Here is a 125,862-nt window from a genome sequence, read left to right on the forward strand (position 1 = left end):
TAGAAATAAAGTATGTGAATTCCCTTTTATGACTGAGTTCCCCTTAACTACCTCCTTAAACTCAAATAGTAGACTGTATCTACAGTTTGCATGATAATGTTATCTAGTCCCGGTGTTATATCTGTTATTTGTTTAACATTTAAGCAGTATAGCCGATTCTCCCATCCTCTCTTGTCATGCCCTGTCCCTACTTTGTATAGTGTTTGTTTTACTTAATTTTGCATATTGTACAGGTATATTGAGGACGTTATGATTAATTATCTGTCGCCTGAGTGAAAATAAAATGTACGGTGGTGTGCAAATAAAAACTCACGAGAAATAATTCTGTTAATTCTTTCCTCTCTAGCCCCTACAGACAGGTTTAGGCTTTATTCATTAAGGCATGCAGCGATATCAGGTCACTGTGTTGTAGATTTTCATTGTGAACTAAAGTATTTCCGAAAGATTAATTCACCAAGCATACAATCAGAAACCCTACACAATTGATGTAATAAAACCTTGTTGAACTTCCACTCTATTTATTTCAATTAGCTTTGTTTCGGTGTTCAGTGGTTAAGGTGGTAAATAGAATGAATAGGGTGATGGTTGGTGAAACCAGAATATTAAAACACGCACTCTGTGCTGTTGCTCCTATTATTCTAGTCAGTTCTCATTTCCTTAGGGGACCATTGTTCAAGGTTAGTATCAATGGCAGAATAAAGGTTACCATGTTTTTCTTCTCATTTTATGTTCACTTCCACGAAATTGAATTTTAACCACACTAAGCTCTTGACCAGGAAAGGTCATTTGTTTCCACTGCCTCAGAATAATGATAGTGGAAGAGCAAAGTTACTCTTACAGCGCAATGCCCTTTTCCCTCGTCCACGTTCTCTATTTTGTTCTCTGTTCCACTAACGTTGTTTCCAGTCTTATTTCTTTCTTACTGCAGTTCTGCATGCAACTGTCATCCCTGAAATCCAGCCTTTATGATAAATTAATATATCAAAACAATACGTCCAAACCAAATTATCATTTTGAAGCAATTTAGAAGTACTTTCATTTCACAGTAATACACTTGCGCGAGCAGAGCAATGAGAACAACCTTTCATCCAGCTGATCCAGGGAACTACACTCTGGGAATGCCTTTGAGAATTCCATAAATCTGCTTTTTTGTGTTTTAAAATTAGATTGTATGGCAATTAATATAAAACATATTAAATAAATACGTACTGTATGCCTTTAGAATAAAAACATAAATGATCATATTGCATCTTGCTGAGTTCATTTCTTTCTCGCCAGCCTGCAAGCTGAGGGTGATGAACTCACAGTTTTCACTTAGTAAACATTTGTTCACATCTCATCCAGGCTTAAACCATTGTCTTCCACGTTTTGTGGTTTTGCCCCAAAATGCAATCTTCCTGGCTCCAAAACATTTGACTGAGGTAACAGTTATGATCTGAGTGTGACTCTCTAACCAATCCGATAGCTTGTTATATTGACGGAGCTGTTTGGCACCTGTTTTTGTCCCTTTCAAACTCGCACTGAAGTGAATGATGAAAGTCTCTTTGTAGTGTCTCTTTTGCTGTATCTACAGGGCGACAGACTATACCTAACATCCTCGGATGTCTTGTCACCTTGATGTTTACTGACATCTTCCGAGGTTTACCATCTGGAAACATGAGCTACACTGAACTAAGTTCTTAACTAGCTCTGTACTTCTGTTACCCCTCCATCAATGATTCCAGCAGAACTGTGGATCTATAGTTGGCACCGATAAGCTACTTTTAGACACAGGACTACATTAGTGTAACTCAAATGCAGCAAGATCCATATCAGCTGCATACTTGACTGACAGATGATTAAAGATTGGGCCTTTTATTATTATTTTTCCTTGTATTCAAATATTTGTATTCATCATAAATCTGAAAATGCAAGAGATGTGTTTTTATTGGTTTGTCTTTTCTCCCTGCTCTTGCTCTCCCCAGACCCCTGATCCCTTTACTTGTCACTGGCGATGCTGATTTTAACCAAACCAAGCATGTCACAAAATCCCAGTGAAAAATGAACAAATTAAGCAGATGTTCAGAGTAATTAGAGTGAGTCAGCAGGATTCTTAACAATTCAGAGTGAATAGGGACATTTTCCAGGTCTCAACAGATCAGCTCAATGCCAAATGTTTACACAGCACAACAAAAACTGCCTTTTTTCCAAACCACTAATGAATGGTTTAGCGTGTGCATGCTACACTCATTTTAGAATCATATATCTTATGAAAGGTGTGAAATAACTAGGATCATCCTTCGCTTGAGCTGAAAATGATCCCTGAAGCGTCGGGCTGGATGTGTTTCTGTGCTGGAATGTGAAATCATGAACATTTGCCACCAAGTGGGGGGTTCTCTTATTAGTGTGCATGCAAGCACGTGAACTGCCAGGTCCCATCCACAGCTCCTTCATCCCTCAAAGGGGTGGAGGGAATAATTTCCACAGATGCCACTACCATCAAAAGCACTTACCAACAAAGCAAACATTAGTAAAGCATGAAGAATGGCTTACAGGCAAACGAGGGAAATAGAAATCCCTGGACAAGTGGACAAGCAGCTCAGTAGCAATTCAGATGCCCAAGGCCCTATGTGTCTCAAAGAGTGTCAGATGATTATCTGACGGACAGAGAAGCCAAATTCAAACACACATCTTGAGAACACTCCTGCCACCTCCAACAAGAGCACACAATTTTCCATCTGCTGCAGCTCTCAGCATTCACCACCACACCTTCCACTATAAACACTGCAACTGCCATACTATCCTCACTTATCCAAGTTCTCTGTACAGGGGAGATTAAGCAGTGTGAAAGCTCCCCTAAACAGCCAAAGTAATCAATGGGATCTTGTTTAATCAGAAGAAGGGTATGAGAGAAATAGAGGGATGAAAAGCAAAAAGCAGAAAAAATAGAGAGAATCTTTCACTGATAGACTTGTGTTGTGTGAATGACTAATTAAAACATGAACAGCTGTTCGTAAGCAAGACAGTTTTAATGAAAAGTCTTAGCACTGATCATGAAAACAGGAGGCATAAACACAGGGACCTATATTCAGCTGCGTGCATGTGTGCGTGTGCAGGTTTTTTTCTGATTTTACAGTGAGTGAGACTGAGTGAGTGGTGTAGCTGCATGACCCCATCACTCAATAGAAATGATTTTTTCCCCTCCATAAATCAGAAGAGGTACAGAGGAAGAGAGTGCAAGCGAAAGACAGAAACAGAGTGATTCAGCTGTGGGTTTACACTGGCTCAGACCTCAGCTCAAAAGAGGGGGAAACTAATCGTTTCCATTCACGTCAATGAGTCTGCCTGCTCACATCTGTGGTGCTGAATGCAAAGAAAATCCCTGTCTCCTCCCCACTTCCCTTATTTTCCCTTCACACTGTCTTTCCTTTCCTCCTTCTTTCTTTCTTTTTTTGCTAAATGGTCCGTACACCTTGTGCAGTATAGGGGCATCACCGACATGCTGTTTATTCAATCACCGAGAATGAGACAGGGCCGTATTTTATGGGCAATTAGGACACTTTTCACAAGTCTTACAAGCAGAGGCAGAGTATCTTTCCTGAGGTGTGAATGTGTCGGTGTCAATCAACACTTTTCCTAAGGAAGTAAATTGTATCTATTTTTCCACAATAGTTAGTCCAACTGGCTCTGTTTGATTTATGCTTTTGTATGTTTCACAATAATAGGAGCAACTGAACCTACAGCATCTCTGCTGCGCTTCAGTAATTCAGAACCAACTGGAGTGTTTTAACCCCCCAAAGCAACCAAAACAGACAAAATATTGCTTCTACCACAAAAGGCTAAAAAATACTTTACAATACATATGCCTTTGTAACGTTGATGCTGTTCATCTCCCTGCTGTGGCGCAGTGTACATGTCGTCATGTCATAATGTCCTCATTCAACATATTGTATATGTCCTTCATCACATCCATGTTTGATCTTTCTCTCCAAGATGATCAAAATGCTCAACAGAGTTTGTTTGGTGACAAACTCATGTACCACCATGCAACAGACTAGTTGAAAAACCCTCCTCCACTGCCTTCTGCGTCCCATTTGCTCGCAACTTCTCTACTATCACTCTTACTAGAGAATGGTTAGGGATAGGAGTAACATATATGAACTTGTGGTAAAGTTTAGATCAGTGTCTCCCAACCTGGGGTCCGGGCCCCCCCTGGGGGGGCGCCAGAGATCTCTGGGGGGACACAAAACTGCTTTGAGGATATGCAGTTGTAAAAATTATATTTGCACATGTTAAATAAATAAAAAATCTTAATAAAACACCTAATGGAATACAGTAATCAAAGTCTGTATAAACCCACTTAGAAATATTTTTTGATCATTTTAAAATACTAAGTTATTTATCAGGATAAAAACTTAAAAACGTATTATATAATTATTCAACATTTAATCATACTACTACTCCGACAGGTTGTTAAAGGAAAAATGTTAAAAAAATTTTGCTCTCATATTAAAAGAGAAATTTTTCAGAAATATTTTTATGTCCTTGCAATTATTTTTTGTGTGTATTTTATACATTAGTGACACAAAAGGAAGGTGAGAAAAACAAAGTACAGGGTAAACCAAAGGGAAATGTATCAAAAAAACATAATTAATGTTCATTTCTTTCAATTAAAGGTTTGTAACGAATAACTTTACTCTTTTGCTGCTATATGTGCGGGTCGGGCGGCCCGGCTGGTCTTAGACACAAGTAGGGGGGGCTCCAAGGAAAAAAGGTTGGGAACCACTGGTTTAGATGTTACAAAATTCTTGTTTAGATTTAAAAAATGTATATGGTTAGGGCTCAAACACTGGGCTTTATCTACTAGAAACACAAAACTGTACAAATCAACAGTCTTTGAATGGCCGAGGTCCATCCTAGTCGTTTCTAACCACGGATTATGACACTATTACATTTTAGATATGTCGGTACATGTACCTATTACACATTTTCTGCCAAGACTGGGCTGCAATATCAATGAGCTACTCGTTTGAAGTGTTTTTCTCTTTGCTCACACTATCACACTATGTATATCATCAGACATTGTGCAGCACCAAAGCCCCAATGACCTCTCTTGCTTGAGTTTTTTCAAGACTTCGGAATGAATGGTATTTTCACAGTTTGATTACATAAAAGTGCAATGATGGCTTTAACTTTGTACGGAGGGAATTTTTAAATGTAGAATTAACCAGATAATTAGAAATGATGTGCTAGTAATACATACACTATGCTGGCATGATGGGTGATCATTTTCTGTTGTAAAACATCCTAATCAAAAAAATGTCAGATAGTTGGCTGCTCTCTGCATATATTTTTTAAATTCAACCTCTGCAAAACAAATGCTTCTTCAATAATCAGATAATTAAGCAGACTTGTATAAAAGCAGAAAAAGCCAACCAATGCTAACAGAGCTACTGTAGTTAAGAAGAATCGTCATGTCCTTTTATTCATTTTCCTTGATTGTTTTATGAGGTAAAAAAAAAAAAAACGATGTCATGCAAGTAGTCGCGTTATAGAATGACTGTGGTTAGGACAGCGCCTGCATGTAAGGGCAGGTGTCTCTGCTGCTGCAGTGCTAATGAGAGGCTGGGGGTCTACAGGTGCTGCTGCTTTGAGAGGGGAGGTGAGTGACAGGGCTCATGAATAGTGATGGCCGACAGCTGCTCATTAACCGAGAGACTGTCTGTCAGCCAGCAGACTGGAACGCAAGCCCGTCCTCTATGTTTACACACAGCCATGAAAATACATACAAATATACACAAGCTCAAGCAGAATTGTACACTTACACACACAAACACACACAGACACGAGTAGAGCTCACGTACCCCTTCATCTGGATCCCTTGTGCCTGTTGACGACTGAAGACTGATCATACCTTTTCCCCTGACAACATGAGTGCAGTGTGCCTTTTACCTGCACTCATGCCAATCCCACAGGGGCCTAAGCCGCACTGAATACGGAAATACCTGCTCCATTTAAACTCTGAATGAGGCCCGGATTGGAAAAAGTCAAAAAGACGAGAGATTAATGCACTAGCTAAAGAAGTTGTAGTCACTTTTTTAAGTACTTTTAAACTTTGAACCTGGGGAAATGTCAATCTTGTTCAATAATTCCCTTTCTTTTAATTGACAGCCTTGAAATATCATGTCTTCTGATACTTCAGCGTTTGTGAACTCTAGAATTTTCTACAATCTTGCACAAAATAACATAATCAGATTTTTAAACATGCAAGGAGTAGGTAAGCATAAGATAATTATGCAAATTAGATTAAAAAAAACTAACTTACCAAGTATCTATGGAGAAAAATAACCTAAAATGTACCTCTTTTGCATGAACAGGTGATTTCAAAGTTAAATTAAAGTTGTTATTGACTCAGTGGGATGATGACCACATTTTGAATGTGAGCTCTGTTTATTTTCTCTTTTTTAAAAAGCTGACCAAACTTCGTTAGGTTTTAGTGATATATATGAGACAAGCTTTAGTCAAAATACCCCAGATTCCAAACAGCTCTCTTTTCGACCCTTCAAGGCTTCGGTCAAGACAGTCCGCCAATATCAGCCAATACCCCACGTCTGCCACGGAGTTTTCTCCATTAATGCAACCTAGACCTTAAAATTGTGATGCTAGTGTAGGAGGGAAGCACAGGTCTACGTCCTCTTATCCACTTTAATATAATGTACATTTTCCTTCCCTTTCATCTTAATCTTTTTCACATGCCAAATACATCAACCTTGCATGTTGTTTCCCCTGGTACTAACTGGTGTAAATGAAGATGCTGGATATAGGCCCCTTAAAAGAAGACATAAGCCATTCGTCCAGAAAACGAAAAAAATTGATTATGGAAATAAATTGGAACTGGTCCAGCGGACCAGTAAAAGAGATCCAAGATGACTTTTTACTAACTGAGGGTGTGTACTCCATTGACTAATGTTAACTGGTTACGATTAAAGGCAAGTCAGTTTTGCATTTGAATTGACCAAAATTATTATTTATATAATAAACTTAAAGATAACATATGACAATTTTTGGCAGCAATATTTGATATTTAATGCAATATGAACCATATAATCATTTGTAATTGGGATTATAAAGCCATGCATTTTATAGCTCCTTACTTTTTGTTTGGCAAAACAAATGCTTGGGATTTGGGTTCTTTTAAACACTGTGTCTCTTTGTTTAAGGAAGGTCCTGTTTAAAAGTTTAAAGAAGATTTTCTGACTAAACTGTTGATCTTTTTTATGAAAAATTTCAAGCAAAGAGAGCCAGTCTGCATAGAAATTTGCAAAGCAAAAATAAACAAAGGGATTTTGTGATGCAGTCAGATAAAACTGGCATGAATGATGTGGAGGAAAGTAAAGATGCCAATAAAATGAACAGAGAAAACTGGCCACTTACTGACCGCCAGTCAATTTATCTGTGCACGTCAAATCATTCCAACCACGCAAAAAGATTGTTCTCCAAGGCCAGTTTTAAAGTTTGAGAAAGATTTTTCTGGTGCTAATGTCATATTCTGACTTTTCAGGGCTAATTGAGAAATGTTAGGTTTGAGATGAAGAAAAAATATTACATTCAAGCACGCTATCAACTAATTATGTGGTTTGGGCCTATTATTGAAGGAACAATAGACCAAAAAGTGAATCACACAATATAATACTAGAATCTGTGGATATCTGATATCTTAAAGAAAATAGAGAATCAACAAGCCCTGGCCAAGTCCTTACCCAATCCTACAGAAATGCTGTGAGAAATGTTATGAATTTTTATGAGCATGCTTTGTAACTCACAGAATTACAGAGTTGAAGTGTAATTGTAAAGTCCTTCAAAACAAACCAGGGACTGATCAACATTTACTCTCAGAAACAGAAAGAGCAATATACACATAGTTTGGCCATCCATTGCAATACCGCATAATTTTGCCCCACACCTACTTAACAAAGCCTAAACTTCTGTTGTTTGTTTTTACTGAACTCAGCTCTCCTTACCTGCTTTAAACATTTACAGTGGGGCAAAAAAGTATGTAGTCAGTCACCAATTGTGCAAGTTCTCCCACTTAAAAAGATGAAAGAGGCCTGTTTCATCATAGGTAACTTCAACTATGAGAGACAGAATGGGGGGAAAGAATCCAGGAAATCACATTGTAGGATTTTTACTGAATTAATTGGTAAATTCCTGGGTAAAATAAGTATTTGGTCACCTACAAACAAGCAAGCAAGATTTCTGGCTTTCACAGACCTGTAACTTCTTCTTTAAGAGGCTCCTCTGTCCTCCACTCGTTACCTGTATTAATGGCACCTGTTTTAACTCGTTATCAGTATAAGAGACACCTGTCCACAACCTCAAACAGTCACACTCCAAACTCCACTACGGCCAAGACCAAAGAGCTGTCAAAGGATGTGAGAAACAAAATTGTAGACCTGCACCAGGCTGGGAAAACTGAATCTGCAATAGTTAAGCAGCTTGGTGTGAAGAAATCAACTGTTGCAGCAAATATTAGAAACTGGAAGACATACAAGACCACTGATAATCTCCCTCGATCTTGGGTTACATGCAAGATCTCACCCCGTGGGGTAAAAATGATCACAAGAACGGTGAGTAAAACTCCCAGAACCACACGGGGGACCTAGTGAATGACCTGCAGAGAGCTGGGACCAAAGTAACACACTATGCCGCCAGGGACTCAATACTGCAGTGCCAGACGTGTCCCCATGTTTAAGCCAGTTCATGTCCAGGCCCGTCTGAAGTTTGCTAGAGAGCATTTGGATGATGCAGAAGAGGATTGGGAGAAATGGTCAGATGAAACCAAAATAGAACTTTTTGGTAGAAACACAACTTGTCGTGTTTGGAGGAGAAAGAAAGCTGAGTTGCATCCAAAGAACACCAAACCTACTGTGAAGCATGGGGGTGGAAACATCATGATTTGGGGATGTTTTTCTGCAAAGGAACCAGGACGACTGATCCGTGTAAGGGAAAGAATGAATGGGGCCATGTATCGTGATATTTTGAGTGAAAACCTCCTGCCATCAGCAAGGGCATTGAAGATGAAACGTGGCTGGATCTTTCAGCATGACATGATCCCAAACACATCGCCCGAACGAAGGAGTGGGTTCATAAGACGCATATGAAGGTCCTGGAGTGGCCTAGCCAGTCTCCACATCTCAACCCCTTAGAAAATCTTTGGAGGGAGTTGAAAGTCTGTGTTGCCCAGCGACAGCCCCAAAACATCACTGCTCTAGAGGAGATCTGCATGGAGGAACGGGTCAAAATACCAGCAACAGTGTGTGAAAACCTTGTGAAGACTTACAGAAAACGTTTGACCTCTGTCATTGCCAACAAAGAGTATATAACAAAGTATTGATATGAACTTTTGTAATTGACCAAATAATTATTTTCCACTATAATTGCAAATAAATTCCTTAAAAATCACATAATGTGATTTTCTGGATTTTTTTTTTCATTTTGTCTCTCATAGTTAAGATATATCTGTGATGGAAATTACAGGTATATCTCATCTTTTTAAGTGGAATAACTTGCACAATTGGTGGCTGACTAAATACCTTTTTGCCCCACTGTATGTATATACTAATATTTGATTTATATCAATGCAGAAAGTAAAAAGAAAGGACTACACAGTTCACACACAGACTTCAGCATCACTGAACATGTTGTGCTTTCAAATAAATCTGTTGCTGAAAGGGTACAAGCCTGGGGTGTTGCACAGCGTTAAGAATATTTCACTGTGAAACTACTGTTCCTTGAAATCAGTGCAGAAACATGGCTGGACTGGCCAGAGCGTAGAGACGAACCCAGAGAGACATAGCGAGCGTGCTGTCACAAGTTGAATGGCAGCGGAAGCAGCTGAAGAAGCCTGGATTTGCTTGTTGAATTAAATTATATTTATTCTAGAAATACGTTAATAAATAAATTAAAAAGAAAACACATACACATTTTTGCATTTTTAGCATTACATGCCAGCATTATTGTTTCTACCAGATTCAAAGCATTTTGTTGGAGGGAAAATACGGGTGTAGGAGGGAATATTTGACCAGACCAGAATATGACCAGAATGAAAGGCATCACCACACAGAGCAAAACCTTTACTTGTGTTGCCATATGCCCTTCTGGCTTCTGGGGGTGTTCCCATGATGTGCTGAGTCTGCTCTCGTTATTTTTTTATCTATGTAAATGCCATTATTGTTGTCATTAACACTTTTTTCCTTTCCTTTTTTTTCATCATAGGAGATACCACAGGCCAATGTTTTTGTGCTTGTTGACATTTCGGTCTGCCCTCGGTCCAAAAACCATGTAAGTCAGGGTAATTAGTGATTCTAAATTTCTCATAGAAGCGTGTGTGGTTGTTTGTACAATTGAACTGTGACCTGTCCACGGTGTCCTTTCACCCGAAGAGAACTGGGATGGGCTCCAGTAGATCACCGTGACCCTGAATAGGAACAAAAAGGTATAAAAAATAGATGGATGGACTGTAATTAGACTTCAGCTTCAGCTCCCTTACCTTATAGGCTAATAGTGTTCCTCTATTATGTCCCCATGTTGTTCTCATTTTATATGTTGCCTTTGGGGTCTATATTTACAAAGCATAATACTGCTTTTCATTGTTTTGCTGATAATATCCAGGTTTATATGCCCATTAGATCAGATAACAATACATCACTATACAATACGTCCCTTTGTAAGACTGTCTCAAAGACCCAAAAGCATGGATGAAAGTTAACTTTCTGAACGCTAATGAAAAGAAGAAGGAGGTCACGATCTATATGTTGTTTTAGATCAATCATCTCTGCAACATCTGCAATTGGTTCCGCATGCAGCAGCTCGACTTTTAACTGGCACCAAGAAGTATGATCATATAACTCCAGTCTTGGCATCCCTCCAATGGCTTCCCATCCAGTTCTGGATTGAGTTGAAGATTTTATTGTTAACTTTTAAAGTTTTAAATGGAATGGCACCCTCTTATCTGTCATAACTCCAGCACATCGATAGACCAAGAGCACTGCTGTCAACCAACCAGGTGCTTCTAGACGTTCCACGATCACGATTGAAGGATAGAGGTTATCGAGCTTTTGCAGTGGCAGCCTTTGCTCAGACGTCAGCTATGTTCAAGTCAATGTTAAAAACATATTTCTTCTCTGTGGCTTTGAATTCTGAGTAGCGTATGACACACAGACAGATACACGACTGTACTGCTATTTTTGATTTTATTCTTTCTTAAAGCAGCACAATGTAACTTTCAGCTTTTGTTGAGTTTGGCGGCTCGTTTGGACAAAAGCGGTAGTGCTTTACCAGAAAGAACACTACGTTTCACATGAGCACCAGCGCGTACTGCCGGAAAACTCCTGTCCCGTCGCGTGCATTTGTTTTGATAGCGAATGAAGACAGGACGGACTTTCAAAACTACTTTTCTGTTTCACCAAGTGAACAGACGGAACACAAAAAAAAGATGTTTTTACCGGGATACCTTAAACAAGGGAGCCAGGGAGCGGTATATGGAGAAAATAATGATTATTAATGGTTTGGGTTCTTATGAAATCCCTATTAAAGAGTGGAGCTCCGATGAGGATTTACTGCCGCAGTTCTGCACAACCGACGTCTTAGGCTACCTTGTTTAGGAGTGTTTGGCAGCTGCTTTGGTAAATGTTTGACTCGCCATGTGTTTCAATAAATTAGTATAATAGTACAACATACCGTACATGTTTTGTATCACTCTTACTTCTCTCTTCTTTTTTTTTTTTTACTGCTATATTATGCTGAAGAGGCTCCGAGGCTTGAGCAATATTTTTGTTTTCCTCGTGAGATTATTTATTTCCTCTGCAGCTACAAATAGAGTTAATATCTTTTCCTCAACAAACTAGTTTTATCTGAAGATTGGGGTTAATGGCACCACAGAGAGCTGGCCAGCAACTGCGTTTAGCTGGAGAAGTGGGGAATAAAACCCGTGTTTTGATCCGACCCCAGTCGTTGTGTTTGTTTGTGGTTTAATAAACCCCGGTTTTGATCCGACCCCGGTCTGTGTGCGTGTTTGTTTGTGATACTGTGTGGAAGGTTATGTTTGGTCGTTACAGCCGCGATCCAACCGAGCCGACGACCCTTTTACTCTGTTATCTCAGATACTTGGTCTCCGTGGTTCTTCTTCCGAGCAGGAAAGCGGTGAAAAGTTAAACCATTAGCAATCTTTTCCCCACGTCTGTTACGTAAAGCTGCTGCAGCTAAAACACAGCAACGGGTTACCAGCTTCTCCTGAGCTCTGCGCTCCAAGCCCCGCCCATTTTCGTCTGGACTACGAATCGGGAAGGAGGGGGAAGTGACGTATGCCGTAAAGCAGTCAAAGCTGTAAAACTTTGTAGTTTTTTAGTGTGGCAGGGTTCCTACCATGCTCCTCAACGTTACATAGTGCCAGTGAAGGCGATACAGACCCCCTCAGACCATGACAGAGGTGTCATTAAACCTGTTGTAAGTTGATGTACCATCACAATGACTCTGGAAATATGATATTAAGGTGGAAAAGTTACATAGTGCTGCTTTAAATGTGTTTTATTATATTCTCCTGCTTTTGAATTATGATTTCTGTGTAAAGCACTCTGTTAAACCTTCTGGTTTTTAGATGTGGCATATAAATATATTTGACATTGACCTGACCTTAACCTCAACATAACAACCAATGCAGAAGGTGACACTCAAAAGCCTCTGCCCCCCAAAAACACAGCTCACTCATCAGTAATAATAAAGAAACCATAATGAGTTGATAAAGCCTGAGCTCACCGAGACTTGCCCCCAGCAACACCGTCTGGGGTGTCTCACCACCTATATTGATCCCCATTCAACTCTCAACTCATCCCTTCTCTCAAGCTACTTTCATTCTTCATGTTCCTGGCAATACTTCAGCCATTCCATCTTCATTTGCGTTTATATAATCATTTATTCTTTCATAAATAATGACATTTTAGATTAGGATCTTCTGTCACGTACTGTAGCTCTGCTCGGTCTACAGCAGACGTGATAGAGTAACTGGTTTTGCAGAAGCTGAAACATAACTGAGCTGATGCTTGATGTCGACAAAATAAATATGGCGGGAAATGTATCATCTTCAGGTCACTACTTATGGCTGTGATCATGTTTTATCGCTATTGTAAGTCAAGACAGGTATAAATCCATAAGACACAATGAGCCTGTCTCAGTAGCAAGGTGAAGAGGTGGCAATTTATCCTTTATTGCAAACATGCAATGCACACAGAGGCCTAGAGTACTCAAATGTATTACCAAATCAGAGTCACAGCTGCCATATATCAAAGGAAGACTGTTAAGCCTTCTTTGAGCAAGTTTTTTATTTGTTTTATTTTGAATTGAATTCAAAGTGTGAAAAAGTGAAAGGAATGTCGGACAAAAGATTCAGGACACTAACACCTATGACGAATCCTCTTTCCTTTTTATAAGTGTTTTTGGTAAAATCAAATGTATTAGCACATGTGATGCAGAACAAAGCTGAATGTATACAGAGATGGATGTAGGCTGATGTCAAACACCAAAGTACTCACATATAAAGACATTGGATATCAACATCATGACCTGTCAAGAAGTAAGCGTTGTCTATGCAGGGTTATCAGTGCAAAAATGTGACTTTTATTGGACAAATTTTGAGCCTTTACTCTAAAATGTCCCTGTTTTGCACTACGAAGCAGAACTGCTATTACATTTGATCATGAAATCGGTTGGACGGGCTCTTTAGCTCTGCATGCAGAGCCATGTAGCTTTCCGGGTGGAATGCTCTTTTTGTTTCTAATCAGCTGAAAAGGGAAGTCATTCACTGTGTAATTGCAGCATTAGCTGGTCCCAAATTAGCCATGCCTAAGAGAAGGCAGGACAGGGAAAAGTTAAACCACCTTCAGTTCACCAAAAACACACTGCAACACACATTCTTCCTTAGCGTTGTTCCTGCGTCCAGGAGCACACAAACAATCCTTTTAAATGATTTCACTCTCTTGCTGCTGGTCTCCCCTTTTTTCTCCAGTCTTGTTCTATGTCTTGTCTTCAAGACACGGCCACACAGGATATGAATGCAGACACACATTCACTCTTCCTGTCTATCTTGGAATGAGTCTGGGATTGATTCTAGTCACACTGGAGTGGGGCGAAATGAGCAGTCACTCTGAATAGGCAGAGGCGTCAAATAATACAGATATGAACGATGGAGAAATAATTGAAGAAAGTGTTTTATATGTAAAAGACAGAGGAGGATGGAGTGGAATTGAATGTCAGAGAAAATGAGGAGCAGTCTGGGTGCCAGGGGACTGACTTACAATAACTCCTACAATTTCTGAGGAAAATAGATGATAATTGGAGTGGTCACTGGGTTCCACAGGGCCCAATACTGTTCAGCCTTTTCTTCTGTCTGTTCCAGATCCCCTCCTTCTCTAATTTTGTTCCCCTCCTTCTTAGTATCTCCCAGTCTTATGTCAGTCTGTAACAAAGCCTTTTTTTTATTTTTGTCTCTTGGTTTTTGTTCTCTCTTTCATCCAATCAACTGTTTTCTTATGTGCGCTCACAGTTCTCTCTCACTCCCTCTTCCAGCCGTCCTCCACCCCTCCCACAGCCAGCAGGCATGAAGCTACATCAGTGGAATTGATCAGATATTCCAAGCACATATGGACAATGCCGACTGGCATAAATCAGGAGTATTTTGAAGTGCCCATGCGGGGTTTCTCAGACTTCTTGTAAGGAGCAGCAAAAGCTTAGTGGAGCAGCTGCATGCAATCCTTTTCTTCTGGCTCCAGCTTCATGCCAAATCTCTTTCTCTTTACAAAGTATGTAACTTCTTCCTCAGCAATACAGTCACTATTCTCTCTTTCTGTGCCTTTCATCCTGAGCCAACACAGTATGTGATAATTGTAACGTAACCTCAAAAACTCCATGTCCCAGCACCGTGCTCCCTGTGCCACCTTGTCTCTCCGCAGTGAAGTTGCGGCATGTCTGTATTCTGATCCCCTGAACCTTATCCTTTGTTTTTTCATATGACATACTGGATAGCTTGTTGGCATGACAACAGCATCTCTCTATGGCAACTGACTAACCAGGATGTTTGGACATGTGTTTCTCAAAGCTTTTCCCTGCTTACAAGGTGGCAGGACCGTCGATGAAAATCTGTGTTTCTTAGAAAGGTTCAAATCTGCCCTTTCCCCTCTGACCAAAAAAGTCTTTACAGCAGCTATTTGCAGGCATTTTAGAGGCCCCATGTTCCCTCCTATACAACAAAATTATGTTTGTGTTAGCTTGGGCTGCTATAGGGTGGGATGCAGTGGGGGCCACTGACACTTCATCCCTCCTCCATCATCACCCCAACTCCAATATGCCAACCTTAGCTGCCCTCATATGTCACTGTCTGCTTAGTAGATCATGCTGTCCAGATCAGTCAGGTGCACAAACCAAAAAGTGAAAAAAGAAACTAAAGAAAGCAAAAGTGAAAGTGAAAACATACACAGAGAACACAGTAAGTATGACATGTGGAAGACTGAGCTGTGAGCTGTTGGGAGCCTGTACAGTCCTCCACACAGAAATGGTCCCCTGTACATTTTGTGTATATAATTTCTTTTAATACAACATGTTAGCTCAATATTGACAAGAAAAGACATAATTGCATATCTATGCTTGCAAAAAGAAAAAAATAAAGGCATGTTTATGGTGCTCTGTCTGGATTAGTGGTGTTGTGCAAATGTGCAGATGCACAGCTTGGGTCTCACTGGTTCCTGGTGTGTTGTTTGCTCGGAGGTAGCAGTGGGCTCGATAGCTTAGTTAGAAAGATATGGATGGGCCAGCAAAACCTGTCTTTGTTTTGCTTTTGCTCATTGGTTTTGCTTCTTGACTCCTTTTAAATGTTTCTATTAATGATGTTGTATATGGAAAGACCAGAATGTGTTTTCATTCATTTCTATACCAATGTTCTTGCCTTTTCCCTTGTCTTATCTTTACATCATTTTTGACCACTAATCAGTTGTGTAACTGATTGGAAATGGAGAAATCGATCAATATGATCTATAATTACACCAAGAAGGAGGTTTCTGAAGCCTCCGGTGAGCATTTGTCTCTCTGTGAGTGGCCAAGAATCAGCAGACTGCACAAATAAATATCCACGCTCTGCTCTGTCCTTGTGCTTCCTGTCCTTCTGTCTCACTCCAGATGATGTACTCTGTCTCTCTCTCTTTCTCTCTCTCTCTCTCTCCCAGTCAGGGTCCCTGATTATTGATTGGGAGACTACTGGAGGCTGCAGGGATAAGATAAATATGGAGTCAGTGGCCATGAACATCTCTCTCCCTCAGCATTACATGAAGAGAGGGATAATCAGCTGCCAATCCTGAGAGAGTGGAAAATTTCTGGCTACTTTTATACAAATTCCCTCACTTTCTTTGCAAGAAAGACTCCACTCTTACGGTGTTATGAAACCTAGATTCAGTGAAAATGTTACGGATATATCACATTTGTTCATTTTGTTTTTGTTTTGTTTTTTACTTGCAGTGGACTTGTCATTCTGGACGTAAATCATTTACAGAGCTCAGGTCTAAAATTAAGTCATGGCTGAACTACGAGGGGCACCTTCGACAGTGGAGAACAAAACAGTATAATTGTAAAAGTTTGAATTCATTGAAGATTATCTATCCAGAGTACATGCATTTCTTTCACACAGATCACAACACACCACATAATACTATCAGTCAATCTATATTTCACCGAAGTTCAAAAAGCTATGCAATTGTCTGTCACACATGACTATGTATAGCAAAACACTGCTGTTTGCTCTGAAATACACCGTACACTGGCCTGCATAAAGCCATCTGATAGTAAACACCAGTACACACACTGGAGGTAAATAACTGTCGATATCTCTTGCCGCATCCAGAGCAGTAGCGCGCGGCTTCCCCTCAGATTTTGAAAGCTCTATCTGTATCAGAAAAAGCAAACTCAAAAAAAGAGCAAAAAAAAAAAAAAGCAATTTGCTTTGTCACACAGAGACATGCTTGACTACGCTGAATAATTGTGCTGCAGCGCTGAAAAGAGCTGTTTTCCTTTTATCTAATGAAGGTCTGTAGAGGAAGAAGCTTGGCTCTTTGTGTCTCATCTGTACGTGTGTATGTGTGTTTGTGTGTTTGTGTGCATATAAGTGTAATATGTAATATACAGCATGTTTCCCTGTATGTAACAGCACATCCGAGAGGTAAGAAACAGAGACATGAAGATAATAGTCTCTGGTCCATTTCTATCTGATCAAATCCAGCTAGTGTCTCTTCACTCCACTGCAATATATTGATTCATTAAATCTGCATGTTGCCTCTCGGCTGTGTCTAGTCCCAGGCTAAGGGCAGTCCCACGATTCAATAATGCAAAAGCAGACTAGAGAATAAAAAAAAAAAATACAAAAAATACAAAAACACTCTCCCTGGCTTCTGACTAGCCCCTCAGAAATGCTGAGTCCACAGACGACTGCATGCTGGCCTTCCTCTGTGGAGCTGGTGGATGCCAGGGGGACAAATTTAGCCTCTAGCAACGGCACAGCCCGGAGTTCAGAGGCCTCCAAGAGACCCCTGTGAGGATTTGAAAAGGGACGCCAAGCAGTTTAATGGAAATAAGTGACTGTTTCTCTCGCTTTTTTTATATTGGTCCCATTAGTGTCATAGCCAAGTGCTAAAGTGGTATTTGGTACAGAAAACACAGTGGCGGACAGTAACGGAGTAAATTTACTTGAGTACTGTACTTAAGTACATATCCAGAGGATTTGTACTTTACTTGAGTATTAGATTTCTTTGGTACTTATTACTCTTACTTGAATACATTTCCAAGACAAATATTTTTACTTTTACTCGAGTAAATTTCTAGGAAGGCTGAAAAGTACTCGTTACTTTCAGGTCTGCTCTTTTTTCTTTTTCCCTAAAATCCTATTGGACACAAACTGTTTTTGTCAAAGGAGGAAACTTATGACAGTGCACGCTCTCCACTGGGATGTACGTAAAGCGGAAATACGTCAAGCCTCCTTAAAACGATACCGCCAAAGTAGCCTGCAACAATTAATTTAGAAAAAATATAGTAATTTACTGATGTGGAAAATAAGAAATTTACTCTTACTCTTACTCTTACTTTTACTTAAAGTAAATTTAAAAGCATTTACTTTTGGATACTTAAGTACCTTTAAAAGCAAGTACTTTTCTACTCTTACTCGAGTAATATTTTGACTGAGCTACTTTTACTTGTGACGGAGTAAATTTTGATCAGTAGTATTTGTACTCTTACTCAAGTACTGGGGTCGAGTACTCTGTCCACCTCTGAGAAAACATAAAGTTAATAAAAGTGAAAGAAAAGAATCATAAAAACAAACTTTAGGGAGGAAAGAAATCACTACCTCTGATTAGCGTGTTCAGGAAAAGGTTGGTGAATTGCTGTAACGGCTGTACGGTTGTTCTGCCGTGGAACTATAATTAAGTCATCATCGACAGTTTGGAGTCTTTGCCTCCATAATGAGGCTGAATGTACGCGGTTTGTGCCCTATGAATAAGCCGCTGTAATCACTTCTATCTGCTTAATTATGTAAAATCATTCTTTTATCCCACAAGTGTCTAGCACTTTATCTCGCCCTCATTCCCTTTTGGTCTCTGTCATGCTCTCTCATTTTGAGTGAAAATGATACTATACATGAGAACACGGCAGAAATGAACCGAAGAGCTAGAAGATATCAATCTGACGCATGTAGTATGTGCTGGCAACTGCCAGTCCAAATGGCTGGTGGAAGATAAAGTACAACTGAGAGTTGACAAAGGACACTATCAATGAAAAGGTGTGAGAGATGCAGCTCCTTTAAGAATATGCACAAAGCCTTCATCACTGAAGGGTGCTTTTTATTACATCTCTCTATGCCCTACATTGGTATTGGGAGTGTAGCTTGGAGATAATGAATTAGGCATTCTCTTTTTTCTTCCTTTAAAGTTCACTTTGGATTTCAGGATCACATCTTTGCTGGCTCATAATTTTTGAATTACAACAGGAAATCTGCTTCCCTGTGATGGAAGAAAAGAAGAAGATGGAAGGAAAGCCGCGTTCTGGGTGCTGCAGGTTATTTGCAATGGAAGTAAACATCTTTTTTAATGTCTCTAATGGAGCCAGCCTGACTCGGCTGTCTTTAGATAGGCCTACATCAAAGTCTTACTTCTACAGTACTTCAGAAATGGCTGCACCACTGTACACATGTACCCACTCGCTCGTGTTGGCTCTCACCCTCGAGAGTGTGGCAGTGGAGAGGGAAATTCTGTGATGCAAGGGAACTTTATAGTACAGACAGACTTCATTGGGAAAAATAGAATGCATGAAAAAACACAACAAAACAAAACAAATGAAAAAAAACAGAAACTGCCACATTTTCAATGGAGCAGAAAAAACAGCAGAGAAAAATGTCAACAATAAATAGCTTCTGGTTTCTCTTGCTGCGGGCGACATGGACTTCGGTTCCCTTGTGTTTCTTTCCTCTCGCATTATGCATCATCTTTTCATCCAATTAAGCACTAACACGAGCTATGGAGTACAACTCAGGGAGCAACTTAGCATTGCTTGTTCTGGGAGAAATAAAAAGAGGGGGAAAAACAGAGGGAGACATACGAGTGGAAGAAAACCGGGGGGGAAGAGGATGAGGCAGATGTAATTGTGTGTGTGTGTTTGAGAGAGAGAGAGAGAGAGCTACAGCATGTGATTTCACTTAAAAGATGGACCTCTTGGCAGAGCATCCTTGTAAATCTGCCAGTCTTTGTCCCCCCCACTCATGTTTATGTTACTGTGAGTGTGTGGTGGGCAGAGACTTTGTGTTTGTATCCAACAACATGAGGAGGCTGCCATGTACTTCCTCTGGATGATGATTGATCAATTATAGCAAAGTACAGATGTGGAGCACGGCAGCGCACCTTTTCAGAGACGTCAGAGTTGTCCTTAACCAGAATGTCTTATTCTTAGATTCTTAGGAGGGAGTAAAGTGTCGCAGCTCGCATTAGGTGTGAAAAGCCATGTTTAGTTGCATCTTCAGGGCAGGCAATAAAGGTTTCACGCCTTTCCCTCTGGGCGATCCACTAAGTATTTTCTATGGCCACAGAGAACTCTTAACCCTCTGACCTGATGGGTGGCTTTGCTTCAGCAGCACTAAAACGGTTTCACATGTTCTGCATTGTAGATATCCAATTTAAAAAATATTGTGGGATTATCCCTCATTTGTGTGGAAAAAGTTGACTTTTTTTTACCTAGAGTTTTGGAAATCTGTTTTTAAAAATGATTATTGAAGTACTTACACTTTTACCACGTGGTAATTACCTTGGCTCCATACATTTTCTGTTTTTAAATATAACATCCAGTTGATTAAGAGGGAAAAAATCCAGTAAATTGGTGGTTGGGAGCTCTTGTAGACTATTTGTCTTTGAAAAGACAGTGTACAATTGGGAGAGCTGAGTAAGGTGTTTCTTGGTACTTATGCTGGTGCAAGTTGATTAGACATTCATTAAGGGTGCTTGAGTGTGAGATGAATGCTGCTGTAAACGTTCTACAAAAAGCTTTTTTCTTTTCTTTGTTTTGGATTACACAGTTGTCTAATATTTGCAGTAGTGCCAGGATTCACAGTTCCTGATTTGTGTTTGCACTTACATGTTTTAGTGTAGTGTGCTGGTGTGCAAAGTGTTGCCCGTGATTATTGAATTCTAGTATTGAACCCAAAGACTGAGTTCTTAATAAGCTTTATACATACCCCTCGGACAAACTAATATAGACTCAGCATTCTGGATAGTTTTAGGAAGCATATGGTCTTTTCCTTCTATTGCATAATAACTCAGCAGAACCAGCAACAACTTTATGAAGATCAATAACAGGCACTAACTCTATAATGTTTGCTCAACGGATGGAGAAGCTCATGTGATCTAACGTCACAAAGTGCCAGGCTAATTAGGCTGACTGAGTATAATGCTACGTTGATCTGCGGGCTGTCAGTCGGTCAATGTACCTGTCTGGGGTTCACCGTTACCATGACGAAAACTACAAAGAGAAACATCCTTTTCTCCAGGACTCCTCAAACACCTATCATTCCCTGGAGAGAGTCAAGTCTTGGAAATTGAAAATCTATGTAATAGTAGGCTTAGTCATGGTGGCTCAATACGAAATAGCCACATCTGAACAGCTGTGTTTTAATACTTAAACAAGCAAGGTTTTTCAAGGAAGAACGGGAACAATGAAATCCTGCATGAAAAGCTCAAAGCATGAAATGGTAAAACAACAACCTTACTTGTGTTGAAAAATACAGATTCAGTTCTGGACTTAAACCAATACATAAAAATGAAATCAAGATGTTTAGATTGAGATCTGCTTGACATATAGTGCCATCACCTGTGAGATAACAGAAACTGAGGAAAAAAAAGGATGATGTTTGCCTGAGCGTAGATTTTAGCCCTGAATGTCTATTTTCTCCTCTTTCTTGCCTTCTTGGCAAAATTGGGAATGGTAAGAGATAATTGCTCCCTCTTTGACAGAAGGTTCAAGATATGTTTACGTTAGCCTCAGTAACATTTCCCCAGATACCTCTCGGAATGCCCTGTGTTTTTAAAAAGGTGACAGGTGATGAAAATGAAGAGGTGAGGGAGGAGCAGTGCAGGACAACAGGGGAAAATTAGTAGCCTTGTAGTGTAGTGTGATTTCCCTGGCGTGATTATTAAACATAGTGGTACTCTAGCCTCATGCAATGACTCAACATCACATTTACTCATCTTGGCAGCTATGGGCTTCTCTATTTGCCTCATGCTTTACTGTATGTTGGAGCAAAGACAACATTCAGTAGGCTAAAACACCATTAAAAAAATGTCAGAAATAAACAAGTTACCGTTCAAATCTTTTTTTATTAAATTCTATCTTTCTTGCACATCACAACTGCCTTGCTCGCTTTCAGATCCTCATTTCACCTCCTCTTGGGTTTTCCTTCTGGGAAAATAGAGGGGTGTTCACCATGCTGCTGAGAAGAGCAGCAGGGGTGGAGAGAGTCAACCCTCTCTTGAACAAAACAGGAGTGAGGAGGATGGAGGATTAAAGGCATTACTCTGTTTGGGCCAATATCCTTTCTGAATGCCTCATGAGCTAATCCCACTGTCACAGGCGCTAAAAGCCATGACACCCTTAAACCACTGGGTCAAGTGTGACATGGATGGTCAGATTCACATTTTGTCAGTAACTACTATTGTAACAAGATGATAGATAAATAAAATTAGATTGGAATGAAAGAATAACTGTATGATATTAAGTATTTTGCCCAGCAAGCTCAAACAATTGCCGAGCAACCTTAGGCAATTCAGAGCATGTTAAACTATGTATGATATACCTTGTGTAGTAATAAGGACTCTCCAGCTTTGTGTGGCACAGAGCATGTAGTTTCACAAACCTGTTCTGTTTTCTTTTAAAATATTAGTAGTAGTTTCACTATATTAATATAGCAGTTATTATAGCATATATTATTTACTGTGCAAATTACCATAATCCAAAAGTAATTTTATAGTGCGCCTAAAAATGAGTGGATATACTATAACTGATTATATTCATCTGAGCATTAAACATATACAGTACACCCCAATCCCTAAAAAGTTGGGACACTGGGTAAAAAGCAAGATTAAAACAAATTGCAATGATTTGCAAATATCTTAAACCCATAATTTACTCACAATCCAAAATAGGCAACATATCAAATATTCCGTCAGCTAAACATTGCGTGGAAAACAGTATTTCATTTTGAGTTTGATGGCAACAACAGAACTCAAAAAGCTGGGGCATGAGCATGAGTAAGCGGTACCAGAAAGAAACACCTGGAGGAATATCTTGCAACTAAATAAATTAGCAGGTCAGTGACATGATTGGTTATGAAAAGAGCATCTAGAGGTAGAGTCTCAGAAGTAAAGATGGGCAGAAGTTATAAATCTGCAAAAGCGGGGGGGCGCAGCTGGTAGTGCAGCTGTCTCACAGCTAGAAGGTCCTGGGTTCAATTCTTGCCGGGGAGGCTGTGGGTGCTGAGGGCGTGTTTACTTCCCCATGACTTCAGAACCCACAAACGAAAATGAACCAGGTGGGGTTGGGGAAAGGGCCTTTCTGTGTGGAGTTTTCATGTTCTCCCCGTGTTCCCTTGGGTAGCTAATGTGAGCTATACCCTCACAAAAACATACAGCAGTCCGGGGTGGGGAGGATCTGGCTGGAATAACTCCAAGCGCTGCATCCGGCCAGCTTCTTTCCACCCTGTTGGGTGAAAAGAAGTGTCCTGCTCACTCCTCAAGTTAAGAAGGATCAGTGCTGGGCCCTCCAGGGGTCGGCAGAGGGAGAACAATTCCCAAAACTGTCACTAGAAAATGGGAAAAATCGTGGATAAAAATATTTAAAAAAAAAACCATTTATTTAACATTTTCATTTATTGATTCATTCCAGATATGTCAAAACCATTGTATGACAAATTCTCAAGCAATGTCAGAATAGTGTTCCTCTGTGTAAAACCGCGTGTGAATACTTTGAACAGCTCATCCTATACATACATAATCTGGAGACATTTTTGTGTGCTGGGGGATAATGCCAAAAAACAATATTGGATGTCTGTGATCTCCTGGCCCTGAGGCAGTACTACAAACAACCATTCATTTCTATTTCTAATAGAAATTATTTCAAGGGCTCAGGGAACACTTCTGGAAATCACTGTCTAATAACACAGTTTACCTAACAGGTTACTCACGATGCAAAGATAAAGTCATACTTGAATATATACTAGAAATGCTGTGATCCTCACTGGGACAAAACGTATTTAAAATGGACTGAGGTAAAGTGCAAAACTGTCCTTTGGTCAGATAAGTATACGTTTTGCTTAAACTAACTAAGCAAAACATTGCTAAATTGCTAAACATTGCTAAACTAAACTATGGATGCTCCATTTACTAAATAAGGGAGGTACCATTCAGATTATTATCAGTGCTCAGCTCAAAAGTCTACATTACTGATATGAGCATACACACATTAGTGCTCATGGAGTGGGCATCTTGCACATCTGGAAAGGAAAAAACTGAGTACTATGGAGGTTTTAGCGCAACAGATGCTACCATGCACCCAATCACTTTTTCAGGGAAGGATTTGAAGCTTTCTGCAAGAGAGGAAAATGACAGTATGACTGAGCATCTAGAAGAATGAACAAGAATGGTGCAACATACTTTTCTGAGCACCTTTCCCATGGTTCCAAAAGTATATGAACTGTTTTCAAAAAATATAGTGGTAAAGGTCCGACCGTCCATACTTTTTCTGAGCCAAACTCATAATTACTTTTTTTTTTAAAGAGTACTTCACCTTTGTTTCCTGTTATGAATAAAAAATGTATTCTGCTCTGTTTATATTTTTCACTGTCACAACTTAATTGCAATTCTGGTCAATATAAAAGGTTATCTGGACATAACACATATTTGGTGCATGTCATGTATTAAAGCCAAGCCATTATCACTCACATGGGCAGACTGCAGAGTGTGCTGCTTATCAGAATTCCACCCCATTATCCAATTAACTCAGTTATCCTGTGACATTCATTATCTTCATTGTAATCGAGGCAAGGATAATCTTTGTCATTTCCCTGAACCCCAGAGAATGTCTCTCTTTTGGCATATTCTAATTGAATATGTCAGCTCTGAATAGATTGCAATGTAAATATGCTGATACTCTCCTGATCGATCTATCTATCTATCTATCTATCTATCTATCTATCTATCTATCTATCTATCTATCTATCTATCTATCTATCTATCTATCTATGTAAATATTTTTGGTGTGATCTTTCTCTCTCTCTCTCTCTCTCTCTCTCTCTCTCTCTCTCTCTCTCTCTCTCTCTCTCTCTCTCTCTCTCTCTCTCTCTCTCTCTCTCTCTCTCTCTCCCTCACACACGCGTGCACGCATGAGCAGACCCGTGTGCGCGCTCACACACACCCTGCAGCTCCGGCTGCATCAGCCCCAGCGCTTCTCTCCTCTGCCTGGACTCCTGCACACAGACGTGCTGCTCCTAGCGTCCGCACCCTGCAAGCACAGCAGTCACCTTCCAACCTTTGCCTCTCTCGTCCGGTCGCACTTATTTTTTCCCGGACGGAGAAGACCGTTTGTTCGTACGCCGATTTCCAGCATCTGATGAGTTTTTCACCTTTCCAAACCCGAGATTTTGCTGTCGCCACCAGCATAAGAATCTATGGTCCAGCAGAGACACGCAGCTGGCCGCTCCACCGAGCCACAGAGGGCTGCCTTGCGTCTCGGTGATGAGGCTGGTGGCGCACAGCCGTCACAGCATTAAAGGAACCCCTCTTTATCTGAAGAAACCGCCCAATTAAGGTGCAAGACCGAGGGGGAGAGCTGCGGGAGCCGGTGCCGGTCGGGACGCTATCATTTCGCCAAGAATGCATCTCTTCAGTGCTATGTTCCTTCTTGTGATGTTAGCTGGCATGCCCAGTGAGGTAAGGTCGTTTGCATGAAACGAAAAAAAGCTGAAAAGTTCACATTTCTGGGTTAAAAAAAACGCCTTTGTACGAATTTTCCAAAGCGGACATTTTAAATGGCAACCAAAGCTTTGATAAGAATTGTGTAACTGTTGAAAAGAAAGAACAATCATCACTAAATGTTAAATGTGTTGCTGGATTAAATATGCACATTGCTTCTGTTTTGAACGTGTCCATTCAGTATATAACCATGTGGAGATTAATACTAAGTAGGAAGTTCCATATGACAAAAAACAGAACCAAGGAACTGATAATAAATCCGTTTGAACTCAGCTCACTAGAACTCTCACACATCTTAAGACAGACATAAATCTTGATTTAAATTATACAGTTAAAGTGCCGGCATTGTCCTATAAGGGATAAAGTATTGCTTAATTGTCTTGATGACCTGGAGGTTGTTGATGAAATGGGCGATCCAGGGGAACTGAATTCACTTATTAAACTGAATGAACCCAGAAATAATTCTTGATTCATAGCTGTGAATCGATATGAGCAATAAGCTTACAGTAAAGCAGAGAGGGTTGTGGGTTTTGACTGTGTGTGATGTGTGTGATGTGTGTCTCCATGTGTGGCGTGCTCCCGTGCATGACACTTCGGAAAAGTCGTGCCCGTTTGGTAAAAATGACAAGCCATGATGTGACAGTCGTAAATTGAGGCGAAGGACGGTAAATTATTTGACCCAGAAAAGCTTTCAGCCAAGACAGGAACATTTGAACTCGCAGGGGGTTCGGCTGGTCAGCGTGTCTCTATTTTTGACCACAAACTGTGGGCAGATCAGAAAGCGAGTGTTTCGTAGTTCTACTACAATTTGCTTATTAGTTGGGTTTGCAGGAAATAGCCGTTTTCCACCTTTAGTTAAACGTATCAGTGTGGAGGAGCGCGGACCGTGTCTCTGGTTGGAACAGCTGTGTGTGGATTCAGCACCGCGGACAGCGCCTCCTCGCACGGTGGCGGGATCACTTTTCGCGAAGCCTCGCACAAAACAACAGCAGCCAAATCTTTAAGGCTGCAAAACTAATGCAATGGCAGTGTACTTTTGCTATTAAAGCCTATGTTACAGTGAAGTTAGACATGAAAAGCAAGAGTAAGAGGGGATACAAAATGGCCCCTTATGAGTAACACAATGACATTAAGGTTATTGTAACAATTATTCTTTTGGGATTTTGCCTCAAATCACGTAATTTGGGCAAGCTAATCGACCAGTGGATTTTACACATAAATCACTGCCTGGTGAATGCATATAAATGTCCGTTATTGCATGACTTCCTCTATCTTTAGTTACCTTTTAAAATGTAATTATTTGTTGCAAATATTTTAAGCAATAACGATTAAGAAACAGAAAACCATATGTTACTGTATAAATCACTGTTTCACATGTAATGTCTAAGTTAAGCAAACATATATGACCTTTAAATGTTACAGAAGAACTAGGGGTTTACTTGAGTTTATTGTATACGCTCTGTGTAGCTCAGACAACTATTTAATGTTGTGAATTGTGTGAATGGTGTGAAACAAGGTGCAAGAGATTTAAGGCTCTTATTTACCAATACCATTAAACATATCCTCTTATTTTTCTGTTTAATTAGTCAAGCTCCATAATGCCCAATAATGGATTTGACCACAACTGGAAGATATCTCATATTTTATAATATAATATTTACATACAATATAGATCAGGAGTCAGCATGCATCACACAACTTGCCTCTCCAGCAAACATGTAGCATAATGGATGTGCTGCGGTAATTAAACATAAATAAAGGTCGATGTTAAACACATGTGAACTTGCCACTAAAACTGCAGCAGATGATACACTGGCATATCTTTACCCTCGCTTCAGTGAATTTATATAGTAATTGGCCTTGGGGGACAATTTGTTGTAAGCGTTTACATTAAATATTGAATGGTCGGGGAAAAAAATTATGACACCACCCATCTCTCTAAGCCTGTGCACAAACATAAAGAATTGATGAATTCTTGCAAATCTAAAGCAATGATGATAACACTCCCTGTGATCAACTTGAAATATCATATTTTAGGTCACAGTTTTAGCACAGGGCCCTATTAAAAATTCAGAGCTTTAATGAGACGGATATACACTTTTTCTTTCACTGCATGTGTTTGTTAAGTAACCATAAACCCCTGGAGGCCTTGGTGCTACTGACACCGATGGACACCTGTTTGACCTTGGCACAGATGTCTTGCTATGGTATATCAAATCATGCTTAATAAGATACTGTGTGTGTGTGTGTGTGTGTGTGTGTGTGTGTGTGTGTGTGTGTGTGTGTGTGTGTGTGTGTGTGTGTGTGTGTGTGTGTGTGTGTGTGTGTGTGTGTTTGCATGTATGTGCATACATTCATTTACAATGTTCAGACTGGAGAAATAAGAGATGTATTGCCATTTTTATGAAAAAGAAAAAAGACTTAAGACACCATAGTCACATTACTGTGAAGAAATGCTTCTGCAGTACAGATATTAAGCTGTTTGTCATGGGGCTCTGTACAGCCACCCGGATGCAGAGAGACTACAGACTCAGCATCCCGGTTGTTTTCTCCTGTGTGTCTCTTGCATGCCTGTGTGATTTAAAAAAAAAATTAAAAATGAAAAAATACTAAATAATAAATAAATGATGGAGATTCATATGGCTTAAAGAAAGGTAATGAGCAATTTCATGCTGCATATTTATGTTTATACTATTTACTAACTTTTTTATAGACAAGGGTTTAAATTCAATGAGTTCAAACTTGGAACTATGAAGATATCTGATATTCATATATATACGGTTAAATATGGTTCATGAATTTGGTCATGGACATTTGCTCCAAAGACCCAAGTAATTTCTTTTGTTAAAAGCAATAAAGAAGAGAATATTTCCGTCACATGCTTAAATATTTGAAAGATTTTTTTAAAGATTCATGTTCTGGTTTGGAGGCAGAAAGGTGTTGTTGCGCTCCAGTGGAGCTAGAGAGTGCTGGAAAATGCTCTTAGTGGACTGAGAGGTCTGACCTCAAAGACTACCAACATTAGTATAGTTGAGAATGATGGAAGTGAACACTTGCTTTGGTGTTTTTCTGCTCAAAAACCAAGTGAGAGAAAAACTAATTGCCTGTCATTCAAGGAGGGAGCAGCATTAGCAATTGGCTGAATTCTTCTCATAATTTACTTGATCCCTTTTCTCACCAGGGATCATGATAAACAATCAGGGAGAAAATACTACCATTAGGGTCTTGTTAAGTAGTGTTTCCTCATTCTGGATCTGTGTGATGATTGCAGCAGAAACACAGCCAACCAGGGTAGATTTATAGCTGATTGGCAAGTACAGTACTAAAAAAAGGAACTAGTACTTATAAATCATGCTGATCTTTAAATCATTGTCTGGCACATTTGATTACATGAATGTGTTATATTTCCTTTGACAAAATTATAGAGTAGATTAGTGTTTTTATGTAAAAGTTCCTAAATTGTCACAAATTGGAAGCTACTGTATGATCAGTGCTTTAAATAAACTGGGGGATACATTTTTACTAACCCCATTCACGAAAAACTACATTGATGTAAAGAATTAGAACAGAATTCGGTCCATTTAGAGTCAAGCAGGATAAACAGTTGGCTTGGCTAAAGTCCATCTGAGAAAGCTTTAAACGGTCCATCGCCCTAGCTGTGACTCTTTGGCTGAAAATCTTTTCTCTTGGCGCCAGCTCAGTGAGAGTAGCAAGCAGCGTGATCAACATAAAAGCCCATCCCCTAACATGACCGGGAAAGAAAGACTTGTGGCGAATTTCTGTCCCTGTCTCAATGCCAAGAGCCCATTACACAGCAATCTGACCAAACACTGCAAAAACAACCTTGTTGGAAAAAAGAAAAGGAACATGAAAGAAAAAGGATGTGGCCCTACTGGCATCATTGTTAATGAGTTTGTCTGTTAGATTGTAAATTAATGTATAATTTATTATATATATATATATATATATATATATATATATATATATATATATATATATATATATATATATATATATATAGTAAGGTTTTCCAGCTTGACAATGTCGGCTTATCTTTCCCAAGAGGAACGACAGCAGGTAGCAGGTTGAACAGTCTGCTCTGCCAAGCAGCAGCCTAACCTCTACTCAGAGAATTAGACAAATGAAAAGCTGCTGAAATATGACTATAAATCTGCCAATGAGAGCCAAAGACACACAGCTGTTAAATTCACCCTGCCGTGCCGGACAACTCCAGCATTTGTGGGAATTATCAATGTTGCATGACCACAAATGCCCATGTATGCAGATGGTCAAGTTGCAGCCGAGGCACAATTTTAGAAACATCACAGCAGAATCTTATACGTCTAAAATAAGATCATTATATATTCTGTGTGAAGTACACACAGGATTAATCTTCCCCTTGATTAAAGTGATTTTCTTTTACATTCGCTTGAAATACAACATGTGCAACATTTACCAAGTACATGGTAATGATAAGTTATCTTAGTCTAAATTATATATGTCTCTCTGCCCTAAATACAATACAGCATGCTAATTCACTCTTACTCATTTCTGCAACATCTCAATCAGAATAGTTTTTCTAATACTATAGTATGTGGGTGAAGAAGTGAGCAGGGACTGTTATATTAGGCACAATGACTGCATCCACCTTCACGCGCTCCCTATGAATATACAAAGGTGCAGCTTCACAATCAGCCACAGATAATGAGGTTGCATTATGTGTGATTCACTGCTACTTGGAGAGCTTGAATTGTATGTGCTTGTGTCATAACTGATTAGAGTGGCGCTTGTAAAAGTGCACAATAATGATATCGCATTGTGTGAGCCAGCCACTGTTGTGAGATTTGTTTTATAAAAGAGATACTCCTTGAGAAAAGGGGCTGGAGCACAGAGAGCTATCGAGCCTTTGTGCTGACCTGCTCTTCACTCGCTCATCGTTAATGTTTGATGTGCTTTCTTGTAGCCCGCTGCTTCATCATCAGACGCTTTTGGATATTAATGTGTGTTTGCAAGGACAAATAATGTGCACAGACACTGAGACATGGATGTATCTCTGATCTGAGAGATAAGAGCTTCATTTTAGGTGTAAGATTTGATTACACCACTAAGGTTGATACATTTAAAAGTATCTGAAAGATTATTTGTAACAGTATTTGTTCACATTTTGGTTTTGTCTATGCAGCTAACTTCTTTTATTGAAAATTCTAGGATTTTTCAACCTCTCTTATGTTTAAGTGTAAAATATTGCAAAAAGCCTTTGCAGATGAAGTACTATTAAGCGAGAACGGTCAGTTACTGCTTAACAGCTGCAATGCAATATGGTAGGGCAGTCTTCAAAAAGTTAGAGTGCTTTATTTGCAAACGTGAAGGTCAGATTGTTTTTTTGTAAGCTTTCGACAACAATGAGGAAAGAATTATTGACTGGAGTCTTGTGAAAGGAAAAGCTTTGTACTGAAATCATGTTGGAGGTGATTTAATGCAGGAAGACAACAGTTCACACATGAGTGACAGCAGAGGTAGCTGCCTGGCCAGACTGGATATTGCAGAGTTGGAATAAAAATGTAAATATGTATCGTAAATTAGCAACATTCCACAAAGCATTCACCTTTGAGTAACTGGGTCATACAGAAATTGTGGCTGCTTGTGCTACGAATGGATGTGAAGACAGGTGAAAACTTGGATTTTTCACATTCGCACAGAAGCGTTGGTATTTAGTTTGTGTTTTTAAAAGGCCACTTACTCATTCTGAGCAGCACATTGACCACTTTTCAGCTCCAGGCTTGTGCAGCTCTAAATGACCTCTGTTGCTGTTTTCTGTCTTGTTGAAAAGCCAGTGGCCGGATGTCCTAAAATGACCATTAGGATTTCCTTTCACTAAGCTGTCTGGCTCTAGGGCAGCTGGAAATCGCCATTGGAAAGGTCTTTGAGGTCTTTTGGGACTGAATAATGAATGCAGTTGTTAAAGCTTTCTCATTTGTACAGACATGGTTAACATGGCAGCTTACCAGCAGCCAGCTGTCCACTCGGGCACTGATTACGCTTTTCACACATGCAGAAGGAAATGACAGTGGATTTACATGAGCATTATGCATCCTTTTGACCCCCTTTTTCTGTCTTCTAAACAATTTTGCAATGGCTGACTAACACATGAATAATTTATCCAAATATTTTTGCTTAAATATAATGCACAGGACATTATTTGTATGCTTGCTGTCAAAAGTCTACAGAAGAATCAGCTTGACTGGTGGGATGAATATCATCCCTATATCGCATTCTCTTCCCTACTTTCTCACTCTCCCTCTGTGTGCGTGTGCTGGAGGGTGCAGGAGTCCCAGAGGTTCATGTCTGTGACTCTAAGCAAGAGTGACATTTCTCTGACAACACCCAGGACAGGCACATATATGCATGTCCACACACTTTCTCTCCATCTCTTTCTCTCTCACACACACACACACATACACATATAAATACACATATTGTCTTTTTTTCCTTCGTTTTCTCCCCTTTGCTATGTAGTTCACAAAAATGTCAGTGAGGGAATCTGCAGCAGAAAAAAAAAAAAAAAACAATGCATGCAAACCATCTAATAAGCGTGGTTGAGGCTATTAAGGCTGCTAGATTGTATGGTGGGAGTGACGGATGCCAATTAGAGCACAGACATGCACAATCATCTGGTCAGTGCTGAACAAACTGTGGTCAGTAATATGGAAACAACATTCGTTAGCCTAATGGCTGCAACAATGGGAGTCACGCTGTGTATTTCTCTGTGTGTGTGTTCCCATCTGCTCTCTTTTGCAATGCAAAAGGTACCTCCTGACCAGTTTTCTGTACGACCTTCCTTTCCCCCGCTTGATGAATCTTTTATGAGCCTGGCAATGTGGGTTTCTGTGTAGAAGATTGGAATATAAATATGGCTGTTGCACCTAAAGCTCTTGATCCGACTCTGACACAAAAGCTTTCGTAAGACTGAGGAGATGGGCAGGCTGCTGCTTGAACGCTGCCCCGTATATCTCTTCACCTTCATCACAAAAAAGACATCAAAGAGTGTCATATGTGTAGTCTTCACCTTCTCAACAACATACCGCACTGAGAAGAAATTCTGCTCTTTTTAAAAGTAGTTGCTTCACTCATTTATTGCTCATATTTACGTATTGAATTTCAGGGTGGGAGCAGCAAAGGGAGCAGAATGAGATAAAATAAACAAGAGTCAGAGTTAATCCAGGGTGAACTCCTCAGTCTGCATCTTTCTCTCTAGACATTTTAGATCTTTCTTTCCTTGTGTCTTTTCTGTATTATTATTATCCTTTTTTTCAACATTATTGTTTCCTGGACATTATGCGTGAGTGACGCAGCACCACCTGCAATGTTGAAGCCAAACTCAATTGCCTGGCTTTCATTTGGGGAAATGTAGGAAAGAGCTTAGCAGCACAGTAAAAGGGCAGGAGGCAAGCGGAACGATTTACCCAATGCATTTTCCATGTAGCATTGCCAGGGTCACCGTCACTCAGTAGGGCCATTGATGAGGGTGGCTCCCTCTGACTGCGCCACAGTCAGAGAGGGGGGGCCAGCCCCCAGACGCCACTGCATATCAAGCAGGCTGACAGAGCTGCTCTCTGCAGCCTCTCTGTGAGCAAGGTAGAGAGATGCTTTGATAGAGACATTACATGTAGGACAAGGGAGATGACAAGATGCTCCACTGGATGGAATCCCATCTTTTGGTATACAGTAATTCTTCCTGACTGTAAACCCACTGGGATTTCTCCAAAACACACTGACTAGTATGTAATGCTGGTTATGAACATTTTAAAGCCACAAGTTTCAAATTATTAAAGAAACTCATAAATCATATGAAAGAAGTAGGCAAAATCAAATATGATGACATTTCCTGAAAGAAAATGAATCCAGCTTTGATGGATCACACAAATTTGGAGAAAAACCCTGCTACACACACACTTGGATGTTTAATTGATTTGTGTGTTCTGAATTAGAAAAAGGGTGCTAGTGGAAATCAATTGCTCTTAAAGTAGGTCCCACATTCAGCTTTTTAATGAAACCACAGTAACTTATAGCATATTGATTGGGTTAACTCAGTGTACAGTACAAATACAAGTGATTTTTTGCTGTCTTTTTCAAAAATACGCAGTCTCAAAACTACAAAAACACAAAGGACCAAAATGGGTTTCATCTTCTATAAAGAAAGCAGTCCCCCTCCAGCGCTCACTAATCATCTTGACAACAGACATCCACATTTCATCTCAATAATGTTAATGCAACTGTGTTTGAAGGAACAAGAACAGCTTTGATCATGCTTTTAATTTATTGGACAGGGGCTTGGATGCATTACAAACAACTAAGAGAATATACACAGTATAACATTGATGCAACCACATACCACAAAACTCACATAGAGTAACTCTCACGCAGTAGCTAGACATGTAAACTGAAGATGCTGTGGTGATCTGAGTTGTGAGCAGACTCAGTACAAAGTGAGAGGATGTGAACTGGGTTTGAATGAGTGACTGATGGAGTAGCTGAGCAGGACAACATTGGCTGGGGGTGTGCTGGGGAGAGACAGCAGAGAAATCTGGATTACATGCAGGGATAGAGAAGAAATAGTCAGGGAGATCCTCCCGTCTGTGCCTGTGGGGTGATTATCTTACCCATCTGAACCAAAGGAAGAATAATAATTAGAGGCCTATTGCTCCGTCGCTGTGATTTTCTTCCACTTGCTGGCAATGACACTCCTTGCAGATTGACTTTAATTAGCTTTACATCACCTAATCAATATAGCCATGACCATGAAAAAAAAAACAATGGCGTATGCATCCTGTTGCTGAGGTGACAGAAACACAGGGCACAGCAGGAAGAAAGGATGAGTGCTGAAAGACCAGATGTGAGATGAAAATGATCTGGAGTGGCATCTTTATGGAAAAAATGTTGCACTCTGATATACATATAGTACATACTGTAGATAATGTATATGACGAGGTGAGAGAAACAAGTAGGTTGAAGCTGTCTTTTTATAGTTTGATGATGTCAGAATCTCTTCCAGCATCTGACAAAGCCATACCTCTTATATTTTCTGAGCAGCAGAGCCGAGTGCTTTAGCCACTCTAATGGTAATATGATGAATAGGTATTCAGGTGAGGTCTTCCTCTTTACGCTTCATTGCTTCAGGCTACCGGGCCTCTTCGGTCCAGCTCTCAATTCTTACTCCTCTGAGTGAGAGTAACAGCTTGCAATGAGCTGGTGCAGGGATCTTCAGAGAAGAGCACTTCGTACTTGTCAAGCACATTTTTCTTCTCGGTGTGCTCTGGATCGATATCTGTCGCCGCCGTGCCTAAATCTGTGTTGATCTTATCCAAACAGCAGTGACCGGGACCATTAAGTGTGAACTGCAGTCTTCATTTCAAAATTAAAATAAATGATTTGTGTCTGTGCATAATATTACATTTTCAAGGTTTATGTGGAAAATCTTTTTAATGTCAGATCCTAAACAGGGAATATCAACATGAACATATAGCAATAACGCTCCAGTGCACTGCAAGACACAAGCGTCCTTGCAAGATTTCTTTGTCAAACCAACAAATATGGTTGTTGTGCATAGTTTTGTCCTTGTGTGTGTGTAATTAAGAGTTAATGAAAGATGTAATCTGTAGGTGGCAGTCATTTCCCTAATCCTCATTACCCATTCATGCTCATTATAGAGGGCATTTCTGTCATTATTGTTGTCACTGTTTCAGTATTGGATCTGTTTTTCCATACTTTCTTGTCCATTTTACTTGTTGCAGTCAGGCAACAACAAATGAATTCCCCAGGAAGAATATGCACCAGATTCAGACAGATATGTTATTAAGAAAAGCATATAAAATATACATACATAATATACAACATCAAACCCTTCTCTTGCTGCAGGAAATAATAGTCAAAATAGGGCTTGTCTTTCTGATATTATGTTTGCCCTCAGAGTCATGCACTCCCAAATACTCTTACCAAGCGCCCTACATTGCCTGATCCAGAACTGTATTATGTAGAAATCCAGGAAGCTGTTGTTACATCGGCCCCCAAGAGATTCATTCACTTGATGTAACACAACCCCTACAGTGTGGCAGACAAAAGCTTTTCTTTACATCTCTTCCTCCCTGCCCTCATCACCTTTCCACCTTATCACTCAAAACACTACTCTTCTCACATTCTACTCCCTACTCCACATTACATTATTCATATAAACCCCTTATTTCCTCTCTCCGAGCTCATTTTCTCCAGTTTGTTGATGTTTTGCTGTCTGTTTGTTTGTGTAATCACTGAATGGATCACTGGCTCTTCGTTCAGACACGCCAGCAGAGACTTTACAGATTATGGCTGGAATCAGCAGGGTGGTGGGTAAAACTGTTTATTTACACTAATAATTCTTGTTGTAGGAACGTGGCAAAACTCGATGTGAACAGAAAAGTGACAGTTTGCTTATCTAAAAGTTTGTGTACACAATTTTGCCTATAACTCAATTTGGCTGAAAATGTGATATTCTGTTAGGGGTTGTTAATGGGATTTCCCTCCGCTGCACAATGTGCCTGTGTGATGGTAATAACATCTCCCTAATTAAATGTTACAGCTTCTGTGAGCATTAATGACCTGAAGATAGATGATACAAATGGACTCATCAGTGTGGGCTTTGACAAACAGGATGGACTCTGCAGGCTTCTGTCCCATCATTACTTATGTACAGTACATGGCTCATGGCTTCTGCTCGTTGTTTTCCCTTGACCGTTTCCACACAGAGCATTACGATTGCGATGAAGCAAAAACCCTGAGTGAATCCCTGAGACTGTAAATGGCAGGATCTCACCACTCCTCTCTGCTCCTGTTAGTTTTGTTTTTTGCAGACGTGGCAGAAAACAGACAAAATGTAGATTCACCACCGTGGGGAGTTTCAAATAAACCAGCCACCTTTTTCTTCTTTCTTTTCTTTTTGTGATTCTCTTGCTGTTTATTTCTCTGCCTCTCTTAAACACCACAGTCTCAAGTCAGAACATGATTTCCCATCTTTTTTTGCCTTTTACCTCCTCTTGTGTGACCAACCATAATGATCAACCAATCACAGGGATACCTAGCCCCTGTGACTGTTAGGGGACCTATTATGAAAAACACGTTTTTTCTTGCTTTAACATATATAAAGTGGTCTCCCCTCAGCCTGCCAACTCAGAGAAGGAGGAAAGCCACTAAATTCTGCAGTGTCTGTACAGCCGCCCGGATGATCCATCCAGTGTGATGTGGATCTACGAGCCGTTCAGATTCTGCTCCCTTTCGTTACGTAACCAAAATGCGATTTACATTGGTTGGCCTCCGATGCGTGAAACCACACCCACAACTAACTCCGCCGGCCGGAGCTTCAGCCATTTTTTCGTAGCGGTGTATCGCGTCATTCAGGCAGCCAATCAGCACAGAGCCTCATTATCATAGCCCCGCCCACTCAGAATCCTGCATAGATAATGAGGTTAGAGAATGGGAAGATAAAGACGTGGCTCAAAGGCTGAAGTTCTAATTTATTTAGCAAAAACAATCAAAAGCTTGTTTTTAAGACATTCAAGGCCTATTTAAAATAGGTATTAGAAGCCATAATAGGTCCCCTTTAACAATGACTCAGACACCAAAGAGAAGATGCTGACACTTTGTCCATTGGCTCTCTCCTAATCGAGCGAGGCACAAGGTGCACGGCATCTAAGAACAGCACTCACTTCATCTACAAATATAGAGGAATGAATCATTGATGAAACAAAGCACTTTGAAAGTATCATAACAACAATAAAGTGACACTAGGAGTACAGAGGTAAATATGAAAATACTCCCAGTCTATTTCAATTTTCCAATCTGTATCTTATAAATGGAATGTGTTTTTTCTTTGTTCTGCCCAAGACTGCTCCACTGTTTTAGAAGGGGAGAAACATAATTATTCTAGATGATAATGACAGGGCTGCTTCCCCAAGATCGGACAAGGGCATTTGGAAGAGGGAAGTATAGCCATGGGGGGGCAGTCTCAAATAGAAGGCTCTCTTTGAGCCTGAGCTACCTTTCCGCTGGGAAGAAGAGCTCCATTTTGATGTCAGTAATAACTCCGTAGTTACAGGAAAAGCCATCCACGTGTAGGAGAGAGAGTGTTTTATTTGCTGGATGGGGACAAAAAGGTCAGGAAGTGGCATGGCTTGCTGCTTGTAGGAAACAGAAATGGGTAGGGTGGTGGAACATTATCGGGTCCTCATGTAGGCACCAAATGATCATGGCAATTATGTACGCGACAGTATGTGAATGTATCTGTGTGCATTCACCTCTGATGTGGGGGCAATTTAGCAATGCTTCAGGAAGGGCTGCAATGAGCTGTTTTCAGCTGGTGGTGTAGCAATGACAAGGGGCAGAAAACAGAGCTCGTGCTGCAGAATGCATGGCAGCTGACGGCCACATATATACATTTTTATCATTGCTTTTTTTTACCTTTTTCTCAGCAAACCTCAGGCACGATATGGGCCTTGCTAGAATCTGACTCTGCTATTCTAGATTCAAACATATAAAGCATAGTTTAACATGCCAAATAGCCCTGAAATAGCTATTTAGAAGCTCACATGGACTGTTTTCATTGTAATCATGGGAGGAATATACTAATGATGCTTTGCAGTGGACCAAACCAACATCTTTTTCTAATCCTTTGCTCAAATCGAGGAAGGACTCAAATTGAACATGACTATTTTGTAATTTAATAGTTTAAAGTTCTTGCCACAATATACAGTTTACAATCTAAATGCAGACTATACACACCTTTTATTTTTGCTGTTGTACTTTGAGTCATCATTCTGCAGCCCTTATTTTGAACAGACTTTCAGGCCTCACATTTGGTACAAGTCTAAATTATGTCTCCTCCACCACCGTGCTTGCTTGTTAATATGAGCTAGTTGTGCTGATGTGTGGTTTGTTGTTTTTCCAAATATTGTGTTGTGCATTATGACTGAGCTTCTTAACTTTGACCTCGTTTCCTCTAAGGACCAAGTTTAAGAAATGATGTGGTTTGTTCAAATACAGCTGTGCAAACCAAAGGCATGTTGTTTTTACCTAGCAGCCCCTCCAAACACGCATGCTTGTGAAGTGTTTTCTGAAAGCTCTGTCATGAAATTTAACTGAGGTCAGTCGAGGCAAACATGTACCGGTAGCTCTAGGGTATTTTTCTCTAAGCTTTGCACATTCTGACCTCCAGGTGAACTTAATGCAAGGTCCATTCCTGGGAAGATTGTCAAGTGTCTTGAATGTTCACTTGTAAATAATCTTTGTCACTGTAATATACTGGACTTCAGTATGTATGGGAAATGCTTCCCAAAGTGTTGGGAAGCAACACTTCATATGAGAGCCTCGCTGATGTCGTTCCTCATTTGTATTGAGTTAACACACACCTGAATGTTCCAGACCAGCAAATTGTCCCAAATCTCCTGTTTTTTGAGGTGCTCGCACTTTATGATCATCAATTAATCAAGTCCATTAACTTAGCAGTACCTGGCTGCTACGTACCATCATAATTCCCTGGAAGAATGAATTGGGTACTAATTTTTTCACACATTGCATTACGGCCTTGTTGTTTTTAATAACACAGTTTAAATTATTATGAGCTTTTGTCCAATATATGTTTTTTTGGGGGGACAGGTCATTTTTTAACTTAATCTCCAAACTAATAACCGTTCATTCACAGTCAGGTGTTTTTTAATCTCTGAGAACCTGCTGGACCAGTGGGGATTATGAGACATGTCTTCAAACCTTGTCCTAATCACATTACATTTTTTTATCTCAGTGTATGAGAGATGCTTAAAACAATCTATTACAAAGCCCTCCCTAGTTGATAATATGACAATCATCCCGTAATACAGAATAATAGTAATAGTAATAGTTGGAGCATCATGTATCATCTGCCCTCCTCTTACATCCCTGTCACATCTTGACAATTTGATGAATGATGAATGAATGGGTATACGTATAGGTGGGTTTTGCAAAAGTTGAGAGCACAGTGAAGCATAGGTGGTAGTACGGCAATGTCGTTGAAAAATGTTGTGCAAGCAGATCATGTTTTGACGTATGCCAGCATACTGTATGGCTCATAAGTCCTGCATACACAGGCCATAAGTTATAAGTGATATATTAACACACATCCACACACGTTACTTGTAAATTACTCATCAAAATCAAAGTCAAAATACACTGAGATAACATCTAGTCACCTCGAACTTATTTGTATGAGTAACATGCAACATGACCGATGTGTGTCTTATATCACACTGATCTCCAGCCCATATTGACATATGTAGACGTATTTGACGTGTTGAGGAACCCATCAGTAATCTCCTCAAGACTCTATGGTGAGCAGATGTCCATCCTTCACATGGAGGATCCTGCACGGCTGAGACGAGAATACATACCTGTCCAACTCGTTATGAATATGCCATGTATATGCCCCAAATAAAGATAAAAAAAAACACTGATAGTTCAGCATATAGCCGTGTTTTAGAAGAAATTATGACATGTCGGCATAGGCCAGCTAAATCGTCAAGGTGACAGGCCCCTTAAATACAGAAGCATCTCAGGGCTGTGTTCCAAGCTTCGTGCTATATTCCCTTTACTCCAACTTCTTTGTCAGTTTGTTGGCAACACCGCTGATGTAGTCCTAATCTCAAAGAATGTCTGTCTACTGGTATGAGATCAATCTCCAAGTATTACGGTGTAAGGAGAGCCTTCTTGAACTGAAAGTCACCGGGCGCAAGGATCCTATTGTGGACTTTCCCAAGAAGCAGCAGAGGAGCTCCTGCCCTCATTACATGAACGAGGCCCGGGTGGTGATGGTTTGAAGTAGGGCTGGGCGATATATCGAGATTTTAATATATATCGATACATTTTCAAACGCGATATGGTACGAGACAATATCATTTATATCGATTTAATTTTTGTTTTTTTTTACATTTTTTTTATGATTTTGATATAGCTTATTTTGTGACAAATTGACTTGAATGTTTTATTTGAGATTTGCACAAATGTTTTGTTATTTGCACAACTGTCAACCTCAGTGGAAAAGTCTGCCTGTTACTGTCTACATTGTATTAATTGCACAGTGTATTTTAATTTAATTGTTATGCAGGAAAGGGATATTTGTTTTATTTTATTCAAGAAGCATTTTTATTCTATATATGCAGGCAGTTTATTTTTGTTTCATTTATTTTATACATCTTGATATTGTGCAGACCTCTGTTAATAAAGGTACCTGTGTGACATTTGGCACGAGGCTTTGTATTAAAACTGACTGTTTTTTTAAGGGTTTGCCTCAGAAGAAAATTAAGCTAACAGAGATGCTATGCTATAATGCTTTGGGGGAAACCCCAATTATGGCACAGAAAAAATATCGATATATATCAAGTATCGCCATTTAGCTAGAAAATATCGAGATATGACTTTTGGTCCATATCGCCCAGCCCTAGTTTGAAGTATCTCAGTGGAAGCTATCTCCTACTACCTGTGGCTACCTTGTTATAATTTGGCGCTAATAAAGCTGAACTGAATTGAACTGAATTGCTAAAAACCAACGCAACAACGCGGAAAAGGTTTCTCCCTTCAATATACTGTTAGATTAGCCAAACTCTGTACACTCCCACACACACACACACACACACACACACACACACACACACACACACACACACACACACACACACACACACACACACACACACACACACACACACACACACACACACACACACACACACACACGTTAGCTACCACGTATCCATTTCTCTCACCTGTGTCACCTTTTAATCTTTACACAGCTGGACAGCTGCTTACACATTTCACTTCCAATTGTACTTACACCAATGTGTATGAGGCAAATAAAACGCGATGCATTGCCATACAGCGTTGTGACACTTTGCTTTGGAAATAGGGATGAACTATGAAGACTTTGCTCATATGTCATATGCTATCGATCACCTCTGTGGTTAGAGTGCAACAGACGTCCTACTTTATTTGTGATGATCGCCCGCTGATTGAATTATTCATCTGGATAGGGTGCGTTCTTGGTTCTCTCTACATGCGTGGGTCGATGCAAGTGTATATACTGTAATAGCATTCCTGTGGTCGCTATAAAATGTAAAGCCCCAGATGAGTTTCCACAATCAAAGGCCCAGAGGAGCCATTAATAGATTAAACACTCCATGTTAAAACATACCACTGTTTCTTCTGAACTGAACCCTGGGGTACAGCCTATTTATGCCTTTTAAATAATTGCCATGGTAATAAGGTCACACTTTGTTTCAGCTGATTTTGATCCTGATTCATTTAGAAAGTTGTGGGCCTCCTTGTCCATCACCTAATTAATGAATTATGACTCAGAAAATAGCCAGTGTTTTTGAATCCGGATGACTCCATCATCTTTGAAGACGCAGGCAGGCTTGATTTCCATGCGTGATAGATCTGCATGGATACAAACGAGGGCTGTGTGGTAAGCTGCAGGAAAATTTGCTCCTGTGTTTTAGTTAATCAGTAGATGTTTGTGCTCAGTAACAATGCAGCTAGTGCTTAGTCCTTTCTGCTCCCGAGTATTGTTACCTCACCAAGAGCTTCTCTCCCTGGCCTCGGGGCTTTCTGGTCCTCTCATGCCATTCACGGGTCTGCACAAATGCTGCCATTTCTCTGGTTGGTGGGCATTTTCAACATTTACACTAATTAAAAATGCTCTTTATAGAGTACACTACAGGCAATTGAGAGACGAGTTGATCTTTTTTTTAAGCTATTAATAATAATGCACATCTATGTTGCAATACATCATGAATATTCAGTATATAGAAATTCCAAAATATATTTACAGTATATGTTGCAACTATAAATGTGGATAAGAAAACAGTTTATACCATCACCATATAAGCAGTTGAGGATAAGAGACATAGCAGGATAAAGGAGAGATGCATGATATGATGCCATGTCTTCTTATTGCCAAAAGAGCAAAGAAAACAACAAGGGGAGGGAGAGTGAGGAGAGTTTAGGGCCGTATTAATTTTGTGGAAAAGGAGAACAAAAGAGAGTGATAAAGAATGGCACGTAATGACACTGCAGAGTTGCAGTGAATATTAAGCTAGCCAATTATCAAAAAGGAAATTATAAAGAATGGAATGGCTATGAAAATGTATCAAAAAGAATTAAATTAATACAGGTTAAATGGCTAGCTTCCTGGTTGGCTAATATTTAATGAAAGCTTGTTCTGCCAACAGACGCTGTGATTAGTTAGTTGATTGGCAGAGTCTCAAATTCTCTGAAGTATGACAGACTGTCCTCATCACTCTCATTATTTCCATCTTTTATTTGGTCCATCACCTTACAAAAGATGGCATCTGACCTGTACTCTGTGAATGGAATTTTAAAGCATTCAGGAGCACTTCACCCCACACTGCAAAGGCAACAGAGGACAGAAATGAAAAGGTCCTGCAAGCTGAATAAAGATGAAAATATGAAATGAATATTTAGCTCACTTTCATTTTTGTTTCTGATTTTAAATCTGAAGCATAAATACTTCTTATTAAGACTTTTCTGTCTGAATCTATGAGTGCACAGCTACAGCTCCTACATAAGAATGTATGACCATGTCAAGTCTAATTTGATCTATAATGACGACTACTGCACTGACACCACAACGTTAAAGCACCAGGTGCTCCGATCAGTTACGGATCAACTGTGAAAGCTGTTGTTTTCTCAGGCCAAACAACCCAACATTGTTTGTTGTCTGCTCACTGATTACTGATGATTGTTATTTCAGTACCTTACATGTGTTTATTTAATGATCACAACAGGACAGACTGGATTATTTTGAGTTAATAAAACTGTTGAGTGATTCTGGGAGCTCAAAGATCACAAAAATATTTTTTTGAACATGAAAAATCATAAGTCACCATGGAATCGACCCTCCATAATCATACACACCTCTGTACTAGTTTTACTCTACGACTTCCCAGTTTTGAATATGGAACCTGGAGATACCTTGATTACATTTTTGTATAAAGGTTTAGTAAAGGTTGGTTGAGTTCTGTTGAGAGAGACGGATTTAAGGTGCAGTGTGTATTTACTGCCTCAGCACTTTCGCAGGGATCCTGCTTGGCATAAAACATTGCTAGTGGCATATTTGGTAAACTGTCCAAACTGCATCCCATGCAGGACATTTTTTTCTTACTGTATTAGAGTGTGATTATCCTGCTTATCATGTACAGTGGCTGTGGTTGCACATTAGGTCGTAGGTCTATTTAATCATCCACAAAGGTACATTAACAAGCTTCAGCTTGAGTGATTTATTTTCTCCCTCACCCCTCACCCCTCCTACTGTACCTTGGTACCAGCTTTTTTCTGGATAAAGCTGACGAGAGAGGTTTGCTTAAATGCAGATTCAAGGTTAAAAAGTTTGTCTGTGTCCATGTTTAAATCTTTGCTGCCACCCAGTGAATATGAGCATTACTGCATTCACATTCGACCATGTGTTGCAGGAAATGTAAAGCATTTAAATGTTCCTTGCTCAGGTGATACAGTGGCCGCCTTCCAATCGAAACTTAAATGCACAATGTATATTGAGAGCATGTATCCCTTCAGAAGAAGTGCAATAGGGCTTGGGTGAGCATGGTGGAACTGAGAAACACATTAAGTGCTTTGCAGAATTTAGATAGATTTACACATAATACATTTGTTAGACATGAAAAAACAGGGCTCCAAATAAAGCATTTCCATGAAGTGAATGCTACCTGTCCTTTGATTCAATTTGCTCAATTACAACAAGAGTCAGACGCCATCGTTTGCACTTTTTGCTTGCAATTTCACCAATAACCACATGGGGGCAGTCTTGTTGTAAAAAGAGAGGCAAACAAGGGGGAAGCCAGCAGGTGAGTGAAAATGTGCTGACACTTTTTGGTACAGAAAGCTGTCTCTTCTGATATTACAGTAAACCCCACACAGAAAATACAGTATTACCCACCCAGTATGCCTGGATGGGGAGCAGAGGCCACCCATGGCTGACAAAATGAATAAGTGAGCAAACCTGGGAGAAACCTAGAAAGAACGAGGACTTTGATGTCTTGTGTGAGCATGCCACTCTGCCATCTGTATGCATGGTTGTTCCGGGTGTAAAATAACACTAGCAAAGGTCTAATATCATGCCAGAAAGTATTACAAAAATGGGTCAAGCTTTGAGAAGAAACTTGAAATATCCTGCAATTGTCATACGTTTACATGTGGTGTAAGCAATAAAGATGAGTGGAAAATTCAGTCAGGTGTGATTGGGAGAAATTTTCCACAATCCACAGAAGCAATCTAGACTCACATCTGAAAGTCTGTCCTGAAATAAGCTGAAATCAGGTTTCAGACCCAGTCCCTGAGGTAAAATGGCTTTAAACCAGGCAGAAAAGCATTTGATAGATGATAGGTTCCTGCTCAAAGTTGAAGCAGGCCAGCTGTGTAACCAGAAAAACCAAAAAGAACAATAACTATGTTCTACTACTTGGGAAAAAAACATGTAGTTCCCATTATTTAAGGAAGTCATGCTTTAGCACCCAGAGTTTTAAAGCCAATATTTTATTTTTGAGTCTAATCAAAGTTATAATATTTCGAACCATGGATGCGTAGCTCAGGGATTAACAATGGAAAATAAATGCTAATCTGGGCTACATTACGAAGCAGAACGATACCTGAACTGAGCAGCAGTAGCAAGGAACACCTGGATCTCATCAACATTAATGGAGAATTTGAGGTGGCTGTCATGCAGTGTTGAATTTTGGATCTATTTTCCACATTTTTAGAATCCTGCTATCACTGATGCCATTTTATTTTTACTTTATTTTTTTATAGACCCTAAATTTTACTCTAAAGGATCATTTGTTTTCATGCTCTGTAATATCTGAAATAAAGTCCCAATCCATTTTTGCTCAACACAATAAAATCATAAACACAACTTTCCCCAGCATCTTTAACAAGTTACAAGAATATTGAAAACCTGTATTAATAATATGATGACATACCGAAAATTATTCCAAAAATAAAGACACAGTTGAGTAAGAAATTGGTTTACTTTAAAACAACAAGGGGATCCTATTTTGTAGGCGATCAAAAGGTGTAACTCTGACTTGGGAATTGTCACATCTAGTAAATGTCTTGCAGAAGTAGTTTAGAGTAAAAAAAAACAGCTTTTACACTGTGCAGGAATCCAAATCAACATATGGATCCGTGTTGTTTAATGAGACTGTGATTAAAAACCAAGTGCATAAGGTTAATTTTATCTCTTTTTTTTTTCAATCGTCATCTCTCCTTTTCACCACATTTCACCATTTTGACAAACTTCTTAGCCAAACTGATCAAAGTTAAAAAGACAGCAATGGTTGCAGGTGCAAATAATGGGCAAGCTTTCCACACAAGATGGCGCTCCCATCCCAGCCTAAACACAGATTAAAGTACCTCTACATCTCCTGCGCCTCGGTGAACCAGCTGTCCCCTTCACCGACGAGCCCCATGGACAACCTTCACATCTATCATGCTGTATTCTGTTCTCAGTTCCATCTTCCACACATACAGTGTGATTAGACTGCAGCATAGTCTGCTGTGCAGACGATGACACTCAGATGCCCCGGGCTTTCACCTGTCACATAACATAGAGAACAGAGATCAACACTCTGAAATGTCTTTACAAGATCTCTGTGCAAGTACAAACACACACAGATACTAAGAAGTGAGTCAGAAATGGACAATTAAATGTCAGAGAAAAGGACAGGGAAGGTAAAGACTGGATAAATGCATGCTAAATGAAGCTGGCAAAAAACCGAGCAGGGGCTGATAGGGAGGGGATTAGACACAGAAGCAGCCAATGTGCAGCTCTGCATCTTGAGGAAGAGAGGGGGGAGAGAGAGTGGTAGAAGGAGGGAGGAAGGGGGTGAAGCGGAGCCAGTCACTCTGAGAGTGGAAGACTCTCAGTGTGATGCTTGTGGATGTGGGCTGCTCTTTTCTGACTGGTCTCTGCCCATCCTTCGGACTGAGGCAGGGGTGTGTTGTTCTGTTAGCTGTGCTTCACCCATCCTTAGGAATCTGCTGCTGCTGCTCAGGCAGTATCAGAAGCTGACTGGCTAGTTTCCCTGCCCAGGCTGCCTGAAGCAGAGTGGGGGCTGACTGGAGTGAGGTCTATAGGCTAGGGCAGGGCAGGGCCGGGCTGTTGGGCCGTTTGTGCCCGCAGAAAGAAATCATGACTGTTCCTATGCTTAAGATCGGGGCAGTGCTCAGCACTATGGCTATGGTGACCAACTGGATGTCTCAGACCCTACCTTCACTGGTGGGACTCAATGGGACCACAATCTCTAGAGGGGGCACCTCCGAGAGGATTGTGAGTGTGAGTATGACTCTATCGCTTTTTTGCAAGTGTTGTTGTTTGAGCGTATGTGACAGATAAAACAGTGACACAGTAGAAGACAGCACCGGGAAAGAGACTAAGTAAGACTTATTTTGGGCTTATATGTTTAACTCCAGAAGAAGCAGGAGGGGTTTGGAGGAGAGTGTTCAGATGGGAGTCTGTCTCAAGGGTTGTACTGTGGTATATTAAAAAAGGAAACTCAGTGATCCAGCATGTGCGTGTAAGACCAATGTTTAAACCAGACATGGATGATGCATAAATGCATAAACATAATGATGCTGAATCGTCTTCGTGTGATTGTGAGTGATGGAGAATGCAGTGTGGACATCTGTGTTACAGTCTAGGCTTTTAAAATGATGTGAATTAAAGAACTGACCCGAGTGAGATTCGGGATGATCCCATCTGTGAGTCTACTCCGTATTTCAGAATCAAAATTTGATCACTTTATAGTGGCATTTTGTTAGTTAAGTCTCTCATTTTGTTGATAAAAGGAAAAACCGGCAACTATCAAGCCGAGGAATCGTTTTCAGGTTCATCTGTGGTTTGTGAGTGCTTTTTTTTTCTTGTCCTGGGTGCATTTTTATGGCATCTTATCCACTTAGGGAAATACCCTGTTCTGTTGAAATGACAGAAATTGAGCCTCCCAAGAGGTGTACAACCATCTGGATATGTGTGTGTGCGTCCAGTCAAGCACACGCTTGTGCATGATGCGTGTGTACAGATATGTACTCCGAGTCTGTTGAGACATCCTTGTCTCAAGGGGAAAGGTCTGTCCGTTTGATGAGTTTTTATCCTTTCCACCATCCATCTTCCGTCTGTCCCAGTTTGCTTTGAAGAACCATATTGAATGTTTAATCCAAAGAAGAAGACATTAAGTTACATCTTGGTGAAAAGATCAAGCACGGACATTTTTTTTTTGTAAATTGTGGCTTAATTAAGCCAGTGATTTGAATCATCAGCAGTATAATTTTCAACACCAACAACTTCATAATCTTGGCCATAATAAGCATCTAATTACAGTATATTCCTAGGAGAATAAAAACATTACCATGTTTATTTTTATTAAACTCAGTCAAAACAAAATTCATGAGTATTAGCTTTATCATTTGCATTTCAAACGAATTTATATAATACATTAACATAAATTGTTGTTAATGCAAATTTCCCTTTAGAAACATCTCACTCACAACCAGTGGAGGAAGAAAAAAATAAAACTCATACTGAAGTTTATTTAATCAAAGTTTCATCAAAACTGTGAGCTAGTTTGACGGTGCCAGGAATCACTGCGTTTCAATAGTCTGTTTTGATCGTGGATGTCTTCACTCTGGAAGGATCTCCGCTTACAAACAATGGCAGTGAATTAAACTTTAATGTAAAACCTCGCTTCAAAGTCCCGTCAGGTCTAATGAGACATTTGCCTGTGATGATCTAAGAAGCAGTCATGACTCACAAACTGTTTAGAGCTCTAATCAAAGATGATCTAGCTCTGCTCTCGTGACACTCTCGCACTATTGTGCCAGTGGCTGTTGCATGGCTGCTCAACCGCCCTCCACCCCCCTCTCTACCACCCCGGCGCCCGAGCATGCCGCCGTCCACGCTCTCCCAGCTCAGAGCCATTTTCAAAAGTCTGCTTCACTTGCTCGCTGTGCCCGTCTTCTAACCAGCTGATCCTCAAACACAGCTGACTGACTTCATGCCTTTCTGCAGTGGCACTGAGCACAATACTGCCTGGATGCTTGTGCACATCTGGATAGTGCAAAACCATGTTTCTTAATGAGCAGGAAAAGATTCTAACGCTACACATGACGCCGACACATCTATGGAGCCGGTCTCCACAAATATAAGCCATGTAGACCTGCCAGGGTGTCCAAAAAAAGAAAAAGAAATCTACCTCATTATCATTTAATAAATATATCAATCTATTGACATGATTTGGAAAACACTTTCAAAAACTGCATTTCCAAAGTGTTTTGTGTAAAAATAAAGTTATAATTATGATGAAGCAAGATAAATCTGGCATTACTTTTGCTGTAACTGATTATGTTTTAGTGTGTGAAGTTTACATCTGTTTAAAATTACATTTTCATTGAGGACACTTGTAGTCTCAATCAGCCATTTCATTACTTTGCTCAAGGTCTTTGTTGTCAGCTGTCCAGTGTTTTGAGATGCATTCGAGTTTAGGTCTGAAATATGGACGGCCTGCAAAAACAGAAAATTTAGATTTAAATATACAACAAGTTTCATTAGCTGGTTTTAATTACTGACATTCTTAAAATCTAAGCTTGGTACTGTTTGAACATTTTCAGAAATAAGCAAACAACTCTGCTTTAAACTATCTAAATATTTTCAAATGTTTTACAAAAGTGGGCTTTGCCGGTTGCAATTATTTTTATTCTTTCAATTAATTTTAATTAGTTTCTCAAAGAACATTTAAAAGCAAGTCTTCCCTGCATTCTATATTGTAATCACTATATCAGTTTTTTAAAAAGTGCTGATTGTTTGCACTTTCCTTTTCAAATTTGCTAAAAACAAATGAGTTGTCTGAGAAACACTATTATAAATACTAGACAAGTCAGAAGAAGGCCCAAGGAAGTTTATAAAGATCTTCAATGACCTATTTCAACAGCTTGTACATTTTACAGAAAAGTTTTACATTGATTACTAAAATGTTTGGAGGTTCCAAAACTCAGAAACTAAGTGACGAATGTAAAAAAAAGAAGAAGATGAAAAAAGTGTGAAAAAACCCCACTCGACATTAAAACATCTAAAGAGCATGATGCTGAAGCAGGTCAGACTTTCAGCCTGTTACAGAAAAGCAGGTTCAAAACAAAAATCGTGGGTCTTTCGCCAACAAAAACATGTGTGGACACATGAGTGCCTCAAAAAAGTGACCAGCGATGATTCCTGACCGACATCCCGATGAAAAAGCTATTTTACAATCATGGTTCTGTCCTTCAAAGTATCTTATAAAACTAACAACTCTCCACAAAAAGAAGAGTCCTGCTAAGCTTTCAAATGAAGTCAGCCGTAGAAAATCTTAGATGATAAAAAAAAGATGCCCGCCTTACTAAAATGACACAGAATCCCCACTACATTACTGCTCAATCATCATTTTGAAATAATTACAAGAACATATTTGTAAAGTGTGCATGAGTGACTAATAAACATGCTATTTTTATAAACGCATTTCCCACTGTGGAACAACTGATATGAAACACACAACAGCTGGATGTGCACATCTGTGGGAGAGAGAGAGAGAGAGAGAGAGACAGACACACAGGTAAAAAGGTATGAAAAGCGAGCATGGCACTGATGAGGGCCGTGCAAAAAGAGCCAGGACTTTGAATGTGATTGGGGTCAAGAAGCGTCTGTCTTTCAGGATGTGGGACTTTAAAGTTTATCATACCCATCATGCAATCCCATAAAGCAGATTGTTAAGACTGATCCACGGCAAAGGATTAAAGATTAAAGATTGTTGGAGATTTTTATTTGTGCACTTTGCTTTTATGTTTGTCGTTCCGCTTTCAAGCACGTTTTATTTGAGTTCAGACTGTGACGTGCCCTCTATTTTCTGGTCAGTGAGAAGCAATGCGCAGTGCCAGAATCTTTGGGGAAAGCCAATCTGTATAATATCAATTTAAAGTGTTTTAATACACAAGCTGATTATGAGATAGCTTCTTCAAAATAAGATTGGGTGTCAGGCTTTTGATATGCATCATTTGTCATTATGAGAGCATAATTCCACCCTGCTGAATTTCATTACAACACATTGCTTCATTCTTTTAAAAGCTATTTAATGACCAATTCACATAATTCTGTGATCCATGTTTGAAACGCTGACTGTGTGTAAACAACTTAAACAGTGTTTTCTCACATGAGCCACCCTGGCACTCACTCACCTCCCTCCCCTGTTTAGTACGAGGCGTGATGGAGCCGTCTTGTTCCCTGTAAACAGTGGAATGAATGCAAAATGCTTTTCGCCAGTGCACCCAGCACGGTGCTAGCAGCCGGTTCCAATAAATATGGACCTATAAATGCTGACTTGGAATAAATGAGCAAATGTGAGTGTCCGTTTGTCTCATTTCTCTACAAGTTTCTCCGGCCTGACATGGCTTAAAGAAAAGAAGAAAATGCATCAGCCCACCGCTGTTGACGTTCAGGTTTGATCTGGTTTTGAACAAGTCAGGTGCTGATGGGAAGAGAGTGGGACATCATTCAGAGGGGTGGCAGTCGCAGGCGAACAGCAGGGAGGGGGGTTGCATGATGAGTTTATGAGTCATATTATTGGCTGGCAACCTTACTGTGGTAATCGGTTTTCCTTGGGAGCAGGGGAGACTTTGGGACGTCGCTGGGACTCTTCATTGAGTTTTACTTCAATGGCCAGCAGCTGGCTTGTGCATTGAGGATTGCCTGATCATTTGTATTTGGGAGTAGGGCTGTTCGATTAATCGATTTTAAATCGTAATCGCGATTATGTAATTATGTAATATGTAATTTTATTTAATTGGAAATATAACTTACTGTATGTTTGCAAGTGCTGATTTGCTGATTTTTTTTTCAGAGATAAAACTTTATATTTTATTATATTTTTTAAAACTTTTTTCAACTTATTTTACAGAGTTTTGCACTTTATTCATTCATTTTTGGTTTAATAAGAGCAAAGTTTGCACTTAAAGCCCAATGGGGCAAATGTTCAATAAAAAAACAGCATATTTGAAATCATTTCTTTGCCTTTTGTCAATTCACAAAATAATCGTAATCGTAATCGAAAATCGGATTTTGAGAGAAAAAAATCGAGATTTTATTTTTGGGCAAAATCGAACAGCCCTATTTGGGAGTTTATTCATATGTTGAGAATTACAGCAGTGACCAAAAAAATTGATAAATGAGACTTGATTGTTTTGCCGTGATATAAATGGAGGCCAGTTCTGTGTCAAGGACCGATGTGTTTCTTTTGCTGCCAGCAAATACTGATAGAAGTTAATGCTTCCGAGTTTTGCAGAGATTAAAATACTGATACTGGCTGTTGAATTTAGATTTTTTTTCAAAGCTTGCGCTGAAGCATGCAAATGTAAGAAAGAGACAGATTACATACTTTATTTAGTACTTTTTACTTGGTTATTCTGAACATCAGTCTCTCCTTGGCGCTGCATAGATTCTAATCATCTATCTGTCTTTTTAAATATACAGCTTCATCTTAGTTCTCCTTTACCCTTTGTGCTGCTCCCTTCGCTCACATGTGATGCATATTCAGTTCAGTGTCATGGTCAGTTCTCGCCCATATCTCAGAACTTGTGTCTGCTTATTCCATCTGTCGCTTCTGCCTGCTGCTTATGAAAGTTATAATAGACTTCTTGCCATGCTCATAAAGTAAGGAGCTGTAGATTTATGAGCTCATTTAACTCTGGCTTTGCAGCAGCCAGCTCCGGGGTCGGTCTAATGAAACGCCAGAGGAAGTCCATATTGCAAGTCGACAGTGATACCACCGGCTTAAATGTCTAATTGGATAATCCCTCTGAATTCTGTGTAATCATTAACAAAACAAAGACTCAGCCTTATTTTATGAAAGTCTGTCTCAGGTGATGGCACAGGGAAGCGAGTCCGTTTTTAGAAAGCCTGCCCTAAACTATACACTGTACATTTGCTCACATTTAAAGTTATTGACTTCGTGGAATTGGAAACTTTTTCCCCTGGCAGCATCCTGCAGGAGACGGAGAGGAATTGTGGGCATCTCATCTTAACCCCACTCAGCTGGAATTCACCTGAAACTGTCATTCAGCTTTGAGAGCTTAGCATCATTTGAAGTAAGCCAGAGGAAATTTGAACCATTTCTCTCATCCCCATCAGCTTTTTTGCAAACCACAACCCCTCTTCTTCTGCCTAGAAGTATATCAGTAACTCCTACTTCCATCAGTTCCCTCCTGGGAGGATGGGAGCCTGTGGTTGGCAGATGCCAGCAATTGATGGCGAGGCTGTCATATGTGGAGGAACACCAAAAAGCAGCACACCGGAAATCTTTAAGAGTAATTTAAATTTTCAGCAAGCAAGTCAAATTGAGTTTTCATTCCTCTTCCCCTCTGTTGTTGTCATGCCATCTTCTTCTTTAATGGGCTTTTGCGCAGCAGCCCTGAGACAGTTTCAGATCTGGCACTTAGATATTCTGTGTCATCACTCACATCTAATGGGTGAATTTCTGGGACAGTGAACCGAACACCTCCTCTCTGTTGAAATTGTCATCTGTGTCTTGAATGATGCATTATCCCTGAAATGCTCTATCCAGACAGCCTTTGAATCCAGGTGGGACGCCGCAGGTTCCCTGTTTTCTTTTGCCATTTAACACATTCATTAAGAGTTTATAATTGTTATTCCATTTCACATAATCTCCTCACATCTTGAACATAATTGCTGGCAACATTAAATTAAATGCAATTTCATTTGTTTTTCTAATATTAATGAGGAATCTGGTTGGATGCATATGGCATGAATCTCTTATATGAACCAAGACCAGTTTGTCAGCACAGACCAAAGAATTCATCAACTTATCAAATTTACCTTAGTGAGTTGTCTGTATGTAAAAAAAAAAAGAAGAGGAAAGAAAGAATACCACATTTATTTGTACCCGAAGAGATAACTTTCTTAGCAGCTTTAAAACAGATCCTCCACTCAGGCGTAAGAGATATATGGCCAAAGTACATTTGCATTTAAGAATAACCTCTTCCCTTCTACTTTCTAACTACGACTGTGATGAGAATGGGGCAGTTAGAGCAGAATGGATAGGTGGGAGGTAATGAAATGGGAACTGATTCAAATAAGCTCTTAATTTCAGCATAGCATTTATGAAACATTAATGAGGACAAGGGAGGGTGTGCTGCTGTGAAACAAAAGGTTACAACTGGAGTTTAAATTAGATGCAAAAGCAAGATGGCAGATCTAACCGTCCTTTCCTTATCACTTTTATGATTATTTCTTTTTCTTTTCATTTTTGGCACAACATATAGTTCATGTAGCATTGTTTAAATGAAAATCCAGCGTGTCGCAATTTGTTGCTCCCTTTGAAGCTGATAGCAATATGAAAAATTGATGCACACTTCTGCTTCCATTCACAAGGGTTTTTTTTCGAAACTAAAAATGGTGCGGAGGAAGACAACCTCCACATGTATTGATATTGATATGAGAGCATTTCATTGAAGGCTGCAAATATCAACGAGGTGAATAACCAGAATGGTTTCTGCAGTTTGGGTTTAGCAAACCTCCACCTGTTACCACTGCGGGACATCATCTTTAATGAGAAACCACTGCACCCGTTGTGCCTCACAATCCACACTTTTATACACAGCCACACTCTTCCAGCTATTAAGTATTCTCTGCACATTTGCACCGAACATACGTTAAAACCGCAGGATTTTACAAACAAACTGTTTCGGGTTTTCATCAGCTGAATTTTTAATTGCATGCATTATTAACAATTAAAACAGCCTGATGTATCTGCTTTGGCTGCACATAAATAAGTATGTTGTAGAGATATGCACATGCACATCGACAGAAAGACAGGGGCAAATATAGACTTGCATGTGTTTTTCGAACTGACTTTGTAGATTTGTTGCAACACACATATATGACATTAATACGTGGGTCATTCTTGTTTAGATTTTGTCCCATAAGCACAAAAGTATGCTTTTTATGTATTCGAACTGTGCTGCCTAATGGTCACTTGAAGCACATTTTAAATGACATTTAATTCCTGAGGTCTTAATAAAATGGATACGAGATGTTTTGGTTCCAAAATGACACAGAAACACAAAAGCTTCTTTTTTCCAACAGCAGTTTTAGTAAAACTGCAGTTTTGCACTCAGCCCCCTTCTGAGGTACAATAAATGTAGCATGAGCTATATTTGAGTGGATATAGAGATGGAGAAGTCTGGTCATTCTACTCTGGTCTGGGGTTGTACGGTAACTGAACCCTTAGTGCCTGAACCACTCACTAAATAATATATTTTTATGCTGACCCCAAACAAAAAGGCAGGGTTGCAGTTTTTCAGTTAGCCACTCCAGACACTAAAAGAAATTCACTCCCCAAAATGTGTATTTAGGGATGGTTTTTAATAATCACAGGGTCAAATCTGATCCTAATGCAGGTGTTAAACCTATATTATGTTAAGCTGGAAAATCCCACAGATGCCTAGTTTTTGGACTCAATAAATCAAATACCAAAGTAAATCCTTGCAGTGAGTAAGATGCTGGCACAGAATATAGAGCAGAAAAAGAAGCAGCCCCTCCACTCTCCAGATAATAGCAGACTAAAATATACCATCAGACACAGTTGAAAGAAATTGGTAAAATACTGCTGTGGGAAACTGCTTGTTTTGTCTACTCCAGACATCTCTGGCTTCTGTACACTTCTGTTTGCTCTCCACTTAACAGTCTTCTGGTGCCTGATTGCCCTAGAGAGGGGAAATAATCACAAGAAGGGGTCTGAAGTACAGAAATGTAATAAATAAAGCTGTACATCTCACCGCAGGGAGCGATAGTCTGATGACTCACAAATGTGCATCAATAGTCAAAATACTGAAATGATCGTTCAGCTTTCTTCAACTTCCACAGCGAGTCTTTCACACAGAAGCAGACATTCAGTCACTGAAGTATTACTTATGTATGTATGCAATATGCTCTGAATACAATATTACGCAGTTTAATTAAATTTAGAAGCATTAATTTGAAAATGGCATAGGTCTACTCAATATGCATTGAACATAATGGAAGAAATGAAGAAAAGAAAGAATTACATGTACAATTCTTTATATAATTCACTCACACATTCTCTGTTTGTTACAGTTCAATTTGAAAAATGTCAGATTTCAGATTGTTTCATTCTGACAGCGTCAGGGAGGAAGATACGGTAGTGAAAGCGGGAACAGAAGGAGGAAGAGTGGGTGGAGTGCCAGGGGGATGGCAGGAGTGACGAGATGTGACAGTGAGCACACTGGCTTGCATGGTGGCTGCTACTTTAAACTCCAATCACACAGCCCACCTGTCCCCTGAGACATTGTAATCTGATCCCCCAACCCCTGGGAGACCAGAACTTTTCACAATGCCGTTTAAAGGAAAACGGGAGAGCGGTTCTGAGAAAACACTTTTGTTTCTTGGCCTCGCTGTTCGCTTATTTGAACAGATCTTTAATTTAAGCACTTAAACAGTTGTTCTCTCTCTTACTACAAACTGCTTTATGTACTGACGTGGGTAGTGGAGCGTCGTGTGAATGAACGGTCGGCACAGCGAAGCTTTGTCGTTAACTCTGTATTGTATATGCATGTGTTTCCCAGTGCAGACCACTTTTGATTGCGTCAGTCAGATAAAGACATCCACACTTTATCTGCTCACCATTGGTAACGGGCTGCGTTATTGATCCTGAACAGCTTCATTTCCTTTCCATGTCCAAACTCATTAAATGCTCAGCTTTCATGCAGCCCAGGTAGATCCCTCCTTTTTTTTCTTTGGAATCCCTCTTTTCTCTACTATTTGTTTTACTGTTGTCCATCATGCTCCTTGTCTACTATTTTGTTGTTGTGTCTTCAATTCCTGAGTGTATTTTCTTCTCCATTGTGATTCTCTCATCCTAATCGCGACACATGTCTGCTTTATCGTCATCTGTATAGAGATCTTCTAGTTTCTGTCCCTCTCCTTTGTTTTCTGAACTGCTATCAGAGCCACCTCCGTCACTTTACGACTTACTTTATCTCTATTGTTCTCCCTTTAGTACTGGTAGAAGACTGCAAGAGGTGTAGAGTTGCTGGAGTGGATCATCTCCTTTATTTTTCTTCGGGGAAAATAATTTTTGACAGATTTTTAAAAGGAAAAGTAAGGCAGGGGGAAATTATGACTTACCGACGTACTTGGTATGGTGACAGAATGAGCACAAAGAATCACGATATAAAATGTATCAAGGAACCCTTTTTCTCACTTTCTACAACACTTTAAAGCAGTGGATACATGCATCGGCTAGGACATGTTTTCTAAGAGTGAAACACTTTTCAGATTACTGTTGATGAGTGCTGGCAGAATGAAACATCTTGTCTTCCCTCATATATTTTGAAATGCCTGCTTAGTGGCAGCATTGATAAATAACAGCAGACAGTCAAGTATTTTATCTGCTCAGTCTCATACGTGTCTTTGTGCTTCTTTAGGCTCTTTACCCTAGTCCAGAGGAAGGCTGGCAAATCTACAGCTCGGCGCAGGACGCAGATGGAAAGTGCATCTGTACCGTTGTTGCACCAGCCCAGAACATGTGTAACCGGGACCCGCGCAGCCGGCAGCTCCGCCAGCTCATGGAGAAGGTGAGAACTGTCAATAACTCCCTTACTTTGAGACTTGATTATAACCCACACAGACACGCAAACTATCACACTGTGCTCGTGTCTGGCGCCGTCTGTCACAAACAGGCTGCTGAAATGAACAATCTTCCATTTAACCCGTAACTGATCGGTTATGCAGATACAAGTGGCATTATTTGGAAGATTTTGAAGTTTTTGACCATTTCTGAAACTAAAAGAAGAATGAGACATGTCTCAAAATATATGAAATTAGATGCAATGATCCTTTTCTTTCCAATATTTCTTCATAAATATAAATCTATTGCATTAAAATATAAAAATCAAGAAACTAGCAATCGATGATGCAATAAAGAAAGCAAATCCCTTTCTTGCATACATACAGCATCTAGCAGACAAGCTGACCTGAGATCATTCTACAATTTCTGAGTGAAATGTGTTCATCGCTATCATTTTTATCCATACTGGTATCATGCAAGATGAAGAAATAAAAACCCATAAAAATCCTCCACACAAATTACAAAAAACCCTCAAGCATGTTATACTATTGGCACAATAAAAGAAAAAAAAAAACAATCAATGAATTATTTATAGGGAATTGAGTGATACTGAACTACAAGGCAATTTATACACATGCAATATTGCTCTATGGTCTAGCGCATTCACAGACAGATTCAAGGTTTAAGAGGATCTCTGCTCACAACAGGATATCAACAGCTACAGGTCAGGAGGCAGCACACCTATGAATGCCAGCTTGTATCAACCAGTCTTGAGATAATAATAATAGAGACCTGAGTAACACTGTTATATAGCTTGAAAGTGTTGGGTGGGATATGATTCATTAAGCCACAAAGCGGCAGTTCTCATCTTTACAGGGATTGTGATTGTGGACAATCAAAACCAGTGAGTCAGTGAAAGAAAAGACACACAGAGCAAGTGGAGGCAGAGAGAGTGTGGTACACTCCATTAGAGGCACATAATAATGCAGCACGTACTCCAAAGCATGATAGGAGTATTGCACTGTTATAGTAAATAGTAAAATAGTCTATCTTTGTATCGTTGATAGGCTAATAAGAAGTTTGATCTGAGGCCAGGCTTGTTAGGACCTACCTGCCTTTCACCACAAGCACAAAGACCTCCATGTTATCCAATAAAACTCTGCTCCTGAGGAGATTCTTAATGTACCTAATAAACATGCCACTCAGCTTCACTGCTAACCCACTGCTAACATTGGTTTGTCAGCTAGCCATTGTGGGAAGTTCATGAAAAATGGTTAAGTATGATCAAATCTGGCCACTTGAAATAATTGTAGCGTAGCTGGCGTACTTATAGCACCGCTCTCCCCCCTGATTCAGCTGTCTCTGCCTCCTGCTCAGATATGCCTTCCAATGCTTTTTGCTGATTATCATTCATTTCTGCACATAAGTCCAGTGTCCAAGATTGAATCTGTTCTCTCTCTCACATGAGATGTCCTCCGCATCATGTGCCTTTTGTCCTTGGTCAATCTCTGTAATGAGCTTGTGACCTTTGCAAAACTTAAAGTTAGCAATACTGCTAATTAAGGTGGCAGTGCTGTTGCCAGTGACATATTTTGTAAATAAATACAAAATGTTTGCACAATTTTCATCATCAAGGAATAAAGTTTTCTTTAGTTTTTCCCATTATCCATTGTCTGCACGAAGTTAAAATATTTTAAGCTGCATCCATGCATTAAATAACTTTTTGAGCCCCAATCTTTGGGGCTTAAAAGAATTTGCCCTTTCTGGCATTTGCTAAAATGCCAGATGACCAATCCATCAACAACTCAAACTACAAAGTGAAAGAGCTGAAGCAAGGCTTAACAAGTCTCAGCAAAAGCAGAATTCTAAAAGCTTTGTGAATGCAATACATAATTTAGGAGTTCTGTTGTACAATGTGGCTGTTGTGTTGTGCCACTACCTGCGTTCTCTGGACAAGCCCCTTACTCACCGCTGCTTAACGCTGCCTGCAACTTGGCTTAATGAGGACACCTGGGGTCTGCACAGCTTGAACTGCACACAAGTAAAAGCCACAAGTTAAGAGACAGTGGGAATATGTGTGTATGTACACACGATAAATCTGTGCCCTCTAAGACATCTTCATTTGAATCCACAACATGCAGGGAGAATTGTTGCAGCGGTCCAGATTCTCAAAATCACTCCCTGGCACAGAGAGCCAAGGGCATGTTAACAATGTCAAAACTCCCCTCTGTACAAAGAATATAAAGTAGCCTTGTGTGAACCAGCTCTCTGGCTCTATGTACAGCCGAGTAACATGCCATCAAAGACTGAGCTGACCTTGAAAGATTGCAGCGCTCGAGCACCCATCACCTTTTGACTTCTTCACCTGTCTGACTGAGTTTTGATTAGATCAGATGAAATATGAGGGCACAGTTAGACACACACAGAGAGAATAAGTAACTGGTAGCTGTCTGGAAGTCTGGACTGATGAGGGAAACCAGATGAAAAGAAGAAAATGTGCTCACAGTCACAACAGCTCACGTAGACTCCAGGCTGTTCCAACTCTTCATCCTTACACATTTCATGTGTAGTGCAAATGAAAAAAGTTGTATTTGTTGAGGGAAATATTCTGTGCACAAATATTCCTCAGCTAATTCTTTGGTGCTTATGGGAGTGAGCTGGGAGTACAGAGCTGCGGGCTGGACATAAAGCAATTGAGTGGGCTGTCAGGGAGTAGGCAAGCAAAACATTTGGTGCAAAACAGACTTTTTGCCAATCTGCGACATTTAAAAGTTGGGTCTGTTTTGATTGTGTGAGTATTTTTCTGTGTGCCTCAAGTTTGTATGCTGCGTGTCCATGTGGGCGGCCGTCTGTTCACGTGTCCAGTTGGACATATGCATTCGTGAGTCTCCTATTTTTGCCAGTTTTTGGATGATTTCTGGCCAATGCAGCTCAACGTGCAGAAGATGAGGGGGTGTGTAAGGTAGCCGGCTGGTTATGTAGCAACAGAGTGGGCTGTCAAAGTATGAATAACCTTAATACTTAGCAAACATTAAATATAGTGCAAAATGGAATCCTCTGAGAATTGAAATTCAATAAACACCTTCTTTTGCCCTTCAATGAGGTTCAGTTTTGTCCAGCAAAGTGAAAAAGTACACACTTAATTTTAAAATATGGTGCAAAAACAGAGTGTAAAAAATGACGTGAGCCTTATAAGATCCTATATTTAAGCGTGAAAAACAAATGATATAATAATGATAACATTGGGTCACTATTTTTTTAACAAAAAAAAGGAAGAAATGGTATGTGAAAGACAAATTGCACACTCAAAGTACTTCCTCCATGGAAGTTAAAAAAGGGGACAGTGCTGTTAGGCAAATGCGCTTTTGCACTTTTAAAACGGGTAATCAGCCAATTTGAGCCTCCTTTTTTTTTATCTGGAGCATTCAGGTGTGTTAACACAATGCCAGGAGGAAAGACATGAGCAGCTACAGGACAGTGAGCCACAAGCAAATCTGTGTGGCAGGACTTCTCCATCAACACATGCGCACAAACTACAATAAACTGAAGCAAATAAGAGTAAACAGCTGCTTCAAGTTACTGCCGCTAAAAGTGAGTCTTCAAGCAATGAAATCATGAGTGTACTTTATTATTATTTAATATTCACACACTGCCTCTGGATTTTTGACTCACACTCACCACAATAATTATGGTAATGTGCCATACAGTGTGTGTTTTTAACCCCATCTGAGTTTGTATTTCCCTGAATTTAAAGCCCGGTAAGCTTTTTTAAATGATGTCCTGAGATTTAAGGAATTAGAAAAGAAAGAGAGTTTACATTCCTTTTCACATCTCAATGTATTAACTTGTGTTTTAAATGATATGTACTAAATGTATATCTGTTTACTGTATGATCAAAATATGTATTTAAAGATTGAAATATGACAAGTTTCTTGGCAAAGATTAATTTGAACAAAACAAGTAAAATGTCAGGCATGTTTTGGTACATCAACTACTTAATAGAACAAATCATGTTTAGAATTTCTTCCAAATTGAATGTTGTGCAGTCCATTACCTCTCATCGTAAACATTCATAGTGGGAGGTCTATACACAGATTAGGTGATTTGACTTTTCATATTTCCAGACATCACCCGTCTAAAGTTTGGGCACACAACTCTTTTCAGTGGCTGTATGTGTGATTAGTCATACATCAAGACGTTTGAGCATGCTAACTGTAGGACAAAGCCGTACTTGATTGGAAAAGATCGTTAACCCTGTGTGAAAACATGAAAATAAGCAAGACCAATTTCAATATTTTTTTTTTTTACACATGAAATGTATAAGAATCAAATGTGGAGGAGGAATTGCAACAGACAGATGACTTAAGTTCAGGGCTTTTCCTTTTTTTCTGTACCTTCTTGTCCCTAAAGAGCCACAATTAATCAGATCAATCAAGAGGTCTGGACAAAGGGCAAACCAGATTAACCAACACATCAACTGAGGGCACAGAGTTACTCTCTGATTAAGACGCAGACTCATTTATCAGTGTAATTAAATCTGAATAGGGATAAAAATGGGAGTTAATTTTTAAACAAGAGAAAGGCCTTTTGGATAAATTCTTGTGTGATTGTTTGTGTATGACAGGTCCAGAACATCAGCCAGTCAATGGAAGTCCTGGACCTGCGGACCTACCGAGATCTCCAGTATGTGAGGAACACAGAGAGTCTAATGAAAGTGGTCGATGGAAAGCTGAAGGTGGCCTCCGAAAACCCCCGCAGCCTCAATCCAAAGGGCTTTCAGGTAATTGCCTGTGTCATCTCTTGTCCAGCGGCCTGTGCGCACTAATTGTCAAGTGAATGCGGATACCATTGACGTGAAACTACACACTTAACCACGCTGCCAGATGCATTGCAATCTCTTTCGCTCTTCACGGGCAATAAAATTTTGTATAACTCTTGATAGACTGCCTCATAAACGCTGGTACACAAATTCAATTGGAGTACCACATCTGAGTTATTGGGTCATGCACTGACACAGGCTAATCTAAGTAAATTTACATACTCCTGAATGACTAGTGTAAATCTGTGGATGAGCAAGAAAATTGTGTAGTTTTATTGTATTACTCTGTGTACATCTCTGCACATCAGCCTTTCGTACTACTTTGTATGCTTAACATTGTGGCATGTGCTCTTAGATAACATATATATAATATATACCTTATCTCCCTAGAAGCAAAAGCTTAGCTGCCACTATCAGTGGGCCTTTTTGTCTCCTTGTCAGCAGGCTGTCGTGTCAAAGCTTTTTCCAAATTTTTCACACTCTTACAGAGATGAGATGGCCCATAAACTAGTTTGATTAAAAGATGCCCCGATAAAATGCTAAGTGGGCTCTGCCATTCGGCCCATGCCTCAGCAACAGCACAAGCCAGAATGCCTTTTATTTGCTTTTAGCGTGTTTTTATGAAACTCATTCCAATAAAGGAAATGAATATGTCTAGGAAATGAATCAATTCATCAGCAAAGTCTGAGACAACTAAAATATCCAAACTGGAAAATGTTAAATCATTGCATTTGTATGAATACAAACCTAATATTTTTATTCTTTACAAAAGAAAACAGCACATTTCAGCAGTGCAGGTTAGCTGACAAATGTGTGCAGCTTAAAGTTGCCGATGGCAAAGCGTGGGAGATTAACGAGAGAGAATTTTCTCAGCTTGAAAAAGTGAAAATTAGATTTATGATGTGGCGCCACAGGGCTGAGAGCTGCTTCATCACCAGATTTACGATAAACCCTTAGAAGGAGGAAACAGCCCCTCCTGTGGTGGCAAAAGTTTATTGAAACACCAATTTCTATTGAGATATCCACCTTCCATGCCGTCAGCCTGACTCTCCTGCTGCTTCCTGCACTCCTACCTGAGGACATGTTGTTCTTTTTCACTTCTAAACTCGTGATGAGTCACATCCCAAATTTAAACTGGCAGTGCAAGCTCTGCTAACCAACCTGAACAGATGACAGTGAAAAGAGACTTGACCACAATGAAAGAGATATCTGAGATAAGTGGCTTTCTGATTCGCGTGATGATCTGCATATGGAAACTGTGAATTGAAAAACTAAATGAATAAATCAGGTGAATGGGAGATGGCTGAGTGGATTATCATACAGAATAAAAAAAGCTCACAAAATGTTTTATCTTTAAAACAAAAATATATTTCCAGGGAAGTTTGGAAATGTTTTATAATACAAGTTTTAATCTGTTTGAAGCTTTAATTAGCAAACAAAAAGTGTAAACATCGGATTATCTACATTCCTTTTTTACAGCTGTGTTCTTATTACCATTTATTTTATTCATACAGTACATTTTAATTGTTAAGGAACTGATGATACTAATGGTTGGAGTTTTGCCAAATCTGTGTCCATTTTTTGATGAATACAAGCTTTCAGCTGCTCAGCAATCTCTGCTGTTGTCTTGATTCTCCTCTTCACATTGTGGCATACATTTTCATCAGAAGACTGTAAGCAGGCCAGTAAACAGCACACACTGTGACTAAGAAGCCTTGCTATTATAGTTGAGCAGAATGAGGCACGGCAATATCTCACTAAAATGACCAGACCCTCCAGAAAACGTGGCTTTCATGGTATAATGTGCATACTCTTCTTCATTAATGGTAAATAAAAAACCTGCAACTCGCCCACGCCATGGCCACTTACAGTGTCCCTGTTGCTACAGTATGTGGTTTAAGGTTTCTTTTATGGATGCAGTAGAATGTGATGAGGGACAATACTTTTCATGTGGCTCCATTGATCATGATAGTTTGAACGTACTCGTAAACTGCCTTTTAAGGGCTAAAAGCTTACTTGGATCCATAGGTGTTTTCTGGCCTTCACATTCACATACCTGCATTAACACAATGTATTGGCTACCAAGGGGTCACAAGGCAGTGCTCTGATAGTCCCGTCCCAAGTCAGGATGAATGAGAGGGGTTTTTAGGGAAGGGCATCAAGCAACAAAACTATGCCAAATCCATATGCTGAACAAGGAACATATTTCCATACAAAATCAGTTCATGGGTATATCTGGTGTGGCGTCCCATAAAACTCACTGTACATGTTGACAGACTTGAGATCTTTGCAGTTTTGAGTTGAGAAATATTTTATTTGCACTGATCAATGATTTGGTAACTAAGTTTGGCACGAAGTAGACATGACCCATTCTTGTTTGACAGCGAGCCTTTAGGGGATTCTCCTCTTACAGCCAATCTTGACACCGTCACTTATAACCAGTTAACCAGCTGACTGCATAATCTACCAGAACATCACTGATTATTTTATATACTTTTGTGTTTTTCTTTGCTGTTTTCGCAGCTTTGATTTTTGTTGTTGTTTTGCTGACATTAAATTCTAGATTTAGTTGTTAATTTCTAAAAACAAGAAAGTTTCTCTGTGAATACTTTCAAAATAATAATTAAGGGTGCCAATGTGTTAGCGTTCAAGCATGACGCATTAAAGTATTTGAGAAATAGAAATAAATTAAAGCTGCAAGCAGCGATGAACGGGCCCTCGCGCGTGCAATTTTCACCAATAAAAGTCAAAAGACTCAAAACTAAGTCCGATGACACCACCCACGAGTTATTATGTCAAACCATTCAAAAGTTATTGCAGAAAATAGGACTTATCACATATCGACCAATCAGAAGAAGGGACGGGGCTAATTTGCACCAATTAAGGTGAAGGAGTCAAAACCGAGTCCGATGACACCACCCACGACTCTGTATGTCATACCATTCAAAAGCTATGGCAGAAAATAGGATCTATGAAATATCAGAAGAAGGGGCGGGGCTAATTCAGGCCAATGAAGGTCAAGTACTCAATACCAAGTCAGATGACACCACCTACGACTCTCTATGTCAAACCATTCAAAAGTTATGCCAGAAAATAGGGACTATCAAATATTGACCAATCAGAAGAAGGGGTGGGACTAATTCATGCCAACCCGTTCAAAAGTTATGGCAGAGAAAAGTTTTCTAGGGGGCGCTGTTGAGCCATTAGGCCACGCCTATTAATGCAAACCATGAAATATCAAATTTATCGCCAGGCCTGGCTTGCGTGCAAAATTTGGTGACTTTTGGGGAACTATCAAATATGGACCAATCAGATGAAGGGTGGGTGCGCTTTTTGGCGTTTAGCGTGCGTCGTCGCAGGATCGAGACGCACATTTTGATGTATAACACACCTGGGTGCAGGTTACGGTTCGGGCCGTATTAACTGCCGAAGGAATGTCATAAATTGCGCCAAAATTATGCGATTAATTAAAATTGGCACTTTTCTTTAAGTTGCGACATGATACAGGTGTGTAGCGAACGATTTCCGTGCATGTACCTCAAACCGTATTGTGGGGCTTGAGGCACAAAGTTTTTTCTGTCTGGACCAATCAGATGAAGGGTGGGTGCGCTTTTTGGCATCTAACGTCACCACGGTAACGCTTTTGAAAGAGAAAAAGTAATGTGCGTCGTCGCAGGATCGAGATGCACATTTTGATGTATAACACACCTGGATGCACGTTACGGTTCGGGCTCTGAAGCGGCTGAAGAAATGGCATAAATTTCGCCAAAATGGTCGACTTGCTGTTCGGTTTTGGCCATGGCGCCAAGAGACTTTTCTTTAAAGCAGCACAATGTAACTTTCAGCTTTTGTTGAGTTTGGCAGCTCCTTTGGACAAAAGCGGTAGTGTTTTACCAGAAAGAACACTACATTTCCCATGAGCACGTACTGCCGGAAAACTCCTGTCCCCGTCACGTGCATTTGTTTTGATAGTTTTTAGAGGGACTTCGTCATAAATTAGTAGTCCAACATACTTACTGACAAAATAAAAAAATACTTTACTTATTGAACATAGAACTCTACATTTACATTTGTATCTTAACAATTCTGTCTCTCTTGTCGGACATCCCTCCTCGTCTTTCATCTCACGCCAGCGAGTGAACGCCAGGCCAATGTTTATTCTTGTCCAGGCATTTTTTTTTTTTGTCCGGGCATTTAGCTTGTTACTCTCCCACTTTTCTTTTTTTCACGTCCTCCGATAAAACTTTTATTTTCTTCGTTTTTTTCCACGCGCTCCACGCCCACCCAGCTTTCATCTCGACTACGAATCGGGAAGGAGGGGGAAGTGACGTATGCCGTAAAGCAGTCAAAGCCGTAAAAATGTGTAGTTTTTTAGTGTGGAAGGGTTCCTACCATGCTCCTCGAAGTTACATAGTGCCAGTGAAGGCGATACAGACCCCCTCAGACCATGACAGAGGTGTCATTAAACCTGTTGTAAGTTGATGTACCATCACAATGACTGTGGAAATATTATATTAAGGTGGAAAAGTTACATAGTGCTGCTTTAAGTTGCGACATGATACAGGTGTGTACCGATTTTCATGCATGTACGTCAAACCGTATTGTGGGGCTTGAGGCACAAAGTTTTCTAGGGGGCGCTGTTGAGCCATTTTGCCACGCACATTAATGCAAACCATTAAATATCAAATTTTTCGGCAGGCCTGGCTTGCATGCAAAATTTGGTGACTTTTGGGGCACGTTTAGAGGGGCAAAAAGGCCTTCCTTTTGTCAGAACAAAGAATAAAGAAAAATTCCTACAGATACATGTACAATAGGGCCTTCGTACTGTAAGTGCTCGGGCCCTAATAAAAATTCCTACAGATCCAATAGGGCCTTCGCACTGTAAGTGCTCGGGCCCTAAAAATGAATCAAATTACAGATTTAGTTTGTCGTGTTTTTAAAAACATCCACAATTTGTAAGGAAATTGAGTTTGAGTATATTAATATGAGGGAACTTAATGCAGCCATTAAATCACATTGAAACATTATATATAAAGGAGGGAAACAGCTTCAAGATGTTAACATGAAACACGTACACGTTAAAATGAGCCATGGTCATGTTCTGGGTCTCTGGAAAGTGCCTAGAGACAACTTCTGTTGTAATAGACGCTATATAACTCAAATTGGATTGAAATTGAATTGAGTCTTACAGCATGGTTTCAGATTAGCCCGGTTGCCTCACAGCAAGAAGGTTCCCAGTTTGAACCAGTCCAAACTGTGAGAGGAAGATTGCATGATTCTAAATTGCCCACAGGAGTGAGTGTGTGTGGCTCTGCAATGAACTACTGACCTGTTTTATGCTTGAAGAGAGCAGGAATAGGCTCAAGCATACCCCCATGATCCTGAATAGGAATAAACTGATGGAGGAATGATTTCATCTTCTGTCTCTGTTGTGTCTCCGTGTCTCTTCCTCTGCCACTACTATCATAGGAGTTAAAAGACAAGGTAACCCAGCTGCTCCCCCTGCTGCCAGTGCTGGAACAGTACAAGGCTGATGCCAAGATGATCCTGCGTCTCCGGGAGGAGGTGAGGAATTTATCCTTGGTGCTCATGACCATCCAGGAGGAGATGGGGGCCTACGACTATGAGGAGCTGCGTCAGAGAGTCCTTCTACTGGAAACCCGGCTTCACTCCTGCATGCAGAAATTAGGTACACACGAATATATAACAGTGGATATGTGTGTATGTTGTTAAATATCACCAACTAACTACTGATTGATAGTCCATCCATCCATCCCTCTTCTTCCTCTTATCTGGGGTCGGGTCGCAGGGCAGTAGCCTAAGCAGGGAAGCCCAGCCACTTGGTCTGGCTCATCTGGGGTGATCCCAAAGCATTCCCGGCCAGGCGAGCGACGTAGTCCTTCCGGCGCGTCCTAGGTCTTCCCCGGGGTCTCCTCCCACTTATACTAATTGATAGTGTTCTATCAACATCTTAACCTAAAGTATGTGCAAAAGACCAGGGGCCTCATTTATAAAGCTTGCTTGCACACAAAACAGGGCTTGAAAGATGCGCAAGCCACCTTCTACGCAAAGGTTGGGATTTAAAAGAAAAAACTAACCGAAAAATGTGCGTATCTCTACGCCAACCCTGACCCTCCCGTAGGAACAGTCTTAAGACATGGGGAACTGGCGACGCAGGCGGTGAGGTGGTGAAATGAAGCCAGATTCATGTCATACTTTTAATGTCATCACATATCAGACTTATAGATCCATGTACACCCAAGCCGGTGTCCTACCTCGGCAGAAAATACTACCGTACGATCAGTGCTTTAAGTGGGAAAAAATAAGTGCCGGTACTCTCCCCCTCCAGTCATACAAATATGGGACTATGTAAATTTGTATGTATGTATATGTATATATATATATATATATATATATATACGCTGATGGGTACAATTTAGAAGTGCCGGTACTGGGTACCGCTCCGTACCGGCCCACTTAAAGCACTGCATACGATCCCCGTTTCTTTTTTTTTTCAAAGGCTTTTTCATACAAATAGACGATTTGACAGCAGGAAGTCAGAAAGTTAGACCCTCCAGAAAAACGCGGGCAAAAATCCTTGATTCTGCGAATAAATGTGCGGGTTTTTTATGTGCTTTTATGCGGTGAAATTGCGAAATATGCAGGAAGTTGTGGATTCGGCGCTGAGCTCTTCCCTCTTAAATTCAGCGGGTTGTCTCGTGTGATCTAAGGTCGTAGGAGAAAAAAAAAGGAGAGCGAGGGTGGAGAGGAGAGGGGCGGTGGCCGCCCGGGGGGCGGCCGCCTCTCTCCCTCCAGCCCGCAGCTCAGTGCTCGGGTGATTGCCGGGCGCACCGGCACAGCGAGGGGACGAGCTGGGGCTCCGTCACCCCACGCGTCCGCCGGCAAGATCCTCAAGTGGATGGGAGCTCCGCCTCCGCCGGCCCTCGCGGGCGCAGTGGTACGCGGTCAGCGCGGATCCAGAGTCCCCCGGCAGCCGCGCCGCCCGCGGGGGGACTCTCTTTTTCCTGTCACCCCCGCGGGTGAGAGCTGCTGTTTGGGGGGTGGCGGTTTCTGCGAGGGGTGCGGAGGTCCCCGGGTGGGTCCCGCACGTCGCGACCGGGCGTCCCGACATGTCACTCACAACACTCCCCCCTTTTTCCAAACTTTATGCGAAAATGTGCGGGGATGATGCGGTGAAATCAAGTGAGCCCCGCATAATTCGCATATTCAGCGCGGACATATGCAATATTAACCCCAGTAAAAGGGATTTTTCTGCACCAGACATTGAAATCCACGGAAGGTCTGTAAATCCACGGAAAAATCCTCCAGGAATCCGCGATTCCGTGATCGCGGAATTTTTCCGCGATCACGGAATCGCGGATTCCTGGAGGGTCTAGAAAGTGCTTCCACATAGATCGATGTGTACGACGCGTTGGCGGAAGAAAAAAACCCGTCAAATCACGCTTCCACATAGATATTGGCAGGTACAACTATTTGACAGATTAAAATAACCTGTCAGATCACGCTTCCACATAGATAAATGTTGATGTCTATGTGGAAGCGTTATCTATGTGGAAGCGTGATCTGACGGGGTATTTTCATGTCAAATCATTCTACCTGCATTTGCAGGTTGGAGCTGCAGCGGCAGCGGTCGGTCCGCTCACTGCGCTGCAGAACGGAGCAATTCAGGAGATCCTTCGTCCCCACAGCAATGAAACTGTTTAACTCCTCCTGAACTCAGTCACACACACACTCACACACATCTATCTATCTATCTGGAAGCGTGATTTGACGGGTTTTTTTCTTCCGCCGACGCGTCGTACACATATGGTGCTTTTGCACTAGTACCTAATCAGCCCGACACGGCGCGGCGCGGCTCGGCGCGGCTCCACCCGTTTTGTCCCCGTTTGTTTTTCCACAGCCAGGTGAGAAGTGGGCAGGTTGGTGTGAAGCTGCTGTGACGTACGCGATTGCACAACACCTTTGTTTGTGTCGGCGCTGATCAGAAATCAGCTGGAGCCGCGAGCGGCTGAGAGTAAAACAGCCCGTCTACATGCCTTTTTTAATTATCTCGTCACCCGACCAATCAGCTGCCTGTAATGTGATGACGTCAGAAATAGTCCCGGCTCAGCCCGGTTAGAACCTCGCCAGAATGGTTACAGAAAAAGTATCTGCTTGGAGCGGCTCTACCCGCCTCAGCCCCTAGTGCAAAAGCGCAAAACGGGGCCGTGGCGGGTAGCTGAGGTGGTACTAGTGCAAAAGGGCCGATCTATGTGGAAGCACATTCTGACTTCCTGCTGTTAAATCGTCTATTTGCATGAAAAATCCTTTGAAAGAAAAGAAACTGAGATAAAAGAAACGGGGATCGTACGGTAGTATTTTCTGCCGAGGTAGGACATCTCGGCAGAACACCGGCTCGACACGTCTCATTCATCCTGACGCATGGCAGAAACAGGCTGCAGGTAGCCGCTGCGCATGCTCAGTCAGTAAAGTACAGTCATAAAGTAGTTTGCATTGCCCATTTATGGTATGAAGTGGGAGTGTAGAGGGCGGGATATGAGGCGAATTCATCTGCGCAACCTTCCAGCTGGACTGTGATTTATAAAGCGAACATTACGTGCAGGTATGCGTGCACACGGTTTTATAAATCCGGATTTTTTTTTGCGCCCGCCATTTTCGGCTTTTGGGTTTACGTAAACTTTAAGTATGAATCCTACACACTCTTTTATAAATGGCCGCTAGCAGTGGTTCTAACAAGCCTTAGCTACCTTCTGTAGGACAGATTTGACAACGCTGCCCTGCAGGGTTTTTGTTTGCTCTCACAGGTAGCACAGTTACGATCAGCACATTCCTTAAAACACACATCTGGCAAGACAAAAGATATACCGTAACTGGCCATAAATCTGGTGGAGTGTAAGCAATACAAGATTGGTGTTCTACTGTACATTTAAATATGAAGACAATAATTGTCATCGCCAGAGCACGTCATGGTTATGTGAGCAAGATTTTAGCAGAACAGACCAGACACTTGAAAGTGAATGTAGATTAACATGCACTCACTGTTTAACACCTGATTTACCATCTGTTACCAGAAGGAGAAAAGCATATCAATGAGAGCCGCTTTATGGGAATTCAGCCTTATTAAAATACAATTATGTGAGCATAGAGAGTAGCGGGGAGGAAAATAGATGTTAAAGGATGACACCTGGCAGAATGCAAATATAGCATGATGACACTGTGATGTCATCTAGAGGCAAGTAACATCTAGTGGCAATGAACCGCGTTATCCATAATGGGAAATGGAAAGAGCTAAATTAACTTCATAAAATGCAAATTTAAGTGTTTTCATTATTAAATAGATTACTAATAAGATTAAAACTACAGAGCAGATATCTGTGCTTTGTGCGTGAGTGTCTGTGTCTGTGTGTGTGTGTGTGTGTGTGTGTGTGTGTGTGTGTGTGTGTGTGTGTGTGTGTGTGTGTGTGTGTGTATTTACGTGTGTCCTCTAGAGGCCTGCATTTCGTCTTACTACTTCTGCTTCTTTGACCCCAGGCTGCGGCAAACTCACTGGTGTGAGTAATCCCATCACAGTGCGTGCGTCAGGGTCAAGGTTTGGCTCGTGGATGACAGACACCATGATACCCAGCTCAGACAACAGGGTGAGTCTCCCAGTCCTTCCGCGAGTTTCTTGTTCAAAAAACGAAGATGACTGAACCAAAAGAAGAGTACAAACAAAGTCAAGAAAACTCAATCAGGTGCTCAATCAAAAAGACAATCTATCACAGCAGAGCTGTCATGACTCGTCAGTGACTGATTGAATGTTTTGGGTGAGCAGGATTTCTCGTGAGCTATAGAAGAGGAGAGACAGAGAGGAATGAGAATGTAAAGCTGAGTCACTGATGGATTGCCTTTCTTTCCCTTCTTCTCATCTTCCTCTCACTACGAACATCAGCTGATTAATCACTTCATCATCAGAAGAGAAATGAATGAGTTGTTTGTACTAAAGTTTTCTAAATCACCTGGATAATTACCAAGAGTGTGCTGAGATGCTTTCAACTCAGATGGTTTAGTAGTAATTGCAGGTATTGGAGAATGGTAAGACAAAGGAAGGAAGAGGAGGAAGGAATAGGAGGAAAGTGAGTTGTGAGGTATGAGAAGGTTGTAGACGGAAGACTTATTAGCTATTTGTAGGGAAGAATGGAAGCTGATATGGTTTAAGACAGTGATTCTTAACCATAGGGCCGCGGCCCACACTTGGGCCGCGAGCGCCACCTAGTGGGCCGCAAAAAAAATTTCAGTTTTGTACGTGTGGGCCGCGGGGGCCGCGGGACTGCATGGCAACTCCCGACCAAATGAGGAGAAGACACTCAGCTAGCTTTACGTGTAATAGTAAGAGAAATTGTGTGTATTTACAGAGTAAATCCTTCATTTTGTACAGAGTAGGTTTAGATCCGCCAGGATCAGGGATCGATTACTTGGGTCTGCGCCCAGAGCGAGCGAGCGCGGCGTGATCATTTATCCTGACGCGTCCCCGCGGCCGGGGAGGTCGGTGCCCTTCGGTCGGCGGGGTCCGTCGTTTACTGCTGAAGGATTGTAGATGTGGGCTGACGTGAAATGAAATCCGACGCGCAGTCCTGACAACTTATTAATGTAAATAACATAAAGCAAAATCAAAATAATTTTTGTTGCCGCTCTATATTTAAATATGCACACTTGTGTGTGTGTGTTGTAAGGCGGTGATCCGTGTGTAGACGGCGTCTTTCCACACGGCGCCCGTATGATCGTCAAAATACAGTAATTAGCTTGACTATATACAGAGATGAGAAGCGTAACAGGTGGAAAGGGAAGTTCAACCCGGAATGGACAGATTCATCCTGGTTCAGTCTTCCCACTGGGACAAAACCAGTGTCTCATACGTTCAGAGACCGTGGCGTTCAAAGTGCGAAAGTAAAACACCACTGAAACAAAACACAAAGTTTTTCATCAAACATATCCACTCAAGTCTGAACTGAAGTCACAGAAAATAAGCTGACCATCTTAAACATGTTTGGGTCCACATACAGCTGTGAAGCAGCTTTCTCCACAATGAACATAATTAAAACTAAATATCGTTCCAGGCTCGTCAATGAGCACCTTCACATGTGTATGAGATCCTGACTCTATCCAGCCCAGATTTAAAGTCCTGACAGGAGAAAACTCAGTTCTCTCACTGAACGACAGAAAGTAGGGGCATAAGATTATAACAGGGGAAGAAAGAGAGACTGCAAAACTGTTCAATTGTTAAGATGTGTTTATATTCATTTATTATAAAAATGTGTTGAGACAATTAACAAAGAAAAGGGGAAATTCAAACCGCTGGTAAAGAAATAAGATAGCATTTGAAAAATAAAATAAAATCTATTTTATTTTTAAGAGAAAAGAATATGTGTAATTCAAGTTACACATGTTAAGTGGCAAATATGTACTTTTTTTAATATAACAGTCAGATGCAGATGTTGATACAACTATGAGGCTACTTGAATATATATATATATATATATATATATATATATATATATATATATATATAATGATGTTCTGGACCTTCGCTTGAGTACATTTTCTCTAAATGGACCTCTTAAAGTCTTAGTTGAATACCCCTGCTATACAGTGTTAATATGTAATGGGCCCCGGGCCACTCTGTACTGAAAAAATTGGGCCCCAAGGTCAGAAAGGTTAAGAACCCCTGGTTTAAGAGACGAGATGAAGTTGGCCTTTCTGTTGAAAGCAATAAATCATAACATGCTAAATAGCCGATGTGGACATAAAATGTCAGTTTCTGTGGCTGAATGTTTTGATGTTTATCTTCATTCACCTGACTCGCTAAGATCATGTCAGACTCTTCTGATCAGCATTCTGTTTTATTAATAGTTAGATATATTAACCTCAGCAGCAAGCCGTCATTCCCCAGGGCCAAAGAAGTTCAATTCAGATCAAATCATAATGCTTTATTTATCCCCAAAGGGAAAATCATTGTGGTAGTAGTCAGGATTTAAGTCTCTTCAAAAATTCATCGTAGTTGCTGTGGACAGGAAGGATCTCCTGTAGCGGTTTGCGTTGCAGCAGATCCAAAGCTTTGAGTGAAGACACTCTGTTGCTGAATTACTGTGTTGTGAAGTGGATGCTCAGGGTTGTCTGTGAGGTTCTTCATTTTATGAAGTATCCTGCTTTGCACAATCAGCTCCAGAGGCACCAGAACAGTCTCCAGAACAGCGCCGGTTTTCTTTAGGAGCTTGTTCAGTTTCTTTAAGTGATTGGATCTGATGCTGGTCCCCCAACAGATGAAAGCAGATGACATTGCACTCTCCACAAAAAAGTTATAGAAGATATACAACATCTCGTTAATTGTACTGGAGAATTTGAATAACGTGGTCCTCAGTGCTGCTGCTTTGTCGACTGTGGATTTACTGAAGCAAGTGTATGATGGCATCCTCCACTCCAACCCCACAACAATATCAAACTGCAGTGGGTCCTGGAAGGTGCTTGGTTGCTTATTCAAGTGGGCCATTAAATGTAGGGATGCACCGAAATGAAAATTTGTGGCCGAAACCGAAAATAATAATAAACACTTGGCCGAATACCGAACAATACCGAACATGGTTCTTAGCAGTTTTTCATTTATTTTGTCAATTTTTTTACCATTGCATAAATCAAATAAATTTGATTTAGGCATGCTTTTCAAAGAAAAAAATCTTTTACAAAATTACAAGGTAGAAAATATTTATTGAACATAAAAAAATGAAATTTTTTTAATTTCCCAGCATTATGTTGTTTTGGTTCCACCTCCTGGTGAATGTTAGGTAAAATTATTATGGGGTTAGTTTTTGGTTGGCCAACGATTTATGTAGTGTGCAACGTTACGGGACGGAGCGGGCAGTCTATTTCCTTATTTTACACCGCCGTTATTAATTGTTCGGTTTTTTTGCCCACTTATTCCACCGAACACCGAAAGTGTTTTTTTGCTATTTTCGGCCGAACAATTTCGGTTACCGAACAATCGGTGCATCACTAATTAAATGTCTCCCCAGGACTTCAGCGACATGGGATGTTAGGGCTACACATCTATAGTCTTTAGGAGAACAGGGATGAGATCTTTTTGGAACTGGAACAAGGCAGATTGTCTTCCACACCACTGGAACCTTCTCCAGGCTCATGCTGAGGCTGAAGAGGTGCTGCAGAATCCCACATAGCTGGTCCAAAAGGCTTTCAAGACTCTGGGACTGATGCCATCTGGACCCCGCAGCTTTGTTCCTGTTCAGTCTCTCCAGCTGCCTCTTCACCTGACTGCTAGAGACAGACAAGTGATAGGGGGTGGTGGAGGGGGGGCCAGCATCTCCTGATGTAGTAGGAGACAACAATGGAACAGCACCAAAATCCATGACTGAGATGGAAGATGAGACAGCTGAGGTGTGACAGGGAAGTTGTGGGTCAAGAAAGGATGAGAGATCTGTTTGGCTGGGAGGAAGAGAGGAGGCTGCTGAGCTTGTTTAGGAAATAAAGAAAGAAAGATATTCAGACTATATCAGTTTGAACCCCTGCTTCCTCCTTAGCTTCATGGACTCATTTAGCAAACAGAGGAGAAACAATGGTCTATACTCCATAATCTGCCATCTTCCATAATTCAGTTCCTGTACTACATCACTATTAGCGCCCCGCCCTCCCTCTGCTCCCTCACTGCCTCACTGCAGTTGAAAAGTGCTTATTCTACACCTGAAAAGGAGCCAAGACTAAAACAAGAGAAAACGAATGATGAAAGAGAATCAGAGAGAGAGAGAGAGACATCTTATCCAATCTGTCCTTCATATGTTAATGACAAAATAAACATCAAACCAACCTAAGTTTCATTGAATCAATTAAAAGCTGAATTGTGCCCTACCGGAAACACTGAAGGGACGGGATTGTAAATGCGGGCAAGGAAGCACCATGTCAGTGGCAAGAACCGCTCGGAGTGCTTGAGGAAAAAGAGAGAGAGTTGCTAAATGGATTGATTTTCTGTAAAAGTGGATTGGGAAGGGCAGGGACCACAAGCAGTGGTTGCCTGCAAAGCACAGGCAACATTTTCACCCACATGGAAGAGAGATCAATAGTTATGCGCACACATCAACTACCAACTGCAAGAAGTTATACACTCGCGCTCAAAAAAGTAATTCACCACAAACACTCATCATTGAAAACTTTGTTGTGGGTACTGCTGCCAGGGATCATACAACTCTCTTACTTTAGCTGCAGATCTTTTCGTTAGCTTTGGTTAAACGTGACTTTTCTTCTTAACAGGTATGGTCCATGGATGGCTACTTCAAGGGGCGTCGTGTCCTGGAGTACCGCACGATGAATGATTTCATGAAGGGCCAGAACTTCGTGCAGCACTTGCTGCCGCACCCCTGGGCTGGCACTGGTCACGTGGTCTACAATGGCTCGCTGTACTACAACAAGTACCAGAGCAACATTATTATCAAGTACCACTTCCGTTCTCGAAGTGTGCTGGTGCAGCGCAGCCTGAGCGGGGCCGGCTACAACAACACCTTCCCGTACTCCTGGGGCGGCTCCTCTGATATCGACCTGATGGCGGACGAGAACGGCTTGTGGGCGGTTTACACCACCATACCCAATGCTGGGAACATTGTCATCAGCCGCCTGGAGCCCCAGAGTCTGGAGGTGCTGCAAACCTGGGACACAGGCTTTCCCAAGCGCAGCGCTGGAGAGTCTTTCATGATTTGTGGCATACTTTATGTCACCAACTCCCATCTTGCTGGTGCTAAGATCTACTTTGCCTACTACACCAATACATCAAGCTATGAGTACACAGATATCCCATTCCACAATCAGTACTCCCACATCTCAATGATGGATTACAACCCCAGGGAGAGGGTTCTGTACACCTGGAACAACGGACACCAGGTGCTTTACAATGTCACACTCTTTCAGGTTATAAAGACTTCTGGGGACTGAGGGCCTGAAGAACTGACCCAGTCAAATCATGCTGTGATAACGGTTCAAGAGGGACAACGGAGGTGGATATATGCTGTAGCAGGTGTTGGTTGTGAGCCTGAATGCATGGACATAGGCTTGGATTTTTTAAAACGTATTTCAATCTTCATAGAGTGCTATTATTCACATTCTCCAAAAAAAAAAAAGAAAAAGAAAATAATGGCAGCAGGTTTGGTGAAGAGACAAAGACTGAACGCTTCTTTCATTTCGTTCTGTGATGAGTAAGCATGGTTATTTTTATTTGTGATGACAAATAAACATCCTCTTTACCATTTAAGATGTGGTATTTTTTTCATTGTTCTGCTTTTTTTTTTTTTAAAGAAAGAAAACAAGACATTTTTTGCAGCTGCCAGTCATGTTTCCTGTATTTCCTCTTCAGTGGAGGACATGCAGAAATGAATCCCCAGTAGGTGAATATGATGAGATGCACAAACGCGCAGAAAATATGCTTATAGCTAAACTGAAGCCGTCTTTCACCCTAAAATCTAATATCCCTAGACACAAGACATAAATCATAAGCCAAAATGTTATTCTGACTTATAACTTTACAATCCTGGAATCATATTTTGCTGCTAGTGAATGGTTATTAGTTCTACAGTTAAATAAAATGGAGATGTGACCACTGACAAGATGAGCTGTTGGGCTTCTGTGCATGGAGCATAAAAGTGTGATTCCAAATACACCCACGGTGTTAAACTTAAAAGCAGCTGTCATTACTTGCATTTCAATCTAACAAGGTAATTTAGAAGGGAAAACAAAACGATAAAAAGCGCAGGTAGTTTTGCAGCATGTCAAAAAGAACACACAAGGAGTGAGAGACAGAACGTAAAGGTGACTATAGCAGAGAAATGGCACTTCACAGTTGCTTGTCAAACTCCTATCTGCTTGAAAGTTGTTTGTCACAGTCTTCCCCCTGCGGCTTTTGTTGAAGAAGAAGATGCTCTTTGTGTTACGGTTGACAAAAAAAGTTTTTTCATTGTGTCTTTTTCATTATTTACTCATGAAAACTCCACCTGATGCCACGTTGGCTTTCTCAGCTGTATAGAAAACGCAGATAGAAACGGCAACCCAGTGTGTTGTTGTATCATTTCTCTTTTGTTCGAGGTCTTTAAGGATCCATCCATTCTTTGCTGATGTCATGGAGGCCATAAAATAGGAGGTCCCACTTTTCTTATTCTTTGTAACCATGGTGATTGTATCCATCATGATTGACCTTTCTGTCAACAAGGGCTGCACTAAAGAGAACCTCAATGAGGCCAAACACTAGTGGCTGGCATTTCAAATACTATACAACACAAAATATCATCCTACAATTGTCCAGTATAATCGATGTACTATAGAGAGAAATACAAAGTGTGGTATAAAACAGTTTTTTTTATAGAAAATGCACTCACCTATGAAATTGGTTAATGAAGAAAAAAAATGTTTTTAAGTGGAGACTGGATATGTTTTAGCTCTTTTTTTTCTTTGGTTGAACACCCAAGGTTACAGTTCCTTCCTTCTACACTAAAGGAAATAAATATTAGACATGAATGGTTATGGTGATGAGTGCATGAGAGGAGACCGCTCGTCCCAAGGAAGAAATCTGTCTTCATCTGAGAGCAGAGACAGAGGAACTGGCTGCACACAGGTAAGGAAATCTCTGCTATCAAACAGATTTAGACTGAACAGCAGCACTCATCTGACAGACAGTGCATCTGCTCATTCACATCCATCCTCTTTTAAGACCTGCAAATAAATAGATACCATGCAAACATGCAAACCGGACTAATAAAATAATTTCCTCCACTTCAACAGCGCAGTATGTTCCCACAGTCACACCTTTATACTGTTTGCAGAATGTGATTTGTTTAGTTGAAAAATACATGGACATCCCTTAAAGATACTGATACTAAAAGCTTAACTCACAATATGCTTTTCTGCACTAAGAAAGTGGAGACGACTTTTGCCAAGGGCGCTGGTGTAGCTCACAGCATTGTTTTTTTTTGTTTTTTTTTTTTGTCCCAAAAGCGTCCAAAACCAGAGAAGTTGACACCACCCCGAGAAAAGGGTGACAAAAGACTTACATTATACAAATTATTTACCGAGCCTTCATGAAATTAGTTCTTATATTCTATCTCAGTGGTCTTCAACCCTGGTCCTGTGTTGTGCTTCCTCTTTTGCCGTTGTGATTTTCACTCCAGGGCCACTGTAGACTTGTGCCCCATCCTTAACATTCTTCCCTTTTTTCGTTGAATATGTTAATAATTTTTCTGGATATCCCATTCTCATCTTGGCTCGTCAAAGACCTCCCCCCCAAGCTTTTTTAATAAAAAACATGTCTAAAATCTATTTTTCTTTTATCACCAATTGGATAAAAAGACAATAAATATAAAACATTTGTAGACTGCAATAGAACAATTGCCCTCGAGCACTTGTGAGACAAACATTACTGTAGCTTTGTAAACACCACTGAGTGCGGTGGTGCAAACTGGTGCTCAGGCCAAGAGCTTGTAATTGTAGTAAAATAACGATTAAAGATGGCGGTATGAAGAACAAACCATTATGGGTGACCCAGCTGGAATATTGTATCTGTTCATCCATGTCAAGACAGATCGCCAGCAGCTAAGGCCAGTTTGTCAGAGCACAGGCCTCGCTGCTGAGCAACCAGCCCTTTTCTCTTTGCTTAGGAACATGCTGAGGGTAAGGACTGAACACGGCACGACTGGATCCTATCCCAGCAAGAGGAGAAGTAACCCTGGAAAAGTCACAGATCCATCACGGGGGCCATCACAGTCATGCAAATTCACACTTGCTCCCACAATCATTGTATAATAACTTGTCTAACAGCCTGAGTACCTGGATTGTTCTCTCAGATGTAAGTTGCTTTGGATAAAAGCGTCTGCTAAATGACTGTAGTAGTGGTAGTAGTAGTAGTAGTAGTAGTAGTAGTAGTAGTAGTAGTAGTAGTAGTAGTAAAATGGTCAGTATGCCTTTTTGTGCACATGGACTTGATGAATATGTGGAGAGAGTACACACACACCACATGCATTCTTCACACACTAATTTTTAAACATGCCTTCAGAGAATATCAATCTTGAAATAGTAAAGGGGACAAGTATTTGATTTTCCTGAGGTCAGATTATGCGTGTATGTATATTTCTTTATTTCTCTAGAAGTGTGATATGTGTGTCGTTTTTTACCTATTTTCTTTGTTTTGTTGTGTTTTTGGTAGCCTGTAGTCTGGGGTTTTGCCTAATAGATATCGTAGTTAGTACCGTCAAGTCCAGTCAAAGAGTCAAGGAGCCACCTTGACTTTTGGGACTTGATTCATTCTGTTGACCAGAGAAACAAACGAAGCAAGGCAAGTTTATCTGTATAGCATATTTCAGCATCAAGGCATTTCAAGGTGCTTTACATAATTAAAAAATAAAAAGTACGAGAAAAAGAGATGAATCACAGTGTCGTGGTATAATAAAGAAAAGTTAGACTTAAGCTACAGTTACAGTGTAGTACTGAAATTAGCTCTGTTATTTTCATTACTACACTGAAATGAAATGTAATGTTTTAGTTCTCTCCTCGGCTCACATTTTGACCGGTATTGTTTCTATAGAGTTGAGTTCAGCTGTCTTACACATCTGCAAAGATTTGAATTATGAGAACTAATCTTATTTTTTTTAAACTCCTTGCTCTCCTCTCTGTGTCATTTCTTCATCAACCCTCAGAGACTTATGTTCTGACCTTTTGCATGCAAAGTTAAATTAAACTCACTAAAGTCTAGGCATTTGTCAAGTCTTCATTGTTTTGGTTATTACCTCTGGTGTTTCTCAGATAGTCACGCAGTGGTTAAAGTATGTATACGGAGGTATTAGATATTTTCTCCACAACAGTTGGCTCCAATGTCACTTTTGGTGCTGCAAATTATGTTTAAAAACTGTCAGCTATACTCCACCTATACATCTGTCTCCCTACTGACTAGCTTCATGAACAAATATACAAACTACGTACAGTATGTGTTCACATGCGTGTACCCCCGATGTCCATTTTTTAAGCTGATGGTGTTTTTTTGGCTTCTAATTTATAATCATTTTTGCTTCCAGTTCATTTTCACAGCTCTCCCTAGCAGAGGAGGCAGTTTTGCTTGCCAGGCACAGACATTTGTTATCTTTTAATTGCCCATTGAAGTCAACAGGTTATACTAGTTCAAATGCTCACAGTCATGTTGACTGATGTCTTTGTGGCTACATTAAAAAAAAAAAGATTTGGTTCATTTGCTTTTTACTTTGTCACCTGGAGCAGTTGAATATGATCAAAATCACCAGAGAACTATTATATGGAAAGAAAATGGGTGAGAAAGGTTAGACTTCGATGGATTGCTTGAAGTTCACGTGGTTTCAAATTACAGTAAGGTGTTTGCCATGCATGTGGAGGGACAGCTGCCTTTTCATAGCCAAACTCCCCATATTTTGATCATTTGTACATTTTTATGCAGAGCTACAATACCATAGGGAAAATGAAAGAATCATGTTTGATCTTTATTCTTTGTTTTTAACTTAATCTTTATAATCAATAACTTATACGAAATTATTATTCAACAGATGCATAGACTCAAAGAGCTCTCAGATTTCATGAATGCAGAGCAGAAGTACAAAAAGAACATCGGACGAGAGAGTGACTTCCTTAGTTTGATTTACTTAAAGCAGCTTTGAATGCACATTCTCACACGTACTTGAACTGATTGGTTGCAGGTAGCAGCAATAAACTGCTTTGATAGAGTGTATAAGGAGAAATTCAAAGGAAGGAGCAGAGATGCAGATAGCAAGGCATGAATGAAAAAATAAAATAAACCCAGTCTTCAGGTTAATCATGCAGCTGTTCTTGGGAAGACGTTCTTGGGTTTGTTTTGATGGACACAACCATTTTTGAGGGTATACTCTGTCATGAGACATTTCCATTTAACTTTAACCTAGGCATTTAATTTTTTTCTCCCCTCTTCATCCTATAATTGGAGCTATTGTCTGTTTGGAGAACATGCAGTTGCTCTCTGTCTTGTTTTTATGTTTTCATGTCTGACAATTCACTTCACTGTAGACCCCAGCCTCATTAATTGTGCACTGCCAGCACACACTTGGATCAACACCTCCTCTCCTTCACATCGACAAACAGACTTTTCCTCAACTGTCTGCCCCTGGAGGTGACACGTCACTCTCAACATTTGTTTTTACATGATTAAACACAAACTGCACTCCTTTTCCTTTCTCCCTCTCCCCAATTTTCTATTCATGTTTCAGCTCAAAAGGGAGGCAAAGGTGCCACGGTGCAGAAATGTAACAAGGGGTTAGTATGAGAGAAGGTAAATTTACTAACTTAAAGGAACATGCTCATTAAATAGCTCTGCATTTTGAACTCTTATTGATCCTGCCCCCAGCATTCCCATTCTCTAGAGATTTGTGAGGAGCAGTAAAGTAATTCTTGGCTGTAATCATGGCGGATTCTATTTTATAACCCCGACATCCTGCCATTCAGAACTTCACTGATGCAGCAAAGGTTTACCATGACCTGAGTGCTCTCTTGGATCCCTCTTCTTTTTGCAATTACAGTAAGATGCTGCTGAAGAAAGGAGAATAAAGTTTAGCTCTGATGTGCCAGCAGAGGAAAGGCCCAGGATACACAAATACAAGTATTAAAGTATAGCCACAAGCAGAAATAAGCAATTTCAATTTAATAAGTCAATATAACAAAAAAAAAACTGTGCTGCACCAGCGCTGCAAATATCTCTAGAATTACCCTACCACTGAGGCTAATACATATTGATTTATTTAGACATGTAATAATAATAATGAGAAAAATCTTAATAGTGCCATACTGCATCAACTCACTTGTCTTTCAGACCTCACACTTCAGAAAAAGTCGCATTGGAATACAGGTGCTCTTTGTTCTAGATCATCCTCATCCATCTGTGCAAGCAAAATCAAGAGCCAAAAAAGCAGCATATGCCAAAACATCCAGTACATTTCAGCATAAGCCAACTATAATTAAAATAATTAGAAGCAGAAGCTTAGCCCAGACACCCATCTTTTCATTAACTCTGAAGCCGGTATTTAAAGGAATATATGATGCAAGATATAAATTATTTGGCATGGCACAACCCTTTAACTGTTATTTAAATCCAATGAGAACAACTGGGAGACCCTATGATACTGAGATATGGTGTCAGTCACTCCCAAGATACCATGCAACTTGCAGCATAGACACATTTAAGTCACATTTGAATATTTCTTCTTAATTGTAGCCTCTTTGGGTAAAAGCATCTACTAAATGAATGTAAATGTAGAGCGCCTCAGTGGCTTTCAAACTAAATTTACATCATTATACCCACATCAAATTACCTCTCATCGGAACTCTGGCTGCACGATGTGCAGGTCCAGCCACATTTAGCAAATCCTTTGCAGCCCACTCTCACTGCCGCGGTCCACAGGGACACACGACAGTCACTACAAGTCATTTTGGCTTTCTGTACTTCCACAAAGTCTGAGTGTGTTGTTTCCACATTGACTAGATTCTACTCTGAGCAGTGTGTGCAAATAATTCAAAAATGCAGACTTAAAGGGAGATGAAAAATAATAACAAGGAAAAAAAACTCCTCTGAGAACTTTCAGAATTTTAGATTAAATGAACTAAATAACTAAAAAGTTAATGCCCTTAATGCCCTTGATATTGATTAATTAGAGGCAGATGAAAAGCCAGGTGTTCACCAAAGGCATAGAAAGTAAAAATGATAAGTGATTAGAAAGGTGATGCAGGCCATTTTCAAAACTGCATGTGGTACCAGTAGCGCATAATGAGTTTGTCAAAATCAAGAGTTATAGTACACACTATGCAAACATTTGTACAGCCAGCAATAAGCGAGAAGTAGATTTGTAGTTACACATAATATGTCCTATAATGCATTTAGCCACTACAATGGGAGCCACAAAGAGCAGTCATGTGACAGGTTGTCATTTGTGCCATAGCATAAGGTAGCATAAGCTTAAGCTTTTAAGGTGGCATGCTATGAATTAACAACAACTGTCCAACCAGTAGTTCTGTACTACATTGTAAGTGGAGTAAGTAGTTTGCACATTCATAAATAGCCTCATATTTGTTTCATTTCGGAAAGAAGAGGAATAAAAAGAAGAAGGCAACAAAGCTAAGGTTGTTGTCGAAAACACATACTGCGTACTGCTCATATACAAAATTTAGTATACTTCATATTTATAGATCTGGCAGTTGTTATGGGTGCATAGTATGCCATGGCAAAAGTTACCGTACCAGTCATGTGACCATTCTGACTGGCTTGTGCTGTAGTGACACAAGGTATTACGTGTAGTATGTGAGACAGACTAGTCGGCTGCAAAGTAGGAATTTTCCCAACAGTAATACAGCATCCAAGTATTTCTTGCATATACTGCAAATTGTGCAAAGCTGACTTTCTGCATACTATGCGCTACATTTTGACAAAATCAGTATGTGCGAGTAGAGACGTCTGTGAGAGACCCGTGGCTTTTTGACTGATGGCTTTATTTAGTTGTTTGTTTTAGGCTTGACTGTGTTGTTACCTGTGTTGATTAACTCTTGAATTGACCAGCGCAAAGAAGGGATTACTTTATATTACTTAGTATTATAAAGACCTTCAACATTTGTACCTTTCTCCCTTTTTAACAGAGGTCAAACTTTAACCTACTTTAATAGAGAAACCTTACAGATTGGGACTAAAACTTTAGTTTGGGATGGATTTTGAATAAATGTTTTTTTAGCCCATCTTTTGCATAAATTTGAATTTGTAATCAGGCGCCCAGAAATGCAGCCGGAATAGATTTGAATTTATCAAAACCCTAAATGACAACTCCAGTTTGTTTGTTTGCTAGACTATTTTTCGGGGGGTTGTAGGCTCAATTTTAAACTCTGTAAAGCTTGATGGATGTGCAGCTTTTCTCAGCCAGGGTCCATTAAATAGTCTGGGTTCGACATGCTGGGTAGTTCATGAGCAGCAATGATAAAACAATTTCAAATGTTACATTCTAAATGAGTTCAGGGGAGAGAAGTGAAGGGTTGTGAGGCAGACCGAGTAACAGAAAGTGAAATCCAGGCTAGGTGTGACAACTGTCAGATCACAGGCTTTGTATATATTATATGTCACGGAGGCAGGAGGCAGTTCTCTCCACCAGAAAATCAAAAAAGATGAGGGGGGGTTATATCCAAAATAGAGAAAAAAAAGTTCTCTTTCAAAAAGCACCAGGGGCAGAGTCCATGGGAATGACAACAGAGGAAAAACCAATTCACAGAACAGAGTGCTGTACGACCACAAAACTCATGCAAACGCAGTGCAAATAGATTAAAGGGACAAATTCAAAGGACATTTCTCTGGAGTGTCCACTCTGTTCTTGTGCTGTTGTGGTTAAGGTTTAGCACTGTAGATTTTTATCTCCACAAGCTCTCCAAAATTCCTACATCTCTATGCACCATAAGCCCCCTTCAACAAATGGATTGTTTCCCATTAGTCTGGCCTTAATTGAATGTGTCGCTGTCACATCTGAACGAGCAGCCTGGTGCTGTTCAGATACATAGTGTGCTGGTAAAATGTGGAGGTCTGGCCTAGTAACATTTAAGTATCACTGTCAGCGTGGTACACGTCTGAACTTCGGCAGTCCTGTTAACGAACAAACACGCACAGCATCAGTGAATTAATTTTCCACATTTCCTGCTGTTCAGAGGAATCTGACAGGCTGCAATTAAAACGATGTTGAGCACTCGAGTCTTTGAGTGTTGTATAGCCGTCATGTCCAACGCTATGAACACGTGAAACGTGCCTGCTCTCGTGTGCAGAAACACCTCTACTGTTGCTGCTTCTCACCATGCAGCTCTTTGTAATAACATTGCTATTTTTTTTTCAAAAACATCTTTCTTTCTCTAGTTTATTTTGCAGCCCAGTAAGCCAGGTCATAACAGTCTAGTTCAAATTGTGGAAACCTCCCGTCACGTGAGATTTAGTCCACAGTCATCCAAATATTTAGGGTTTTTCTACTGTAAATCACATTTCTTTAATGGTGGCTTGCCATCCTGGGCCAGAAGCAGCAGAACAAGCCCGTATAAACACCAGGATTCAAGAAGGAATAACGTTCCTATACTGGTGTGTAGTATTGTTTTTTCTTTCTAAGCATTCATATTCATATCAGATAGTTAATTTTGATCTCATAACTGCATGCCAACAGCATTCTGCTTGCCACTGCAATCGTTATCAGACTTCATATAACTAGAGGGGGGGGGCTTTCATTTGCTCAGAAGTGCTTTTACTGCCTATTACACATTTTATATTTTTATAACTCACAGACGTAGATGCAAATTCTGAAAAAGAAGTTCACTTTACCTGTTGTTTTAGGTATTTTTATACAAATACACTGAACATTCTTAACATCCAACTAAATTCGTACTCTTGTGACTTTACAGTGTTAAACTTGTCTACATAGCTGCTATGCAGATCTACAGTTTTATATAGTAACATTAACTTCTGTTGTTCTCAAAATAAGGACATGGGGATGTGCTCCATTTTTGAAATCATGATATTGTTGCAGCGATGGAAGTATATAAGTGCATGACAAATGATTGATACCATTTTTTGACCCTCCAAACTTGGATTCATATCGCTTTCACTGCGTATCATCGCTCTCACTTAGGTGTTTTTCTTGACGACACTTGTTCTTTCCGGCACCTACAGCGCGAGCTGAAACTTGTTCCATTTTGAGACTTGTATGTGCTCACATTGTTAGAGATAACTGTTGTATAATTCATGCCATAAGAATATATATTCAGCTGTATCCACCCCATACATCTTCATCATGCCACCACACTCACAAAGTGATTCCTCACGCATGCATTAAAACATATTGAGCTCGACAGCAATAAATGTTTAGATATTAAATTATGGGAAAAAGCCTAAAATGCTCAAAGTGAAATCACTAAACAAATGAATCCATGGTAGTGGATCTATATTGGTGTCATTTTTTCACTTCGTCATGCAAAATCTCCCAACCGTTGTATATTTTTAAATAAACAGAAACTATGAAAAGTTTCCTGCAGAGGAAATTCAGCCTTTTTTAAGTCTCAGCTGCAACGTGACAAGGCCCCCTCCCTCATGCTCCTGGAGCATCACAAGATAAAGATAATTTAAAAAGCCCCACCCAGGCATAAACATTGCAGTCTGCACTCACTGTGTTACATTAATATGTAAATTGAAGCAAGTGCTGTGATCAGGGTGCTTTACAGATGCAGTTATTAAATTAATTTCCCTTAAAACAAGTGGCAGGAGCTGCTGAGGTAGTCAATAGGTTTTCCCTCCATCTGCGCATATTAATGGGCTTTTATCAATTTTGAATTCATCACAGACAGGAGATGGAGGGTTCGGTGTGTGATGGCGCCACCTCCTCTGTGGCAGGCCACCCCGCTCTGCAGTCACAGGGTCATCCATCACCAAAGCAGCCCCAGCACACAAGGGAACCAGGAGCTTTATATCATCCCGCTGCTCTGCTGTCGCAATCTCTCTGAAGCTTCACACCGAAATGTTACGATGCCGTTTTGCAGTGACAGCAACAGGTGATGTCACACGGCAACTCAAGTGCTGCAGTCTCCGAGGAGTGGCACTGTCAAGACAATAAATTTCCTGGCGATGGTAGAAGTCAGATACATTGTGTGTGAAAAGACACTGACACAAACTCGAGAATGGAGGTCCCAGTGGTGACGAGACATTCACCACAGGCTCATTGTTTCATCTAGCAAGTATGCACAAAGAGAACGTCACAAAAAGGTCTGCCATCCCAACAGCATTCCTCAACTAGAAGACTCACACTCAACAATCAAATCACTGGAGAAGAGCAGGGCGAAATGAAGTTTCCTCTGGGGTGATGAGTTGGAACAATTGGGTTGTTTGTTTTACTTGCCTCTTTTTATTTAGATCTAAACTGACCTTGGGCAAAGACTCAGATAGAGGGACATTACTGAACCACCTTGCATCATTATAGCAATTACTTGGAAATCGAAGGGCCTCAGGGAGCAATTATGTGCTTTGTGTTTACAATTGAGCATAGACGAGACGCCGGGGAAAAGATGAAGAACAGCCACTGAAAAAATTGAGCTGCAGGCGAGCAGAGGAAAGTGGAGGCAAGAGTGATGGACAAAGAGGCAATGTGAGAGCAGAGGCTGCAGACAAGGAGACCACCCGTCGGGGGACAGAAGGGGGAAAAAAGAAGAAGAATTTCAATTGCAGAGAAGAGGACACCTAGGTGCAATAATGAAAAAATGAGAAGAACAAATACATCGTCTGACGATCACGCCATCATTTGAATGCCTGAGGCAAAAATTCAAGTGTATGTGCATCCTCAGGGATGGCTGGTGTGGCAGGAGTGAGCATTGACGAGCTGGGCAACAAAGATGGCCAGGTTTAGTCTGGGGCTCGGCTGATAAAGAATGAGGAGAAGGAGGTCACTGAGCTCTGAGCTCACCGTACTGAGATGTAACCGCCGGTCAATTCAATTTCCTCAAGGACACAGATGTCTAGGCCACAATCAAAACATTTCATATCGCTGGAAAGCATTCTTTGTCCAATCTCAGTAGGGGAGAACAAATGAAAGAGGAACTAGTGAGAGAAAAGCCAAAAAGAGAAAGTAAGTGTGGACATATAAAGGGTGGAAACTGCAATGGTGGAGAAAATGTTTAATTCTTGGCAGTGTCATTGTAACTAGTGATTAAGCCCCAACTGATCTAAAACATGTATTTTTACGTGAGAGTACACATGCAAACATCAGGTTCTGCAAAGCCTCAGGGCCCAGTCAGATAGGCTAACAGGTTGTAATGTTGAGTTCTGCAAAAAGCAAAGAATTGGCTTCTCCCATCTCTTCAATTATTTAAGTCAGTGTGTGCTTGGATTTCAGAGGACTGGGGAAGCGGCACAGGCCACCCAGTGGCTCATACACCACTCTGAGCAGATGAATGTACAAACAGACGGACAAAATATACAGAGTGCAAATCTAAGCCTGGCTTTAGGACCCCTGTGGAGCCTGTGGAGACATGCAGATCCAGAGGACAATAAAAGATTTAAAGTTTGCATCCTCTGCTTTCTTGGAGCTGGCAGAGTCATTATGTCACCTAGTAACTTCTAATTTTAGATTGTCTTCATGCCTTAATGCTGTCTAATAGTCATTAAAAGTGTATACCTTTTTCCACTGCGTCAGTTCCTCTAATGATCATTCTGACAAGAATAGTTACTATCAAGGCTCCTGCTGACCCAATTAATCTGACAGTTGAGTAGCAGAGGTGGCACAAATCATGAAATTGTAGCAAAATAACTCAAGTTGTTTATACTTCACAGAAGTGCTGACTGAACTAATCGTTGGAGGTCCATAGCTCATTAACAAATATTGGATTTAATTTTACACTTAACTCAGATTGTGCCAGAATGGTCTCTGCTCTGCTTCAGAGTGAGAAATGAAAAAATTGTGGTTGTGTGGGTATTGGCATCCATGTCTGATCAAATGACAGGATTTGAAATGCTGCATCCTAATTCAATCCAAAGTGGAGGACACACACTTGTGGCTGTATTCTCCCACGTTTGTCTTTAAAAGGAAATAAAGCACCATCATGCAATGAGTTCACAGCAATCAGGTGCAGGAGACGTTGTAGTTGGCTCGGTCGACACTAGAGCCAACCGTTGTGAATAGTGCAGTTTACTAATAATGACTGGAAATAAAACTGAAATTCATAATTGATGTGTCAGACAAATGTGCACCAATTTTTATTCCTTTAACTTTCTGTCAATTCCAAACTGAATCAAAACCAACCCATTTGGGGTGCTTTCATATCATGGTGGTGTAGTGCTTTTAAAACTAACTTAAGTTCCTTCTTCCACTTGTTGAGGATCATTTCATCCTGTGTGAACACAGTAATCACACGGCTGCAAAACACAGCCAGTTAAAGACTCCAAAAAGAGGTGGCCTCAGTCCAAATCATCTGAGAAACTCTGAAGTGGTCCTTTTGGTGAGAAAGCAGATGGAAGCAAAAAAGGATCTGGAGCCTAGAGCCCACATCACTTGGGCCATTGTATTAAGACTTGCTCCAGACTAGGTTATATCATGTGTGGGTTTATGGTTCTGAGAGGATGAATCACAGATTCATATGTGGAGTCCGAGGGGGTGCAGAGCATGATAGAAATCTTGTTGGGTGGTAATATAACCACCTAGCTGTGGAAAAACAAAACACAATGATTACAACATTTATGTACTGTTTAGGAAAAAGTTGACCTCACCATAAAACATCAATGTAAGCCACATCGTGTGTGTGTGTGTGTGTGTGTGTGTGTGTGTGTGCGTGCGTGCGTGCGTGCGTGCGTGCGTTCCTGCGTGCATGCCTGCATGTGTGTGTGTGTGTCTCCTCCACACAGACTCATCTGATTAAATTGCAGTGAAGATGTTTTTGTGTGGTTTGAAGTGACACACTCAGTTAAAAATAAACTTGAATTATTTAAAAAAATTTGAATTTTGAATTACAGTGAACAAACTAAGTTGCAGAAGCACCTTAAAAGCACAGTAGTGCTGCCTTTCCTCCCATTGGCAGTGTCATGTGTGACATCATGATATTTCATAGGAGATATATATATATATATATATATATATATATATATATATATATTCACATATTCACACCGGCTGTAGCAATTTGAATGTTTCCTTCCATGCTGTTCAGTAATGTTTGGCCTGAAGGAGTGAACAGTGTTGAGATCTCTGCTTCCAGGGAAATGTGTATATGCAAGATACTCTGTGTTTGTGTCTGTTTAAACACTTTCATGATTTCATATAGCTCTAAGGTTTCTAAAGGATGCTTCTGAAAAATCATTAATGTGTTCACATTAATGATAAAACCTTGTAAAACAATGGTATATATGCTTAAGACAGTGTTGTCCACAGTTTTTAATATTCCTCAGTTTGAAGACATAGCTGTTCAGAAGGGCGTCTTTTCTTCACACTATTTCTCTATGATTACTTTTTCGTTTTCTCCAGGATCCAGTCTTTGAACAATATGTCTGGGTGCTGCAAGCAAGGACAGACAACAGACAGTACAAGGCAGGACGCACAGACATGTTGAATAAAGGCCGTAATCATTTCAGTGCCATTGGGTGTCGTCAACATTTGTGCTCAAACAACAGAGAAACCTCAGAAGTTTACAGTGAAGGCATCTTGGCTCGTCCACATTGTTTCCTTTCACTTCTCAGAAGGACAACAGCAGTCTCGCTTTACAATGCAGGTCTTAACTGGAGAATAACTGAAATTCCTGAGGCTTTCTGAGGCACACCTTGCAATCAGTTTAAACTGTGAGTTGTTTTATCTGTAATGTATCTGTAATGTTAGAATGTAAAAAGTACAATTGGATTACATGTTTACATGCACTAACAGAAAGTCCAATTGTTCCCTTAATCCGGCCCATATCGACGTTTTAAAAGCCATGTATACACCTTAGCCAGGCTGTAGTCGAACCGAACTGAAGCTCTTGAGATCAAGCTTTTATGCCAGATAATGCGTCCTGATCGGAGTTATTTTGGCATGTAGGCATGTGTACACACGCTTAACCGAGCTAGTGACTGCCCCGGGACTCCTTCTGGAAGTGACGAGCTGCGGAATAATGCCGCGTTCCATTTATCTCGGAAATCGGAACTAGGAACTGGGAATGGCAGCCATCTTGGAATGGTAACTCGGGGGTGGTGAAGCTTCTCCCACTTTCCCAGTAGGAAATCCCACTTCGAGGGGCGTTCCAGTTGAAAATTCCGACTGGGAACTGGGAAATTCCGACTTCCGAGGACAAATGGAACGCGGCATAACAGTCACGGCATCACAACAACAGAGTAACAGACGAAAAAGAGGCAGACTTTGCGTCCATCTTACCTGCAACATGATCAGGCTTAGTATGTACAACATTTACAGAGCTGCTGCATCGTTAGCATCCATATTTTTGCATGTTGTTGTCCTCTTTCGCGCTTGTTTCCTAATTGTACAGATGAAAGCCAACGCAAAAGTGCATGTGGCGCCACCTAGCGTTGTGGAGTCGAATGCCCCTCACTCAATAATTCTTTTTTTTTTTTTTTTTTTTTTTTTTTACCTTGTCTGCACACATATTATTGATTGATACCATGACGGTAGAAACCAAAAGTGTATATATGTGCATTATTACTATATTTAATATATATACATATATATACGCACACATATGCGTACACACCTCACTCAATAATTCGATGGTTTTCTCGTGCATGTAGACTGAGATTTCTCAGAAACTCCAGTTTAATCCTCAACTAGATTGTTGCCAATAGCTTGATTTACATGCAGAGCCGGATTAAATAAATGGACTACACTAGGCAGACTGTGATTTTTGGGCCCCCCTCCATCGATGTTATTTATGAAATCTTAAACTTACCAAAGTTACTAATAAAAGTTAATTCACATTTTACATAGCATAGTCATAGTCAAGTTGGTTCTTTGTATTCCAAAATAAGTCATGTGTTGTATATTAAACAGTCTATCAGACTATTTTTATATTTTTATTATTTATACGTTATTACAACGCTCTATTAAATGCTATTAAATTATCCTTATCTTATCGATTGTGAGCATTTTGCAGAAAATCTTAATTAAATGTGTTGATTAAATTGAATAGTTAAATAAGAAGTCAAATCTACAAAGACCAATAAAATTTGCAGTAAGACAAAGTGTGCTGTAGTATGTATGTCTGTATGTGTATATGTATGTATGTGTATGCGTATGCAGAGCCGTTTGGGAGATTTGCGAGGCCCTGTGTGAAATGGCCAGGGGGGCCCTCGCGCGTGAGCGTAGCGAGCGCGCGCGCGCAAAATTTGTGGGTTTTTCGGGTCGGATCGGGTGTTTATATGCGCAATTTTAACTCTCTTATTTAGCAATTAGCAAAATACTGGATACCTTCCCCTGCCTCATCATGGAAATGGAAATTTGGAAATTTCCTGAATCTGTCTCGTTCTCTCGACATTGTGTGACAGTTTGTTCCAACTCCACCCGTCTGGATCAGAGCAGCTTGTGTCTGCGCTTGGTCTGATCAGTTGTATTGAACAACAGACACGTGTCATCATTGCACATATATTTATTGATATGCACAGACTAGTACACATTTAGGTCTGTAATGGAACGTGACTGTTGATATTTATAAGGAAAAAAAAAAAAAATTGGGGAAAAAAAAAAACGGCCCATAGCGCCAGGCCCCTTGGGGTGCCAGGCCCCTTGGGGCGCCAGGCCCCTTGGGGCGCCAGGCCCCGTGCGGTCGCACGGTTCGCACATCCCTTGCGGCGGCCCTCTGCGTATGTATCCGTATATGTATGTATACTAAATATAGTAATAATGCATATATATATGCCTTAGGTTTTTACCGGCATGTTATCAACCATTAATATGTGTGCAGACAAAAAAAAAAAAAAAAAAAAAAAAAAAAAAATTTTTTTTTTTTTTTTTTTTTTTGTCCCTCTGTCTGGGCCCCCCCCCCTGTCGGGCCCTAGGCACGTGCCTAGTCTGCCTTTGCATTAATCCGGCTCTGTTTACATGTGCAGGAGTACAGAGGAGCAAGATGCCATGACGGAAATAAAATCCAGAATAACTGAAATGGTAGAGGCAGTGAAAACATGTGTCTGTTACTTTTTATACCTTTTTTTTAATATTCCGAAGTTGTTTTTGTTTCCTGAAAAAAAAGATAGTTGTTTTTTAGCAGATGAATAATGCTACCTGCAGGCAGACCAATATGAAAATAAATTATTACAAATATTTTCCTCACCTTTTCATACTGAGTGGTTTTTAGGAAAGCTATGAAACAATGACCCTTTCACACTTGCTGAGAAAATAATGTTTTCTGAGAACAGCATGAAAATGTTACATTTTTGTACTATTGAGTGGGTTCTGGTGACTTTATTCATAGCCTTTGATGATGTCACACCTCCTGAGAACTGAGAATACAATCTTAGATTCAATTTATGTAAATCACTTTATGAAGTGTTGTTAAAAGTTATTTCATTTTTTATAAATGAATCATCTTTGTTGGAACTTGAAGGTGGTCTCATATAAACTGCCTATAATTATATACATTAGGTACAATAACAACATGTTCTCGATACATTCTGGGTTTTGTGACTCAGCCAGTCTATCTAATCCATGATAGTGCAGAGTGGCTGTTACATTACCCAAGTGGTTAGATGACGTCCAGTGCAAGCAATTTTGTTAGTTTTTTTCTTTTTTTGGGGGGGGTTTGTTGTTTTTCGTTTTTGAGTAACTTCTGCAGTTAGTTATCTTGCAAAGTTTGCTCCCCTATTTTACAACATAATCAGCCCCCAGTGTATTGTGAAATACACTGACTTTACTTTGAAGAGACTAAGCAAGAGTATGGGACTTCTTTTCACTGCCTTATATTCTGGTCATGTATATGTGCACAATTTCTCATTTTGTGTTAGTATTTGTATGAAAGGTAGAAATGTAAAATAAGGTCAAAAAGGATCTGTTTTGCTGCTGCAAGCAACACATACGGGAATAAAATTTAATCCAACTAGTAAATATTCCAGTGGCAGCTGTCATTTCACTACTAAAGCGTCTTATTGAAAATGCTGCCTTAAATGAATAATAAATCATGCAGCAAAGGCTAATACTGAAGCCTGAAAATCAATACTTTGTGGGAATTTATAAGGCAGTGCAGACAAAGGGTTCTCAAATGTGGGTGGCTGAAATCAAACCTGCTATGAAAAAAAAGAGAGGAGGGGTAAAGTGTAAACAAGTCCCTATAGTGACAGCAGCAAATTCATCAGCAGTGAAAATGTTTAGCGGAGAGCAGATGAATAGGTTGTGATGAGCAGCTGAGCAAAGAAGAGCCGCTGATGAAATAATTCGTGTTTCGAAAGCAAGAAACTGGGAAGATAAGGGTTTTTCATTGAGGGCAACGGAGCCAAGTGCACGAAAACAGTAAGTCTGGCCACTACCCCCTTTTTTGTCTTCAAAAGCCTATCTTCTTACGGCAGAAATCTGCAGTAACATTCATCAAAGCAACCTTTTCCTCTTTTTATCAGTAATTTCACTTTAAGCTCCTTTATCTCTTTCTCAATATTAGTCTAATCAAACATTACGGGAACATCTAACACAATTTTCAGTAAAAATAAATAAATAAGAAAAAGCAGACAGAAGCTCCAAAGATAATGTCACACATGGGCAAAGTTTGCCTTTTTGTTGTATTTCCCATTGGCTTACAGTTCATCCCTCTGAAAATAACTGTGTATAGGACCACAAATAAATATGATTATGTAGCACTGGGTTTTTCTAGTTTTAGCCAGAGGAAGAAAAACAGGAAGAAAGAGAGAGGGAGAGAGAGAGAGAGAGAGAGATGAGAAAGAAGTGAGACAGCAAGACAACTCTAATGTTGTCACTCTGAAGAGATCCTCTGGAGCTTTATTACCAAAATTCAACATCACCAACTCAGGAAGGAAACAGGTTTTTTTCCATCCATCCCTTTTTACCCCATCCTCCCGTCCTCCTGTCCCCTGCTTTCCTTGTCAACATCTCCTCTCCTTTATGTGATTTCATCCTTGCTTCGCAAACCCTCTGACTGACTGTCTTATTTGTTCCCTAATACTGTCAGGAAAGCAGCAACCCCTTCGCGGGTCATTGCTTTGTAGTTGAACTTGTACATCACCGCCTGACAGAAGGAAAAAGAGGGCTAAAATACAAAGCAAGAACAACAGAAATGTGCTCTTCGATGCCCAACAGGAGGGAAGAGTACAGACTCTGTATCACACAAATACTAAATTCACTGGTCTGAAGGATGGAAAAGTGCACAGAGTAAGCTGTGGAGTACCCATATACTTCTAAAGCAGCTTCAACTCTGTTCAAGCCATCCGTTGCACTTAAATGCTGCACTTGACAACAAATGGCAGGTTTTAGAGCGGAAAGCAGTGAAGAAGATAACCAAGCACACGTTTTCTGTGCTTATGTCTTCTATGTGCACACCCATGCATAAAATAACGGTTTACAGCTGCTGACGTGACTAAAGCTGTCTGCTGGGGTGGTGTTTAATTAAATTGCTGCCATCATTAAAACTTATATTACACTTGTATTGTACATTTCAAACTGACCTGCAGTGTATGCACAGCACACCATAGTTGCATGCTTTGAGATAGCTTGAGTGCATATTCCTGTTAAAAGAATCGTGAGAGATAGAACTTTATTACAAATATATACAGGAGGACATCACTTCCTTACTCCCATGCATTGAGGATGTGGAAGGTTAAATGTGAAAAAGGAGCTCTTGTGATGAGGGAGAAATTGAGGTCATCCTGCATCCCGATCATTGTTGCAGTGATGAGCTCTCTCCAGATGTTGCCACTTTATAAAGTGAAGGCAGCTGTTTAATCACCACTGACCCTGCCAGACATATATGTGAAAAAGAGTGACATTATTAGGACATAATAAAGACTTTCTTGAATGATACCACAAGGCATAATGAGGGGGGGGGGGGGGGGGGGGGGACTCAAAATGATTTATCATTAATACAAGAGGGTGTCAAACGTATTTTGTGTCACAACTTTCCTCCTGTGATAACTTGAATGTGGCTGTCAAGTGGCTTCTCGTAGCATTCAGAGTTGCAGCAGAGAAGATTCAGTGCCAGAGTAGCAGCAGAAAGGTTTACTACAGTATGAGGCTCTTTCATTTGCTTTATGCAGAAATTTATTGAATCTGTGTTTTCCACGGTAATGAAAGCTGCACTACACCACTCACATAGCAATTCACTAAGCCATTACGAGCGCAGCACAGCAATCTCACATTTTTAATTATAGACTGTTTTGATAAATGCGCATCTTTAAATTGGTTTTAGCCGAGTTTCTGTACATATGATACTAAATCTTATACTTCAGAAACACGCACATCCAGATAAGAAAGGGTCCTGCATAAAAGTGAAATAAGAACCAGATTGGGGGGGTAAAATTGAAAGATTTAGCATTCCTTCCCAATATTGCTCTTTCTATCATCCAAAAACGGTTGTTCAGCTGCTGACTGCAGTTCATTTGCAGCAATATTTAATCCAGTTGTTTACATTTAATAATCTGTAACAGTGCAATGATAATAATGAACATTACAAAATAATGCATACTTCATTCAAATCCAGCTTTTTTCATGTGAAAGCTTTCACTTATGTTTTGTTTTTTAAACTTTAGTTGTAAACATTTGATTCAAATGAACATCAAAAATGGGTATTTCCGTGATAATTGATGCAGTTGAGGGTATACCAATTCTGGAGAAATTTAAAAGGAGATGTTTCCAACCTGACGACAAATAATAAGGTCTGTTCCTTTTACTTGAATTCATAAAATGAGATTACCGTATATGAATAAAATAAGAATAATGGTATTCTATCTATACTTGAAACAAGATCTACGTTATATCTACGATATCATCAACAGTGCAGCAGAGCAAAGATCTTGTACAAGAGCTTAAAAGATGCATTTTTAAAAATGAAACAATACCTTTATAATTGTCTGTATATCCATGTCTTTCTTCGTACTAAAGCACAAAGACTGCCAGACTCTCACTGAAGCAGTTTGTAATGGCATCAGCGATGAAGTCAACAGGGAATATAATGACAATGAAGCCAAAACAAATCTGAATGTTCAAACAAGAAGAACTAACATGGATTTAATGTTAAGCTTCTATTTTGTCTCATCGTGTTTCATGTTTGAAGCAAATATTACATGATACTACTGGATGATTTGGCAGAGAAATTTCGTTTGCTGCCACGCTACCTTGGTTCATTTGAATTTAAATCTGGCGTGGAGGAAGGCAATGAGAACAAACGCACGAGGAGGGGAGGTAAGGTGACAAATCAAAAGGCAGCAACAAGTCCAATCACTTTCAGATTAGAGTCATTTGTCTCAGTCTGGGGGGCACTTATTCAGTTGTTTGTCAACTGTTTGCTTTGAAACTGAGCAAGTATTGATCTCTTTCTTTTTTAAATCACACACACCAAGAGACCAGACTAGGACAATAAATGCAGGGTTTCCACAAAAAAAACATTTAAACTGCTGTGTGATACATGGCTATCAAGATTGATGTCTGAGAATCTCATATTATGTCTGTCACAGCCGATGGATTGTACTGTTCATTCAAAAGTGATTGATCAAAGAATGAAAAGCAAGGCATACACAGCTGTGATTTCTTCTCTATCAGAGCTCTGAATCGTTAAACTGAGCTGTGAGTGAGTCAAGATGGTATGACTGGCCCTGACAGACTGAAATGACTACATGTGACAAGTTTCTTGCCAAAAATGACCCAAACACATCAGTTTTATGCAAGAGTGGTCACAGTGGTTCAAAGCCTAAAAATAAATACGATTTCTCTTCTCAGTCTGCATAACGTGATCAATTCACAGGTACGTTTGGGATGAAAAAGCAACCAAAAAAAGGATCGGGGCTTCCTAGACCTGGCACTGCTCTTCTGTGATTGGCTTAGTTCTGGAGGATGTGCATTTCTCATCAGAATGACTAATGTCATTATGGCTCCTGACAACAAGAACAAGGCAAATATGCAGTTTCTGAAAGGTTTCAGTGCTCAGTGGGCTACATCTAAGTTTGTGTGGGTGTACATGACACATACCATATGTGTATCTGAGATGTTATTGGCAACTACGATGTGCATGCATCAGAGTGAGTGGGGGAAAGTGAAAAGAGAGGGAGAAGGTGAGAGCCAGCACAGTAGAAATGCTATAAACTGTTAACGGTGAAAGCCAGCTAAAGTGCTGACTCATGCACGGATGCCAATTACACCGCAGGAACGTCTGGCAAGCCCCTCCTCATGGAGAAGTCGTCTATCCTAAAGCCACTGCCGCAAGACAACCTAATGTTGCTCTGTATTGAGCTTTTTATTGTCATGCAATTTATTTCTATATTAACAATAGCTTGTAATTTTTTTTCGTGAGTCTTGAGTTCGTGCCACTGCTGAGTTTTAAATGTCAAATTATATCAACAGACAATATGACAAAAAGAATTAGCTGACCCCATTATAAAAAGCCACTAATTATGATTTGATGCTAAAATGTGAAAGAATAAATGGTGTGAGATATTCTCTGCAGAGACCGTTTTCAATGTTTTCCAGTGATTTTTTTTACAGGATATAAAGATATTCACAGTAGATCCAATAAAATATTGCATTGCTAAAGTGAACCTCCTCTGATAAGAATAATATTTAATAGCAAGTCAAATATTTTTTTTCCAAAAACCAAGTTATGATCAATACTTCACCTACGGTGTACCTTGACTTTATTAGTTGGAGTTTAGCATAAAACAGGAATCAGGCCGTTCACGTCTTACTTAAGAAACACATGTCACACTGGTTTTCTCCAAAGAATAATAAGAAACTAGAAAATTTATGGAAATTTTGATATGGGCATGTCCTACAGCCCATTCGTCCCCTCTCGCTGCTTTGGTTTGGGGCTGTAGTGGTTGTGTTCGGGGTGGTTCTATGTCAGTTTGAGGTGTTTTTACGCTTGTATTTCATTCATTCCTGTGCTCCCAATAGTTATTAATGGGGCGCGCTTTTTGGCATCTAGCGTTGCCATGGTAACGCTTTTGACTGAGAATAGTAATGCCCATCGAGGCACGATGGAGACGCATGTAACGATGTATGCCGTGCATGGGTGCACGTTCCGGTTCAGGCTACGTTAACGGATAGGTTTTTTTTTTCACCATGGTACAAAACCCCATCCGAATGAATGGAGCCATTTGGCCTGGATTTTGACATAAAATTTCCTTAAATCCCAGCTTCATGAGATTTGAGTATGTTGAAGTCCACAGCGTGCCGAGTCAGGGGACATTTGTACGATGTCTCTACGATAATCTGTTGCCTAGCAACAAGCGTCCAAAGTCAAATGGAAATAAAAAAGAAAAATGAAAGGTCAATATCGCGAAAACTGTAGTAATTAGCATAATGAGGTTGTAGGGTCCGTTAGTGCCAATCGGGCCGAGTGTTTGAAAGTTTGAACGATGTCTCTACGATAATGTGCGGCCGAGCAATAAGCGTCCGAATTCTCGCCTTTTTCTTTGCTTATTGGAACCTAGCGTTGCCACAGTAACCCCTATTATGGAGAAAAGTAATGCCCAGCGAGGCACGATGGAGACACATCCAACGATGTATGCCATGCATGGGGACATTTGTACGATGTCTCTACGATAATCTGTTGCCTAGCAACAAGCGTCCAAAGTCAAATGGAAATAAAAAAGAAAAATGAAAGGTCAATATCGCGAAAACTGTAGTAATTAGCATAATGAGGTTGTAGGGTCCGTTAGTGCCAATCGGGCCGAGTGTTTGAAAGTTTGAACGATGTCTCTACGATAAAGTTCGGCCGAGCAATAAGCGTCCGAATTTTCGCTTTTTTTTTTGCTTTTTGGCGTCTAGCGTTGCCACGGTAACACTTTTTTCTGAGAAAAGTAATGCCCATCGAGGCACGATGGAGACGCATCCAACGATGTATGCCATGTATGGGTGCATGTTCCGGTTCAGGCTACGTTAACGGATAGGTTTTTTTTTCACCATGGTAAAAAACTCCATCCGAATGAATGGGGCCATGTGGCCTGGATTTTGACAAAAGATTTCCTTAAATCCCAGCTTCATGAAATTTGAGTATGTTGAAGTCCACAGCGTGCCGAGTCGGGAAACATTTGTACGATGTCTCTACGATAACCTGTTGCCTAGCAACAAGCATCCAAAGTCAAATGGAAAAAAAATAAAAAATGAAAGGTCAATATCACAAAAACTGTAATAACTGGAAGAATGAGGTTGTACGTACCGTTAGGGACAATCGGGCCGAGTGTTTGAAAGTTTGAACGATGTCTCTACTACAAAGTTCGGCCGAGCAATAAGCGTCTAAATTTTTGCCTTTTTTTTTGCTTTTTGGCAACTAGCGTTGCCACGGTAACCCCTATTACTGAGAAAAGTAATGCCCATCGAGGCATGATCGAGACGCATCCAACGATGTATGGCATGCATGGGTGCACGTTGCGGTTCGGGCCGCATTAACGGACGAAAAAAAGTGCGGAATAAGAATAATAAGAAAAGGGAAACCTTTTCTGTATACCAATATATCGCCTTCATTTTCAAGTTTTTCCTCATTTGTTCGGGCGTGTTTTAGTTTTTGGGGAATTTTTTTTTCCACATCCGAGCGGGGTCATGCTGTACACCCGCTGGTGTGACGTGGGACTTTTGCGACTTTAGCTTGTTAGCAAAATGCTAGCAACATTGCCCTTTGGGCCATTCTGGACGATTGCAATATGGTCATGCCATTACTTGGCATGCCCATAATTATGGAGTGAAATATTTTCTGGGAGAGATTAAGGCCGACCTGCCTTTTTGTTTGACGCAGCAACGAGTCTTCTTGTCAAATGCACAAGATCACAAATTGAGGGAATAATTATCAAAAATAATTCTAACGAGAATGGCCAAGAAATAAGGACTACGTCACATTTTTCCCTGAAAAAAAATATAGGCATCCTTGTTACTGATAATCAAATCAAATTGTAAATAAAAGCACCACTACACCGACCACTACACCTACACATGAGAAAATAGTCATTGGGATCTGCAGGGAATAGAAGCTCTAAAGATTTTCTCTTGTAATTTTTCTTAAACTTCAGGTGAAATGAGGGCATATATGTGTAAATGAAGATGTTCCTTTTACCCTTGTAATTAAAAATAGCACTTAAATCTTCTCTAGCAACAGCTGCAAGAAACCCATTATTGGTGTTGGGAGGAGAACAACACAAAAAGTAGGGGGATTCAGTCTTATCTAAATAATGCATTATTATGAGGTATGGCAGTGTTATTTCAGAGTTTAGGGTTGAATGGGCAAAAATGTGAATATGGTACGGAACTACATTGGTCCAGGCGGTACAATCACCCCACACGCAAACTCTGACTTGGAGTAAATTGCCGACAACACTACATTACAAGTCAAGTCATAAAATTGCGTGGCAGCCTCCACACATTGTCATTGCAGCCAGAAAACTCGGGTTGTGTGCAGTCACCTAAGATGGAGAGGAATGTAATCTGTTGAACGGGACAAAGCTTTAAAATAAAACTCATTTATTCTCCCCTGGCATTTTGCTTTGTCTGCAAAAATGAAGATTTGCAGCGACTTCTCAGCCACTCAGGGCCACTGCTGAATGAAAAGAGTTATTATTCACATCACAGTATTGTCCACACATGCTTACAGACACACAAATGCACACATTCGGTAGTTTAAACAGGTCCCTTTGCTGTGCCGATTCATTCTTCTGCCCAGTTCCTCATGGCTCTTGGGGCGCTTGGACCATTTGGAAACAAGAGTCCAAACTCTGTTTAACAGCTGGTGCATATTCAGGAGACGTACTTCAAGACAGGAAATAAAGTAAAACTGAAGCAGTAAAACTTTCATAATGTAGATTATTCTTTCTTCAAGGTCCTTTTCACTTATTCAAGTTTTTATTTTACATCCAAGCGCCGAATGATTTATGTTTTTATATCAGTGCCTTTTTCCCCCCATTTTTGTTAGGCTCTTTGATTTGACAGTTCAAGGTGAATTTGAAAGCAAATTTGTCACATTATAGTTGGCTGCGGTGTTGTAAAACTTGTTTAAAATAAGTAAAGCTTGAAACAGTGTCTGATCTTGAGAGTGTTATCAAAAAATCTTCATGGCAATACATCCTAACACAGAGTGTGACCACATAGTTCCCACATAATCTCTTATAAATTATCCATCCATCCATTTTCTAAACCCGTTTAATCTTGTGCAGGGTCACAGGGTTCAGCTCATTACAGGTGAGAGGCAGGGATACACCCTTCACAGGTCGCCAGTCTATCCCTATATAGACAAACAACCACGCAGGCTCACACTCACACCTACGGGCAATTTAGAATCATCAATCACAATGAATTATCACATAAGAAAGAATTACCATAAATTATTTTAAAAGGCTTTGATGGTTTCTGCATTTGAACTTTAAAATTATGCAGTGTTTCTTACATGCATCGTCTCAATGTCCTGAAGTGACAACAAATTGGTACTGTAGGAAAATACAAACAAGTGAAGCATATTCACAAATGTGCAGATCACTATCTAAAAATAAAAGGGTTGTGTGTGTGTTTGTGTGTGCTCGTGTTTGTATGTTTGAGTCCATTTGGAAGACAAAATTGTAATAATAAAAGAAAAATGGGCCTTGAAGGTAGAGAAGATGAAGAATAGCAGTTTTGATCACTAACTGTTATGATCTGGCTCATGCATTATGAATAGTGTGAGAAGAGGAGGGCGACTGCTTCGCTAAACCATTTGCAAAAGTAGCAGCAGTTCAGAAACTGAAGGGATGAAGAGATTAATTTTCATATGGGTTTGTGGTTTAATTCAAAGAATAAGCAGAAGTTACTTTTAGCAGGGGCTTGTTTAATTAATGTCAAGAGGCTTTTCAGATGTGCTACAATAATTCACATGATTTTAGTTGTACCACTGAGACGGCGGTCGCAGCCTCTCGAGCTTCAGGACCCGTCTCCACGATATAATTCAACATTACCATGAGTGCACAGGAAGAGCACCAACTCTATAAAAACCAAAGTCAGCTCAGAGGAAAATGATTACCACTGGGAGTTGAAAACTAAATAATAATGCAAAAATGCTATATAAATTATGCAAATATCACTGGTTTCAATAAGACACATGTTCTTGACCCGTTTTGGGGTATTCAAATTGTTTTTTCATTTTGTTTTTTCATTTTTATTATTTATATTATTCTCGATTACTGTGAGACACAAGGAATAGTCTTAGTGAAATTAAGAAATGTTGAGGCGAAAACTGTGAGGTTGGGCGTAATCATCTACCCTGTTTATCATAACATGATGGACCTTACTGGAAACATAAACTGACAGGCGATTTTAATTTCCATCCAATAACTAAAATCTAATTCTAGTAGATAAACACTGACACAGCTTTTCATCATCACTGTGTGCTTTTGATTAACCATCAAAAACAGCTAAAACATTTACTTCTGTTGCTTCAAGTAAATAGAAAAGAAAAAAAAACAACTATACATGCTCTCATGCGTTCATTCATGACCCACTACACCGTACAACCCTCTTCAGGATGGGTGGACGGAGCTGAAGCCTGATGCTGGGTGGGTGGCAGGATACATCTGAGACAAACTGCCAGCCCATTACAAGGCAAATGAAGACAGACAACGCGTCATGTACATTCACAAATTTGGAATTCACAGTGAAACCCAACAATTTTCACTTCAGACCTGGGGCCTCATGTACATGTATGTTGGTCCGAACCAGAGTGTTGCTGGGTCCAGTTCAGGGCAGCGATCCAGAAGGATCCTCTAGGTGACCTAAATCAGAAGTGGGCCCCTCCATGGACCCATTACAGTTTGCAGTTTTCTGTCAGTCTCACCTGGAAAAGCATGGCAGCACTGTGAGAAGGACCTTTTTCAACTTCTCCAGTGCGTTTAACAGCATGCAAACGGTGATTCTGAGGGACAAACTGGAGAGGATGGGTGTGGATCACCAGCTGTCTTCATAGATCCTGGACTGCCTCACAGACCGACCACAATTTGTAAGAAACAGGAACTGTGTGTCTGGCCTGCTCTCCAGCAGCACCGGTGCCCCACAGCGGACTGTCCTGGCCCCCTTTCTTTTCACCCTCTACACAGCAGACTTTAGACACAACACAGACAGCTGTGTACTGCAGAAGTTATCTGACAACTGCGATTGTTGGCCTCATCAGAGATGAAGACGACTGTAGTAACTTAGGGATTACTTGGTTATTTCACAGCGTAACATTTATTCCACCTTCAGAACAACAACAGCATCACTGCTTGCTTTGCACTCTTAGTAAACTGAACTGACTCTCACTCTCTGCCTTGTCGAAAGCTCCACCCCTAGGAACACTACTGCCTCCTGAGGGCGGGCAAACTAACATTCCAAATTCACTTCACGTTATTACACCCTTTCCCCCTTAAGTAGTTAAACACCCCCCCCCAAAATGTAAACACAGGGGAAAAAACAAAACAAAATGGCATTAAACCAAAATACACAAGTGGAATCATGCTCAACCTCACTGGCTGTCTCAACCTGCTTTAAGATCAACAAATGCAATTCTGCATTTTTTTTTTTTACCCAAACCCAAAGTCCCCTAGGAAACTGACTTGGCAAGTTAATTTGTCTTTGTGACCTTCTCAGGCCTACCCCTGTGTTTTCCTGGCCAGATTGCGAGACCCCAAGTGCCCCAGTCTCTGCGGATTCAGTGGCAGTCCCTGTTTGCCCAGCAGCAGCAGCAGGTCCTTCCTCCACACCATTGGGCCCGATACTCTCCATGACCCGGTAGTCCGGGCCCTGCTTCCCAGCACAACAGGCTCACCTGCACAGAGAGGTGCTGGTAAGACGTCCCCCGTGCACCTTTCAGGTGCCTCCTGTCTGGAACAGATCTGGTCCACATGTCACATGTCCCACTTTAAATCCTCTTTCTTTAGCTCTTCTGTCATGGACGTTTTTCTGCTTCTCTTGTTTATTCATCACCTTGCGTGCCAATCTGGATGGATCAAATCAAGAGTGCATTGCAGCTTCCTTCCCAACAACATTTCAGCAGGCGACAAGCCCGTTGTGGTCTGCGGTGTCACTCTGTAACTGAATAAAGCTCTAGACACCCTAGTCTCCAGGCTTCCCTCTGCACTCATGTTCATTAGGCGCTTGAAAATCTGTACTGCACACTCTGCCAGACCATTAGTGGAAGCATGATAAGGTGCTGAGGTCACATGTGAAATGCCATTTTTCATCATAAACTCTTTAAACTCTGTGCTAACAAAGCTTGTTGCTTTGTCTGAAACCAAAATCTCTGGCAAACCATGAGTACTGAAACATTTTCGAAGGCACTCAATTGTCACCGCGGATGTAGAAGAGTTCACTGGATATACGTCCATCCATTTAGAATGAGCATCGATCAGAATGAAGAACATCCTTCCCATGAATGGCCCCGCGTAATCCACATGTACTCTCTTCCAGGGTCTGTCTGGCCATTCCCAGGGGTGCAATGGGGCCACCGCCGGAACATTTCTGTATTCCTGACAAACACTGCAGGCTTTAACAGTGTTCTCCACATCTTGATCCATCTTAGGCCACCACACATAGCGTGCTAATGACTTCATTCTAGAAATACCTGGATGGCTTTGATGCAGCTGTCTCAGTATATCTGCCTGTCCCTTCTTTGGGGCAACCACTCTGGCACCCCACATCACACATCCATTTTCCACACGCAGTTAATTTTTTCGAGCGGTGAAAAATCAGCGGTGCAAAATCAGCCCCTCTTGTTCCGGCAGCCAACCTCTCTGTACCATCTCTCTCACTCTTGAGAGCACAAGGTCCTTTGTTGTCCACGTACGCACCTGCTCTGCTGTCACAAGTGTGATGTTTGACGTCTCCAACATGAGCACTCTCTCCTTTGGTACACTGGGACCTGGGTTCCCCGGCAGAGGCAGACGGCTCAATGCATCTGCATTTCCATGATATTTTCCAGCCTTGTAGATTATGTGATATTCATAGGCCATTAATGTTACAGCCCAACGTTGAATGCGGGGGGACACGATCTGTGGGACAGCTTTTAACTCATCAAAAAGTGACAACAGGGGTTTGTGACAATGCAGGGAGAAGAAATTGAGAAGGTAAATGAATTTAAATTCTTGGGTGTGGTACTGGATTCAAAACTTACATTTAGTAAACATGTAAAAAAAAATATCAAAAACAATAAAAAGTCATCTAAACTGTTTTAAATTGATCAGACATCAGATCTCATATAAAGCAGCACAGCTTTATATGCATGGAATGATTTTCTCCCATATGTCATATTGTGTTACAGTGTGGAGCCAAACTTGTGTAACTGTGATTAAGCCTATCTCATCTCTATATAATCAAGCCTTAAAAATAATGGATAAAAAACCGATGAGATGGCATCACTGTCACATATTGAAACAGTACAACATGCTTAGTTTTGATAATTTCTTAAAGTTTTCTACACTCAAACTGGTTTTTAAGTGTTAACCTAGCACCAGATGTTTTATCTAAGTTAGTTAGCAGGCAGAATAGTGGTAGGATCACCAGGGGAACAACAAGTGGTAACTGTAAGGTTGAACGCCGTAAGACCTGCTTTGGGCAGTCAGCGTTCTCTATAAACGGCTCTCAAATGTGGAACACACTGCCAACTGAGATAAAAACAACTCAAGTTTTTAAGGTTTTTACTAAAAATGTCAAAGACTGGTTGAAGCAAAATCAGAAATGTACGCATTTTTAATCACCCGTAACCGCTAATAGGGTGCTCTCTTGCAAGCTGAGAATTGTAAATAGGATATAGCTTTGCATGTTGAAAATTGAATGTATTTTTGTATTCTTTTTCTCCTTTCTTTCGTTTTCTTTTACTAAAAGCCTAACTAGGGACAGGAGATGGAAACTAGCAATAGCTATAATCTCTGTATTCAGAACATCAGTCACATTGGCTTGTTTGTAATGAGTGAATGTGATCACATGTAAACCTGAATTGTCCCTATTAAATAAAATAAATTAAATTAAATTAAATCTGTCACAATAGTGAATGGCCGGCCAAAATGTACTTATGGAAACTGTTTACCCCGAAAATGACAGCCAAACCTTTGGTGTGAAGTTGTGAGTAGTTCCTCTCAGCTGAGTTAAGTGTGCAAGATACAAACCCTATAGGCCTCTCAGTACCGTTTGGCATGTGGTGAGAAAGTACGGCACCCACCCCGTGTGAAGAAGCATGACAAGATAGGACAATGTCTTTCTCTGGGTCATAGTGACCAACACCTCTGCTGACTACATTAATTGCTTTAAACACTAGAAAGAATCTTCCTGTTCCTTTCCCCACTGCCACTTGGTGTCCTTCCTGAGTAGCTTGTGGACTGGGGCCAGAATTGTAGATAGGTTTGGCAAAAACCTGTTATAGTAGTTCAATAAACCTAAATAGGCTTTTAATTCCATCACGGAAGTAGGTGCAGGGGCGTCCTGGATTGCTGCCACCTTATCAAGTCCACCTTTTGCTCTAGGAAAATAACTTCCCTGCGCATGAACATGCACTTGTTCCTCTTCAAGCGCAATCCAATCTTTTGAGCACTTCCTCCAGGGTCTGAAGGTGCTCTTCGTCATTTTGTCCCATCAGGAGGATGTCATCCAAAAAAACTGCCACCTTTGGTATGCCTTGCAGTACCCCCTCCATAGTGCACTGAAATATAGCCGGGCTCGATGAGACCCCGAAAGGCAACATATTGTACGTGAACAACCCCTTGTGGGTGTTTATGGTCACATATTTTTTTGACTCCTCCTCCAAAGGGATCTGGTGGTATGCGTGGCTCATGTCTAGCTTGGTGAACTTCTGCCCCCTGATAGACCAGCGAATAAATCTTCGACTTTTGGTATAGGATATTGCTCCAATTTGGACACTGTTTACTGTCAGTTTATAATCCCCACAGATTCTCACACTGTTGTCAGGTTTTAACACTGGTACCATCGGAGCGGCCCACCCATATTTAACAGGCTACATTATTTTCTGTTGCACCAAGCGCTCAATCTCGGCCTCCACATTAGCTCTCATTGCATATTGGACTGTTCTGGGTTTGAAGAACCTGGGGGACTGCCTCTTTGTCCACATTTTGGCTGGGGCCTCATTCAGTCTCCCCAATTCCTCCTTGAAGACCCTGTCGTACTGACTGAGCACCCCTTGTAATGAACATTCGCCCTCCTGTATGTGATTTACTGCCCTCCAGACTATGCCCAGTTTCCTAATCCAGTGCCTTCCTAGAAGGCTGGGTCCAATTCCTGGGACTACAACTAGTGGTAGTGTCTTAACAGTATTTCTGTACTGTGCAGTGACATTTACAGTACCCAGTGTCTCTACTGGTTGACCTGTGTATGTTTTTAGCTTAAAAGGCCATGGTTTCAGCGGGGGGATTTTACCTTCTTCCCACATATCTGCAAACTCCTCGCTGTTCATCACCGTCACTCCACAGCCTGTGTCAAGTTCAAATGTCTTTGCTCCTCCATTCACAGTCAATGTTTCGCAAAAAGGCTCTTCTTTGGTGAGCTCGGTCTCCTCCATGTTATACATTGTGAAAAACACTTCCTCATCATTTTCCTCTTCTTTTTCCTCTTCTAGAGTAACATGATGTGCTGCTTGTGTTCTCCCTTCTCTCTCCGTCTTTCGCGCTCCTCCCCCTTTAAACTTTCAGCCACTGCAGTCGCACCTCTTGAACAGCACACTTTTTGAATACGACACTTTTTGTACGAAACGGCACTCGTTTGCTCAATGCTTTGTTTGCTCACTGCCACATCTGTAGCATGCTCGCCGTTGGGCACTCACTGCATGTTGGTTCTGCTGCACTGCCATTTTATGCACTGCCTGGGGAAGCTCCCCAAGTTGGGATTGCAAAACATTCGCATCCCTATTTGCCGTCTCGATGGCCTTTGCAATTTTCAATGCCTTGTCGAAGGTCAAATTTGTCTCCGATAACAGTCTGCGTTGAATGCGATCATCAGCAACCCCGCAGACCAGTCTATCCCGCAACTGCTCCTTCAGTTTGTCACCAAAATTACAATCTTGTGCTAACTTCCTCAGTCCAGCCACAAAGTCCAACACAGTTTCCTCAGGTTTCCTGTTCCTGGAATAAAACATGAACCGTTGCACAATCTCGCTCGGTTTAGGATTATAATGTTCCTTCAAGAGAGCAACAAGTTGCTCAAACGTCTTGTCCCCCAGCTTCTCGGGACTCACCAGATTTTTCATAAGGCTGTAGGTTTGACTTCCCACCGAACTCAGCAAGATTGCTTTCTTCTTATCAGCATCATCAATGTCATTTGCTGCAAAACAATAACCCAGCACTTCGCAGTATTCCTCCCAGGACTGGGTCTGACTGTTGAACGGAGCGGTGTTTCCCACAAGACCTGCCATATTACCGTCACTTCTTCCGCGATTCAAGCATCTATTTAATCGTTGTTGTAGTCTTCCTTCAGTTTGCCAGCTTTATCCTCGTCGCCATTTATGTAGTAACTTAGGGAATACTCGGTTATTTCACAGCGTAACAACGATGTAGAGTAGTGACGGAGAACATTGTGGACTGGTGTCAACAAAACCACCTCCTGATCAACGTGGAGAAAACCATGAATAAACATAGATTGCAGTTGTATAGCTGTTTAGATATGTGTGTGTCTGTGTGTGTGTGTGTTTGTGTCTTCATATGTTCATAAATAACCTCTGTATAGTGTGTGTGTGTGTGTGTGTGTGTGTGTGTGTGTGTGTGTGTGTGTGTGTGTGTGTGTGTGTGTGTGTGTAAGAAAAAGAGAGAGAGATAGAGAGAGAGAGAGAGAGAGAGAGAGAGAGAGAGAGAGAGAGAGAGAGAGAGAGAGAGAGAGAGAGAGTAAGCAATGATGGTAAACTGAATAAATTAACACCGACATTATCAGTGTGTGAAGAAATTAAAAGAACCACAATAAAGTAATAATAGTGATAATAAATCAATGAGATATCTGTAAGACGTAGGTAAATATAAACATAAAATGGATCAATTAATAAAGTTAAAAAGTTTTTTATACTAAATGGAGTTAGTTTGATTATGTACAGGAATGACATGGCATGAGAGCGTTAGAATAATACAGAAGGAAGGAGAAAGATGACCCAAAGAGGAGAAAAAAAGGAGGGGCAAAACAAAAACGATAATCATATTTCATAAAATAATGAATAGAAATGTTGTTTTTGGTGCTTGTTTGATTTCCAAATATATTACTGTTTGTGTGTGAATGGATCAATGACAGACATTAGCTTAAAACACTTTGTAAAACACTTTATGAAGTTCGGTCCATTTCAATGAATTAGTTTACTGGTACATTTGCCACATCCAATATGGCAGACGCGTTGACGTATCGCTGCAACGGGCCAACCCGCTCAATGAGGCATCTACGTTTATATGTCTATGATAACAACAGTCATGGCATCACAACAACACAGTAACAGAAGAAGAAACTTTGCGTGCATCTTACCTGCAACATGATCAGGCTTTGTATGTACAAAGTTTGCAGAGCTGCTGCATCTTTAGCGTCCATATATTTTTGCATGTGGTTTTCCTCCTTTGCGCTTGTTTACTTATTGTACCGGAAGAATGCCTACACGAAAGTGTGTAGCGTTGTGGAGTCGAATGCACCTCACCCAATAATCAATTGTCTTCTCTCGCATGTATACGCCGATTTCTCTGAAACTCCAGTTTAATCCTTAGCTAGATTGTTGCCAATAGCTTGATTTAAATGTGCATGTAACCGCACTGACTGATGCACTCTACCGGAAAGGACAGAGCAGGGTCAACCTTCTGAGGTGACTGAGGTCTTTTGGAGTAAAAGGAGCACTACTGAAGATCTTCTATGACTCTGTAGTGGCATCAGCCATTCTGTAGGGAGTGGTCTGCTGGAACAGTGGCATCACAGAGTGGGAGAGGAAGAAGCTGGATAAGATCATCAAGAAGTCTAGCTCTGTCTTGGGCTGCCCTTTGGACTCAGTGAGGGAGTGAGGTGACACGCAGGGACGGACTGGTAATCTGTGCTTTCTGGAAAAGTCAAGAAAGGCCATCTGGTCTACGGGCGTCGGCCCTGTTCACTAACCAAAATCTTCAGTCTATCAACTAACAATAGGTGGCACTAAGACAATAATTTAGCGGACATAGGGCTGAAAACCAACAAAGCAGACTAACTTTAGTGTCTGTCAACAGAAAGATGGCAAGCATAAAAAGTAAGGAAAAAGGTGGATGGGAAAGTTAGAACAAAAGAAAGCCAAGTCACTTGAAGAAATGTAGAAAGCTCACAGAGCTTTTTGGCAGCAGCGCAACTGCAAGCAGCAGCTGTAACGTTGATGTGAGTGTGAGACTCATGAATTTTAACAAGTTAACACGCACGCCACATACGGCATTTCTCATCCTGAGAAAGTGACTTCACGCACAGTAATTCCAACAACTCATCTTACAAACGAGTCAAAGCTGAGCTCTCAGGTCAGAGCAGATGTCTTGAGTTGCCAACCTATCAGCCAATCTGAAAATATAACTTTTTGTTGCCGGCTAAGGTGTGAGTTTGAGCTTCAAGCGTTCTATGAATGTGTAGCGGAGGTAACTTACGTTACAACACACATCACTCTTAAACACACACACACCCAGAGGTGTGTGTGTGTGTGTGTGTGTGTGTGTGTGTGTGTGTGTGTGTGTGTGTGTGTGTGTGTGTGTGTGTGTGTGTGTGTATGACAACAACATCAAATCATAGCATTAAACAGGTTACGGTTCTGGATTTGCGGTGTGATGAGGATAAATATGTGGCTTATTGCTGTCAAAACGATCACATAACTACCACGCATGCCAATTATAAACAGATAAACAAGCACACGTGGTTGCAATTTCAAATTCACCTCTGCATAATTCATGCCAACCTTTAATAGCCAACATTCAGTGATATAGATTCATATATTATATATCCAAGCATATAAGTGACTGTGAAATAGCAGTATAAAAGACAATGGCCGGGTTTCCCAGATCCAACCTCTCTTAAGGATTTAAGAGAGGTTCAAAGAAGGTTTGAACTAAGAGAGAACCCTAAGATACGGGTGTTTCCCAGATGACTTCTTAACACCGTTCTTTAGTTTCGCTCTTTCAGAAGCTCTTTGGAGCAGCTGTCCGGTTCTGAAACCAAATCAATCGAGGCCAGGCAAATCGATCACCGATCACTATCAGCGCATTTTCACACGCAGCACTGCTGCCTAACGCACTAATTCCCTGCTGCCTGTGCGTTATAATGAAAAATTAAGATGATAAATATAATTCAATGACCCTTTTTCATCCAAACGGTGCGTTACTCCGTTATTTCTGGCTACAGTGAGGCTTTTTTTCCCCACACGCAGAAACCGGGAGTAAACATGGTGGGCGTGTGTGTGCGTTCAAAAACATGAGCCAAGAGAAGGCGAGTTTCGCAAATCGCAACGTGGAATTACAGCAATCCCTGGTTTTTCGCAGGGGTTATGTTCCAAAAAGAACCCGTGATAAGTGAAATTCTTTTTACAATTATAGAGGGCTTCAGATTGAGAGATCATCCCCGCCACGCACGTATTCCTGCTCTTCTGATGCTGCTGCATCCCGCAGGTGGGTTTTTTCAAGGGAAGAAAATAGTTATGGGTCGTTGTCTTCGCTCTTTTTTCTTCTGGGCAAAAAGATTCTTTAATATAAACCGACACCATTGATTATATTTGAGACTGTAATGAACGATTCATCAAAGGATCCCGTTGATCAGCTGCTGCTTCCCTGTCATCACATAGATGCGCTCGGGCGCGGCGCAGGAGGATCGGTGTCCCGGCTGCCTGGACAGCCCGGTCCGACACACGTCCAGGGGACTGAAGTGCTGACGCACGAATGCGTTCATAAAAACAGTTCTGCTTCGCGCACGGTGACGCGGTTGATTTGCAGCGAGAACATGCTGTATAGCAGCCAAATCATCAAATAAATGATATTCATGATGATCGTTTTATTTGTGCGTAATGCATAAAGCATATACAGGAACACACTTGTTATTCCTTATTTTTCTTTTTTTCCCCCCCTTTGCTGTCACCAATAAATGCTAAACAATATAAATCTAAAGTATAAAATAGATCAAAATTTGTGCGGGGTGCATTGTTTTAATATCTCATTGCTTGGTGTAATATTGTTTTGCCTGACGCGGCTGGATCTGTGAGTCTTTGTTCACTAAGATGGTTGTAAAGACTGGGTCAGCAGCATCTTTCATTTCCTTCTTAATGAAAGAGATACTTAAGCTAAGAGCGACTCTGGGAAACGCGATTTTCTTTCACAAGCTCCTTAAGAAGGTTTGAAAGAAGTCTTTCGCTGTTAAGAACTACTTAACTGATCTGGGAAACCCGGCCAATGTCTACGTTCATATTTGTTTAGGAGATGCAAGATGTTTCGATGTTTAATCGTTTTTTTAATATTAGTGATCTTTGGTTCCTCAATAAACAATCATAAATAGTTAATATATGTACAGTAGGTGTTGTTATGACAATTGCATTATTACACCACAAGGTGTAAAAACTTCAAAACCCCAGTTTGAAACCACTGTATGCAATGCTGATTTATTTCATTACTTATCTTTTATAAGCTACTCCTTGCTCTTATCTCTTATTCTGCCCTTTCTGTATATTGTTGCAAACTGCAATTTCCCCATTGTGGGACAAATAAAGTTTTATTATCTTATCTTATCTTATCTTAAAACTACAGTTCTAGATAGAACAAAGTGCTTCTGCCCGTTGATGCAGAATACAAAGGACGATTGATATTCATACTGCGCTGCATATGGGAACACTTAAGCATTGCAGCTTAAAGGCAAAACTGCAACAAATGTATACTCCTCCTCTTCTTTGTAAGCTCATACAGCTCCTCAATCAATTATCTGAAAAAAAAAAAACGGACACGTACCCATTTCCTCCTCTTCTGTGTACACAGTGTCCAAGTTGTGCATCAGGAGTTAAAACAAAAGAAAAAAATCCACTAATTTACTCTGCTTTGAAAAGATTGTTTGCATAGGAAAAAGAAAAAGCCCTACTCATTCACAAGTGTGTGCACAAGCGTGTGTGATCAGAGGAAATTCACAGCTTGCCATTTATCCTCAGAAAAAAAAAGTGCTGGATGGAATGGAAGCAAAATTGGGAGTGCTCACTGAAGCTGTGGAGAGGGCCTCAAGCTGAGCCACAAATTGCTTTCCTCTTCTCTTCTACACATCCCGAACATGGATGAAGCCACACATCAATTACCGACCACCTGAATGAAACATCTCTGTCATTTCTGTGCCTTTCCTGGTTTAATGCCAGACAAGTGCAGCGTGTAGTCCACATCATAATAGTCAAGCAAACAATAAGGAGTGAGCAGGTGTATTATAAATGTGCTGCCCCACCAGAGGGACTAAGTGGCTGCTGACAGTCTGTATCTCATATTGTGACAGAGAACGCTGACAAAGGTTTGTGGACTGGAGCAGGAAGCAGCTTACTGATTTTACACACTGCCCTTTAACAGGAGGTTTTGGGGCATTTGCAGGATCCTGCCATCCAAGCAGTTTGTGTTTTATGATTGCTCTGTATGTTCTTCCAACTGAAAATAAAAAAAAGACATTTTTTAAAAATGGCCCACTAGCCCCTTTGCTTTGAACAGGCGTTGTGCTTTTTACTCCAATTCCCCTCTCTCCCAGTCCCAGAAATAACTTAGTTCTGGGCAGTCGTCCATCAGAGTACAGTCATTTTGCCCAGTTAGCTTCTTCCAAAGCCATCATATCTTGTCTGTTTTCCTGCCAAGCAAACCAGTATTCCCAAGTAACATGCTGGTCTATCCTCCACAGCTATTAAATAAACTGGTAAGTGCAATAGCAAACTGTGCATTAGCAAATGTTGTCCCCGCCCCAATAGTATCAAAACTGCCCATAAAAGAGGATTTGAAGATATTAAAAATCTGCTATCTAAAAGGAGGTTGGAACTGTGTAGGGACATAAATGATGACTCATGTGTTCAGGCTTTGATATTTTGATCTGATATCTATTTAGTAATAATTATGTCTTTGAACAGTCATACATTTTTCTTGCATTTAACATGCATCCTGCCCAGAAGACAGGTAATGCAGTATTAGCACTTGATTATATGAGGCGAATCAGAATCAGAACGACTGAGAAGTACTTTATTTGCGATGGGAAAAGGTTAAATTCAGGAAAAACACTTTGTATTGTGGTTGTAATTTTGTCTGAGTTTTGTTCACTTCTGTACATTTCTGCCTTGATTTACTTGTGCTCTTTTATTACATTCATTCCTGTTCTTTTTCGTTTTCATTGTAATTGTCAGCACTGGTGGTCGTCTCCTCTGATGTTGTCACTGGGGCCACTCTCTCCCAGCTTGGAGGACACAGCTCCAAGTGGCCCAGCTACTACTGGCACCCCTGCAGTTTATTGGTCTGGACCTGGAAGTCCCACGGGATCTTTTCTCTTTCAGTCTCCACCACTATCTCCCACCTTGACTTTCCAACTCATACTCAGTGGACATAGATGGAGTTACTGTAAACTATTCCCACTACCTGGATATGGAATTACCTGCCAGCATGTTGTTTCCTGCTATTATCTGCTTGATTGTCCACAGGGCATCTTTAAACGATCTGCAACTGGGGTCCTGTGTAGTGTTGGAAACCCTGGCCTTGATTGCTTTTGTGTTGAAGGCCTGTTCTTGTGCTGCTCTGATGAAAGCCCCTGTTATAATAATACCAGCTTTTTCCAGCCACTACTTGGATAGTGCATTACCTTTAGTACAGGAGAGCTTGGTTCGAACCTCACCCCTGCCAAGTGCTCGTATCAGGGATCAGGGTAAGGCTAGTCACATACCTCAGCTACAGAACCATGACAAGAGATGTAATAATAACTCTCTGGCCACCTTCTTCGGTACACCGGGTATATTTTCATCATTATTTATGGATACTTTAGGTCCACTATATAAGAGTTTGTAAAATGTCCTTGTCCTCATACAATACAGTAATACACACTTGAAATTGGATCACATAGTGGACAGTTTAGTGAGAAGTGAGTGATTTCAGAAACAGCCCCAGAATACTAACCTAAGGTTACAAAAGCATGATAAAATGTAAGTTCTCTTGCTGTGGGCTTTGATCTGATTTCTCCACAAGAGGCTTTTGTTTAATTGCTTTTCACATGGGAAATGGCTCAGCCCTTGGGCGAATTAAGAGTGTACACAAAATTCAGCAGGCACACAGAATAACACCAATACAAACTCACACCCTCATACCCTCATACTGATGAGCGATCCAGCTCTGTTTTAGCTTTCCAATTTCTTTGAAACGTAGCCTGAGAGAAAATGAATTTCTCTAATCCTAACAGTGTTTAATCTAATTGTACTCTATTTTCTGAATGCCAGTGTTGCGCTGTACTCTAGTTGCTGCTCCTATGAGGACAAGACTAAGATAAAATAAGGACAGAGGATGGATACATTGGGCATGATGCTAGAAGGTTACTAGAAGGTGCGTAAGTCCAAGAGCATTTACCTCACTGTTAGAACAGATGCTTGCTTTTGGACTGTCCAATCAATTTGCACTGAAATTGGCTGATTTCCAGCTGGGACTTTGTAGGTAAACAGCAAGTTAATTACATATATTAAGAAAGTGAGGTATCTATTGTCAAAGTTTAAGTAGGTCGACATTTCCCCCCCTCAATACTAAGCCTTCTCTAAAGCCTGTGTAAAATCTTGGTGGCGGAGCTGGTCTCAACTAATGCCTTCAGCTTGTCTTAACTCACTTACACAGCCTCTTGTCTGGTTGTGGCTGTGTCAGTGATCCTGTATGTTAATTTTCTTTCCCTATACAAACACATGATGCTATGCTGGCACCTTGATGGAGCACACACTGCTTTCACTGACCTATTCTGTATTCACTATAGCTCCACTAAGGATGAATCTACTTATAGTGTTGAAATATAATCACACCACTTTATCACAAATGCAGCCCACCGCTACAGATGCTCCTGCATTGCTTTAGTTTAAACCTGAAGCTCCTGTTTTTGTTTTTATTGTTCTTAATAATGTATATGGGACCTCTTGAGTTGTCCCTTATTATGTGGGTATCTTCATATCCATACACAAATCCTGGATGGCTGCAAGAAGGCTAGCCAAGTTTACCACTTTGTAGATATGCTATAATGTATCTTTTCAATTGCCCAGGGGGGTAAATGGCGCCAGAAAGTTTCTCAAGAGCATCATTACCATATATGCTGCACTTAGAGAATACTATGTGATCATACACATTAGGTCATCCCTGGAGAATAAATGAATTGTTTACGAAGAAAGCCAACATCAAAAGGCCAAGACTCATGCACTATGTGTTCTTGAAGCCACACCTGTCACACATAATATTTCCTCAAAAATCATTGCCTGCATTGAATACCATCTTTTGCATCACCTGTGATAATAAAAGAATACAGATAACAGTTTGTCTATGCTGTGTGCATCATCATGATTGATTTTCTGTTAATTCTCTGCAGGAAGATGATACATTTCCAGAAAGGTGGAACACACCAACCGTCTGTCTTCCTCCAGGTGACATCCAAGCTGTCACAAACTGATACTGAAAATTTAGTTATTTCAAATGTTAATACCCAGAGGAAATTCAAAACCATGTTCAGTCAAAAGACTGACATCAATTAAGTTCTACTGTGGTATTCTTTTCTTTTCATTTCATATTTAATTTATGCTACACCTGCTATCCTTTCCCTCTCAATCTTTGTTCTGTATCCACACACCTCAACCAATGATGGTCATAAATTATTGACGTGAAGGCTTTGCTTTGAGGATATATTCAACTCATATCCTTTTATAGATGGATTTGTGAGAATAGCCTCAGAAAAAGGTTTGCCTCAAAACTCAAAACTGAAAAAATATCTCAGTAAAATAACTCCTGCTCTTTATTTGCATACAAGTGTATTTCTAGATACTATAATACGATAAAGTCAATAGGGCAACTGTCGTGACAACTTGAGGATAAAGAGAAAAAAACGATTGAGTGTATCCAGGGATAAATGCATACGTGCATATTGTGCTACACATTTAGGTTTTTTCCCTATCTTATGTCTCTGCAACCTCATTCTTCCCTCCCTGATCCGTCTTCTTACTCCAATTCCTTGCCTTGGGCTCACTGAGGCCCATGACCCATCATTTCTGCTAAGACCTCTGAGGGGCCATCCATCACCTGAGCATAGTTTTAACCTGGGGATAGATTTCCTCTCCTCTTGCCCACTCATCAATTACCAGGGTCCACCCTGCATACCCAAGAAGGCTGCAGAAAGTGGGAAAGGCCAAGCAATGTCACTCAGTACGTGCACATGCAGCGATTCAAGCTGGTTGCAGATCTGATCAGATAATGACATGCAGAAGATTGGATCAACTTATCTGATCACACATGCTGTTCTGAGATCAGACTGAATCAGATTGAATAAGCCACTGTAACCAGAGCATGGCTGACTCCGTGACGCTAGGTGGCGCTGTACCCGAGGTAACCATGGTAACCATTTCAACAAAGAGCCACTTCCGGTTGACCTCCGCTTAACAACAACCATGGATGTATTATATAACAACAACGAGGAAAGGAAAAAGTGCATTCTCACTGCTTTCCTATTAATAATCTGTCTAAAACAGCCTTTCTCAACCTTTTTTCAGTCATGACACCTTTCAAAAGTGAATAAAATCTCACGACACCCCAGAGTAAAATATAATTAAAACCGCACTGCATCGCTCTGACTGTAAATGCATAAGTCCAGTTTATTTTGTAGCAATAACTTTAACACGTTAACTGCACCAGAGTATAAGTCATCGTTCACTGTTGTGCTTAGTTGCCACGCTGATGGACAGAAACTATGGTGACTTTTAAAAGAAAGACTGCCTAAAGAGACTTTTCCAGCCGGCTTCACGCCGGCTGGAAAAGTGAAGTCTGATTTATGGTTCCGCGTTAAATCGACGCAGAGCTTACGCCGTAACGTACGCGGCGAAGCGCACCATACGTGTGCGTCGCCGCATAACCTACGGCGTAATCTCTGCGTTGGTTAACGCAGAACCATAAATCAGACTTAAGGCTGCAGCGGCGTGTGAGAGACGGATGACTGAAAGGGAGAAGAGTTTCTCCAGGAGTGGAAGCAGCGCCGGCAAGTTATGCCACAGTTTGCAGATAGATTGTTGATGCGTGGGCTAACGTGTCTGCTGGGATTATTTTGCGAGCTTTTGCAAAAGCATTTCCGAGGCGCCGCGGCACGGAACGTGACTCTGACAGCGAGGAATTCGGACTGGTAGCTGATTTAGCGGAGCTCTTTAATGCAGAAACAAAGGATGAGACTTAATGGGTTTGATTAATGTAAAAACTGAAATAAAGTAGCCTACAATCAAACAAAGTTTTGCTCCCGCTGTATTTTTAAATACGCACACTCCTGTGCTTGTGTGTGTGTGTGTGTGTGTGTGTTCTTGTGTGTGTGCCTTTTCGGTCGGTGCGCCGTGTGTTTTAAATACAGAAATGACACAAGACTGAGACTATGCCTTTCCACACGGCGCCCGTATGGTCGCGAAAATACAGTATTTATATATGAAATGTCAGAATAGGAAATATTTTGACGACACCCCTGAAGCAGTCACACGACACCCCAAGGTGCTACTACTGAGCAGCGTCGCGTCGTCTTCCGGGTGAATCCCCTCCCCCGGGGGAAAACCCCACCCGGGGGGAAATCTCGAGCATGCGCAGACTGTAATATCCATGTCCCCGTTCACATGGCATTAACAAGGCGGTTGCGACTGGCTTGGGACTGGCTTATCTAGGTGCTGCAAGCGGGTTGATGAATCCAGTCTGATCAGATTACTTGACTGACTTAAGGTGTTCACATGCAGTTTAAAAGTCAGTACGATGTGTGCAAATGATCTCCAACCAGTTTGAATCGCTGCATGTGCACGTACTGACTCACTTTAGTAAGAAGACACTTGCAAAATGAAATCAAAGTAATGAGGGGTGAAAACAAAGGTTGATTACATCCTCCTGGAGGTAAAAAAAAGGGAGATTATTTGTTTTTGTGAGTAAAAAAGTAGTAGCAGAACCGTCACACTTTCATCAACTCATCATATACAGTTCTCCAAGCGGTCAGTCAAGTTTAGTTAATGAATGACATTAAAATTACACCATGATTAATACATAGTAAATAGGTCATGGTTGATTATTATTATCATCTTATTGTATTTTATTTTATTGCTGAAGGCAGTGCAAGGAAGTTCCACAGTGATGTAAAGCAATGCAAGGAACAATGACAGAGCCCAAACAGAGTTTGGAATAAATAGGGTGCTAATTATTCAAACTGCAGAGGAAATGAGTGGTGATGCAACTGAGTAGAAAGAGCAACAAAGCAGAGAAAGTGAAAGAAAAGCAGGAGAGACTGGACGCTGAACCTACAGGAAAACATGCCCCTGTCAATGACACCTACACAGAGAAGATGCAGAGGTAGTTGAGACTTTTGTCAATCAATATATCTGATGGCAACGAGTCAGACGCTGCCAGGTGTCCCTTTGATATGTGTACAGCTATCCCCTAAATAACTGGTGGAGGAAAAGGAGGTTATACGGCTGCCACCAACACCCTTCCAATTAAAACCCCTACTTAATCAGTGCTATTTAAAGAAGCCCATACATCCCCAATGGCAGGAAACGTGCTAACAAGGGGGTAGATGAACTGCACAATGTTGCTCTGATTCACCTTTTCTGCTCCCCTCTTTCTGCAGATATATTGTGCGCATGTCAAATTCAAAATATAATCAAAACACAGGGAAAAATTACACTTGCTTGTGCATTTTCCTACGATGCACCATATATTTTATTTTAGTCAATTTTATCAATTCAACAATGACTCATCCCCGGAAACACTTTGAAAATAGCAATAAAAAAAATGCAAATATATGCAAAACATTTAAACCTGTTATCTGTTTGAAAATAGCACAATAAGGACATGTGAGATGTTGATGCAGGGAAAGTGAACAGAGCTCTAGTTCCCTTGTTTGGGAACTAAGGAGAAAGAGTTGAGAGATACTGAAGGGAAAATGTTTTCACAATCTCATTTTATGTGGGGTGTCAGCTGTTCAGCATTTCAGCAGTCATGTTGTTGGAACATGCAGATTGTGTTTGGAGTTGTCCACTGTCTTTTAGGATAGTATTAATGGCTTCTTTACAGATGTGAATGTTTTCTATGCTATATGTGTACTAATGCACTCCCAGCCCTCACCTCCATCCAATAGTTATGGATCATGGATGCAGGCAGTTAACAATTTAGATGATCCTTTTTATCTCAAGATGTGCAGTGACTTCCAAAAAGACTTCTAGACTTTGAATCATCTGCCCACAGGACAATTTCCTACTTTGTCTCAGTGTTTTGCAGATGAATTGGAGCCCAGAAAGCCTGCAGCATTGCTGCGACTTCCAGTCTTTTTTTTTTAATGATAGTTTTAGTTTGCATTTATTCAGCAACAAACTCTGCCCTTTGAAGATAGTTTTCAGAGGTGGAGTCGTGCATTGATTGCCAGTACAGAGTCGTAATTTCTAAAAGGTTTGTTTTCCCCTTTTTTCCATAGATTTACACAATTTCCCAAGATCCAAGTGAAATGTCATTGGAATACTTTGGCCAAAACACTGCAGAGATCCAATACAACTGCTCACCATTTACTTTTACTGTGCTTGCATTTTTAACAAATTCAGTATTTCCATAATGTAATTCGGACTCATGTGGTTTAAGCAAACAATTAGAGAGACACAGGCCTGTGGAAACCAGAATAATGATGGTGGTTTTATAAAATGAAGACATATGATATTATAGAGGAACCATGTTCGATATTGGAGGTGGATGGATTGGATCCTAAAGTTGACATATAGTTTTAAATCATAACTGATTATTAAAGCGTTAAATGCATTTATGTCAACACAAAGCAGTTCCCTTAAATTAAGGATATCTGACATCTTTTATGCTTTAGTCCTTATGCCTGTCAATCTTATTTCTTTGGCAGATTTGTCTACATTTGCTGTTTATACGTAAAAGAGAAATTGTGAGAATGAAAACTGCTCTGCCAGAGGTTTTCCAGGTCTCTGTGAAAGAGCAATATGCCATGTGTCTATCTAACAATAATTCAATCCTGTCACTCCCCAGTAAACTCGCACAGAACTTTGAGTAGTCCGTTTTTAAAACTCACATGGTTTGTTTAGTTCTATGTTCAGTTTCTTGATTTGGAGGCTTTCTCTTGATGTTTGAGCATGTTTGCAAGTGTTTGTACATTTGTACCATATTGTATTTTGGTGATGTTTTCATCATTTGTGCTTCAGTATTTGTGGAGCTTTTGTCATAGAGTTTTCTTTATGTTTGTGTTGTTTGCTTTAACTCCTCAGCCTGCTGTGCCATTTTTCTACTGGGGTGGTCTGATCACAAAACATTGTCATTTCAACAGGCCTTTTTTTTTCTAAATTGACGTATTTTCCTCACCCAGTGAGGAAAGGAAATAATAAGTGCTCAAGTAAAGCAAACAAAAAAAATAAATAATAATATCTGGCGCAAAGAACTGGATGGTGTTATTCAATGTTGTTGAGCATCTCTCAGAATTTCCCCAGCTCAAAAGGAGGTTTCATCTCGGTCCAAACTTTGTGGCATACAGTGGGAGGGAAAACATTTTGGCAGTCAGTATTTTCTCCCTGTGAAAAGAGCTCATTAGCATCTCTTGCCCTCAACTGAGCTTTACAGACAAACCTTCCCCTCGTGTTGAATACAAATCCCACATCTTTAATTTAGACCGAGTCACCCAAAACCCAAAATCTGTGAAACTCAAACTTGACTTTGAGAGGAAGCATGGTACATTAAGGTATCAAATCAGGGAATAAGTTTAGATATAAGTAAAAGTGCCTGACAAGAAAAAAGAAATGCATAAATCGCAAAATTGCCTCCCTTAGTAAATCAAGGCTGTTTATATTATATATTCTACTACAGCATAATTATGTTCCATTTTGATTTATGACCTTATAAGAAGAATCATTTTCATTACACAAATATTTGAAAAGAGATCGCTTCTGTTGTATGTTCTGTTATTTATTCAAGGGAAGTACTAACAATGTGGTATATAAAACTTAATTTCAAAGCAACATTCAACTTCACTTTAAAGGCAATAAATACTGATGACAAAGGGCGTTGCTTTCTGAGGTACTAAGGAAAAGATATGCATCTGTGATGCTGTGAACTTTACAAAAGAGCATAATTTTAATATGAAAGGCACAAAAAGAAATGAATCCCTTTCAAGATTTTGAAAACAAGCTCACTAAAATCCCTGCCATGCTTTAACCATATGACCCTGTATAGTTAAATTAGGTTCCTTCAATTTTACCATAACAATAAGTCACAATTAAACATATAGTTATAATGTGGTGGTGGAGTGATGGACTAAAGTCGTGCTTTGGCTTTTCCCTGTGTGAGATAATTGGCCTTGTTAAGATTATTGACAGAGCTGTTTCAGACTGTCCTATATGTGAGTCTGATTAAAGGCCAATCCCAAGCAGCAATTGGCATGTTTGAGAAGCCGCTCTCCAAGAAATAGCTGAACGAATATAATTATATTTTGTAATTTAGCAGCACTTAGAATTACGTTTCAATTGTAAGTGTGAAAAAATAATCTTACACTTAGCTATTTAGTCATCATCTTTTGAAATTAACAGTTAATATGCAGAGAATTGCAAGTGAATAATCTAAACTGAGTGTAAAAGCTTTAACACTTTCCATTCATTAAGGTTTAATGAGTAAATCAACTTTCAATGCAATTGTATGCTCAAATTTGTTATTCTTAAATAGGAACATTGGTATGCCTATATTGAGCCTCCCATTTCATTTAACGCACGCATAACTCCATGTTCAATAAAAACGCAGGTCTCTAGTTGCACTGAAAAAAAAGAATAGCAAAAACTGTCTCCCAGCTGGAAAGCACCTTATAGTAGAGAAAATGTTATGATTCATCAAGTGTTTTCTGCATAAGAACGTTGTTAGGTTATTGGAAGGTTAACAATAGCTTGAAGAATGTGTGAGATTAACATAAAATCACCATAAAACTGAGCTGTACGTCAGTCAATATTTCAGAGGCTTTCCAACTTCCCAATCGTCTCAATTATTGTCTTGCTTTTCTGACCTTCCCTGAATTAAGAACAGAAAGAAAGATGTTTCCTTTCCTGCTACGGATCACCCATAAAACGTGAACGAACAGTAGCGCATCCATTTCTACGAAAGAATAATGACTCCCTGCATCATAAAACTTTAACTTTTAACTTTCTGATGTAAATAGTTTAATTATTACCTAATTCTGAAAATATGCTTGAAAGATGTTGAAAATGAATTTAAAAGACGCTCAAGCTGATTGAAAAGAAAACTAATCACATCTGTTGCAAGTTTTTTTCAATGTCCCTTTAATACAAGAGTAAATAAAGCAACAACTGGTCTAAGGAAGTATAAAAACGTTTCAGTTTCTCAACTGACCACTTGCAGCGACAGCAACTCAACATCTCATTTGACCTCCATTTTAAAATGTCCAACTTTGAAGAAGAAAACTTCAAAGGTGGAGTTAGGAGCAGTTTCAGCATGTGGTCGTGCTGGGATTTATTCTTATGTTAATGACCTATTGTGAGGGGAATGCAACTAACTACTGAGTTGAATTATTTGTGCCTTGTCCCTACTGGAACTGAACAAAGGCTTGATGGTAAAAAGCTTTCATAACAAAAGATCTTTGGATCTACGCATGTAGGATACCACCAGTGTAGAAGGAACAAGCTTCAGCAGAAGCTGTGCAGAGACAAAGGCCGTAAACATACAAAAAAAAAAAAAAGATTTCAAGCTGTGCAGCAGGAATAAGCACGAGGCAGGGACACATTTATCTTGTATTTAAATATCTGCATTAGAGCTACAATTACAGATTCTTGCAAGTTTATT

The 125,862-nt window shown here is 40.5% G+C and overlaps 1 protein-coding gene across 2 annotated transcripts; it reads left to right on the top strand.

The window, feature by feature from the left end:
- The first annotated feature begins 25,076 nt into the window (after positions 1 to 25,076).
- olfm2a (olfactomedin 2a) lies at positions 25,077 to 77,457 on the top strand. Of its 2 annotated transcripts, none has more exons than XM_061711393.1 (6): positions 25,077 to 25,529; positions 57,192 to 57,341; positions 61,959 to 62,114; positions 67,623 to 67,842; positions 71,706 to 71,812; positions 76,467 to 77,457. In XM_061711393.1, exons 1-6 carry the CDS (start codon positions 25,473 to 25,475, stop codon positions 77,139 to 77,141), a joined length of 1,365 nt encoding a protein of 454 aa, XP_061567377.1. In that variant the 5' UTR covers positions 25,077 to 25,472; the 3' UTR covers positions 77,142 to 77,457. The 2 variants fall into 2 exon arrangements, with proteins under 2 accessions (XP_061567377.1, XP_061567376.1); XM_061711392.1 differs by lacking the exon at positions 25,077 to 25,529 and adding an exon at positions 46,573 to 46,989.
- The last annotated feature ends 48,405 nt before the right edge of the window (positions 77,458 to 125,862 follow it).

The sequence above is a fragment of the Cololabis saira genome, chromosome 21 (genome assembly GCF_033807715.1).
Source record: "Cololabis saira isolate AMF1-May2022 chromosome 21, fColSai1.1, whole genome shotgun sequence".
NCBI classification, from domain to species: Eukaryota; Metazoa; Chordata; class Actinopteri; order Beloniformes; family Belonidae; genus Cololabis; species Cololabis saira.

Coding starts and splice junctions, on each gene's coding strand:
- olfm2a (XM_061711392.1), top strand. CDS start 46,846: ATGACTGTTCCTATGCTTAAGATCGGGGCAGTGCTCAGCACTATGGCT. Junction 57,342..61,958: donor TCCGCCAGCTCATGGAGAAG/GTGAGAACTGTC, acceptor TGTGTATGACAG/GTCCAGAACATCAGCCAGTC. Junction 67,843..71,705: donor CTCCTGCATGCAGAAATTAG/GTACACACGAAT, acceptor CTTTGACCCCAG/GCTGCGGCAAACTCACTGGT.